Consider the following 144,179-nt stretch of genomic DNA (forward strand, 5'->3'; position numbering starts at 1 on the left):
TCATAGAATTATCCTAATTCTAGCAAACAGACCAGCCTCTTCACAAACGGGACACTCTTTCCTCAGTGACTAGTTCCACCATCAGAATCTATCTGGAGTCCAGTTCCCTCTCAGCACCGTCACCACTACCTCTGTAACCCAAGCCCTCTCCTCTAATCCAAGCAGTCACCTATGACGCTAACCTTCCAATTGGTCTCCCGCATTTGACACTTCCCCTGTACAGTCTCTCCCATGAAACCTGTCTTTTCATCATGTCACCCACCTGCTCATAACTTTGCACTCTGGATCCTCACCTCATTAGGTGCCCAATTAGAAGCCTGAGTGTTACTGTTGCTCATGAGACTCCAGAGAGCTGGCCTGCCCGTCTGCTCTCTGACATCATCACCTACCATGCTCCCTCCTGCTCACTTTGTTCCAGCCACGTTCCAACTTGGCAAGCAAGCTGCAGCCTTGGGGCCTTAATGAATTATACTTTGCTGCATAACAAATTACCCCAACACTTAGCATCTTGAAATAACAAAGCTGTATTATTTCCCAGTTCTTGAGGGTTAGAAAGCCCAGAGTGGCTGAGCTGGGGGATTCTGACTCAAGATCTCTGATAAGGTTACTATCAAGCTTTCGTCTGTGGTTACAGTGTCAACTGAAGGTTCACCTGGGGAAGGATATATTGGTACTTCGAAGCTCACTCACGAGGTTGTTGGCAAGCCTCAGGTCCTCATGGATTTGGGGACTAAGGACTTCCTTTCCTCCTTGGCGGCTGGCCAGACACAGCACTCAAGTGAGCCTCTCTAGAGCAGACAGCAACTCTCCTGGCAGCTCCCCAGGGAGAGTGATCTGAGAGAAATGAGCACCCAGAGTGGAAACTGTAATCTTTTTAAAAGCTAATCTCAGAAGTAACACACCATCAGTTCTGCCATATTCTATTTATTTCAAATTCAGCACACACTCCAGGAGAGGGGAGTCGAGCTCCACCTCTTAAAGAGCGCCAAGCATTGATGACACAGTTTTTATAACCATCACGAACGTTGCACACATTCCATCTGCTCTGGGGTCTCGCTGCAAGGCTGACTCCTCTCATTCAGGTCTCTGCTCATCAGAGAGACTTCTCGTTACCTTCCTGTCTAAAACAGCATTATTCTCTGTTCCCTTCCTCTGGTTTTTTCATAGCCTTTATCTTTTGACATATTAAGTTTTATTTGTTTATAATTTGTCTTTCCACTAGACTATTAGCTTGAGAAAGGTAGGAACTTTGCTTAGCTTGCTGTTGAATCCCAGTACCCTAGAACTTTGACTGGCATATAGTAAGCACTCAATAAATACTTGGAGGGCAAGAGAGGAGAAGGGAATCCCAGAAAAGGGGCCCCTGTCTTTAGTGTCTTCCTGTTGGAGACCTTGTTCGAGTCTGGAGCCAACTATCTGTCCAACCCCTTGGGTCTGGAGGAATCCCAGGTGTTGGATGAAAGGTCAGAAATGTCCAAATCCATGGGACTTCCCTGGTGGTCCAGTGGTTAAGAATCCACCTTGCAACGCAAGGGTTGTGGGTTCGATCCCTTGTTGGGGGACTAAGACCCCACCTGCTGATTAGCAACTAAGCCCCTGTGTCACAACTGGAGAGTCGGTGGGACACAACGAAAGATCCCGCAGGACGCGTGCCACTACCAGGACCCAACACAGCCAAGTTATTTCGTCAATTAACTTAAAAAAATATCTTCTGGGGTGAGTTTTTACAAAATAAGAAAAAGACATGTCCAAGTCCTAACCTCTAGTACCTATGAAAGTGATCTTATTTGAAAATAAAGTCTCTACAGATGCAATTAAGTTAAAGATCTCAAGATGAGATCATTGTGGAGTTAGGGTGGGCCCTAAATTCAACAGCTGGTGTCCTTATAAGAGGAAAAGGAAGATCTGTAATTCAAAGACACAGAGAGAAGAAGGCCAAGTGAAGATGGAGGCAGAGATTGTATTTTTGCTGCGGTTAAACCAAGGAATGCCTGAAGCCACCAGAAGCCAGAAGGAATAAGGCAGGATTTTCCCCTGAGCCTTCCAAGGGAGTGCAGCTCTGCCAACACCTTAATTGCAGACATCAAGCCTCCAGAACTAAAAGAGAATGCATTTCTATTGTTTAAAACTACCCAGTTTGTGGTAATTTGTTAAGGCAGCTCTAGGAAGCTAATACAGAATCTAAGCACTTCTCTGAGACTCTCTCCTTAGGCCTCTGATTATAAGTGATTAAGAAGAATCATCTCCAAGACTTAGATAAAAATTAATGACTCAGATCAGTTTTCATAACTTACATGCCAGATAAAAACCCTTTAGAATCATTTGGAGAAGGAAATGGCAACCCACTTCAGTATTCTTGCCTAGAAAATCCCATGGACAGAGGAGCCTGGTGGGCTACAGTCCATGGGGCCACAAAGAGTCAGACAGGACTTAGCGAATGAGCAAAATCATACTGCTAACTACACATAGAACTTTTTAAACACAACTTGCTTGTCTGTTAAGTTGCTTCAGACATGTCTGACTCTGCAACCCTTTGGACTGTAGCCTGCAAGGCTCCTCTGTCCATGGGATTTCCCAGGCAAGAGTACTGAAGTGGGTTGCTGTGTACTACTCCAGGAGATATTCCCAACCCAGGGACTGAACCCGTGTCTCCAGTGTCTCCTGCATTTTGGCAGGCAGATTCTTTATAACTATCACCTCTGGGAAGCCCCAACTTGCTTACACATGCTCAGAAAGAAAGTGAAAGTGAAAGTTGCTCAATCATGTTCAACTCTTTGCGACCCATGGACTATACAGTCCATGGAATTCTCCAGGCCAGAATACTGAAATGGGTAGCCTTTCCCCTCTCCAGGGGATCTTCCCAACCCAGTGATCGAACCTAGGTCTCCCACATTGCAGGCAGATTCTTTACCAGCTGAACCATCAGGGAAGCCCAAGAATACTGGAGTGGGTAGCTTATCTCTCCTCCAGCGGATCTTCCCGACCCAGGGATCCAACCAGGGTTTTCTGCATTGCAGGCGGATTCTTTAACAACTGAGCTATCAGGGGAGCATGCTCAGAATTCTAAGTTCAGGATATACAAGAAATGGTATCATTTGATGTCTCTGTGGAAGGGGACAAGGATGGAGGAGCAAAGGCAAGAGGCAGACATTTTGAAGTAAATACCCTTTTGTGCTACTTGAGGTTTTATCTTGCACCTTCCTTTTCTTAACCCACAAATGCACAATTAAGAAAAAAACAACAAAGCATTCCTATTACTTCTATAAACTGGGATATAGTTTTCACAGAGTTATGTAAGAGTACATTTTAGCCAACAATTGCTTAATCAAAAGCAAACATCTATCAACAATATTCACTTGTTTATTAAGGAAAAAAAAGAACTGCAATAGAAGCAGAGAATAGAATGGTGGTTACTAGGGACAGGGAGGAGGGGAAATTGGGAGATGTTGGTTGAAGGGTACATAGTTTCAGTTATGCAAGATGAGTCATTTCTAGAGAATCCACTCTGTAGTATAGTGCATATAGTTAATAATACTATTCTGCATATTCCAGAACTTGTTAAGAAGGTAGATCTTGTATCGAATGTTCTTATCACAAAAACAGAGGGAAGGAGGAAGTGTTTAGAGTTGATGGTCATGTTTCCAACAGTGTTGATTGCTGTAATGGTTTCACAGCTATATCCTTACTTTCAAACTCATCAAGGAGTACACAGCAAATATGTACAGCTTTCTTTTGTATGTCAAGCATTCTTCAATTTAAAAATATTTTTAAAAGGGGCTTCCCTGGTGGTCTAGTGGCTAAGGCCCTGTTCTCTCCATGCAGGGGGCCCAAGTTCAATCCCTGATCAGGGAACTAGATCCCACCTGCTGCAATGCAGGCAGACAAATTATCTTTTAAAATTTTTTAAAGGACTGTGATATTACTAACAACAGTTGGGCACACAGTAGTGAGAACGTAGCAAAGGCAGTGCTTTGTTACATTGCTACTTCCTGAAATCTGTTTACAAATCAAATTTGTCTCCCTCCACTTACTTAATTTCTTTGTCATAGTTTAGGATTGTCAGGGTATGCTTGCACCTTCTACAATGTGGTTAGATGAAAGTGAGGGCACCCTGAATGACAATTACCACTAGATTCTCTTTAAATAAAGAAAAGACGGGAACTTGCTGGCAGTCCAGCAGTTGAGACTCTGCACTTCCATCACAGGTACAGCCCCTCCCAAAAAGATGGTGACCACAGAACACAGGCCATTTTTTGGTGTTTGTTTGTTTTCCAAATAGAAAGGTGAGATAGGCTTATGTGTGAATGTTCACGTGAGGATAATGATTTTTGTATCTGTCCATAAGTCAGTGTTTTGGGAGATCCAAGACAAAAATGCACTCATTGATACTCACTTCTTCTTTGTTTAATTCAAATGTAGTGCCTGCATGTGCCTTGGAATGTGTCAGAGGCTAAGGATAAAAGCAGTAAGGCAGGGAATCTGCTCTCAAGATGGGGACAGACTTGTAACTGAGTGTGCATGACTCACATGATGGGCTTAGTGAGCCCGCAAGGAAAGGGTGAGCTGCCATCCAGGGACCTTCGTGGAGCTTCAAGGGGAGGCTTCAGAGAGTAAAAGTCACAGAGATGATTAATTTTGTTAATGGCTCCATGATGGGCAATATTTCTGTACAATAACTGTAATTCCAGACCATCTAAACAGAATTGGTTTTTTCTCTTACTTTAGGAATGTCTGATTCTTGGCAGTATATATTCCGGATGCACTCTTCGTAAATTTCAAAGACTTCACTGGGCTCAATCACATACATCGTGGGAGAATGATGACCACCCAACAAGAGGTATAAATTGGAAGCAGAGAAAGATTCCTCTGTAAGGAAGAAAACTTAGGGGCTAAAGGGGTGTGTGCCACTATCAGGCCTGGTCCATGAAACCCCATGCTCTTTGCCCCTTGCAGCTGGCTGGAATGCAGATGACCCCCAGTTAAAGCCTGGCTGCCCAAATAATACAGAAGGAGGAGCCCTACTGACTCAAGTCATTTACCCGGTCCTATTCTGCGAACAAGAAATCACTCCGTGGTATTCCAGTCATAATAAAATAAGGGTCAGTTTGTTGCAAAAGTTAGCCTTTTCTAAGTCATACACTTGCCTAGTAAAATTCTTCCCTTTTGTTTTTGGGGGGAGGGAGGAGACGCATAAGAAAGGACAAACAGGGAAATTTAATTATACGGCTTATGCTGAGCCTCTGTCATTTGCCCCTTTAAACCCATGCTCCATCTTTCCATACCCTGCTTTCAGTCCCTGAAGACTGACCTGCATCTCCGGGCCTCTGAGAGCCTGGGAGATGAGTGGGAGGGAGGGAAGGGAGGTCTTGCCCTGGTTTGCTCCCTGTGAGGTCCTGACCGAAGTTCTCTGCTGCTCCCAATTTGACTGTTTCCCATGACTATCTCACACTTCCGGATTCAAGCAGCAGCTCCCTGCTCTTGTCCACGTGGGCTTTGCATTAGTCAGCTCAGCTTAGTCAGCTTCGGCTGCCATAAGGAAATACCATGGACTGGGTGGCTTCAAAAACAGACATTTGTTTCTCACAGTCTGGAAACTGGGAAGCCTGAGATCAGGGTGCCAGCATGGTCAACTTCTGGTGGAAGCCTACTTCCTGGCTTGCAGACAGCTGCCTTCTTGCCCTGTCCTCACATGGTGGTGGGGGAGAGAGAGGGAGAGGGAGAGAGTGAGCTCTGGTCCCTTCTCGTAGGAGTAGTAATCCCACCATGAGGACCCTACATGCATAACCTCATCTAAACCTAATTACCTCCCAAAGGCCCCATCTCTTGATGCCATCACATTGGGGGTTACGGGCTGCCTAGGGGAGTGGAGAGTGGGGGGATCACAAGCATTTAGTCCATAACAGGCCTAAGCATGTGTTGTCGGCCAGGCTGCTATGAGACCCGGGTCACGGTAGCATCCCTTGCATACACCTACCCTGCACCCACACCTGTATGTTGCCCATCTGTAAACAAACAGTCCTAGAATCATCCTCCTTTGATTGTGCCATCTGTTTCCTGTTAGCACTCCAACTGAAACAATATTGTTTTGTTTTAACTCTCAAAGATGACAGTAACAAATACTATACACATCACCAGAACCCAGTAAGGCAATGGTACATTTTAGGACAATAACAATCACAAGCAGTAATTCACAGGCAAAGTATTCCATCTCCCTCTTCAGTACAGCAGAACTCTCTCCACAACGCAACCCAAACCTAGTATGTCAGTTCCCTTAGCCTTTCTGCCAGAATTGAAACCCCTAGCCCAGCCTTGAAGGCCCTTCATTATCTGATCTCTTCTCTCCAGTGTTATCAATGCCATTTCCTGCCCCGTTCCCCCTACTCCCTCATGCCCCGAGCCTTCTCTCTGAATCCCCTCCTGTCTTCCTCTTCACTTTGTGCCAGGTAGTCCTTTAAAACTCAGCTCACCTCTCTCCTGCTGAGGGAATCCTGACACCTACACCCCCACCCCTCCGCATCTTCACACACACATCCCTTCCTAGGCTGGAAGACACTCCCGTCCCCCTACCCCACACCGCTTTGTTTTCCTGTCCCCTGACACCTGGATCATGATTCTTTTAAGGACTGGAGTTGACTGTTATTAATGTTTGTAAGCTCATAGTAGGCACTTTAAAATTTTGTTGAATGCATGTCTCCAGTGGCTTTACACTTTTGTTAAAAGCCTGTATGTGAACTGGACTTCCTGTAGGAGACCTGGATAAAGCTGGGACCATGTTCCTCTTCTCTCCCCACTCACCTTCTACAAGAGCTGGAGACTTGGGAGAAGAGTCTATTTCTCTTACAGTATTTTGGCACTTCCCTCCTCCTCGTAGAATGAAGACATAGCTCACCATCCTTACCTCTAATGTGTCTGACTCTTTGCAACCCCATGGACCGTAGCCCACCAGGCTTCTCTGTCCATGGAATTTTCCAGGCAAGAATGCTAGAGCGGGTTGCCATTTCCTCCTCCAGAGGATCTTCCCAATCCAGGGATCAACCCACATCTCCTGTGTCTCCTGCACTGGCAGGCATATTCTTTACCACTGTACCACCTGGGAAGCCCTTTAACTTGTTCAACTCACTACAAATTCCCAATGAATAGGACCTGAGTTACCCAAGGTTTTGCTCTTACACACTTCTAGGTATTTTTTAATTTAGATTTCTGAATAGGTAATGCATTCTTATTGGTCAAAACCAAAACGTATACAAAGTTATATATATAGTGAAATTTCTCCCCTCACCCACCCCATGTTTCCGTGAACTCAGTTCATACCCTCCATATGTAACCACTCTTCTTAATTTCTTACATATACTTAGTTCCAGAGTTGTTTAGTGCACATACAAATTTCAAATATACATTCTTATATTTCTCTCTTCTTTACCAAAGCATGACATACTTTTTTGAACTGTGGGGTTTTTTCTAACTGAATATGTTTAGAAAACTTTCCTTACCTGTTCATAACTAGCTTCCTTGTTCTTTTGTACAGCTGCACAGTATTCCAATGTGTGAATTTACTTAACTAAACCTTTATTATAAACATTTGAATTGTTTCTAATCTTTCGTTGTAAGTAATGCCTATAGTGATGCACATTTTAAATTTTTTTTTTTTTTTTTTTGACTGTGCTGGGACTTTGTTGCTGTGCGGGCTTTCTCTAGTTGCAGAGAGTGGGGACTACTCTCTAGTTGAGGCTCGGGAGTTGTGTTATACGGGCGTAGTTGCCCCGAGGCATGTGGGATCTTCCCGGATCAGGGATCAAACCCGAGTCTCCTGCGCTAACAGGCAGATTCTTCACCACTGAGCCGCCAGGGAAGCCCCTTTCCTTTTTTTAATTTATTTTTTAATTGAGATACAGTTGATTTACAATATTGTGTTAGTTTCAGGTACACAGCAAAGGGATTCAATTATATCTATGTATATATTCATATCCTTTTAAAATTTTTTCCATTATAGTTTATTACAATATATTGAATATAGTTCCCTGTACTCTATAGTCTTTGTTATGTATTTTATATATAGTAGTGTGCATCTCTTAATCCCATACTCCCAACTTATCCCCCCCACTTTCCCTTTGGTAGCCATAAGTTTATTTTCTATAATAATGATGCAGATCCAATCTTGATATGATGCTATATGATTCGATGTATAATTTTTTTTAACATTTTGACTTTATCCTTTATTTCAGAAACTTTTAATCTGTTGACCAATCAATACATGACATTTGCTAAAGGATAAATTAAGGTTAGACCACAAATCAATGATCTGAAAAAGTTATTTAACTTTATGAGTTCATTTCTGGGCATTTATCCATAGAATGTTGGATGATCTAGCAGAGTATGAGTTCATTTCAATGGAGCAGGCGGGTGGATGTGTAAACTTTGCAATTTCTGCCAAGGTCATTTGGACAAAGAAGCATTCTGGATTCCCCTTGGGAAAAAATCTCAATTGTTTTAGTGATTTGATGATCAGTAATATTTTAATATGTGTTGTTCAGTCACTCAGTCGTGTTCGACACTTTGAGACCCGATGGATGCAGCAGCCAGGCTTTCCTGTCCTTCACCTTCTCCTGGAGCTTGCTCAAACTCATGTCCTTTGAGTCAGTGAAGCCATCCAATCATCTTGTCCTCTGTCTTCCCTTTCTCCTCCTGCCGTCAATCTTTCCCAGCATCAAGGTCTTTTCTAATGAGTTGGGTCCTCACATCATGTGGCCAAAGTATTGGAGCTTTAGCACCAGTCCTTCCAATGAATATTCAGGGTTGGTTTCCTTTAGCATGGACTGGTTTGATCTTCTTGCAGTCAAAGGGACTCTCAAGAGTCTTCTCCAGCACCACAGTTCAAAAGCATCAATTCTTTGGTGTTCAGCCTTCTTTATGATCCAACTCTCACAACTATACATGACTACTGGAAAAACTATAGCTTTGACTATATGGACTTTTGTTGGCAAAGTATTGTCTCCGCTTTTTGATACACTGTCCAGTTTTGTCATAGCTTTTCTTTCAAGATGCGAGTGTCTTTTAATTTCATGACTGTAGTCACCATCTGTAGTGATTTTGGAGCCCAAGAAAATAAAGTCTGTCACTCTTTCCATTGTTTCCCCATCTCTTTGCCATGAAGTGATGGGACTTGAAATATTAATGTGCTGTATTCAGCAGAAGTTACAAGTAAGGGAAGGACTGAGCTTGTCCATCCACATCCAGGGCACCATGAGCCCTTGAAGGAAGGCACGCTGCTTCAGGAGTGCACTCTGCCCTCTGCTTCAAGACCATGCTCATTCCAGAGGCTGAGAGGTCAGTTGTGGGTTCCTCGTCTGCTCCCCAGGACAGGATAGATGTGTGTGGGATTCTGTATGTTTATCCTGCTGCTGTACAGACTGGTGTCCTACTTGGCCACAGGAATTCTGTCCAGCTGCCCCCTGGCAGGGTTGATTAGTGAGGCAAGCCTTTGGGCATGGTACGTGCTACATCTGCTAGAGGGCAGTGATGGGCTGGAAGGGGCCAATAGACTATTACTAGAACTTACTAACAGCTTGTAGGAGCTCCTTTCCTCAAAGAGGAGGACTGTGAATCTTATGAAGCTGTTCAGTCTAAACAGTGTCTGGCCTTAGACCTAACCTCAAGATGAGACACGTTTCCCTTCAGGAAGGCTGGGCCTCTAGGCCCTCTGACCAGAACCAACTGAGAATACTCCGTGGGGCCATGCCACCCTCTGCTAAACCTTGCTTTGGGGCCGAGATACCTAAACTCCTCTAAAACAGTGAGATGCTTCATCTCCTGTATCTCTTTTATTAATTAATTTATTTGTTTATTTTTGGCTGCCGTGAGTCTTCATTGCATGGTTTGGGTTCTGGGGCAAACAGGCTCAGTAGTTGCAGCACACAGGCTTAGTTGCCCCATAGCACATGTGATCTTAGTTCCCCGACCAAATATTGAACCTGCATCCCCTGCATTGGAAGACAGATTCTCAACTACTGGGCCACCAGGGAAGTCTCTTCCTGTATCTCTTTACATGCATATTTTATACTTTCCAAAGTGAAAGCCTTTATTTCTGAGAAAATAAGACAAAAGAAAAATTTTACCTTCACCTTTTTCCTTTTGACAAAAGAAAAAGGTGAAGATAAAATTAGAGGTCTAAATCAGAGAGAACTGTTGCTAAAAAACACAGGCTTAAAGACTTTTTATGAATAGTTTTCACAAAGCTTGCTTTTATTTTGACCATTAGCCTTCCTGACCCTTTGAAATCTCTGGTAATGGTATTTTTATCTCTTTCATAGGTTTCTGGAACTCTCTCCAGTTAACCAATTCCACCTCTTCCCATCTTATCAGGTTGGAAACCCTATATTGGATGGACTACTCTATTTCACTTCTGATATTTAGTAGGTAAAATTTTTAAATTATATTATGGTTTTCATGTCTGTTTATTTCCTGCCACAAGTCTTCACTGAGCACTTATGAGTTCCTGTTCCAGTCATCTGGGGATGCATCAGCGAGCAAAACCAGTGAAATCATGGCCTGTACCAATTTCTCCACTGAAGGGTGGGGTGGTAGATAAATGCTTTTTTTATGACCAATAGTTGAACACAGGTCAGTTTAGTAAACTGATTTCCAATTCTCAAGTTCAAATATGATCCTGAGAAAAAAAGTGAGCCCTTCTGTTAACTATTTTCCTTTTTTTCTTTCTCCTCCTTCAATTTTCCCAGACATCTCTTTGATTTTCCCCCAATACACACACACATACACACCTATTTTTTAAAATCTCTTGCCTGAAAACTCATGCAATTAAGTGATTAATTAAGGTTTTATATTGTGACAATATTTATACATTTCAGTTATCTATTGCTGTCTAATAAACAGCCCCATGATATAGTGACTTAAAATAACAGCCATTTTATTTGCTCAGGATTCTGTGGATCAGGAATTAGGGCTGGGCTCAGCTGGTGGTCCTGCTTCATATAATATTGTCTGGCTCACTCATGAGGTTATGTTCAGCTGGCAGTTTGGTCGGGGCTGGAGTGGTCAAGGTGTCTTCAGGCTTCTCTCCACTGGTCTCTCTCCAGCAGAACAGAGGGTTTCTTACATGGCAGCTGGCTTCCAAGATGGAAGACCAGCGTTGATAATTACATATCACTTCTGTCACATTTTATTGGCCAAAAGACATCTCAGAGGCAGCACAGATTCAAAGAGAGGAAACATATGCCGCTCACTTCTTGTTGGGGAAATAGCAAATTCACGACGCAAAAGAGCATGTGGGAGGGAAGATGTCATTACAGCCATCTTTGGAACATGAAGTACTGTACGGACCTATTTTATGTTAGCTGCTAATCCACCAGAAACAACAGTTATAGTCAGTAGTAATGAATCAAGTATTACTTTTCTCTCTGTGTGTCTGTCTGCTTTTTACTAACAGTATCTGAGCTATAAAGAATGACTTGAACAATAATCCTGAGTTTCATGAATATCCATCAGTATTTTTATTAATAGCTCCGTTAGTTCCAAGGAAGCAATTCTGGCTAGCTTTGTTAGTCACTAAGTCGTGTCCAACTCTTTTGCAACCCCACGGACTATGGCCCACAAGGCTTCTCTGTCCATGGAATTCTCCAGCCAACAATATTGGAGAGGGTTGCCATTTACTTCTCCAGGGGATCTTCCCAACCCAGGGATCGAACCTACGCCTCCTGCATTGGCAGGCGGATTCTTTACTGCTGAGCCACCAGATGGGAGTTTTCATTGGTTTACCAGTTAGTTTACAGACAATAGGAAGGTTGGAGAACTAGACACAGAACGTGGTTAGAACCGAAGGACGGCTAGGTGGAAGACCCCACCCTGGCGCTCCAGGTGAGACACTACTGCTGGCGCTGCGCACACACACAGTGAACACGGCTGCCTCGGGGTCTCCCTGCAACCACGCCTGTGCCAGAGGCTTTCTTATGGCCCCAAGTCCTGAGTAAGAAAAATCAATTGTGCAGTCTACCTGCTCCCTCATTGACCAGGAGGTGAGGAGAGGGTCCTTTCCCCTTCAAAGGTTGGGGTTTAAAGTCAATAAAGCATCCTGATCTGGCCTCTGCTACCTCTCTGACCTCAATTCCTATTCACTCTGCTGCAGCCTCAATGCAGAACACCAAGTATGCTCCTGCCTCAGGACCTTTGTACATGCCGTTTTCACATCTGAAGTGCTCTTACCTAAGTATCTGCATGACTCTCTCTCACCTTATTCAAATCTTTACACAAACATCACCTTTTCACAAGGCCTTCCAATAGCCATTCTATCTAGAATTGTGAGACTTTTCCCCATACTTCCTATCCTCTATCACTACTTTTTTTTAACCTCTTAAAATTATCTAACAAAGCATATGTATATATTCTCTTCCCCCTCGGATGTAAGCTTCACAGAGGCAAGAATTTTAGTCTGTTTTATTCAATATTATGTCCTCGGCATCTAGAATAGAGCCTGGAAAACATTAAGTGTTCAATAAACATGTCTTGCTTAAAAGGAATGTAGAGCCAGTATCTACATAATCCCTTTGAAATTCCTTTAAAACACATTTGTTGTAAGGTTGACAATGATGATTCTTAGAGTTTAATCCTTCTACCAGTATATCTGCCTAGAATATGTTTTTCTCATTTTAATTTGTTAAAATGAAAATTTTTCTTAGGTTAAAAAATTGTTTATTGTTTCTTTACCTTCAGCCAGGCTTATCCCTCTGCCTAAAAGGAAATTAGATGAGTGGGACAAGGATCATTTATTATAAAACCATACCTTATGCTTTGTTCACTTCTCAGCGCTTCCAAAGTGATATTTGGCTGATTTATTGCACCACTTTTCAGGATATTGCCTCAGGCCTAATACTTTTCAAAGTCGTCTCCTTCATCCCTCATTCAGAAAGACATGAAGTTGGCCTTTTTCCCATTTTCAGAAATGTATTAGTCCTCAGGAGCTGCCTCAAGCAAAGCAGCCCCACTGTGACCTTAACTAATTCATGATGCATCCCAAGAGACAAAAGACCCCGCCCAGAGACTAGAATCCATTGATAGCATCCAAGTAGTCATCAGTGAGTCAAAAATACGTACTGATTGCAAAGCAGTGCTAGCTCTTCCCTTTTCTGTGGTTTAATGTCCAGCCTTCTCATCAGTGGAGAAGTTCATCAAGCTCTGCCTCGTGCAAACTTGTGCACTTGTGCAAACTGGAAGCAGAAGGGAGAGGATTCAGCTGGCTTTAACAAATGTTTTGTGACATCTCACATTTGTGTCCCTGGCACAGGGCCCAATTTCAATAGCCCTGTATCAGATGATAGCGTATTTCCCTCTTTGTATAATAATTGATGAAGATGAACTCTCATTCATTCATTCACAGAACATGTTCAAATAAATGAAATATTTCAATAAGTAGAATGGTCTCTATATCCACAAGGAAAAATCAGTTTAAACAGATGAGTTTTGGGTGTTAGAAATGTTAATTTTTAAAACTACAGAAAATGACAACCATTACAACAAAACCCATATTCATTCCTATCAGCCAGAATTAGTGACCATTACCATTTTGTCTTTCTTTTTTTTTTTTTTTTTTTGTTTCCAGCCTTTAAAAAAAAGGTCATGCAGTGCACGATAGTTAGAATAATATGACAGGGCTTAAAGTAAGTCAGTCCACTACCCCTAGACCCCTGATCTTCTGTTTCAAAGCAACCTCTACTGCAAATTTTTTGTATTTCCTTACAAAGATATTCTATGCACCTAGAAGCTTATATGTAAATGTATTCTCCTTTTTTCTTTTTTTCACAAATGGAAGCTCATGATATACAATATTCTGCCTCTTAATTTTTTCAAGCAATACATCTTGGAGACCTTTGAAACAAGAGACTTGTAAGTCTAACATGAGAAAGTACTTTTTAACTTCCATGATAATAAAATTTTGAAATAAGTCACTAAAACTGATAATATTAGTTTCAACTCTCTCAAACCACTTCCGCTACCTCTCTGGTTGAGGTTCCTGAGAAGGTGACTCTGAAACAGATTAACGTGCAGGAATTTCATTGGGAAGTGCTCTTGGAATCAATACCTATGTAAGAGAACAGAAGAGAGAACAAAGCAGAAATGAGCAGAGAGGAAGTTTGGGTTGCAATGCAGTTTCAGCTACGGCCTCGTGACCACTTGGGGAGCTGAAGCTGGAATGATCCTTCCAAGTTGTCCTCAGTCAGGAAGGAGTCCAGGCCTTTAAACCTCTACATCAATCAGTCATGGGATGCAGATGGCGCCTGAAAGGTTGTGACCTTGGACTACATGGTCCTCCCAGCCAAGACAACTTCCAGGGAAGGCCAACAGCTAAGGGCTACCTGCCAGAGGCACTCCCAAAATAGGGGGGGGAATAGGTTCTTCATCCCTGAAGGGGAATCCAGGGAAAGCATCATAGTATCTACTCTGCTTTTTAAAAATTCTCTTTTTAAATATTCATTTATTTATTTTTGACTGTGCTGGGTCTTCACTGCAGCACACAGGCTTTCTCTACTTGTGTAAACGGGGACTATTGTAGTTGTGGTGTGCCCACTTCTCATTACTGTGGCTTCTCTTGTGAAGAGCACGTGTTCTAGGGCACACGTGCTCAGTAGGCTGTGCACAGCCTGCTGTGGGATCTTCCCAGACTAGGGATTGAACCTGCGTCCCTTGCACTGGCAGGTGGATTCTTAACCACTGGACCACCAAGGAAGTCCAAACCTTCCTATTTTAAGATTACATGTCACAGTATTTAGGAGTGAAATTTCACAATAAATATAATTAACTTTCAAACGGCTCCAGAAAATACACTTGTGGGAATTGGAGAAAGAGATAAAGCAAATTTACAAACTGCTAACAATTAGTGAATCTAAGCAGAAGATATGTGGGTATTCATAGTATTAATTATTGCAATTTTCCTGTGGCATTGGTGACACAGTATAACAGGTTGTATCTGGAATGCAAATGCTAGAACCAGGTGACATAAGTTGTTAAAGGTGGATAACTAAGGTCATTATGCTAGACTTTCATGGTGACCCTCTCAGGTCTTCTCCCAACTTTCAGGCCTCATTTTGAACAGGAAGGATTTTCCACCAACACAAACATGCCTTTAGTAAGGATAGTGGGGAGATTTGAGAACACACGCTCTCTGCACATCACTGTAAAGAAAAGTACCCCAAATTTAACAAATAAAACAGGAAGTACTGTGTGCCTTTTCAATATTCTCCTAGAGCATTATCTCGAACAAGACTGCCTAACAAGCCTGATGGTCTAGGAAATGTAATTTTGTTTGTTTGCCATTTACTGTTGATTCAAGCCTAGACTCTGTGAAGTTAAATATTACCATAGAAAATTGGTAATGATTTTTGCCCAGTCAGTATGATAATCTCAAAGATTATGGTTTTACTCTTAGGACATCTACCAGTTTTGTATCTAATTTTGCCATCTTATTCTAGCATTCTTTTTTTCACCAATCCTATATATCAGCTTCCTAGATCCTCTTTGGATCAATTTCACCATCCTCCTGTTTCTTCACTAATAATTAAATAAATCTTTGACATATTGTATATTTTAATAAAAGTCATGTTTTGAAAATTATATTGTGACCTCCTCCAGACTGCTATCTCCTAGTTTCCTTTGGGAAAAAAATGTATTTCTTTTGCTTATCACCATAAATTCTCTTAATAGAATTTATAGATCAGAAGGCTCTTTTACACCAAGCCTTCAACTCTGTCCTGCATGGGATGACTCCAGTGGAGTTTTCTTACCCATCATTTTTCTTGAGACATGTAACTTATTTCTCTCCCTTGAGTATTTTAAAGGATTAAAACTCCATTAGTCCTGCAAAAAAAAAAAAAAAAAAAACAAACTACAAAGCCAATAAAATCAACTGCACAATTATATTACATGAAAATAAAATACCTAAAAATATAATACAAACAGTGACATTAGAAGAGTGAATTATATGAGCAACAAAGATTTGCCGTGGAGCTGTAGGAACAGGCTAGACTTTGCTGTTCTTTACATCCATCATCCACTCTGCCTGGGCTGAGCTTTGTTCTCATTGCCCAGTGCCACTGCCATGCCAGTTGCTAGTATTAGTCACTCAATTGTGTTCAACTCTTTGCAGCTCCATGGACCGTAGCCCATCAGGATCCTCTGTCCCTGGAATGCCAGTTGTTAACTATTTGACTATCACTCTCGAATTAATACAACTGGAATAAGGTTATTTTTATTTTTGTCATCATTTAAAATCATGGTTTGTTAGAGTTTAGAGGTCAGTCAGTCAGTTTAGTCGCTCAGTCGTGTCTGACTCTTTGCGATCCCATGAATCGTAGCACACCAGGCCTCCCTGTCCATCACCAACTACCGGAGTCTACTCAAACTCATGCCCATCGAGTCGGTGATGCCATCCAGCCATCTCATCCTCTGTAATCCCCTTCTCCTCCTGCTCCCAATCCCTCCCAGCATCAGGATCTTTTCCAATGAGTCAATTCTTGGCATGAGGTGGCAAAGTACTTGAGTTTCAGCTTTAGCATCAGTCCTTCCAGTGAATACCCAAGACTAATCTCCTTTAGGATGGACTGGTTGGATCTCCTTGCAGTCCAAGAGACTCTCAAGTCTTCTCCAACACCACAGTTCAAAAACATCAATTTTTTGGCGCTCAGCTTTCTTCACAGTCCAACTCTCACATCCATACATGACTACTGAAAAAACCATAGCCTTGACCAGATGGACCTTTGGCAAAATAATGTCTCTCCTTTTTAAATATGCTATCTAGGTTGGTCATAACTTTCCTTCCAAGGAGTAAGCGTCTTTTAATTTCATGGCCGCAGTCACCGTCTGCAGTGATTTTGGAGCCCCCAAAAATAAAGTCTGTCATTGTTTCCACTGTCTCCCCATGTATTTTCCATGAGATGATGGGACCAGAAGCCATGATCTTAGTTTTCTGAATGTTAAGCTTTAAGCCAACTTTTTCATCTCCTCTTTCACTTTCATCAAGAGGCTTTTTAGTTCCTCTTCACTCTCTGCCATAAGGGTGGTGTCATCTGCATATCTGAGGTTATTGATATTTCTCCCGGCCTGTGCTTCTTCCAGCTTGTGCTTCTTCCAGTCCAGAGTTTCTCATGATGTACTCTGCATATAAGTTAAATAAGCAGGGTGACAATACACAGCCTTGACGTACTCCTTTTCCTATTTGGAACCAGTCTGGTTTTCCATGTCCAATTCTAACTGTTGCTTCCTGACCTGCATACAGGTTTCTCAAGAGGCAGGTCAGGTGGTCTGGTATCCCCATCTCTTTCAGAATTTTCCACAGTTTATTATGATCCACACAGTTGAAGGCTTTGGCGTAACCAATAAAGCAGAAATAGATGTTTTTCTGAAACTCTCTTGCTTTTTCGATGATCTAGTGGATGTTGGCAATTTGATCTCTGGTTCCTCTGCCTTTTCTAAAACCAGCTTGAACATCTGAAGCCTGGCTTGGAGAATTTTGAGCATTACTTTACTAGCGTGTGAGATGAGTGCAATTGTGTGGTAGTTTGAGCATTCTTTGGGATTGCCTTTCTTAGGGATTGGAATGAAAACTGACCTTTTCCAGTCCTGTGGCCACTGCTGAGTTTTCCAAATTTGCTGGCATATTGAGTGCAGCACTTTCACAGCATCATCTTTCAGGATTTGAAATAGCTCAACTGTAATGCCATCACATCCACTAGCTTTGTTCGTAGTGATGCTTTCTAAGGGCCACTTGACTTCACATTCCAGGATGTCTGGCTCTAGGTGAGTGATCACACCATTGTGATTATTTGGCTCATGAAGATCTTTTTTGTACAGTTCTTCTGTGTATTCTTGCCACTTCTTCTTAATATCTTCTGCTTCTGTTAGGTCCATACCATTTCTGTCCTTATCGAACCCATCTTTGCCTGAAATGTTCCCTTGGTATCTCTGATTTTCTTGAAGAGATCTCTAGTCTTTGCCAATCTGTTGTTTTCCTCTATTCCTTTGCATTGATCGCTGCGGAAGGCTTTCTTATCTCTCCTTGCTATTCTTTGGAACTCTGCATTCAAATGGGAATATCTTTCCTTTTCTCCTTTGCTTTTCACTTCTCTTCTTTTCACAGCTATTTGTAAGGCCTCCTCAGACAACCATTTTGCTTTTTTGCATTTCTTTTCCATGGGGATTGTCTTTAGAGGTGTTAGTCCCTTTAAGAAATAAAAATGAACTTACATGAGTGACTATAATAGTCAAATTCATAAAGGTAGAAAGTAAAACAGCTAGGGGATGTTGAGGGGATGGCAAATTAGTGCTTCATAGATACAGAGCTTCAGTTTAAGAAGATGAAAAAGCTCTGGAAACAGATGGTGGTGCTGGTTGCAGAACAATGTGTATGTAGTTAATGCTACTAAACTGTACACTGAAAAATGGCTAAAATGGTATATTTTATCTTATGCTATTTTACTACCAAAAAGTCACTACTAAAAATAGTTAATTTAAAAAAAAGAATCAGGGACTTACCTGGTGGTTCAGTGACTAAGACTCTGCATTTCCAACGCAGGGGGCCCAGATTTGATCCCAGGTCAGGGAACTAGATCCCATGGGTTGCAGCTAAGACCCAGTACAGCTAAATAAATAGATACTTTAAAAACAAACAAACAGAAAGTCTTAATTATTTGTATCATTTTTTTAAAAATTTAAAGAAAATAATGAGACTACACGTAGCAAATAAGTTCATATAGATGTGAAAAGAATAAAAAAAATGATAGGTGTTCAGAAAAAACAATAAAAACAAATAGTTAAGGGTATTAATTTCATTGAAGAATCTAAAGAAATATATTGCCTACTGAAAAATTGTTGGTACACTTATACCATATATAAAAATTGTATCTTCTCCCAGAGAGGAAATAACCTGCAAAAGAACAAGATGAAATTTAGAAATTTGGGTTGATTACTGGAAACACTCCCTGTCTAGGAGATAAATATTGAATTATGAAATGGTATCCTCAGGGAAATTGTGAAAGTCATCATCCAAAATATTAAAAATTAAATCAGATAAAACATCAGACAGGCCTAATGTAGGAAATGATCCTGTCCTGGTTTTGGGGAGACAGACTGGAAGACTTGTTGGGGCTTTTCTATTATTTATCTGAAAGATTCTGCCAAGCAGCAAAATCCATATGTTTTACTTAGGCATAAGCTCTGAAACTGCTATTCAGAGTTCCTGAAAAAAAAAAAACAGTAGGTTAATAGAGACTTGAGACAGGGTTGTTGTTCATTGGCAAAATCATGTCCGACTCTTTGCAACCCCACAGACTACAGCACACCAGACCTCCCTGTCCTCCACTATCTTCTGGAGTTTGCTCAGATTCACGTCCACTGAGTCGGTGATGCTATCTAACCATCTCATCTTCTGCTGCCCGCTTCTCCTTTTGCCCTTCAATCTTTCCCAGAATCAGGGTCTTTTCCAATGAGTTGGCTCTTTGCATCAGATGGCCAAAATATTGGAGCTTCAGCTTCAGCATCAATTGGAGTCCTATTTTGAATGTATTAAACTAGAGACCCAGGCATGCCCAGATCCTGCACTATCCTTCATGCTCAGATGGTTCAACCACAGGAAAACAAACAGCCAAATTCAAAGCGAAGTTACCTTTCATTAACATCTGAGCCAGCACTTCACACTCCCACAGAGGGAGGGAGTCTCTGGCTGGACTGGAGAATGTGGCTTCTGCTTAAGGTTTCATTTCTTTCTTCCAAATAGGAGGAGCCTGCACCTCTGGAGGGTGTATAGAATGGAAGAGAGGAGGCACTGGGTCTGCCCCAGGTGGAGAAAGGCTACCACACAAAAGATGCTGGAGATAGGTTCTGACTTGAACAAACACTAAACCTGCTTGTAAACAAACCTCCCCAACTAATAATATGGGCTCTAATCTACATATTAACAACTCTTCCCTTGTGGGCAAAGACCTAGGAGTTGTGGGGAGAAGGGAGATGTGTCCTTTCCCCATTTTCTCACACTCAAAAATAAATTATGTATGAGGGCCAATTCTCAGGAATGCAAAATTATTTAATATTGGAAGGACTGATGCTGAAGCTGAGGCTCCAATACTTTGGCCATCTGATGCAAAGAGCCAACTCATTAGAAAAGACCCTGATGCTGGGAAAGATTGAAGGCAAAAGGAGAAGGGGACGACAGAGGATTAGATGATTGGATGGCATCATTGACTCAATGGCCATGAGTTTGAGCAAACTCCGAGAGATAGTGAAGGACTGGCAAGCCTGGCATGCTGTAGTCCCTGGGGTTGTAAAGAGCCAGACACGACTTAGTGCCTGAACAACAACAAATTCACATGTTCACCTCCTGTAGAATTGTGAATGCGAATAGTGTGTTAGTTGCTCAGTCGTGTCTGACTCTGCAATCCCACGGACTATAGTCTGCCAGGCTCCTCTGTCCATGCGATGCTCCAGGCAAGTATACTGGAGTGGAATGCTAATAGAAGCCTTCAGTTAAAAGCCTTTATACTCTGATTCATGTTGAGGTTTGACAGAAAACAACAACATTCTGTAAAGAAATGATCCTTCAATAAAAAATTTTTTTTAAAAAGAGGTTTTATAGGCTTTGAGGATGGATGTCCAGAAATACTGTGACTTGAAATTTAAAGTCCTATCACAGAAGGAGTTGTTTCTATAGTTAGGAGGACAAATATTTTGGTTGGAAAGGAGATAAGATAAATTTGGATCAAATTAAGGGAGAGTCCTAGTATTATGTGGAGAATGTTATTGTCCTAAACATAACATGAAAACATTGAAATTTATTAAAGGAAAGAGAAGGAGACTAGAGGGAATGTAAAAGAAAAATATGTTGAAATGTAATGACAGAAAACCTGAGAATTTCTCAGCTAGACCTTCAGCAAGTTATGGATGAAAACATACTATCCATTGGCTGTCATTCATTCAACAAATATTTATTGAGTATCTATTTTTGTGCCGGCTACTGGGAGGTGTTGAGGATAAAACAGGGTGGGATAGACACTGTTCCTTCAAGGTAGGGTTGGCATATACTAACCAAAGAATCATACAAATATCTAATTGTAAACTGTGAGCAGTGCTGTGATATGAAAGATGAGGGCTTAAAAACAGCCTGTAGCAGAGTAAACCAGTTTAGTCTGGGAGTGAGGGAAAGCTTCCCTTACGTGGTGTATTTGCACTGGGTATCTTAGTCTGCATTTTCCCAAACGCAGACCTTAAGACAAGAGTTTGGGCACAAGTGACTTATTTAAGAGTGAATGAAAATTTCATGGACAGGACCCTGGCAGGCTACAGTCATGGGGGTCACAAAGAGTCGGACATGACTTAGCGACCGAGCACGCACACACAACTTACTTAAGAGTGAATGAGTAGGTTAAGGAAGGAAAACTTTTCCATTATAAAGGAAGGAAGGGCCAGGAAAATATGGTGTGACAGGAGGCAAGGGAAATGTGGCAAGGAGAGAGTGATTGCCAATGTTAAGAACTGCCAATAAATCAAGATGAGGGTAAAAAATGCCTTTTGAGTTTAGTGACATGGAGGCAATTCTGACAACATGAGCCACTTCAGTGAAGTAAGGAGGCAGAAACAAGAATGAGGTGGGTTCCGTAGTAAGAGAGTAACAAGGAAAGGAAGACAAAATGTTCTCTGACTGGAGACCGTGAGCAGAGGTCAGCCATTTAAGCCATTGTAAGGAGTTCAATTTTATTCTGAGCACAATGGAAAGCTGTTGATGTTTCTAAAAGAAAAGTAAATCTTGTGATTTACATATTTAGAGGATCACTCTAGGTACTCTGTAGGAAATAGACTGGAGAGGGGAAGAGTGGAGAGACCACTTAGGAGGCTCTTGAATAAATAACCCAACTGATAAGCTGGTGGCAGCCCCAGGATGGTGATGGTGAGTTGTAGAGAAGTGGATGAATTCAGGATCTATTTTACAAATGGACTTAGCATGTACTTAAGTCACTGGAGGGGTGGTGGTGAAGGAATGGGAAACCCAGCTTTTAGGTTCAGCAAATGGATGAATGATGGCATCATTTACTGAGATGGGAAACAATGGAGCGGGAATAGATACTGAAGGAAAGTCAGTGTCACATTGCACACATTAGTGTGAAATATTTTTTATGTATTAATCTACAAGTCTGGAGCTCCAAGGACAGATCAAGGAATCATCAGCATAGAGACAACATTTTAAGTCTCAAAGTAGAAGAAGGTAGGCCAGAGAGAGAATGCATATAGAAAAGAAAAGAGGTCCTAGGTTGAATTTAGGGCTTGGCTAGAGGCTAAGGAGCCAGCAAGGGAGAGTGAAAAAAGAAGACAAAGATAGAACAAAAATAAGGAGATGGTGATTTCCAGAGTCCAAGAGGAGCAAGAAATTAGAAAGAGAGCAGGCAGCATGTAATGCTGCTTGAAGTTTGAGTGAGAAGAAGATGGAAAAGGCATTGCATGTTTTGCAACAGAGAAGTCATGAATGTCAGTGGAGAGGTGAACACAGAGACTAATTTGAGGGTGAATTCAAAAGTAATTTAGACTCGAGGAAATAGATATGTTGCACATAAGTATCTTATATAAGTGGTTTTGTGTTCAAGGGGACCATAGCAATATGGGTAGTGGAGGGATATATGTCATCAAGAAAGACCTTCTTCTTTCTTTAAATGGGAAATGGTAGAGGCATCCCAGGTGGCACAAGTGGTAAAGGACCCACCTGCCAGTGCAGGAGACGCATGAGACAGGGGTTCAATCCCTGGGTGGGGAAGATCCCCTGGAGTAGGAAATGGCAGCCCACTCCAGTATTCTTGCCCGGAGAATCCTATGGACAGAGGAGCCTGGCGGGCTACAGTCCATAAGGTCTGTAAGGTCGAAAAGAGTCCGACAAGACTGAGCAACCAAGCACAAAGCACAGCAAAGTCTGTCTATATGGTGACGGCAGTGATTTGCAGCAAGCGGAGAATTAGATGAAGCAGGAAAAATTGCTGATGCGGAAATAGTGTGGATATCTCCAAGAGAACAGTACTAAAAAAATAATGGGATCCCAAAGTAAAGAGTTTATATTTTCATAGATGCATTTTTTTTCTCCATTTGCTCACTAATTTCATAATGAAATTTAAGTTGAATTTAATTCAACGGGGAGAAAAGATTTGCAGTGACACCTCCCAGGCAGCAGGTGGTGATGTTCAGCTGTGGTCAATTCTCTGTCACCTGAGCACCTGTTTAGGAGCAAGTGGATAAAAACACTTTTGTCCTTCCAAGTTGAACTGAGTTGGCCTCAGGGCAACTGGAATTGTTGGTGACTTTCTGGTTTGGCTCTTTTAGTGGAATTGCAACTCCTAACTTGGGAAGAATAGAGGGTTTATGCATTTGAAGAGGGCATTGTGATACAAAGCACAAAGGGGAGGGATCCTTTCTCCGAACGGGGGTTGGGAGTCAGTAATTTACCTGCCACTAAAAACAGGGAGGAACTGGCTAGAGAGTAAATAATACTGAAAATCAGGGAGGAGCCTAGTGTGTTCATTAACAGGGAAACACTTATCAAGTGGGAGTTTTTGCTGTGTTGCAGGAATTGACGGCAGAAGGCAGCTGTGGGGGTTGACCTCTTGACCTGTAGCCTTCCAGTGACTTACACGTGACGGCTATACTGTCCCCAGGCCAGCTGACCCCCTGCAGCATCTCTGGGGCAGGAAAGTTGGCATCTGTGCTGCTACCACAGGTTTTCTATTACAGGCCTCTGAATTTCTGTCCTTGTCATACTGAAATAATCTCTTAATCACATCCTTCCTTTCTTACATCCTGGCCCCAATCTGACCTCCTGGGAGGGTGTCCATCTGAGCAGCACAATAACTCAGCCAGCCCCACCCTCTTCTTGACTAATATAGATAGTATTTATTTAAATAAGTTTTTACACCAAAATTTGTGTATCCTGCCGTGCGTTTCCACTCTTATAAGATGGTTAGAACCTTCCAGTAACACAGTTCTATCCCTGCAAGCTTGTGAGTCTATATTCTGTCTTGGCAAAGGCTGCTCCTATTCCCCCTGAAGCTTTGATATAATCCCAGATAATCCCAGAGGTAATTTGGTTTCAGTGTTAAGCAACCATGTCTTCCATGGTGTTTATGCATGCTCAGGTCCCCTTTTGAAAAAGCATTTCTGCTCCTGTGGCTCCTCCAATGTACCATCCTATTTCTTGCTTTCCTTTTATTGATAAATTTCCCTTTCTTTAGCTGTTTGAACCCTGTCTTCAGTGGGTTGGCTGTAAAGTGATCTCTCCAAGGTGAGCAATGATTCTCACCAGCCTCATCTTCTTTTGGCATTCTATTCTCCTGGACTTCTCGGCATCATTTGATAGTGCTGACCAACTTTCCTTCTTGGAATGGCTTCTTTCTTTCTTTGTTTTGGTTGCCATGACAGTGGACTAACTTGATTCTTTTCCCTACTCCGATCCTTTCTTCTCTGTTGCTTTAGATATCTCTTCTTCTTGCTTCCACCCTTGGAGAGCAGTTCCCCAAGGGTCAGTCTCATTTGGGAAGTTGGGACACCCATGAAGGCTTGCCTCAGTGTAAATGATTTTTCTCTGTGTGATCTTATTCTCTCACAAGATTACTAGGCTTGTTTACCTAATTGTCCTCCAAGTGTTTCCACTGGGATGTACAGCTTTCACCTCAAGTTCAACATTTCTTTAAAAAAAAAAAAGCTTCACATTTCCCCTGGTCCCTGAAATCAGCAACTCCCAATTTTTCTTTTCCAGTTCAGTAACTCCACTGTTTTTTCTGGTCACCCAATGGTAAAAACTTTGAAGCATTTATGATCTTCTTTTTTCAAACCTGTTTTAAACCCACTTCTTCCAAGTACCAACCATGTGATTTAGAACAAATTAGACAACCAGATAATCAGTTTGGCTATCAGTTAACTCACATTAAATAAGGATAATAATAAAAACTCAAGGTTATCATGAGGTACACGTAAAGTGTCCTGCACAGCACTTAGAACATCAAAAATGCACAAAAACTTTAACGCATTGAATTCCCTCCATCTCTCACCCGCTATTACTTACCTTACCAGCCAAAGACTTTCTCTTGCATCTAAGTAATAAGCAAGCAAACTTCTGGACTTTTGTTGAAAGAACTCTTGTTCTTCCATCATGCATATTTTTCTTGGATTAATCTCATTTGAACATTGCCTTCATGATGTTACTATTGTGAGCCAGTTTTTTAATGGCTCCCCATTCTCTTTCTCAGACTCTAAACTCACTTATCAGCCTCACTGCATGCTCACTCTTCCCCAGTGTGGCATTTCTTTCTTCTCTCTGGCTGGTGATCATGCCAGACTCACTTCTGCCTCATGATTTCACGTACCACACCTCCGGGGAGGCCTGGCGTGCTGCGATTCACGGGGTCGCAAAGAGTCGGACACGACTGAAGGACTGAACTACTACTGCTACTACTACCTCTGGATAGGCCTAACTCCATCTACTATTTCAGATCTGCTTAGATTTATCTTCAGAACACGTTCCATGACTCTCTTGATGACTTTCTTTCACAGGCTAGGTTATCACAATCTTCAAAGTGGGTCTGCACTTCACAATTTAGTCATTACAGTAATAGAAATTTTATCGCTTCTGATTTTTTAATGTCATTTTAAAACAATTTTTATTTTATCTTTGACTGTGCTGGGCCTTCGTTGCTGCGCGGACTTTTCTCTAGTTACGGCAAGCACGTGTTACTCTCTAGCTGTGGTGCAGGGGCTTATTGTGCAGGCTCTCAGGGACGCAGGCTTCAGTAGTGGTGGCTCATGGGCTCAGTAGGTGCAGTTCCTGGGCTCTAGAGCACAAGCTCAAAAGTTGCAGCTTCCTTAGTTGCTCTAAGGCATGAGGGATCTTCCCTGATCAGGGATTGAACCTTTGTCTCCTGCATTGGTGGGCGGATTCTTTACCACTGAGCCACCAGAGAAGCCCCTCCCCTTTAATTTTTTAATGAATCACTAAGAAATACTTCTATGAATATTAATAATAGTCAAAAGGTGGAAATAACCCAAATGTCTTTCATTTATCACTTGAAAGACATTTGGTTGTTTCTATCTTTTGGCTATTATTAATGTAGCTGGACCTTAAAGAAGGCAGAGCACCGAAGAATTGATGCCTTCAAACTATGGCGCTGGAGAAGACTCCTGAGAGTCCCTTGGACAGCAAGGAGATCAAACCAATCTTAAGGGAAATCAACCCTGGATACTCATTGAAAGGACTGATACTGAAGCTGAAACTCCAGTATTAAGTTCATCTGATGCGAACAGCTGACTCACTGGAAAAGTCCCTGATGCTGGGAAAGATTGAGGGCAGAAGGAGAAGAGGTCATCAGAGGATGAGATGGCTGGATGGCATCACCGATGCAATGGACATGAGCTTGGGCAAACTTCTCAGGAAATGGTGGCGAACAGAGAGAAGTGGCATGCTGCACAGTCCATGGGGTCACAAAGGGTCGGACACGACTGGGCGACTGAACAAAAACAACAACAATCTTTGTATACAAGTATTTGTGTGGACATATGTTTCCAATTCTCCCGGGAGAATATCTAGGAGCAGAATTGCTAGGTTATGTGGGAATTCTATATTTAACATTCTAAGGAACTGCCAAATCATTTTTCAAAACAGCTGAGCATTTTGCACTCACACCAGCAATGCGTGAGGGTTGTAATTTCTCCACATCTTAGCCAATACTTGTTACTGTCATCTTTTTTACTATATCATTTTAGTGGATGGAAAGTGTTATCACATTGCAGTTTTGATTAGCATTTCCCTGATGCCTAATAACGTTGAGCATGTCATTACATGCTTTTCGCCTATTTGTACATCTTCTTTGAAGAACTGTCTACTCAGATCATTTGCCCATTCTAAACTTAATTACTCGGCTGTGCCAGGTCTTAGTTGTCACCCTCAGGATCTTTGTGGTGTCATGTGGGATCTCTCGTTGCATCGTTGCATCTTTTGCTGTGGCACACAGGCTCTAGCTGTGGCTCGTGGGCTCAGTAGTAGGAGCATATGGGCTAAATTGCTCTGCGGCACATGAGACCTTAGTTTCCCGGGCAAGGATGAACTCAGGCACCCCCTGAAGTGGAAGCACAGAGTCCTAACCACTGGACCACCAGAGAATTCTCTCTTTTCACATTTTTTTTTTCTTTTCACATTTTTTAAGAGATTAAAAAAAAAAAAAAAACTTTTTATTTTATATTGGAGTATACCTGATTAGTTTCAGGTGGGCAGAAAAGGGACTCAGTCATAGATATACATATATCCATCCTCCCCGAAACTCCCCTCCCATCTAGACTGCCACAAAACATTGAGCAAAGTTCCCTGTGTTATACAGTAGGTCCTTGCTGGTTTTCTATTTTAAATAAAGCAGTGTGTGCATGTTGATGACAGACTCCCTACCTAACCCTTCCCCGCCTCTTTTCACATTTTTGTTACTGTCCTTTGAAATACTGGCATTTTTGATTTTGATAAAACCCAACTTAGTTTTTCTTTCATTGTTTTTGTTTTGATGTCCTGTTTAAGAAGGCATTATTTAATCTATGGTGACAAAGGTTTACTCCTACGTTTTCTTCTAAGAATTTTACAGTTTAAATATTATATTTAGGTCTATGATCCGTTTTGAGTTAATTTTTGTAAATGGCATTAAGGTCTAATTTAACTCTTTATGCATATGGATAGCCTTTCTGGTGTTTTAAATATTCCAATATTAGAAACATGTTCCTTAAGAGCTTGTGACGTGTGTTATACATCTCCATCATGTATAACATGACATATCTCCGTCACGGAGATATGTCTCCGTGCCCTGCACTGTGCTAAGCACACAGTTAGCCACCTTGTTTGTATGAGTGTGTGTGTGAACAGTTCATATTTCTGTCAGAGGCAGAACATTTCACAAGATGACATGATGTTCAAAAAACTGTCTTCTAAGGATCCACTAGCATGATTTTCTACCAAACAGCTTTCTGTAATCTAGAGCAGTAAATACAAGAGTGTATTTCTTTCCCCTTGAAGTAGAGATTTCAATGTTATCTCAGAGGCTTTCTTTAGGTCTGTGTCAAAACAGCCCCACCCTAAAGCAAGTCTTCCTTGTTGCTCATTTTGCCAGACTTTTCCTTACTCTCCACCTTGAATACCACTTCCATCAAAAAAGTGGCCCCTGCAACCTTCCTTCCCATTCTTAGTTCACACTCCATGCCCCTTGATTTCTACCTCCTTAGTAGCTTTCACAAGGAGCTCCATTTTTGGTAATCCCTGAGACAAACAGAGAATTCTGCTCACCTGGTATTTGACAGGAACAATTCATCACATTTCATCTTGCTGGCCTCAAATGGCATTTTTAAGCGCATTTTAAAATACTTCTACACATTCATACTCACACAAACCTTCCCTTATGTTCTCCTATCCCCCAACCTCTCTGTATTTCAAACTCAGTGGTTATATTTGCTACGAACCTTTAAAGACTGTAAAGCACAGTTTAAGTGCGCTCAGAGAAAAAGCTGAAGTCAACCTGAGGACTACCAAGCCGGAGGGCTGCATCTGACGGCAGATCTGTGAGGTATCATTTGGTCTAAACCTAAGCCCAGTGCTCGGTACCTTATTTGGATATTGCTGCTTTCAATGCTTGAGCTGTTCTTCCAAACACTGGAGTTCTCGGCTACTTTTCAGTATGATGTAAGTACCACAAGTATTGCTTTGTCTTAGAGGTTCTAGTAGGGGATTTCAGATAAGATTCCACATCCGAACACACTGGGAAATATTAGGTGGAAGTAAACATTTAAGAAATGTTATTTGAAGGTCTCATTCAATAATCGAGAAAAAAAATCCCCAGTTTCAGAGATTCAAGTCTGACTCCTCTTTAATCTTCAAAGCAAGCAACAGCTTGAAACACTCACAAAGAGGGCCTACAGGGACCAGCTGCACCCAACTCAGCCTAACTATTCCTCTAATAGTTCTTGTAGGGGGTCACTCCCTACCCTCTGCTTCCAGTTGGCTCGAACACCAACTGCTGATTATCTGAAGCTAGTAAAGTTGCTTGTAAAGCTATAATTAAGCTGTTTCAAATGCTAAGAAACGGGACTGATAGTTGCAATATCAACACCCCGCTCCCAGCTCCCCATCCTAATGTAGGAAACATTCACAGAAGTCAGAAGCAGTCAGAGTAGTAGGCATTGTAGTGGGAGGTTGTTCAGAAAGTAACTCACTGGAGAGTTAGAAAAAGAGAACTAGAATGTGAGCATTGACAGAGTTTCTGAGACACAACAGTTGGCTCAGACAAATTTGTCTGAAGGAAAGGGAATATTCAGAAAGGATGTGGATATTTTTCGTTCTACAAAGGCATGTTTAAGAAGTCATAGTCATTCAGAGCCTGCTGGAGCACTTGCAAAAGTTGTTGAGGTACAATTCTCAGCCTCATTCCTGGCTCTATTTTAAGTCTCTAATCCTCCACTTCCCACACTTTTTCCTTGTTGTTTTGTGCCCTTTATAATGTATGCTATCTCATAGTTTGCACATCATTATATAATGCCGTAAATCTTTGGAGGATAAGGTGTAGAAATAAGAACATACATTTCAAAGCCAGGATTTCCCCCAAACATGAAATATCTCCATGGGGCAAGACATAGTGTTTCCTAGCCTTTTGAGTTGATTTGATCCTAGCATGTCTTTCATTTTCTTTGTGCCAAGGTATTTGTAAATTTGTGGGCAAGACAAAGAACTTAAAGTCCCTGCTCTCAAAGAACTCATGTCTTATTTGGGGATATTTGAAAACACAAAAGGAAACCCCTGAAGGTCCTGTCCAGGTGTCCAGCAGCTGCTCTATCAGCTGTGTCTATCACTGTGAAGGTAATGGCATGCCCAGAGAAATTGAGATGCTGGATGTAATTAAAGGTGGTGACAGACAAAGTCCTGAATGCAAAGCTTTGGAATTTTTAGAAAATAAAAAATAGAGAGGCAAAAAAACCTCCCTTGATTTTAACACCCAGATAGCTTGTTAACAATTTGGTGTATTTCCTTTCACTCTTTTTTCTCTTAATAATTAGAACTAGACACGCTTGATTTTTTTACAGCGTACAGTTCTGTACAGTTTTTTTTTACCCTAACAAGTTACTATTTTATTAAAAACATTTTCCTATTATATTTGCAACACCATAATTTACATAAACATCACCTCCTCTCTGGACGTTCATACTGCTTCCAAGTGAACTATTTAGAACCTCCATGAGAAGAAATGATTGGAGACTGGAGCGCCTACAGACTCCGAGGCATCAATTTCTCCATGATGACTAGCTGAAAATACTGTAGTGGTTTTCCCTATTTTTGGTGCCAAACCTCTGGCATCTGACTAAACTTCGCTGCTTTTCTTTTACTTTTCTATGGGTCCCACCCCTTTCTTGAGGCCTCTAACCTCGTTTCCCAATAGTGTTGCTGAACACAGGATTATTTGCCTAGGGTGGGGGTGCGGGTGTCCTCTTTGAAGAGTCTGACAAGAGTTCAAGAAGACTTGGAGGCTTTTAAAACTGAGGGTCTTTTATGGGATCTGGGATATCTTATCTGCGTCTTCCTGACCTAAATTCGTCGAGCCCTGTATTTGCCAGCGAGGCAGTTTTCCAATAGCCGTTTTTGACTGGAGCCCTCTCGGTTGAGTGCGATAGTAAAAGGGGGAAGTGGAAGTGAAGTGGGAAGCTGGAGGACCGTTCTCCATCACTGGTCAGTCTCAACAGGTAACATTCTTTAGTTCTTCCCGTACCTGCTGGCACCGGTTCAGAGCTTTTAAAATTCCTTCAAGGTGTGGCTGAGGGTGGGGTAGAGGATGTCCAGCCATCTAAATAACTTAGTAGACTGGGATTGTTAAAATGCAAATAAAAATACACATACAGAGTCGAAAAGGCTGGAGAAAAGAGTTTCCGAATAAACCTCACTGCCTTGCTTCCTCCCCCCTCTAACTACAGCATCGTGGACCTAAATGACTCACTTCTGGTTGGAGTTTCCGAATGGGTTAAGAGCGCAAGTAAACTCTTGAGAGTCCGGTAGGAGTTGCTGATTGTGCCGGACATTGCTTGCAAAGCAATTTTGCGGTTCCCCTCGCTCCGCTTTTTCTCATTCTTTTGTTGGATGTTCGCGAAGTTGGCTTGGGCATTTACTTTTTTAAAAGTTTTTACGTCCCCAGCCCCCGGAGTGCGGCACTTCTCACCGCCCCGAGACTTTTGGGCTCGCTCCAGCCGTGGGGAGGGGGCGAGGGCACTTTGTTCACCGAAAACGACCTTGCCCTGGGAATTTCCTGCGGCCATTTCTCACGGACGAGCCCCCTCCTCCGGCTGGAAGCACCGACGCCCACCGCTGCATGCCCTCCCGGAGCCAGAGACGCGAGCGTGGAAGGGAGCGCCCGGCGCCCTCCCGCACCCGGGTGGGAGGTAGCCGCGCTCCCCGGGCTCCCCCTCCTCAGGTCCCGCGGCCGAGAGCCCGGATGTTGGATTCACTCCCTACGCCGGGTCCTTCATTTCCATAAAAGGGCAGCGACTCGGCGGGGCCGAGATTGCTGCCGCCGCGGGCGCCCCCGCCTCCCCCGCAGAGCTCGCCTCCCCGCCGCGCGCCACCCCTCCCCAGCCCGGGAGTTCGCGCGGCCCCGGCCCCGAGAGCGGCGGCGGGGGACGGCGCGGGAGGGGCGAGGCGGCCGGACCCGCGGAGGGCGGCTCGGCGGGGCGGGGAGGAGGGAGCTGGTCTGGGACTGAGGGGGCGGGGAGAGAGGGGTGGAGCGCGGACGGAGAGGCGAGGGGCAGCGACGGCCGGACTCCATTAGTCGCTCGGGCCGGGACGCCGCGTTTCGCCGGCAGAGGAGAGGACCCGACACCACCACCGCTGCCGGGCGAGCCCCCGCTCCGCGCCTGTTGCCGCTCCAGCCCGGGCCCGGAGCGCAAGAAGCGCGCGGTGAGGGGCCGGGCCCGGCAGGGATTGAGGGGAAGCGCGGGCGGGGAGGAGGACCGTGGAGCCCGCGGACGGCCTCTCCCGGGCCTGGGTGCGGCCGGCCGGCGGGCAGGTGAAGCCCGCCGCGGTCCGCTAGGCGAGGGCCGCTAGGCTGGGGCCGCGCGGGGCGGGCGGTGCCGTGTCCTCCGAGGGCCGCCGCGGGGCGGGTGCCGGGGTGGCCGCGGGAAGGGGCGGGGGCGCCGAGTCCTGCCGGCAGCTGGCCTCGCCGCCGGCTCTCCCGAGTTCGTGCGGAAACCCTCGCCTTCTCCACCTTCTCTCACCCGCGGCTGACTCTGCGAGTTCGGTGGGATTTGCTTTCCTTTGGGGGAGTGACGCTGACGAGAGCCATTTCCTCCGTGCTCGCAGGAAGGAGCCATGGCTCTGGACGGGATAAGGATGCCAGATGGCTGCTATGCGGATGGGACGTGGGAACTGAGCGTTCATGTGACGGACCTGAACCGCGATGTCACCCTAAGAGTGACTGGGGAGGTGCACATTGGAGGGGTGATGCTCAAATTGGTGGAAAAACTCGGTGAGTAGCATCCCGGCCGCGTCAAAGTAAAGACTTCCCAGACTGGGCGCGCGAGTAGGGAGCGGGGGACTTAAGGCGGGAGGAGGGGTGAATTTTGGAAGTCTTGCTTGGCATCCTGTAAATGCCTTTTTTTTTTTTTTTTCTTAATGTAAGATCCCTTAATATTTAAACAAATAGGCTTTTCCCCCTTTGCCTCTTTTTTGTATTGTTACTCTTTGAAATTTTAATAATTTGGTTATTCCAGTCTCCTAACTAATACTCTTAATTGCGTAGGAAATAGAGAAAACGCCTTAATTCTTAAAGGAAGTGAGAAGAGTGCGCAAGTGAAGGTTGAGAGGGTTATATTACAGGGATTGTGGTTATCAGTTCCTTACCTTCAGTGTACCTGAATATTGGTGACGTTTGATATTGAAGATGATGCAAAATCTATTTAAAATTAAATTCTGTTGGAAAATGTTCGACTTCTGGCGTTAATATGAAAGTTTTGTAGCTGTGCTACTTCGTGATGGAGTATATTAAAATGTTCCAGTCATCCACTCTTAGAAGGGGTGGGGCAGTGTTTGACTGTCTATAATAGTCCGTGCTTTTAAGTTATTTCGAGCGTTGGATTTTATGTGAATAACAAGCTAGTGAAAGAATTTTGTTTTAAAAAGCAGATATTATGGACTGGAGATTGGCAATATTTGGTTAGATACAAATAATATTGATTTAATACTGTTAAGTTGATTGATTTTAAAACTGACTCAGTCTTACTAGCATATCCAACAATGTGAAGTGTAAGAAAATTTTTCAGTACACATTTGTGATGGATGAAACCATTTTCAGCTGGGAGAATCAACTAAAACGATTTAATAGGTGCTTTTGTTACAAGAGAAATGCTTGGAGGACTGTTCCTGAGTTTTAATGTGTCATTTGTTTGTAATACAAGTTCTGATAAGTGTGTAGCATTATCTTTTTAGGCTTTGTGTGCGTGTCTTTTTAAAACACAGCATTCCTTCTTCAGGCCACTCTGGAAAAGTAGAAAAATGGTTATTTATCAGGAAATGTATTTTTTACCAAGGATTAGTGTATACCTACCGTATAAACTTACTGAAATTGTGCCCCAATGTAATTGCAGTATAAGACAGCATTCATTTAGGTGGGCCTTTTTTGGTTCAGTGCAGGGAGTTTAATTATTGAAAGACCATAAAGAAGCTCCTTAGAGGGTAGCCTCCTTAGGAATGTGCATTGTTTGGCTCTCCGAGACTTAGCCAGGGAGGGAGCCCCCCTGCTTTTTAGCCCTTTCAAAATGAGATTCTGCTGTGTGTTTACCTACATAACTGTTAGTTATCATTGTTCTTATCTGATTTGACTCAGTCAGTCACTGTGCAAAATATTTCTGAGTCTGTTTTGCCCAATAAGGGATTGTTTAAGGAAGAAAATATCAAATTGTGTTTCCTTTGTCTTCAAAGGGAGTAAGCATTTTCTTCAGAGATTGCTTTATATATGACAAATGGGCCTTATTAATACACTGGTTTCAATAAGAGATTATTGTGAAAAAGGAGCTGTTGAAGGTGACTGAGACAACTTGTAGTTCTTGAAAGCCAGGCTTTATCTAATGAATAAATAATGACTGTGTTGCATTGATTGGAGCTGTTTATTATAGAATCACAGGCATAAATAGAAATACAGAGAATAAACTATTTGCAGACAGAACTGATGTTAATTTGCAGTGACTATAATGTTAATCTTTTAATGTTGATATATTTTAAATTTTTTTATGCAGTGAAAAGAAACCCAGTAAGGTAGGAAATGTGTACATGAAAGCCTTACATCTTTCTTGAACTGAACAATATTGATCCTCTTAGCTTTTGATTTTCAAATAGAAATTGTTCTTTAGCGTAATTCTGACTTTCCCCTTTGGTAAAAGTAGGGCTTAATGCATTTTTGCTCCTGGTTTTAGGATTAGATACTTTGAATGGCAAGCTAATTTGTTACATATTGGGAAGTAAATAGAGGAGAAATTCTGGAGGGCATTTGGACTTACAAATCAGGCTCCTCAAATTAGAAAAGAACTTTTTAGTTCTTCAGAGTTGCCTAAAACTGGAATGGCCTACCTTCTGAAGCCCTAAGTTGTGTTACTAAAGGTATTGGGCAGACTGGATGGTTACTTGTCAACAGCTGAAGTGGATCAAAGAAGCTTGCAGAGAGTCTAGATGAAAAGAGGTGGAGGTCATGGCACAGATCAGATGGTACAGGGTCTCATGTCTGAGGGGGTTGTAGAGCAGGGATGGAGAATTAGCAGAACCAGGCTGCTCTGCACTCAACAGTTGTGGTACCGCAGAGTAGCCTTCACCTATGTCTTCAAACTCCACATGCCTGTTTGATACCCTTCTTATTTCAATCATAGTGTGTATGAATGAATACCAGAGCATTAGGTTTTAAGGCTGTCTTCCATATAATTAGGGATAGCAGTTATTTCTCTGGGATTGGTAGATTTTATGATGACTCCTTCCTTCAACATTGTTAAAATTTTGTGTGTATGTACACGTATGAAATTTTCTGCGAAGAGTCTTCTTAGCTTTCATTAGGTTTTTGAAGAGATCTATGATCAAAGATTTGGCCCTTGAAGGTCAGCCTTATTTTGAAGCTATAGTGTTCATCCCAGACTCAGGCACTTTACTGAAGCAAGCTGAAAAAGTAAATAATGCTTCCAGCAACATCTTTATATTTAGAATTTTATAAAGAACGTGTGTGCTTCAGGTAAGATCATTCAACCATGATTCTTAGATTTATGACTTTAATTCAAAGATATACACGATCCCTTTTAAATTTTAGTACACAAGATATTTGTTATTCTGTGCAGATCTTTTAAAAGAAAATAGAGTATACACTATGAAAAAGTGGGCTTTAGGGAATTATATCCTGATGTCATAGAAGCTTCTTGCATCTGTGACTTTAGGTTGATACTAAACAAGTAATCTCCGTATCAATCTTCCCAATGTTTATACCCCATTCTGAAAATGAAAAGTTATTACACTTGATTTTTTTAATAGATTGAAAGCTTTAAAAAGAATTTTTAAAACTTACTGTAATTTTTGTTGAAAACAATTTTCAAAGCTAATATTTTTTTTTTTAAGAAAAGAGTTATAAAATATCAAGGTTAAGGATTATAAAAATAAGACACCAGATAATAAAATTATAAAAATATTTGTATTTAAAAATACATGTTTCAGGTAAGGAGGAGGCTCGGTTTTATGGGATTACCTGATGTTGCTTTGGCGATCACCAAGAAGTATTAAAACTGTTCTACTCTATAGGATTCAGAGCTTAGTAAGTATTGAGGATTCAAAAATGCCGAAAGATGCTTTGTTTCATTGCATAGCAAAAGGCTTCTGTTTCTGGATGTAGCCTTTGGAAACAAGTCATCCTCACTTTATCATGTATCGTGTTCTTGCTATAATAATGAAATAGAATATGTTGGAGTTGTGTGTTAGGATTAAGTTAAACTGTGAATGTAGCACACACAATGCCCCACCCCCCAAAGATTTTGGTTCAGATTACCTTAAAAATCCCTTAAAGTGATAGGTAAGTGATCATGAAGTATGGTTTCCATTCATTCATTCATTCCATCTCATAGAAGTATAAAATAGCTAGTTTTTCCTTCAGAAATTCCAAAAATAAATTTTAGCTAGAGCACAGATGAAGAAATTGGCTTGCATCCGGGGCTTTGTTACACAAAAATACTTTAAATACTAGGATCAGAGCTTGGCAAGATGCACACAGGGAGAAATGCTTGTTACTGGACAGCTCCCTTATATTGCTTAGTGCTTCTTGGGTAGGGCGTGCTTATTTAGTGAAATGGTGTCTATGTTGTTGAAATCCTCAGTTTTTTTCCTCCGAGGGCTTATGATTGGATTCATGGAAGTGAAATGTCTTCATGATGCAGCGTCACTGCATTCATGGTGGACTATATCAAGATAAAAATTTCTGAAAATCTTTTGAAGTGGGGTGGGAGAAGCACTTAATGGTGAAATCATATATATTAGAATGAGTTGAATTTTAGTTAAATATGTACTATCTTAGAGCAAGTTTACTCAGTATTTAGAGTACTCTTAATAATCCATAGGAACTGGACATTGGATTTTATCTGTTTCTCAGCACATCTGAAGCTCTTTAAAAATAAAGGACAGTATGTGAATTTTACTAAAATTCTCATAGCACGTAATAAAGTTCAAGCTATTCCTTGGATACATTATGGGTTGTTTTCTGCTGTGTTTTATACCCAGTTTTTAGAAAGTCAACAAATACTGTTTGATTCCAAGTAGGGTTAACTTATATTTATGGGCTTCCCTGGTGGCTTAGAAGTTAAAGCGTCTGCCTTCAATGCGGGAGACCTGGGTTCGATCCCTGGGTCGGGAAGATACCCTGGAGAAGGAAATGGCAGCCCACTCCAGTATTCTTGCCTGGAGAATCCCATGGACGGAGGAGCCTGGTAGGCTACAATCCATGGGGTTGCAAAGAGTCGGACACGACTGAGCGACTTCACTTCTTATAGAGGCACTAAAAAGAATATATCTTTTTTATTCAATTTGTTAGAAAAGATAGTGTTGGAAATGTCTATTAGCTATTAAAAACAGAAAATTTGAAGTTTTGTCTTTTATCTTCAACTCTCCTTTTTGTAATTTCAAACTTACAAGTTCAAGAATGGTAACTGAATACTATAATCTTCATTTAGATCATCTGTTAGCATTTTTCATTTGATTTCTCTGTGCAGATACACACACACTTTTGGGAACCATTTGAGGAAGTTACACACATCATAACCCTTCATCTCTAAGTACTTAAAACATGTATCACCTAAGAACAAGGACTTTCTCTTTCATATTACATTACAGTTATCAAGTTCAGGAAATTAAACATTGATTCAATACTGTTGTCTAACATGCATCCAGATTCATATTTGGCAGTTGTTCCAGTATTGGCCTTTGTTTTTTCCACCCAAGATCTCATTCTACATTTAGCTGTCAGTAAATTGCCTTCTTTACTTAGTCTCCTTTATTGTACACAATGGCTACCAAGGTTAGAACCATAAGAGATTATGTAATATGTGGCTTATTAATATTACATTGAGATATATGTAAAGTAATAATACCTGTTTCCAGACTTCACAGCCACCCTATTGAATAGTTCCTTAGCATTTGTCTTTTCAAGACATTGTTTGACCTTTTTTTCAACAATAAAGCTCTTTATCAGTGTGAATTTCACTTCAGAATGAATTGTAGGGTCTTCATACACCTTTATCTTTAAAGTTCAGTTTTCTTCTTAGCTTACTAATGGATAAGGTATAGACAATATTTTTATACATCATTGGGTATAGGTTTCCATAGTGTTAGTTGTCTTTAGACTATAGTAGATGCTAATAGATACACAGAATAATAAGTAATATTCTGGCTCTGCCACGTATTGGCTGTGTGATCTTTGATAACTAATCTTCTGAGTGAGTTTTGACATCTGTAAAATTCCAATTTAAAAAAACTTTCTCGTAGGTCTCGGTGAGAAAAGAGATAATACATGTGAAAATGCATTATATGGACTATTTGTGCTGTACAGATAAGAGTGGCTGTTTTCTCAGTGGCTTTGAGAGTCCCTGAATATCCTGAAGTGGAGGCAGGGGTCAGGGAGGAACTCCTTTTAAAAGGAGTTCAGATGTAATCTAGACTGTTGAAAAGGTTCCAGCTTTAATCGTGGAGAATTACACCCCTCAGAAGGAGCCTAGTTTGGGACTGCTTTGTGCTCCCAACAGCAAGGAAAATAGCTATCATTCCACCCTTTTGCTCACTTCCAAGCATACGTGCCTCTGTAATGTAGCAAAGAGCTGTTTAACTACTGTTTTCATGAGATTTCTGCAATGGAGTGGACCAGTAAGTGGACAATGGTATTCCAGAGATTAGAAAAATTTATAACCATGAAGGCCTCAGTAGTATGTTTTTTATTCAGTTGTAACAAAGGAATGATATACCATTGTGTCTTGGCATGTGAAAACATTGAGCCCATTTAGAAACTCATGGAAATGGTTTAAGAAAAAAGCTAATAAGTGCAATATTTTTATTTAGATAATTATCTTACTGAAATAATTTAAAAATTATGCTGATGCCATAGTACATTACAAAATGATATATATGCCCAGTGTGAGGTAAACAGATACTCTAAAAGAATATTGTAAGATAACTTTTTAATTGAGATATAATATTCTGCACTCATGTTTGTGGTTATGAAGTCATATTTACTATAATTCTTTTGTAACAGATTTTTGCATAATTACTGCATTTTTTGCTTGTTAATTTTTCTTAAAATCAGGCTTACTGAGGTATAATTTACATGCAGTAAAATTCATACTTTTTAGTATACTGTGCTGAGTTTTAGCAAATGCATGCAGTCATAAAACAACCACAATCAAGACATAGAACTTTTCCAACACTCCAAAAACTTATCTTTGTGTTTTTTTTATAATGAGCCCACCCCTTCAACTCCAGCTCCTGAAAAACCAGTGGATGTCTTTTCCAGAATGTCATATAAATGGAACCATGTAGCTATGAGGGTGGTTTCTTTCACTCGGGTGGCTCGGCTATAAAGAATCCCCCTGCAATGCAGGAGACATGGGTTTGATCCCTGGGTTGGGAAGATCTCCTGGAGAAGAAAATGGCAATTCACTCCAGTATTCTTGCCTGGTAAATCATGGATTGAGGAGGCTGGCTGGTTACATACAGTCCATGAGGTCGCAAAAGAATTGGACACAACTTAGCGAGTAGTACACTTTATTTAAAAATAGTTATTAGCGTAATACATTTTAGATTCTTGTGTATCAGTAGTTGTTTTGATTGTTCCGTTGTAGTTCATTGCATGATTGTGTACCACAGTTTATCTGTCTACCAGTTGTTTCCAGAGTTTTCAGACTACCGCTGTTGTTTCTCGTTTGCAGAGATTTTATGAGAGTTAACAATTGTTCTGAGTCCTCCAGTAGCATTTGGTATTGTCAGGTGTTTTTGGTTTTATTTTTGTTTAATTTTATTCAGTCTAATAAAGTATGTAGTGATATCTTACTATGATTTAAAGTCACACTTCCCTAATGGCTATGATGGGAAGCTTTTTACAGGCTTATATGCCATCTGTATATCTTAGTAAACTGTCTTCATATCGTTTGCTTATTTAATTGTTTTATTTGTTTTCTTGAGTTTTAAGATTTCTTAATATATTCCAGATACAAGTACTTTATCAGATAGGTGTTTTGTAGTATTTTCTCCCAGTCTGTGGCTTGTCTTTTTATTTTCTTAATAGTATCTTTCAAAAGAGCAAAATTTTTAAATTTTGAGGAAGTGCAATTTTATCAAGGTTTTTCTTTTCTGGATTGAACTTTTAAAAAATTGTCCTCCACAAGGGAATTGGCTTAGTCGAAGTTTGAAAGATTTTGCCATATAAGTTTTTTAGCTTCTGTTTATTTTTATATGTTGAAAGGAGGAATATATGAAGTATAGTAGCGATAATGTATCAGAAAGGAAATAATTGCATCATATCAGTTTGAAATAATGTAATTACAACTTTTATTTGGTAAAATCTGAGCTATAAAATAATAAGCCAGTGAAAACTGATTTATCATCAGTCCATTAGAAAACCTAGATATTTTAGAACTTTAGTCATAAAAATAGATCTGCAATACAGGCATCATTGAATAATTAAAATTTTAGGGTTTAATGTTATAAAAAGAATTAAGTCTGAATTATAATCCTGACCATGCTACTTAATAGCTTTGTGATTTTTTTTTTTTTAATTTTTAAGTCAGTTTTCATGTTAAGGGTCTGTTTCCTTATCTGTACCATATAGATAAAGACAGAATAAGCCTTCATTTATGTTTGTTCCCTTACCTTTGTAGTGTTACTGGAAGTCTTTGAAAATTGTTTTTCAAATATAATATCCTCTAAACAGTATCGTTGTATATAAAGGGTCATTATTTGAATCCTTCATTCTTGGTATTTGTCTACCTTCCTTCATTGAGAATATTACACTGTTTATTCATAGTGACTCAGAGTTACGTGTAAAATGTTGAAATTTTTATTTTCTGATATTTTTTCTCAGTTTCAATAATTCTGCTTCTAAGTGAATTAGTGTTCTTAAGAGAAGAAAAGCAATAAATGGTTGAAATGTGAAGTTTACATTTAGATTTCCCTTCCTTTTATGATTCAGTCTGCAGACTCGATTATTTATTATTTAGTAATAAGGACCATCCAGTTTCAGTGGGTAGCCCTTAATCAGAATTCAAGGTAACAGAGCCGGTAACCTTCAGCCCAAAGGAGGTGACGTTTGCTTTGGAATCTGTAGTGAATCTTTTCTCAGATATTTCCCTATCTTATTTTTATATTATCCTGCAAATAAAAGCTACATGAGGTATCTTAAAGATCAGTTTTAAAGCATCAGTGTAATGATGGTTTTGATATCTTTTCTTAATGGAGCCTTCAAGGTTATGAATAAAACACCAGTGACGTGCTAGCATTATTGATTGCAGGTGAAGATGTCTGTTGGATAAGTGCCTCCCAGTTTATTGTTCCTTAATGTAGTTCCTGAATTTCATAACCTTTGAAATTAAAAATAACTTGAAAAATGCGGACAGTTGCTGTATCAGTTTAAGCTTTTATGCAAGGTGTTGATGCAGTCTGTTGCTGGGATAGAATGCCCTTGTTGTGGAGCATAGACTGTGGGAGGACCTCCTGTCATACTCCTGATTTTGCAGCCCTGTGCTGTGTGACCTAACCTGTCTGTGCCTCTGGTTGCTCATCTGTGAAATGGGAATAGTAACAATGTCTTTATCCTAGGATTATTATAAGGACTCAGTTAGTTAATATATGTGAAGTGTTTTAGAATAGCATCTGTAAATGGAGTTATGTTGATGATGAAGTGTAGCTACGTAAAATGTTCCCTTTTACTGAGCTCGAGAAATAATATTTTATAAAAGATTGGGAATGTGTCATTTATAAAGGTAAGCCAAAAAGTACTGATTTATTCTCTACCATATTAGCAATGTATTTTAACTTTATTGTGCTTACCTTTATCACTATGGGGTTTCCCTGGTGGCTAAGACGGTAAAGGATCTGCCTGTAATGTGGGAGATCTGTGTTCCATCCCTGGGTCAGGAGGATCCCCTGGAGAAGGGTGTACTGACTGCCCACTTCAGTATTCTTGCCTGGGTATGACAAAGATGGTTTAGAAGCAGTAGATTTTATACTCCAATATATACAAAATTATGGATAAACCATGCTTAAATGGAGGATATTCCAATAAATTTAATATTCTGGTTTAAGCAAATGCCTTTTTTAAAAGGTGAACTTTGTCAGTGTTTAAGGGCTTAAGTCCAAGACATGGCCACTTAGAGTTATTTATGACCTTGGCATATTGTTTTAACCTCTCCTGATTATTAATCTCACTTAACCTTTGTTTACTTCCCTGCTTCTTAGAGCTAATGTAAGAACTAACTATGATGTAAAAAGTATTGGGATGACCAAAAAGTTTGTTCAGGTCTTTTTCATGAGATGGTATGGAAAAACCTGAATGAACCTTTTGGCCGCCCCAATATTAACAGAATCTCTGGTAATGAGTAGAATGCCTATATTAAGAGCTCAAAAAACATGTTATCCTCAGTTATCCTTCAAATATTATGTAAACCTAAAACAACTATTTGAATTGTGGATTGAAGTAGCCTGGTTTATTTTCATTGTATTTGTGTAGTACTTAGCCAGAACCCCTCCTTAATTTCTTGCTCTTGTAAGTTTTGTTTAATGGTTCTGAACTTTGGAATACGTACGTTCCCTGAGCCAAACTGCCTGGGTGGGAATACTGGCTTCACTCCCTATAAGCTTGGTGACCCTGGGTCAAGTTATTTAGCTTTGCGATGGCTTAGTCTCCTATAAAACGAGGGTAATAGTATACTTACCTCATAGAGTTGTTGTGAGGATTAAATGAGTACATATGTGTAAAGTACACAGCGGTATGTAGTGAGTACTGTTCGAGGGGTGGTGGTTGTTCAGTTGCTCAGTCTTGTCCAACTCTTTGTGACCCCATGGACTGCAGCATGCCAGGCTTCTCTGTCCTTTAGAGTGACTGTGGTTATTTTATTGCGGATCCTGATGGACAGCTACGATATCTCACTACTAAATATTTTCCCTGATGAGTTTGGGGAATAAATGCCTTCAAAGAACTTAAACTAGGAAAGAGGGACTTTAGAGCAAGAGGAGACAGTCACATGTAAGTATTCCTACCCAAAGATAAGTCTGTACATTCATTTTTTGTTTCAGTAGGTTAGAGAGGCTTATAACATGTGGCATTTGTGAGGATCAAAGAGGTGGTGAACTTGACCCATCAGTTGTAGCAGCAAGCAAACATTTATGGAGGGCCAAGCATTATATTAGGTAATGGGACGTAGTCCCCACATAAAATCTGAACGACTTTCTATTAACAGTGAAAACGGAAGATTGCTTTGAATTGGCAGCCTCGATGTGAGGCACCAAATACGTGGTTCAGGAACATGGTGGAGATTTAGAAGCATGAGCAAATACTTACTGTCTTTATTTGAAGAGAGCCTGGGTGAAAAAGTTCGGAAGAAAGGTATTCTGGACTGAAAGTTGTGAGGTTTATGATGTATTAGAGACTAAGAGAAGTAGAAAATATGATTATAGAGAGGAAAGATATCATTAAGTGGGGAAATGATAATCTCTTTTCTTCTGTTATTCCCTCATTCACCTACTTGCTTTAAATGAGAACCTACTAGAGTGCCAGATACCATACTACAAATAGCAGAGACAAGAAGTGTACAAAATTAGTTTAATCCTTGGAGTCATTCAACCTGCAATCTTAGGGGCAAGACAATCTTTAAATAAGTACTTGCTATTATGTGATGAGTGTTATGATAATTGAAATAGTTATCAGAGAGTGTATATACTGGGGAACCCAACCTAGTATATGGGGAAAGGTTTCTGGAGGAAATTACATTTAAATCGAGGGCTGATGGTAGAGTAGGAAAGAGTCAGATGAGTGAGTGGCATAGGATCTTAGAAGTGGGTGTAGGATAAAAGAACAGCAGGTTGGGAGAACATGAGAAGTCCAGCATGAGAGCATGGGAATGAGGGAGGGCTGCCCATTTGAGGAACTGGGAGTCTGTGTTGATGGAAGAATGGTCCTGGGGAATCAGTGACTTGACAGGCTTAAGAAATAAGCTTAAAGTTCATTGTAAACCAAATTTAAAAGATTTAGTGTTGTGTTAAGAGCTGTGAGATACCAATAACAGATTTTAAACTGGAAAGAGACATCAGATCTTTATGAATTTGAAGTACATCTTGTTCATATATGTCAGTAACATATGATATATGCAGTAGTAAGCCTCCTGGATTCCAAGAAATATTTTTTTCCATAGCTTGTGCTCCAGTCCTGTATTAGAATTTGTTTCCATACTTCATTTTTGAAGTATAGAATAGCTAGTGCCTTTGACTAACTTCAAAAAACAAATCCAGTTTTAATACTCCATGAGTCAAACACTAACTGATAAATTCAGCCTTGATGTTACTCTTAGAATTTGTCAGATGTTGACATTGCATGGACTCTGAGTCCAGTCTTCTAGGAACTAAGCCAATTGAACCAAATTTGCAGTAAGCCTTCAGGATTGGATAGAAAGTTACCCACCCTCTGGAAATGAATAATTGACATGCCTTCTATTTGTGTTCACTCCGTAATTGCATGCATGATTTATGTCATCTGGTAAAACTTCTTTTTTTTTTTTTTTTTTAATTTTAATTTTTACAATGTCATTTATTTATCTTTTTTTTTTTTTGCATTAACCAAAAAGAAATATATTCAGGGAAATGTGTTGTTTGTTTTTTTTTTAATTTTAATTTTTACAATGTCATTTATTTATCTTTTTTTTTTTTTGCATTAACCAAAAAGAAATATATTCAGGGAAATTTTTTTTTTTTTTTGGTAAAACTTCTTAACTACCTGAATTAGTGTATTTTGTAATAGCAAATACTATTGCTGTTTGAAATAGTATTCAGTTGATGCTGAAATTGATAAACATTATTTTGTGTTTGTGAGTAACTTCAGAAAGCGATTTGTAAACTTAGTTGATTGTGTTTTGCTTTGATGGGTGAATTCCTGAATTTTCAATCAAGTTAGCTATGTCAGAGAAATGTCATTTAGTCACTTTGTATCAGAAGTTTAGTTTCTAAATGTTTTTAATCACTGGTTGATGCATCTGTTTTAGTCACTCATTGAAATCTTAATGTAAAACAATAATTTTCTTATGCTAAAATTGAATGGAGTACTTTAATTGAAATATTTTGGCAGTTTGAATGATATGTAAACTTTGAAATGGTTTGCTGCTTCTGCTAACAGATAACAAACATTTTATTAAGAATAGGACATATCAGAATTTTATGACATATCAGAATTTTAGGACATCAGAAACCATCAGTATTTTGCACAGTTTCAACATACACGTTTTAGTTATGGTTTAGTTAACACCAGTTATCTAACAACATGGTTCATGTTTTAGTTACCACCATACTTTTGTTTAATTGCATAAAATACCAACTTTGCTTCTGACTCTTCAGTCTGCAATTCACTATGTCAATAACAGATGAATACATTTAAGAGTTTTCATGTTACTTGCATATTACAAATATTTATTGGTTTAATTCCATGTACAAGGCCCTGGGCTTTGCCTTTGAGGTATAAGACAAATAAGACCAAAGACCCTTAATTGAGTGGAGGAAGAGAGTTACATCAAATCAGTTACAGTTGATTGGGATACATTATTCAGAATGCTAAGATGTACCTAACTGCTTTGGCAAGAGGGTTAGTGAAGACATAGAGATGGTAATATTTGGTTTTTATGTAGGCTTTTGTCAGCCTGATGAGAAGGAAAGAGAAAGGTATACAACCAAGGAGGCAGAAAACATCAGCTTGTTTCACAAACTAGGCCAGAACGTGAGTTGTAGAACCTGGGGACAACTAAGCATCAAGGTGCACAGAAGGTTAGGATTTATATAACCTACTGAGAGGTTATAAAACACTTCAGCAACAGAGGGACTTGGAAAGTTAAGTAGACAAGTAAAATGATCAAATTTGCATTTTAAAAAGTAACTCAGATAATTTTGTAAAAAAAGATATTATAGTTCAGACAAGAGATGTTGAGGACTTGAACTAAAGCAATGTAATAAAAGAAAAGAAAGGGACACCTTTAACAGCCATTTGAGAGGTAAATTCCATAGTATTTGGATAGAAAGAAAAACAGGGAGAAGTTGTAAGTTCAGCCTTAGAGAAATATATTCAACTTTTTTTGTGTGAGGGGAGGCTCCAAAATCACTGCAGATGGTGATTGCAGCCATGAAATTAAAATCACTGCAGCTTCTTGGAAGAGAAGTTATGACCAACCTAGACAGCATATTAAAAAGCAGAGACATTACTTTGCCAACAGAGGTCTGTATAGTCAATGCTATGGTTTTTCCAGTAGTCATGTATGGATGTGAGAGTTGAACTATAAAGAAAGCTGAGCACCAAAAAATTGATGCTTTTGAACTGTGGTGTTGGAGAAGATTCTTGAGAGTCCCTCGAACTGCAAGGAGATCACACCAGTCCATTCTAAAGGAAGTCAGTCCTGAATATTCATTGGAAAGACTGATGCTGAAGCTGAAACTCCAATATTTTGGCCACCTGATGCAAAGAACTGGCTCCTTAGAAAAGACCCTGATGCTGGGAAATATTGAAGGCAGGAGGATAAGGGGACGACAGAGGATGAGATGGTTGGATGGTACCACCGACTCAACAGACATGAGTTTGAGTCAACTCCAGGAGTTGGTGATGGACAGGGAAGCCTGGCGTGCTACAGTCCATGGGGTCACAGAATCGGACATGACTAAGCAACTGAACTGAACTTAAAGATTTTATTTTTTATTTTTATTTTTTTTTGAACTTAAAGATTTTAAAGGTTAGGTTAATATGATTACTATTTGTATCATCTTGGAGGGGCTTCCCAGGTGGCACTAGTAGGAAAGAACCCACTTGCCAGTGTAGGAGACATAAGAGACACGGGTTTGATCCCTGGGTCAGGACGATCCCCTGGAGAAGGAAATGGCAACCACTCCAGTATTGTCTGGAGAAGCCCATGGACAGAGGAGCCTGTCGGGCTACAGTCCACGGGGTTGCAAAGAGTTCAACATGACTGAGTGGCTTAGCAAACACACATGATCTTGGTATGAAGGGAAAGTGTTAGTTGCTTAGTTGTGTCCAACTCTTTGCGAACCCATGGACTGTAGCCAGCCAGGCTCCTCTGTCTGTGGAATTTCCCAGGTAAGAACACTGGAGCAGGTTGCCACTTCCTCTTCCGTGATCTTGGTAGTCTTCGCTTAATTTGTTGAATGGATGGGGTGAGTGGCCACCAGTTACTAAGTTTTGGAATATTTACATGCATCATTGCCAGTGTTTGCTGTTTTCATTTTATTGATTACTAAAAGTGTATGTCAGCTGAGTTAGCTCTGGGACATTTTTAAAAAGCAGTTTTTTTCTGCTTTTCATAGCTGTGGAAAATCAGGAATATACTTATTTCTAGTGTACTAATAATCCTATTATAGTTGCTTGAATTAAGTTATAGATAGTGTTCTAGTGGTGTAGTATAGAATGCACTGCTGAGAATCTCTTGGATTATTCTTCTAGAGGAAAGGATAATTCTGGAAGGAGGGTTGCTCTTCTAGAATAAGATTTAAAATAATTGAGGAACTTACTTTTGGTCTCTCTAGAACAGTCTTAAGGAAGAGAAGAAGGATTTAGAAGTTGTTTCAGTTATTCTTATGTGATACAGAATATTCATTTTATAATATCAGTTCAGTTCAGTTCAATTGCTCAGTCGTGTCCAACTCTTTGCGACCCCATGAACCACAGCACGCCAGGTGTCCCTGTCCATCAGCAACTCCCGGAGTCTACCCAAACCCATCCATTGTGTCGATTATGCCATCCAACCATCTCATCCTCTGTCATCCCTTTCTCCTCCTGCCCTCAATCTTCCCCAGCATCAGGGTCTTTTCAAATGAGTCAGCTCTCTGCATCAGGTGGCCAAAGTATTGGAGTTTCAGCTTCAACATCAGTCCCTTCAATGAACACCCAGGATTGATCTCCTTTAGGATGGACTGGTTGGATCTCCTTGCAGTCCAAGGGACTCTCAAGAGTCTTCTCCGACACCACAGTTCAAAAGCATCAATTCTTCAGTGCTTAGCTTTCTTTATAGTCCAACTCTCAGATCCATACATGACCACTGGAAAAACCATAGCCTTGACTAGATGGACGTTTGTTGGCAAAGTAATGTATCTGCTTTTTAGTATGCTGTCTGGGTTAGTCATAACTTGCCCTCCAACGAGCAAGCGTCTTTTAATTTCATGGCTGCAATCACCATCCGCAGTGATTTGGAGCCCAGAAAAATAAAGTCAGCCACTGTTTCCACTGTTTCCCCATCTGTTTGTCATGAAGTGATGGGACTGGATGCCATGATCTTAGTTTTCTGAATGTTGAGCTTTAAGCCAACTTTCTCACTCTCTTCTTTCACTTTCATCAAGAGGCTCTTTAGTTCTTCTTCACTTTCTGCCATAATAATTTTATTTAATCTCTAATATAAAATAAGAAGTGGTTAGTTACATTATTTTTCTGGATTGCCTCTTTGCTGTTGATAATCTGTGTTCTTCACTTGTTTTAAACTCAGTTTAATTTTGTTTAGTAGTATATGTATTCTTCAAATAATTAAATAGCTGCCAGCCATAACCTTTTTGAATTTTATTGTCTATAGCTGTCATTATTAAATCAGTTGAACATGTGCTTAATATAGATATTCCTTCACATTTGGTGTTTGAAAGTGAACTGATGAGTGACTTTGCAGTGTTGGCTGGTTCTAGGTACGACCTCCTGAAACCAGTCTTACTTGAATCACAATTTCCGTGGTCCAGTTCTTATTATCTGGTGAAATGCCATATATATATATACATATATATATACACACACACACACACACATCTTAGGATATATCTTGAATTGATTAGCTCCTTGGTGCCTGTGAGGACTGGAGTCCATTATATACAAATTGACATTTCCAGTGTATGGATAGTATTGGAACAGAGAAATGGAGTAGTTTGAGTGACTATTTCCCCATAGTTCTTTGAGACTCTAATGAAAGAGCCGTCTCTGATGACAAGGTTTCTCTGCCTGGAGTTTGTTTCCCTTGGGCAGAGCTGAGTGAACATAAATTTAGTCTGTGAACCCATTTCTTCATGCCGACTCCTCAGTTGAGATTTCAGTTAGGTGCCTATTAGAACTGGAATCTGATCTCTTTGCCCCTGAGGATCTGTAGAGCCTCAAGCAAGAACCTAACCCCACTGAACCTGGTTTCCTTATCTATAGGAAGAATTTAGATTGGGTTGATTCCTAAGGACCTCTTCAGTTCCCAGTTTATGTGGGTCTTTGTAAGCCCCCCTGTGATCCTGGCAGGGAAAGACACAAACTAATAAGCAAGTTGTGGAAAGATCCATGATGTCAGACTTAGGAAAGTTTGTTGAAACTCCCACCAGAGTTTTACTCAGCTCTTTGCCTTCAAGATGGCTTGAAGTCTACCCCACAATAGTCCTGCTACCAGTGCAGGCCACTTAGCTCTGAGTTAGAAATGGCAAGTACCATGTTAAGGAAGGGCAGGAACGAAATACAGCCTCCATATTTCACTTCTCAGCACTCTCCAGTCCCTCTGGCAAGACCTGGGGTATTTCCACTTCATCTAATAATCCCTTTACCTCCCTATAAGTGTGAGTGTGTGTGAAGTTGCTCAGTCGTGTCCAACTCTTTGCGACCCCATGGACTGTAGCCCACCAGGCTCCTCTGTCCCTGGGATTCTCCAGGCAAGAATACTGGAGTGGGGTTGCCATTTCCTGCTCCAGGGGATCTTCCCAACCCAGGGATTGAACCCAGGTCTCCCGCATTGCAGGCGGACGCTTATCCTCTGAGCCACCAGGGAAGCTCAGTCCCTAACCTCCTGATACTCCCTCTCAGTTATCGTGCTTTCCTGGTGGCTCATTCAGGAAAGAATCTGCCCGCAATGCGGGAGACCTGGGTTCAATCCTTGGGTCAGGAAGATCCTCTGGAGAAGGGATCAAATTTACGATTCCTCTGTCCTTTGATTGTCTCATCTCTTGAAACAGGAATTGTGATAGCATTTACCACTTAGCATTTTTGTGAGGATTAAATGAGAGTATGTTAAGTGCTACTGGTACATGCTAAGTAAATGTTCAGAAACAAATCTTGGTGCTGTTGGTATCATCCATTTGATTTTCAAGCCAGGAACTTTCTAGCGTTCCTCTTCACCTTCCAGCTGTCCTCTCTCATCTATAATCAGTATCAGTGAGACCTGTGAATGTAATTTAGACATATCTCTCACATTTGGCTCCTTTTTGGCTTCTGCCTTAGATAAGGTCCTACTCCCAGAATATTGCAGTAAATTTCTTGTGCCAGGTTCTTTCTTTTTCTGATTCACTCTCTGTAATCCCATCATAATTACCTTCATAAAACCATCTGATTTAGAGCCACTATTGTCTATAGAACAGTTACTCTTGGTACATGTTAGAACTCCCACATTAAGACCCAGGTAAAACATCCCCTTTTCTTCAGAGCCTAATCAGTCTTCCACATTTAAAGTTGTTTGCTCCTGTTGCATTTTTCTCTTTTATCTTTTTAGCTTATTGTATTTGTCCGTGTCCCTCACTTGAACAGCAAGAACCTCTAGGATGGGAATTCTGAGATAAGTGTAACTTAAGTGTATATTCCCATGGCCTAGCTTAGTGTCTGGCATATAGTAGGTCCTTAGAAAATGTTTATCGATTCATTTATTGGTTGTGTTTCCAAAGAGCAACAGTTTGTCTAGTTTGCCTATTTCCTGTTTTGGAAATCTGAGTGATTAAAAAGACAAGAACTTGAGAATAGTTTTATGTTTCAGGAATTGGTAAGGAAAGCAGAAGGTAAAGCTCTTCTGTTGTGAGGAACTTTTTTTTAGAAGAGGAAAGAAACCTTGGCCTAAGGCAACAAACCGTAGCTGGGAAAGAGGAAGGAGGCCAGTTAATTCCTACAGTATATTAAGGATGAGGAGGGAGTAGCCAAGTGTCCTACTTTTAGGAGGAAAAGCTTCTCTCCCTCACCACTTAACACCTCCATTGTTTTTAAGCTTCTCTTCCCTCCAGCCCACACTGCAGGTGCCCCTTAGGAGTTTTCTTTACATCTCTAGTTGAACATCAACCATATATTCTGCAAAAAACCTTATGATATCAGTTTAGTGGAATATTTCTCGTAGTATACTTTGGACTATTTTAGATTTGGGTAATAGTCTGATTTGGAATCTATTTATAATGTTTCTTTGTGGCAAATCTAAATTCTAAGACTCAAAAGAATTTTTTGAACATAATCATTTCATACTGTAAGGATTGTCTTGAGCAAAAGATGATGTAAGAAAGAAGAGGACGTCGATAGGGTTTGATTCCCCATGTCTAGGGGAATCTGTGCCACACTTAGTGTAGATATGTTTTAATTCTGAATTTGAAGAAGAAAAAATGAATTTTTAAACATAAAACTAAATAAATCTTACATATTATTTTTCATGTTGGTTTAAGAGGAACTTCCTTGTTATTTTCTTTTTTTGTTTCCCAAACTTTAAACTTTTTATTTTGTATTAGAGTATAGTCAGTCAGTGAACAATGTTGTGGTAGTTTCAGTGAACAGCAAAGGGACTCAGGCATAGATATACATGTATCCATTCTCTCCCAAACCTGCCTCGCATCTAGGCTGGCACATAACATTGAGCATGTGCTGTACAATAGGTTCTTGTTGATTATACCTTTTAAATATAGTGGTGTGTACGTGACGATCCCCCACAAGTCCCTAATTATACCTTCCCCCTGCAACCATAAGTTCATTTTCTAAGTCTGTGAGTCTCTTTCTGTTTTGTAAGTAAGTTCATTTGATCATTTCTTTTTAGTTTCCACATGTAAAGGATGTCATATGATATTTCCCCTTCTCTTTCTGACTGACTTCACTTTCTAGGTCTCTCCATGTTGTGGCAAATGGCATTATTTCATTCTTTTTAATGGCTGAGTAATATTCCATTGTATGTATGTACCACATCTTCTTTATCCATTCCTCTGTCGATGGACATTTAGGTTGCTTCCGTGTCTTGGCTATTGTAAACAGTGCTGCAGTGAACATTGGGGTTTTTCTCTGGATATATGCCCAGGAGTGGGATTGCAGGGTCATGTGTAGCTCTATTTTTCGTTTTTGTTTTTTTTTTTTAAGGAACTTCCATACTGTTCTCCATAGTGATTGTACCAATTTATATTCCCACCAACAGTGTAGAAGGATTCCCTTCTCTACAGATCCTCTCGAGCATTTGTTGTTTGTGGGTTTTTTGATGATAGCTATTCTGACCTGTGTGAGGTGATATCTCAATGTAGTTTTGATTTGCATTTCTCTAATAATGAGTGATGTTGAACATCTTTTCATGTGCCTATTGGCCATCTGTGTGTCCTCTTTGGAGGAATGTCATTCAGGTCTTCTGCCCATTTTTTGAATGGGTTGTTTGTTTTGATGCTATTAAGTGTCATGAGCTGTTTCTCAATTTTGGAGACTAATCCCCTATTGGTCACATCGTCTGCAAATATTTTCTCCCAATATGTAGGTTGTCTTTTCATTTTGTTTATTGTTTCCTTTGCTGTACAAAAGCTTTTGAGTTTAGGTCTCATTTGTTTATTTTTGCTTTTATTTTCATTATTTTGGGAGATGAATCGAAAAAGATGTTGCTGTGATTTATGTTAGAGAGTTTTCTGCCTCTGTTTTTCTCTGAGAGTTTTACAGTATCCAGTCTCACATTTAGGTCTTTAATCCATTTTGAGCTTATTTTTGTGTCTGGAGTTAAGGAATGGTCTAATGTCATTTTTTTTTTTTGCATGTGGCTGTCCAGTTTTCCCAGCACCATTTGATGAAGAGCCTGTCTTTCCAACATTGTGTAGTTTTGCCTTTGTCATAGATTAATTGACCATAGGTGAATGGGCTTATTTCTGGGTCCTCTGTACTGTTCCATTGATCTGTATTTCTGTTGTTGGCCAGTACCATACTGTTTTGATGACTGTAGCTTTATGGTATAGTCTGAGGTCAGGGAGCCAGATTCCTCCAGCTCTGTTTTTCTTTTTCAAGATTGCTTTGGCTATTTGGGGTCTTTTGTGTCTCCATACAAATTTTGAGATTTTTTTTTTCTAGTTCTGTGAAAAATGCCATTGGTACTTTGATAGGGATTGCATTGACTCTGTAGATTGCCTTGGTAGTATAGTCATTTTGACTATTGATTCTTCCAGTCCACGAACATGGTGTATCTTTCCATCTGTTTGTGTCTTCTTCAGTTTCTTTCATCAGCATCTTATAGTTTTCAGAGTACAGGTCTTGTGTCTTCTTAGGTAGGTTTATTCTGGGATTAATGTTTTCTTTTTTTTTTTTTTTCCAGAGCATTACCCTATATTTGATGTTCAGGGTGCATGTACAGGGTTCATGTCTAGGTATTCCTTAACCTAGACAGACAGATACAAGTCACCATTCTCCTTTAATTTTTGAAATAACTTTAAACTGCGTAATCCAAAAATATGGAACTCTTCACGAATTTGCATGTCATCCTTGTGCAGGGGCCATGCTAATCTTCTCTGTATCGTTCCAATTTTAGTATGTGTGCTGCTGAAGCGAGCACGATTAATGTTTTCTTGATGTAATGAAGGATCTTTAAAATTTTCAATATGAGGGTTCATTTATCAAACGTGTGCCAGTCACCTGTGCAATGTGCTAGAAATATAATGGTGATCAAAATAGGCATTGTCCTTGTCTTCTCAGTGTTTAGTAGGAAATTAAGATACCTCCCCATCCCAGGAACAACAAACGAAATGAATGCACATTTTGATAAGTGATATTACAGTGTACTGAATTAGAGAATAAAGGAGGGACATAGGACACTGGAAGTCTTAGAGTGGTTAAGAAAAACTTCTCTGAGACTATGGAATTTCAAATTTAGAAGACAAGAGAAAACTAGACATTCAGAGAGTGTAGCGACACTTGCAAAGCCACCAAGGCAAGAAAAGCTTACTTACTAGACAGTTCTTGGAATAAAAAGAAGGTAGATGTGACTTAGCAGCAGCAGGTGTGGCCTAGGCAGAGGAAGAGTAGCACAAGATAAATATGTGGGCAGTTTTATGGGCTGTACTGTGTGGAAGTTTGTAGACTAAAAGTCATTTGGATTTCATTCTCAGTGCAGTTGCAAGCTGTTAAAAGATTTTCAGCAGGGGTATTGACGTGAAAGTGTTAAATAGATCACTTTGGCTGTCGTGTAGAAAGTGCTGGATGAAATCAAGGAGACTAGACAGGAGGCTCTTGGCAGTAGTTGGTATAAGAGATAATAATGATGACCTGAAATAGGATGGTGCCAGTGGAGACCAAAGTGGAGATTTTAGGAAGTGGAACTGAGGGGCTTGATGAATGTGCAGACTAGGGAAAGAGAATTCACTACTTTTAGCTTTCTAGCATGAGCAGCTTGGGTTGATTCTTAGGGCTACTTAATGACAGTAGAACTAGGAGAAAATTGGATTAAGTTTTGCATATATTTGACCTTCCTGAGTAGTTTAGATGATAAAGAATCTGCCTACATTGCGGGAGACCTAGGTTCGATCCCTGGGTCGGGACGTGGCAACCCACTCCAATATCCTTGCCTGGAGAATTCCATGGACAAAGGAGCCTGGTGGGCTACAGTCCATGGAGTCGCAAAGAGCTGGACATGACTGAGTAGCCAACACATTTTGCATATATTAAGTTTGACATTCTTCTGAGACATCCTGGTGGAGATGTGGGGTAGTCAGTAGGATGTATAAACTGATGCTCTAAGTAGAAGGGTAGTTTGTTAGTTAGTGAAGTCGCTCAGTCGTGTCCAACTCTTTGCGACCCCATGGACTGTAGCCTACCAGGCTTCTCAGTCCATGGAATTTTCCAGGCAAGAGTACTGGAGTGGGTTGTCATTTCCTTCTCCAATAGCAGAAGGGTAGGCTGGAGATAAAAACTAGGAAGGTAAGTGCATAAAGGCCATGTAAACTCACAAGAATGGATGAGATACCTAGGAGCCAGAGTGAGAAGTGCATGGTTTCTAGAAGGTGGGCATGGCAACAAAGCATAGGTAGCTGGATTGGTTTCAGATGATTAGGAGGAGAGACATTTTCATCATAACTCAAAGGCAGTAGACCCATACCGGTACAGATGCAAGGAGCTTTGTACATTTGGTTGGCTCTTAGGTGAAATAGTTTCAATCTGATGGCTTCTCTATTTGCTGAAGTAGAATCCATGGTTGTCTACTGAGAAGGAGGGTACACAGGCATTTGAGCAGGGTTGGCAGGTTTGAGATACAGAAGAAACATGGTAGGATTTCCCAGCACTATCTTAGATCCTGTTGGCCTTGAATTTGTAATGTTTCAGTCTGCCTGGGTTGAAATGAATGAGCTATTACATTAAGATACACAGCTTTACACACACACACAATTTGTATAGTTAAGTATTTTTGAGGTGCAGTTAGCTCTACGTTTGCCTTGGTGAATGATTCTCAATTGGTTTATCATCATCTTTCTCAGGATTTTCATCAGAGTGTAAAGCTGTTTTTGCTACTTCTGAATAGATTAAATATATTCTTGTGATATCTGTAGTGGAGCCAGTTGTGGGACATGATGTGTAGATATTAGCTTCAAAATAAGATACACAGTGTAACAGAGCCAAAACTAAAGAAAGATTTTCTAGTAAGTAGGAAAATGTTGCCTTGCATATTTAAGAGAGCTCAGTCAAGCCTCTAACAAGTTTTGAAATGACACTATGACACAAAGACTCTCTCTCGAGGGGCAAATTAAAGAATAATTGGAAATGTGTTTAAGTTTTACAGGATTATCACTATTTAAGTAATGTTGAAATACCTTTTGTTCTCAAAAAAAGACTGAAAGTACTTCTTGGACTTGCCATCCCCTTTCTGTTCACCTACCATCCATGATTCTACTCCCCAGTATAACAAAATGATCAGGAAAAGTTGTCTGTATTCCTTATTTCTACTTCCTCATTGCCCAGCCATTGTAATTCAGACTTTCATCCTGTCCACTCCCATGCTGACTTCTTGCATGGCCTCTGAATTTCACTCATGCACACCCCTGCCCCTGCATTCTTCAAAATTATTTGATGACTTTGAAATAAAAAATCACTCCCCTGCTTAAAATCAAGTTTTAGACCCACACCCAAAGTGGTCTGGGCTGAGTCCAGGCATTGCTCTATTTGAAAAGTTGCTCAGATCATTCTAATGCCAAACAGGCTGAAAAACTCTGCTCTAGTGGCTTCTATCATACTCAGAAAGAGTAAAAGCTGAACAGCCTTATGGTATACAGGGCTTCTGCCAAGCTCTCTGGTGTTTCACCTCTTCATTTCGAGTCATACTGGCTTTCTTCAAAGATGTGGGAACTTTGTTCTTCTCATCACTGTATTTCGAGCACTAGAGTAGTGCTTTCTGGTAAATGTTCAGTAGATATTTGTGTAATTAATGAATATTTTACAGATGCTGTTTGTTTCTTCTGTAGTAGTGATTATCTTGTGATTAGTGCTGATTAGGTTGCTGGCATTTTGAGTCTTCAAGAATGCTACCAAAATTATACTATTGGAACAAACATCACAGGCTAATCATTCCATCTTATTTATCAGTGGCTGCTTTGGGTCTGGGCTGCGGCATGCAGGGTCTTCATTGCATCACACAGATTTCTCTCTAGTTGCAGCCTGCGTTCCTTGCACTGGTACCAGATTCTTAACCACTGGACTATAGTCCCTTCAACTATTCCATCTTCTAACACTGACTCCTTTTTTTTACTGTCAGAATGCCCGCTTTTCTCTTTTTGTTTGCTGGTGTGTGCAGTATTGACACTTCAGATCTTTCCTGGTGTTCTGTTTCTGTTTTTATTTGGGGTAATTTTTTTTTCCTATATTGATACTTACCCACTGTTTTCTGTGGGTAAAAAAGACTGATCTTACCAGTGTTTCCAGTCAGCAAGAGAATCTTTCTCTTTCTGTGGGTAAACAGACTGTTCATGGTGTTTCTAGTACATAATCTTTAGATTACATGTCCTTCTCCCCTATGTTTATTCTTAATAGATGCAGGGGGGCTGTTCCTTTGGTGTAAAAAACCAAGGTGGAATCGATGGGGAGGGTTAGATTCTAAAGAGGAAGATCATAGGAAGTACTTGTTTCTGAGGTCAGCGTTTGAAGCCTAATTGATGCAAGGTTGAGATTTTACTGAATCTGGGCCTATAAAGTCTTTCTGTAAAAATCCATGTAGTAAATATTTAGGGTTTGGTGAGTTAAGTGCTTGAGTGCAGGGTGGTCAGCCCCATGCATGGCAGCTGGGGAAATGCTGGGAATTTAATGGCCCTAAGAGCAACCCTCAGCCAACTGGATAGATCCCCCAGCTTTCTCTTTCCTTAGGAGGAGGATTCTAAGTCATGTTTTATGTGATTCCTCAGAGGGGCTCTTGGAGGACTGAACTCCAGTTATCCACAGAAGTTAATGAGTTCTTAATAGACTTTTCTCCCGTGTCTCATTTTTCCTAATCCCCTCAGGTATGCTTCCTGGGATCTCCGCCTCCCCCCATCCCACCTCAATAAGCTACTTGCCCCAGAGTTCTTATTTCAGGGTTGTCTTTTGAGTTAAGACAAAGGAAATCCAAACGACTTAAGTCAGTGTTAACAAAACTATTATTATTAGCAGCATACAGCTTTTTCCTCTCTCTCCCTGCACTGGAAATATATGTTGTGACTGCCTTAATGATTGACATTGGTAGCAGAAGTGAATGGGTTGAAGAAGAAAGTATTAGATACCAATCTACCATTCCTTCAATTCAGCTCAGCCTTACTCTGCAGTGGTTACTGTCATTCTTTACAAATGATCTTTTTCTGCCTTCTGCTCTTTGTTCCTAAAGAAAACAGTAAACCATCTGCAACATGTGAGACATTTACCTCATAGTATACAAAAAGGTCCCAGCCTTGGTTATCTGCTTGTGAGCCAGATTGGATTTACTGTTTTCTAAAAGTTGATAAATTCAGTGCTGGAAAGTAATTTAAGAGGCCGGGTACTATATATTGAATACACTGTGTCACAAGTAAGTAGTTGTAAAATATGTATTTCTGTAACCAAACTTCAAATAACTTAATTGACAGGGCTTTCCCAAAACAAATACTGAAATTTCAAAATGCAGTAAAATCACAAGTAACAGTTTTCCCATTAAAGTACTTACTCTTTAAAATATTTTTTTTTTACTGTCTGGGGGAATTGAAGGTCTTTTTCCCTCTTGTGACCTGTTTCTTCCGTAATGAGGAGAATTATATCAGTTACCTTTCACGGTTATAGAAGGTGTTTCTGGCCCATAGTGTGGTAATTTGATGTTTTACTATCTGAGGCTTCAGGGGGGGGCAAGTTGTGCTAAAAAAAGCTTCAGGTTTAGTATATACTTTTAAACTTATCTTCTTAAAATAGACCAGTTCTTTTTAAAACTGTATTAAAATGAGCTTTATATCAGAAGCATGATGATAGTTTTCATTTTTATTTTTTTCCTCTGGAAAGCTTCGTTTTTCTATGTTGTTGTTGGTTTAATATCCTGTTCCCTCTTTTTGGTTCTTAGTTCATCATATAATTGATCCCCACATTCTTTACTTGTATTGCTACTTTAATAACCAGCTGAAATTGGATTTTATTTGTAAATTTGTTGCTGTGATCTGCTGTAATCTGGGGGTAGCCAAATCTTGTGTAAGTTACACTTTTCTTTATTTCAGTTCAGTTCAGTCGCTCAGTCATGTCCAACTGTTTGCGACCCCATGGATTGCAGCACGCCAGGCCTCCCTGTCCATCACCAAGTCCCGGAGTTTACTCAAACTCATGTCCATTGAGTCAGTGACACCATCCAACCATCTCATCCTCTGTTGTCCCCTTCTCCTGCCTTCAGTTTTTCCCAGCATCAGTCTTTTCAGATGAGTCAGCTCTTCGCCTCAGGTGACCAAAGTATTGGAGTTTCAGCTTCAACATCAGTCCTTCCAATGAATATTCAGGACTGATCTCCTTTAGGATGGACTTATTGGATCTCCTTGCTGTCCAAGGGACTCTCAAGAGTCTTCTCCAACACCACAGTTCAAAAGCATCAATTCTTCAGCACTTAGCTCTCTTTATAGTCCAACTCTTTCTTTATTTAGTTTCTTTTAATTTAATTGTATATGACTGTTAAATAGTTTAACAGGTATTAATGTTTTTTCTTGTGCCAAAATATATTGGGGGGGGGGGGAAATGTTACTTTTCTTGGAATATATTTGGGTGTGTGGTTGGGATGTAGTTTTTTTTTTGTTTTCTCTCAAGTTAAGTGTTACTCGTGGATGTTTTCTTTTCCAGGCTCTTCTTTACCTAGGATAGTGGTTTTGTTCATTTTCGTCCCATCTTACTTTTCACCACCTCTCAGCCTCCACATGCTTCTGCAGCCTCATACACCTCAGCTTTCTCACCAGCTTTATCATCAGAATATTGTCCATTTCTCAAAGCTGGGCTAAGAATCCACCAACTCCATCTCATTATTTATTCATCCTTTTGACTCCAATCCCCAGCGTCCTCGTTGTTCTCTGAATGCTTACAGAGAGTACTTACTCTGTCGTGTGTGTGTCTGCTTTAACCGTTATTAGTTACCGTGAGTATTATGCCTCTGCTGTCTTCTATATTAGCTTTCAAGGGCAGAGTGTTTTCTCAGCTGTTTGCTATTTCTTTTAGTATTTCTTCAGTATTACTTATCACATAACGGGCACTTAGTATTTAACTAATTGTTCATATTAAATACCTAGTTACTTAGTTTTCTGCTTGTAATTTCTCTCAAGGCAGTCCTGCAGATTTTTAAGTGTTTTGTTTGTTTTTTTTTAATAGATGTAAAAAAAGATTGGTCTGACCATGCTCTGTGGTGGGAAAAGAAGAGAACTTGGCTTCTCAAGACGCATTGGACCTTGGATAAGTATGGCATTCAGGCAGATGCTAAGCTTCAGTTCACCCCCCAGCACAAGCTGCTCCGCCTGCAACTTCCCAACATGAAGTATGTGAAGGTGAAAGTGAATTTCTCTGATAGAGTCTTCAAAGCTGTTTCTGACATCTGTAAGACATTTAGTAAGTACTGTATCAATTCTTCATGAAATTATGAGTTGTGTGATATGTATATGACTGACATTGAGTTTATCTCAAGGAGTAGGGATTGGGGTGAGCAATCTGTGCTTGTGTGTATGTGAAATTATTACTTTATTCTTTAACGTTTTTATATTTAAGATAAAGAAATACTGAGTTAAACTAGAACAGGAGTCTGGTAGAGCTCTTTCCTTTCTAGAAGTATATCATATACTTATTATTATTGAATATCTCCTTCTGATGACCTTATTTTTATGGAAAGGAGAAGGGAATAGGCTTTATTTTCAGAGGAAGGTAGCTTCTGTAGTGTTCCCTTCAGTGCAAATCAGTATTTGCACTGATTCAGGCAGATTGTGTCACTTCTTTCACTGAAGGGCTGACACAGTTCCTAAGGAAATGACCACGCGTGTTGGCATCCTTAACCAGTCTACAGTTTGACCACTCTTGTAGCAGTTCTGTTTATGTTTTCTGAAATGAGATGTGGATTACGTTTGGTTGACCCAGTTCTATCATATGCTAGGAAGTATTTAACCATCAGAGAAAATCTGAATCATTCTCATCATTAATACATAATTCTGTCATACCATAGATTTGGGGGAAATACAGGATATTACTGTTTTGGTCTAATAACTCAGATTACAAGGTTTTTTTATGTTTAATGGAATTTCTAAGAAGAAAAATAAAAATACAGAAAAATACTAAGACTTATGTAGCATTTACCTAAATGTCATCTAGAATTAATAGTTGATGTTTTGTCATTTTGCTGAACTCTTAAAGTCAAATAATATAGGTAAGTTTTGATTCGTATTCTTGTCTAATTTCCCTTTATAAAGCAGCTACTGTCATAAGGTTAGTGTGTATCTTTCCAGTACTTTTGAAAATACATAAATACACATACATGCACATACACATATTCATATCTGTGAGTGTATATACTCAAAAAATATGTTACTGTAGTTGTTGTACAGTATCTTACTTTATTTTGTACGTGTGTGGTGGAATCTCTCTTTTGTGTTTGTGTAGAAGTAGAAGGTAGACTTGTTTTAAGTGTATACATAATTCATTTTGGGTACTGTCAAATTGCTCTCCCAAGTGGTTATACCAGTTTACATTCCAGCTCGCAGTGTGTGAAAACCCATTGCCTGAAGCCATCACTAACAGTTGAATGTTGTCAGTTTTTAGTGTTTGTTTCTCTGAGTGAAAAAAATACAGTATTGCATTTTAGTTTATAAAGATAACTATATTTTTATGTCTTAGCTGGCCATTTCAGTTTCTTTTTTGAATTGCCTGTTTATATCACTTATCAATTATTTTTAATTAATAAACTTTTTTAGAATAGTTTCAGGTTCACAGCAAGATGGAGCAGAAGGTGTAGCGTTCCTATTTACTCTCATTTCCGCACATACAACCTCCCCACTGTCAACACTCCACACCAGCGTGGGACATTTGTTATAGTGATAAACCTTCATTAGCACATCATTATGACCCAGACTCCATGGTTTACATTAGGGTTTACTCTTGATATTGTATAGTCCACAGTTTGGACAAATGTATAACCGTTATTATAGTACCATACAGAATAGTTTTACTGTCCTGAAATCAGTGCTCTGCCTTTTCATCCCTCCACTACCAACCCATGGCAACTGTTCGTTTCCTTACTGTCTCTGTAATTCTGCTTTTTACAGAATGTCATACAGTTGGAATCATACAATATGTAGCCTTTTCTGGTTATCTTTTGCTTAGTATACAGATTTAAGTTTCCTTCATGTCCTTTGATGGCTTGATAACTCATTTTTTTAAAGTGCTGAATAACATCCCATTGTCTGGATGTGCCAGTTTATTTTCCACACCTACTGACAGATATCTTAGTTATTTCCAAGTTTTGCGATTATAATAAAGGTGCTATAAACATTTATGTGCAGGTTTTTTTGTGAACATGTGTCTTTTACTCCCTTGGGTAGATTCTGAGGAGAATGATTGTTGGATCATATGGTAGGAAGATGCTTAGTTTTGTGGAAAACTGCTAAACTGTCTTCCAAAGTAGCCATGTCATGTTGTGTTCACATTCAGTAGTGAGTGAGAGTTTTCATTGCTCTAAATCCTCACCAGCATTTGGTGGTGTCAGTGTTCTCGATTGTGGACATTCTGATAGATGTGTAGTGGCTTAGCAGTCTTACAATTTTGCATTTTAATGATAACATAAAATGTCGGACATATTTTTATATGTTTTGGTGAAGTGTCTGTTTAAAAGTCTGTGACCTATTTTTTAGTCAAGGTTTTTGTTTTTTTTACTGTTATATTTTAATAGTTCTTTGTATGCTTTGGGTAACAATCCTTTGTCAGATATGACTTGCAAATATTTTATCCTGGTCAGTGGCTTATCTTTTCTTTTTTTTGGCAGTTTCTTTCACAGAGCAGAAATTTTTGATTTTTATAAAGTGTAGCTTATCAGTTATTTCTTTTCATGGTATGGTGTGTAATTATTTTTTATAAATACATTTTTGAATTTGATTTGCTAATAGTTTATTAAATATTTTTGCATTTATGTTCACTTAGAGATATTGTTCTATAGTTTTCTTGCAGTGTCTTTGTTTGATTTTAGTATTAAAAGTAATGCTAGCCTCATAGAATGAATTAGGAAATATTTCCTCTGCTTCTGTCTTCTGAAAGAGATTATAGAGCATTATTATAATTTCTTCCTCAAAGATCAAGGAGGAAAGCTCCTTGACATGGGTTTTGGCAATGATTTTTTTGGATATAGCATCTAAAGCACAGGCAAAAATAAACAGATGGGATTACATCAAACAACAAAATTTCTATGCAGCAAAAGAAATGATCGGCAAAATGAAATATAATCTATGGAATGGGAAAAATATCTGCAATCCATGTATCTTATAAGGAGTTAATATCCAAAATATATAAAGAGCTCAATCAAAATCCCCCAAATAACCCAATTTAAAAAATGGGCAAAAGACCTGAATAGACATTTTCCAAAGGAGTTTTACAAATAGGCAACGAGGTAAGTGACATGAAAATGTGCACATCACCACTGATCATTAGGGAAATACAGATTAAAACCACAGTGAGATATAGCTTACATTTGTTATAATTCGGTTCAGTTTAGTCACTCAGTCATGTCCGACTCTGCGACCCCATGGACTACAGCACACCAGGCTTCCCTGTCCATCACCAGCTCCTGGAGCTTGCTCAAACTCATGTCCATCAAGTCAGTGATGTTAGTCTTGGTAGAATGCCTATCATCAAAAAGACAAGTGATAAAATGCTGGCAAGGATGTAGAGAAAAGAGAACCCTTGTGCACTCTTGGTGGGACTGTAAATTGGTGTAGCCACTATGGAAAACAGTGTGGAGGTTCCTCAAAAGACTAAAAGTAGACTACCATATGACCCAACAATTCCACTTCGGGGAATATATCCAAAGGAAATTAAAACACCATGTCAAAGAGGTAACTGCACCCCCATCTTCATAGCAGCATTATTTATAATAGCCAAGACATGTAAACAACTTAAGGGGAGGAATTGGATTAAGGTGGTCAAAAGGTGTAAGATAAGTACTTGGGGATGTGGTATATGCATGTTGACTAGAGTTAACACTACTGTATGGTTTCTTTGGAAGTTGTTAAGAGAGTAGATCGTAAGAGTTCTTAACACAAGGAAAATACTGTGGTGACGAGTATATGTAAGTTCACAGTATGTGTAAGTCAAGTCATTATGCCGTACACCTTAAACTTCCACCGTGTTGTCTGACATACCTGAGGTATGTCAGGCACACCTCAGTATAACTAGAAAAAATGTTTGGTGGAATTTAAGTGAACCTGTCTGGCCCTAGTGCTTTCTGCTTTGGAAGGTTATTATTGATTCAATTTCTTTAATAGGTATAGGCTTACTCAGATTGTCTGTTTCTTTTCTTGTGTGACTTTTGGCAGACTACTTTCTTAGTTTTTTATTTGGTAAAAATTATCTTGGCTTTCTTTTGTTATATTAGAAAATGCTCCTGTGTAGTGATTAAATGAGGTTCTTTGTTATATTTTCCTTTCCTTTTTGAAAGAAACACTTCTGGCAAAAGCATGCCAAGTTCTTTTATATAAGGTGAGTTCTGACATGCAGGCTTTACAAGTGAAGAAGAGCCTTATTAAGAGTAAGAAGAGCCTTATTAAGAGTTCATTTTTGTCATTTTTTTAGATTCCACATATAAGTGATATATGAATATTTCTCCTTGTCTGACTTCACTTCATATTCCGATGTGTCCTGGCATAGTTTTAAGTTTATTCTGTTTTTATTGTAATTCTTAGATTTATGGATTTATAGTTATCAAATTTGTGTAAGTTTCAACCATTAGTTCTTCAACTAATTTTTGGTGTCCCTTCCCACACTTGCTGTCATTTGCTGGACTTGTTTCATATATGCTAGAGCAATTGTTATTCTTCCGTAAGTTGCTGATATTCTCTTCCCTTTTTTGGTCTTTATTCTCTGTTTCATCTTGGATAGTGTTCACTGCTATCTTCAAATTCCTTGATCTTTTGTTAATCCCATCCATTGTTCATTTCAGATGTATTTTTCATCACTAGAAGTTTGGTTTTGGCCTTTTAAAAATACATAAATTTTAATTTTTTTCTTCATTATTTTTATGCCTTTCCTTTCTTAAACATGTGGAGTGTACTTATAACAGCCGTTTTCATATCTTTGATTACTGATTCTATAATTGTAGTTATTTCTGCATCTGTTACACTGCCCACCCCCCCGCTTACTCCTGATAATGGGTTGTATTTTCCTGCCTCTTTTTTGTCTGGTAATTTCTTTTTGAATGTTAAGAGTCTGTTAATTTTACACTGTTGGCTGGATTTCTTTGTGTATTCCTTTAAGTAATGTTGGGGTTTTGTTTTTTTTCTGCCAGATTTTTCAGTCACATTACTTGGAATCAGTTGGATTCTTTTGATACTTGCTTTTAAACGTTATTCAGGGCAAGTCCATTAGTCTGGAGCTAATTTTCTTCTGGGGATTCTTCTCAATGTCCAGTATATTAGGAAGACTTTCCCTCACAGGTGTACAGATCTGTATTCACCCAGATCCCAGAGAATAACTGCAGATCTCCAGAACTCTGTTCTCTCTGGTACTCTGGCCCACAAATTCTAGTCATCTTGGCCTCCCTAGGTTCCATCTCAGATGTCTCAACTCAGCAAGACCTGACTCTTTTTGCCCCCTCCCCACCCTGAACTACTTTTAGACAGTAAGCTGATATACTCAAAGAGCTCATTGGTTTTTTCTCTCCTCTCCTGTGCTCCTTGTTGTCTAATATCTGAAAAACTTTCTTTCCTCTTCCTTTATTGTTTAAATAAAGCAGGAGGGTAAATCACATTCTTGTTACTCTGTCTTGTTGTCAGTTGCTAAGTTGTGTCTGACTCTTTGCAACCCCATGGACTGCAGCACACCAGGCTTCCCTGTCCTCCAGTGTCCCCTGGAGTTTGCTCAGATTCATGTCCATTGAGTTGATGATGCCATCCAACCATCTCATCCTCTCAGTTGCCCCCTTCTCCTCCTACCTTCAGTCTTACCCAGCATCAGGGTCTTTTCTAATGAGTCAGCTGTTTGCATCAGATGGCTAAAGTAGTGGAGCTTCACCTTCAGCATCAGTCCTTCCAGTGAATATTCAGGGTTGATTTCCTTTAGGATTGACTGGTTTGATCTCCTTGTTAGCTTCTAGAGGCCTCCTGAATTCCTTGACTTGTGACCGTCCTCCTTTTTCAAAGTCAGCAACAGCAAGTCCAGCTCTTCTTACTTCTCAAGTCTGTATGACCTCTCCTGTCTTCTCTCTCCTCTGCTTCCTTCTGCCTTTCTTTTCTGTTAGGCAGGCTTCTTGTGATTGCTTTGGACCCACTGAAAGAATTCAGGATAATCTCCCTAAAATCTGTTGATCAGTAACCTTAATTCCATTTACAAAGTCTTTTCATAGCAGTTGCTAGATTAGTGTATGATTGTATAACCAGGAGCAAGAATTTTAAGGAGCTATCTCTAGAATTCTGCCTGCCACAGATTCCTTTCTGTCTGTCAGTCACTGATTGTCCATGCATACAGATATCTGATAGGAAGCTCTAGTTGAATGGGGTTTAGCTTGTTTAGTTTGTCCCTCTAAGGGGTATTTAGACATTGAGCAAGCCTTTTCAAATGTCAGTATCTAAAGGATCTTTTCTCTAGGGCTTTTCAGATTTTCCTCTAAGGAATCCTAAAGGGTGTGTATCTAAGGGGTAGGTGTAATTCAGTATGGGACAGGATTCATTTTTCTTGTCTCTTTTTTACATGATCATGCTTGATGTTTAGCATAGTGAGTCCATGTGTTTCCCATTGGTGTCTCCTGCAGACACCTTGATTTTCTGTTTGTCCACTTTACTAAGTATTTGCTTCTCTCCCATCTGGCTTTTGTCTCAGCATTTTTCTGATGTTGCTTATCTGATGTTTTTCTCCTGTTTTGTCCTTTTAGGTTCATGTTTAATTTCTTTACATTTTGCTGTGATATTTTGAAAAGACTGAGAGTAAATGCAAAAACTCAACCTACATGTTTAATTGAAAACTCTTAAGAAAATTCTGTTTTTAAACAAAATCTGTTTTATTATTTTACCTGAGTACCCTTTTCCACTCCTTCATTTCCCGTTTCCTCAGCCCCATAATTTTTGAGATACATATGCTCTATGTATATTACATAATTATATAGGTAATTTATGTTACCTCTCTTCCACTAGACTTGTACTCTACTTGATAACATTGATTTTGAACATTGGATTTTATTGCTGTATAGTTTATCATTTTGTTGTAAATAGATCCTGGATCACTGCTTTGTGTAGTGACTCATAAATGCTACTATCTCTTTATATAATTTAGCATAAAGGAAAGACAGCTTTGTATTTTGGTATGCCCATTTTAAAGTTTTTACATCTCATCGTCCTGTAAGTGTATTTTATTTTAAATAAACGTTATTTAATTATTTATGTTCTTCACCAAGCCCACTCTTTACCCATGTGATTTAGATTCCTAAATTCACTAGTTTAATTTCTTCCTGATGTAAGACACAGAGTAAATACATAAGTCCTAAGTTCCTGTATCAGCAAAATAGTATCGCATATGGATTTACTTTTTTTGGTTATTGCTGTAATGAAATGAAAACCACTTACTCACAGACTTCATGTGTAGCCAACAGCTACCTTGCTGCATATAGAACTGCCTATCATTAGAGAAATAAGATGATGTTCTCCTCTTCCTACCCTTTCCCTTAGCTGCAAGTTCTCAAGAAAAAGTTGGAATCAAAATTACCTATAGAGATTTAAAATTGAGATATAATTGACACATAAATGTAAACATCAGGTGTACAACATAATGATTCCGTATTTATATGTATTGTGACATGATCACCACAGTAAGTTTAGTTAACATCCATCACTAGAACTTTTATAAAACAAGCTGTTGGAGCCCCTGAGTCACTAAGAGTATTATCTGGGGGTGTGACCTAAACATATGTTTTTAATATAGTACTTTTACATCACAAGCAGTTCTCACGGGCACATATAGTTAGGAGCTGCTTCATCTGCCTATGAGCAAAAAGCTAGTTAACAGTTAACAGTACTCATTTTTCTAAAAATGTTCATAGCTGGTTTGTGAGCTGACAGGAAATGGCCCATGAACAAAAATCTCAAAGGATGAATCATGTAGTGCAGTGATTCTCAAGAAGAAAGGACGTACCAGAAATTTAGGAGGCGTTTTCCAATTACACATGCTTGCTTTCCTCACTCCCACCAAACTTAGTAATGGTAAACTGTGGTAGAAGCAGGTCATATCTCTCAGGCGTGATTAGTTTTATGTCCTATGTACTTTTTAGATTTTTCACCCTGCACCAGTTTATGATTTGCTTTGGAGAAATGAATGGGTGGAGAGAGAGATTACCACCACCACCCTGCCCCCACTTAATGCTGACGTAGAGGAGACAAGTGATTATTCAGAAGCTTGGAATTTCTAATGTCTTTATTTACTCCCAGCATGGCAGTGGTGGCATTTAGAGCTGAGGGTACACTGAGAATTGAAAGTACAATCTATAAATCATTAGATCTCTTAGCATGCTAAATCTTGTTTCTTTTAAAAGTAGTCTAGGAAATGATGATTCAGTTCTGTTAATTAGATAAATATGGCTCAAAAGACATACTTGAAATATCTTCTGAATTTCTGAATCTACATAAACACAACTTAGCACTACTGATTCAGATCCCCAGAATTACTTTCAAGGATAAATGGGTTACCTTTGTTATGGAATTGTGTCCTTGGGCTCTTTAATCAATAGAAATTGAAAAGAGGTGAGGAATTCAGGCACGGCTTTATTGGGACTCATGCTGTCCCAGGGCAAAAACAAGTAACAGGTCCCCTTGCTCATTCTCTGAGGGAGGGTGGACTGGTTCCTTAAGTCGGGATCTGGTGGGAGCAGATCTGTGGGTTGGGCTGGAGGGGTGGTTAGATGATCTGCCCACCCCTTGGTGCAGTGCGCAGGGATCATGCTCAGTACCCTACTTCAGCACCTGCAAAATGAAAGTTGGTTTGAGGCCTTTTTGTATCTTATTGTTCATAATTGCCCTGATTGCACATGCATGCAGTTGTTTTTAGTTCCTTATAATTTATTTGTTGCTTGAGGAGACATTTGTCCAGGTGCAAGCACTCTGGTAAAGGGTCCCAGGTCCCAGCCTTATCTCAACTTGTATGTACAAGACTGAAGAAAATCTTTTATTTTTAATTTTGTGACTTTAGCTAAAGAAGTCACTGTACTACTTTTAACTTTAAAAAGACCTGCCTGGAAGCTTAAGTGACAGAATTTAAGGAACAAACATTTATTTTTAATATCATCTCTGCTGCTTACTACCTAAGATGTTCACCTACTCTTTGGTAAAGTATTTGTTCAGGACAGTTTTACTGCTAATTCCATGTTCATGTTTCAGAAAAGTATTCACCCCGAAATAGCATGTAAGTACAAAACAAAAACCTAATGTATACCAGTGTTCCTAATAGTAAACTTCAAATAACCAACAGAGAAACAAACAAACAAAATTCCATTTAGTTATTGAAAGGTTTGGATTTCTTTTTTAAACATGGTTCAAGGTATAAATAAGTGAAAAAGAAAGTTCAGTGTGGTTTGCAGTGGTATCTACCATGTTAACTTTTATATGCAAATTAACTGATCTGAAGAAAGTGAAAGTCACTCAGCTGTGTCCGACTTTTTGCAACCCCATGGACTCTACAGTCCGTGGAATTCTCCAGGCCAGAATGCTGGAGTGGGTGGCTGTTCCCTTCTCCAGGGAATCTTCCCAACCCAGGGATAGGACCCAGGTCTACCTCATTGCAGGCGGATTCTTTACCAGCTGAGCTACCAGGGAAGCACTGATTTGAAGAAATCTAGTAGAAAAATGAGCAAAGGAAGGAATAATATAAATAGCCAAAAACCCATGAGGAAGTGTAGTTCATCACTAATAATCAAAGAAATGTAAATTAAAACAAGGAGATAAACATACTGTTTTAAAAATAAAGCTTTAAAAAAATAATATATGTATCCATTACAAAGCACAAAGCCATACAAATGTATGCTACATTTTGGCCTTAAAATTTGTTTAACCTTTGATCCAGTAATTCTATTCCAGTGAATTTCTAAAGAAATAAAACATGGAAAAGTAGGTATATATAGATGTTTGTAGAACCGTTATTTATAATGGGCACAGTAATGGAAGAATGGGCAGTTTTATACATCTGTTAAAATGATCACTGATTCATATAGTCATATTCCGTTTGTCACAAACAGGTTTTAAATGTTTTAATACTGTCTTGTAATTTCCAAATGTATACCATGATTGTATATATTTTTTTTAATTAGAAAAAAACATTAATACCTAATACTTAAGAAGTATTTATTGTGTGTCAGGCCCTGTGCAGTCATTGAATTTTCATAAACACCTCCTGTGGTGGTAGTTTCATTTCACATATGAGGAAACTTGGATGCTAGTAGGCTAATTAGTAGCTTTCCCAAGTCATGCAGCTAATAGTGTAGCTGAGATGTGAATCCAGGTAGTTTGGCTGTGTGCTTCTGCCTCAAATTGTGCGTCATCACCTCTGCAGCAGTGTGGCCCATCCTAGTTCTAATTTCCTCCAGATAAAAAGCTTCCTAATACTGGGTTGAGTCTAGTGGAGACTGTGGGTTTCTCAAAGTACAGATTACCCGCTGTCAAACTCTGACCCATTGACTTAGCAGTCTCCAGCATTACAAGTTAGGCAGGGACTTGGATTTCATTGTCTCTTCTCCTCATACTGACAGATGGTATAGATGCCACCAAACTGCAAGAACACAACTGCACTTCTCCTTTCTGCTGCTTTTTTTCCTTGGCTTTCCCTCTCTTTACATTCTATTTTTTTAATTAACTTTATTTTTATATAATTGATGTATAATAAACTGTACTCATTTAAAGTGTACAGTTGAATGAGTTTGACAAATGTTTCCATCTCTGAAACTATTAATACCACAATCAGGATATAGAACATTTCCATTAACTATCAAACTCTAGCTTAACAGTCACTGATCTGCTCTGTCACTGTAGATTTGCTGTCATTTTCTGGAATGTTGTGAATGAAATCATGCAGTATATACCCTTTACTAATTGGCTTCTTCTATTTAGATAATAATTTTGAGATGCATTCATGTTATTGAATATATCAATAGTTTTGTGGGTTGTTTTTTTTTCTTACTGATGACTTGTATTGCATTCTAAGAGTAGTGTTCCACTGATAGACGAAAATATAACATGTTCTTCCATCTGTGTTATTTCTAGTTTTGAGTTCTGTGAGTAAAGCTGTTGTAAATATGCTTTTCCTTTTCTTAAATAATAGTGGAGTGTCTATAAAGAACATGTTTAACTTTATAAAAAACTGCCAAGCTGTTTTCAAAATTTTTTTATTTTGCATTCCCAGCAACAGAGTATGAGAGTTTCGCTTTCTCTCCATCCTTTTAGCAACACTGGGTATTATCAGTCTTATTCATGTTGAGCCCTCTGATGGGTGTATTTGTGTCTTGTGGTTTTAATTTGCACTTCGTGACCATTAATGTTGAGCATCTTTGCGTATGCCTCTTGGCTATTCTTATGTATTCTGTGGCGAAATGCTTATCCAAATCTTTAGCCCACTGATCTGCTTATTATTAAATTGTATGGGTTCCTTATATATTTTGGATACAAGTCTTTTGTCATATATACATACTATATTATGTGAATATTTTGTCCCAGTATACAGCTTGACTTTTTGTTATTGCAATAGTTTTTTTTTTCTTGTAGTAAAGGGCAGTTTTGTGTGTGTGTGTGTTTTTTAATTAGGAGTGTGGATATCCTATCTAAGAAATATTTGTCTACTTAAATTTTCTTTAGGTCTATGATGTGCTCAGTTGCTCAGTCGTGTCCAACTCTCTGCAACCCCATGGACTGTAGCCCACCAGGCTCCTCTGTCCGTGGGATTTTTTAGGCAAGAATGCTGGAGTGGGTTGCCATTTACTCCTCCAGGGGATCTTCTGAATCCAGGAATCAGACCCTTGTCTCCTACACTGGCAGGCAGATTGTTTATCACTGTGCCACCTGGGAAGCCCAGGCCTATGATACATGAAATTAATTTTTGCATATTGCATTAGATGAGGGCTAATGTTCTTTTGCAGGAGGAGAAGGGGACGACAGAGGATGAGATGGCTGGATGGCATCATCGACTCGATGGGCATGAGTTTGAGTAAACTCCGGGAGTTGGTGATGGACAGGGAGGCCTGGCGTGCTGCAATTCATGGGGTCACAAAGAGTCGGACACGACTGAGTGACTGAACTGAACTGAACTGAATGTTCTTTTTGAAAAATACATGAATCTCTCATTTAGCACTGTTTATTGAAGAGATTAAGAAAAAGCAAGAGAGTTCCAGAAAAACATCTACTTCTGATTTATTGACTACATACACCAAAGCTTTTGACTGTGGATCACAACAACTGTGGAAAATTCTTAAATCTATGGGATTGCCAGACCACCTTATCTGTCTTCTGAGAAATCTTTATACAGGTCAAGAAGCAGCAGTTAGAACTGGGCATGGAACAACAGACTGGTTACAATAGGGAAAGGAGTATGTCAAGGCTGTGTACTGTCACCCTGCTTATTTAACTTCTGTGCAGAGTGTATCATGAGAAATGCCAGGCTGGATGAAGCACAAGCTGGAATCAAGATTGCCGGGAGAAATATCAATAGCCTCAGAACGCAGGTGATACCACCCTTATGGCAGAAAGCGAAGAACTGAAGAAACTGATGAAAATGAAAGAGAAGAGTGAAAACATTGGCTTAAAACCCAACATTCAGAAAACTAGGATCGTGGCATCTGGTCCCATCACTTCATGGCAAATAGATGGGGAAACAGTGACAGACTTTATTTCAGGGGGCTCCAAAATCACTGCAGATGGTGACTGCAGCCATGAAATTAAAAGATGCTTGCACCTTGGAAGAAAAGCTATGACCAACCTAGACAGCATATTAAAAAGCAGAGAGATTACTTTGCCAACAGAAGTCCATCTAGTCAAAGCTATGGTTTTTCCAGTAGTCATGTATGGATGTGAGTTGGACTATAAAAAAAAAGCTGAGCACCCGAAGAATTGATATTTTTGAACTGTGGTGTTGGAGAAGAGTCTTTTTGAGAGTCCCTTGGACTGCAAGGAGATCAAACCAGTCCATCCTAAAGGAAATCAGTGCTGAATAATCATTGGAAGGACTGATGCAGAAGACACTTAAGTCATGTCCAACTCTTTTGCAACCCCACGAACTGTAGTCTGAGAGGCTCTACAGTGGCCACCTGATGCAAAGAACAGACTCACTGGAAAAGATCCTGACGTTGGGAAAGATTGAAGGCAGGAGGAGAACGGGGACGACAGAGGATGAGATGGTTGGATGGCATCACCAACTCTGTGGACATGAGTTTGAGCAAGCTCTGGGAGTTGGTGATGGACAGAGAAGCCTGGCATGCTGCAGTCCACGGGTCGCAAAGAGTTGGACATGATTGAGCGACTGAACTGAACTAAATTAAGAGATTTCCCTTTTCCTTTGAATTGCCATAGCACCTTTGTCCAAAATAATTGGCTGTGTCTGGATTTGTTTCTGGGTCCTCTCTTCTAATCCATTTGTTTATATGTCTTATCATTTATCCAGTAATTGCATAGTTATAATTGCTGTGGATTTATGATGTCTTAACATCAGGTAGTTTAAGTCTTCCAACTTTATTCTTTTTCAAAATTGCTTTCACTATTATAAAATTTATAAGGAAACGAGAACAATTCTACAATCAAATTGTTCAGAAGAGTAACCTTGAATTTGGATTAGAATTTCATCGAATCTTTAGCTCAATATGGGAGGAACTGACTTCTTAACTTGGACTTCCCTGGTGGCTCAGTGGTAAAGAATCTGCCTGCCAATGCAGGAGAGGCAGGTTTGATCCCTGGGTCTGGAAGATCCTTTGGGGAAGAAAATGGCAACCTACTCCAGTATTCTTGCCTGGGAAATCCCATGGACAGAGGAGCCTCAGTCCATGGGGTCGAGAAAGAGTTGGACATGACTTAGTGTCTAAATAACATCACCAACTTCTTAGTCATTCCTGCTGTTTATGGACATGGTGTATAATATGTAATGTAATATATAAACTTATTTGGGTCATTTTTAATTCTTTTTGTGTAGCCATATTGCTTCTTATATATTTTTTGGTTTTTTTAAAACACACTTGGTGATTTTCTCTTTTTTTTTTGATGGCCGACAACTTTATACTCACAGCTATCGTTAACTGTACAATAGAGACATGGAATTGTAGAACAGCAGACATAAGAAAATATTCATTATTTTGCCCATTTTTCATTATGTGTACACATCAGGTTCTTTGCATGAAAATGAATAGAACAAACTCAGAAATCTGTAGACATTTGGTATCAAGGTAGAAAAGTTTGAGTTGATTAAAATTTTGAGATTTGTTAATGGTGTGAAAATATTTTCTTTACATTTATTTTATATATCTAGTATAACTTATATACAGAATGAAGCAACCATATAATATAAACCTTAATTCCATAGAGTTTTGGTTTAAAATATATATAAATAAGAGCTATTATTATTTTCTTTCTGTACCATAGTATTATCTTTCTACTTTTAAGTAACTACATTTATTGGATAGTTATGAATTAAGTGTGCTTTGGTATATTGTTTTTAAAAGTGTCATATTCTAGTGTTTTGCATGGCATTAGTATCTGACAAAATACAAACATGCACAGAAGGAAATTCAACTTCTTTTTTTGAAGTGGATTCATAGATTTACCAAGTGTAATGTGTTTAAACTTTCCATTATCCCAGTAAAATAATGTTTTTTTCTTAATTGTAACAGACATCAGACACCCTGAAGAGCTTTCTCTGTTGAAAAAACCCAGAGATCCAACAAAGAAAAAAAAGAAAAAGCTAGATGACCAATCTGAAGATGAGGCACTTGAACTAGAGGGGCCTCTTATCACTCCTGGGTCAGGTGAGTCTTTGACTAAGCATGGGTTCAGTGTGAGAACCATGAGAGCCGTATGCCTCTGTGTGTGTGTATGTATGTGAAATATAGTTGATTTACAATATTGTGTTAGTTTCAGGTATTGCAGCACAATGATTCATTTATACACACATGTGTAGAAAAAAAAATATATATGTTCTTTTTCAGGTTCTTTTCCCCTATAGGTTATTAAAAAAATATTGAGTACAATTCCCTGTGCTGTACAGTAGGTCTTCCTGTCTGTTTTTTATATCAATATAAATGGACTAAATAGTCTGGAGAGTGGTCAGGTTAAAGAACACTCTCCTTCTACATGTTTTTCCTCAATCATCACCAGAGTCTGTCACGTGTGATCATCATGTCAGGTGTTAGTAGTTGAATCAATAATAAGAAAAGCTGGTTCTGTGCTCAGGAAAAGTCAAAAGGAGACAGTACCTTAACTTATCTCAGTTCTTGGCATTGCGGAGATTGGAGGGTTTTTTTAGCATTTAGTTCCATTTTGGGACTATTTTGTGGAAACCACCTCTGTTTAGTTAAGACATTATTACTTTTATCAGGTTACTTAAAACGTCTATGCTTTGCATACGCTAGTCTCTTAGTGCCTCTCTTTGCTCTTGAAGAAGCTTTCTCATATTTCCTTCCATTACTTCCCCAACCTGAACCTCACTGAACCCCTACTTCCCCAACCTTATGGCTTCCCCTGCTGTCATAAGTCACCAGGCTTTCTGTGTTTGGTATTATATTATGTGTTCTCCCCTAATAACTGTAAGGTCCTGCATGAAGAGACTGTTTCTTACCTTTTTGTTACTAGGACCTAACTCAGCATATAGCATACAGTAGGGACATGGGCACTGTCTGTTGAGAAGTTAGATGACTAATCAGTTAGATTACATGATTCTTTGGTTCCTGAAAATTAGTTTCCCATGTTTCCATTGGCTGCACATTTATAAATCCATTTCTTAGGATAGATCTCAGAAGCAAATAAATACACTAATTTTACTAATTCAGTTCATTCCTGTTTTTTAAAATTCTGGGGTGATAATGATGGTAATGAAAGTAAACAGGGAATAAATACAGACTTATGTATGCCCAGAACTGTTTCACACACTTTACCCATGGAAACTCATTTAATTCTCACTACAACCCATCAAAGTGGATTATGTTATTATTCACATATAAAGATGAAAATATGGCACAGTAAGTTCAGTTGCTCAATCATGTCCGACTCTTTGCTAACAGTAAGGTTAAGAGCCATAAAAAAGGCTAAGCACCAAAGAATTGATGCTTTCCAATTGTGGTGCTGGGGAAAACTCTTGAGAGTCCCTTGGACTGCAAAGAGAGCAAACCAGTTGATCCTAAAGGAAATCAACCCTGAATGTTCATTAGAAGGACTAATGCTGAACCTCCAATACTCTGGCCTCGTTATGTGAAGAACTGACTCACTGGAAAAGACCCTGATTCTGGGAAAGACTGAGGGCAGGAGAAGAGGGAGGCCGAGGATAAGATGGATAGATAGCATCATCAACTCAGTGGACATGAATTTGAGCAAACTCTGGGAGATAGTGAAGGACAGGGAAACCTGGTGTGCTATAGTCTATGGGGTCGCAAAGAGTCAGACAGAGCAACTGAACAACAAAATTAGGAACATCTAAGGTCACGTACCTTGTAACCTTTATGTCTCTACTCATGTACTGATTACATCTGGGAGCTACCAAGAAATAAGATAGTCTTTACTCTTAAGTAATTTAGAGGCCAGTGGGAAACTAGTTACTGTATTTAAGGAGGTAATACATAAACGTTAAATGAATATTATAGAAATAATGTTATAAGAATTTAGAAGACAAAACAATTCCAAGTAGGGTGTATTCAGTTTTCAGGTTGGGGAATTAAGTTTGTGAATTGGCTAGGATTCCAGTGGCTAGGATTTTGATTGGAAGAATAGGTGATCCACGTAGAAAGAATGATATTAACAAAGAACATCCTGGCAAAAGAAAAGTACAAGATGTGTAAATAAACCATTTGAGCCAGTTCATAGGGGAGAGACCTCTAAGGAACTTCTGGATCACACTAGAGGGTATTTAATGTCAGGCTGAGGAATACAGGCTAGTGCATTATAGAGTCACTGGTTTCTGAATATGGTACAAAATGAACAAATCATTACTTAGAATATCAAATTTAATTCCAGTAAAAGGTGGAGGAGGGAATGAGGGGAAAGAGTAGTGGTAGAGCCTACAGATTAAGGAGGTCAAAGAGAGTAAAAGAGTGTGTCTGTCATTAGAATATGATTAAAATCTGATTTAGACTTGGTGGTTTATATAGATGAAGCCATGTGACAGTAGACAGAATCTCTGCTTTCAGTTTTTTGTTTTTTGTTTCTTTTTTTTTAGTTTAAATGAAAACTCACTTAATTCTTAAGATGAAGAACTACACAGAAAGGTATATTTATGGGATGATTTTAGAGTGGTTGAAATCAGGCAGGATTGGTCTTAGAGCTGCAAGGAAGAGCTTTTATATAGTGCTTTAAGAGAAGATAATTAGAAGACAAAAGATAATGAATTAAGACAAGGGAAAGCTACAAATATTTTAGAGTAAGTAACTGTGGGTTTCTTTTCTTTCTTGTTTTAAATTGAGGTGTTACATATAGTAAAATGAACAGATTTTAAATTATGGATGAATATTTGCCAATGCATACAACTTGTCACCACCCAGAACTAGGTATAGCATGTAACATGATGCCAAGACCCCAGAAGGCCTCTTGCATGCCTTTTCCTGTGCCTCTCTCACCACAGAATAGTGTTGGGCTGGTTCTTGAACCTCGTGTGAATGGAGTCAGACACTGTGTGTGCTCTCTTGTGTCTGTGAAGTGACTGTTTTCAGTTGAAGGAGCTTTTTTTAAAATAGGCTTTAGTTGTCTACATCCAAGCAGTTTAAAAACATTTGAGGAGTTGATGTGAGATGCTAAGAAAGTACATAAAGATAGTGATATGTAGAGGACTGATTATCTATCGAGAAGAAGTCCCATACACACATGAGAAGTAATAAGAGATCAATTTTTAAAAGAAATACTAAATATCAAGTTTGCCTGCTTTTATCATTTGTCAGTCATATTAGTCAATGTTTGGACCAAATGCTGGCAGATTTGATCAGTTGCATTTTATGTTCTTGTAAATAGCAACAGGTCTATACATCTCAGCTTGTGACGTCTTCTGGGGGTCAGACACTGCTCAGTGCTACACAGAGGTTCCTGTACCGCAGGGGGTGGTCAGGAATATGTGTAATTTTCATTCTACTGAGGCAGAAACAGGCTGTTTCCTTTAGTGCCTGTGTGCTTCCTGAATTATGAGCATCTGTGTGAGCATGGTTAACAATTATGTATTTATGTGTTTGTGTATCTTCATTTCATCCTTATAGAACATCTGTGAATTTGGTGGCATTATCTGCACTTTACTTACAAGGAAAGACCATTACAAGGGTTAAGTAATTTGCCCAAGGTCACAAAGCTAATCAGGGACACAGCTAGGATTCAAATCCAGATTGGTCTGGGTCTAGCACTCATGTGTCGAACCATTATGTAACATCATCTCTCCAGTTTTTAATATTTAAAGGTGAATACTTTGTGAATTCTAATAGGAATATTTGATAAAATATTGGTGTGTAAATTTTACTTCAACAAAGCTTTTTTTATTTAATATTTCAAAAGGTAAAGGATCATGAGTGAATCAGTGATTCTCAGACTTTAGTCAGATTCTTACCCAGAAATATGATAAAATTCTGAGTGTTTACATACCTTGTTTGCAGGCTGTGCTCAGGTGACACTCTCTAGTGCTTTGCCACTTGCTGGCTGTAACTAGGTAAATATCTAATCTCCAAGTACCTGTGAGGAGGGACCACTGGAAGTAGCCTGATCCCATGTCTGGGGGAAACTATTTTTCCATGTAAGAATTAACTTTACTGTTTAGTGCTGATTTACAGATTACTAAATCAAGATTTACTATGGAAGTAGAAAATTACTTCATTAGGAACTTTTCTAGGAAATCTTAAAGGCAGCTCAACAAAGGAAAAGTCTGGGTCCTAAGGCATTCGAGGAAGTCAGGAAAATCACCATGCAGGATGCCATTGTTCCTAACTAGAATTTGCCATTTTAAACATCAAAGCATTTTTAAAAAACTATTCTTTAATTATAAAAGTAATGAGTTTTTAATATTTATAGTAGGTGGCCCATACTGTAGTGCTTGTTAAAGTCTTTGTTTCTCATCCTTATAGTTTTTAAGTTATCATTCTGTGGTGTTCAGCAAACTCATCTATTTTGTTGCTGAGTACATATGCTACCTCATCTTACCCTTTATTAGTTTTCTGCTTCAACTATGGCTTAAATTGGGCAATCAGGAATACAGGCTGGTTGAGATTGTCCCTGAACTGGGACTTAAAAGGAATTTAAAATGCACATACCCTCTGACCTAGCAGTGCTGCTAGAATTGGGAAATAAGTACAAAAATGTTTATTGGAATGCACTGTCTGCAGTAGCAATGGCGACATCAGTAATAAAACTGTAAAATGAATAAATGCACACCGATTGGGAATGGCATAAATAAGTTATGGTACCTGGGAGGCAGTGTGTTTAGCTGCAGTCGAGTCGGACTGCTGATTTATAGCTTGGCTCTGCAACTTAATAGTTCTTGACATTGGACACATGTATGAACTTCTCTGTGCCTCAGCTTGCTCCTCTCAGATGACGACAATAAGGCTGTTGAGAACACCTACATGAGCTATTTATTACTGCAGGCTGCCTAACAACAAATGGAAAAATGAAGTGAAAGTATGGAATGTAGATTATACAAAGTATAGGTAAATAAGAAGGAAGAGAATCAATTGAATGGCTGATTCTATTAGGTGTTGTGTAACGTAGGGGAATATATTTTGTTTTAGAAACTTCATAAAGAAGTTTCATTTCAAAAAAAGTTTCATTTCCACACCTTATTTACATGTATGGTCTCTATAGCAGAATTATCCTTTGCCCAATTGAGCTGGAGTATTGTCCTCAGCCCTTTTATAAATAACTCTTTCACAAAATGCCCTTGTATTTTAAGGTTCTTTGCTTTACAACTAAATATTCCAGTATTCTTCCTCAAAGGCTAAAAGGGAACATTGCAGCCTCCTTTGTTTCTTCACATTCTACAAATTGTTTTAGTATTCATTGGTAGAACACATTTAGAGGTATCAAATCAGATAACCCTGCAGTTAGTAAAAGTTTTTGTTTTTTTTTTTTTACTTTATGTTCTCTTCCTAGACTCTGTCTTGACAACTTTAAACATCTCTAGCCTTACCATCACTTTTTCATGGGTAGTTGTTTCTATCATTCTGTGTTTGTGGGTGGTGTATAGTTAGAGATGACAGGAAAGAAATTCCTAAGCATATTCCTAAATTAGGTAAGGAAAACAGCTATTTCATTAACAGCATCCATTTAACAATGTGACACCCATTTACACATTTTCTTTTTAAAAATTATTACTACAGGATAAAATATATTAACAGAGTTGGAACTTTGAAGGGGATGTACTTTTGCTCAATGTCATTCTGAATTTTTTTTAAAAGTCTTAATAAAATCTCAATTTTTGCAGTTTAGATGACAGAATAGATCATCAGTGGGCTAATACAACAAATTTTTTTTTTTTAATGTAGTCTTTTTTTTTTTTTTTTAAAGTATTTAAAAAAATGTATGCCTAGCCCTTTAACACTGAGGAAGCTGAAGATTAAAAAGATAATATCTCTGTAACTTCAGGGAATTAAATATAAAATGCCCCTTTGTTAGCCTCTTTCTAGGGCAAAATTTATATATCCTTTTGCTTTAATATTTTATTTGTAACTGTTGGAGCCAGTTCAACTATTAATTGAGAAAACAACAACATAAAATTATTATCTTAATTTATGTGAATTTATTCAGTTACATTGAGTTGTCTTAAAACAGGGTATGGTGATTTCAGAGGGTGATAAATATACATGTTTGTCACTGAACACATGCCAAGAGCACAACCTCATTGTTTTGAGTTGAACAAAAGCTCATTTTAGGTTATAGCTTCTAAGGTTCTTTACTTACTCACTTAAAATATTTATTTCAGTTTATGATTCGCAGTTAGGAAAATCTGTTTTCCTTTTCCCATTTTCTTTTCATTTTCATTCTTTGTTTCTGTCTTCTATTGTTGCCTTTCCTTTACCTTCTGAACTCCTTTCTTTCCTTTTCTATAGGCACCGATGTTCTTTACATTGGCCCTCTGAAAGGTGAGCCTTGGCACAGTCGAAACACAAAAGTGTTGGTCTGTCTGCTTCAGCAATATCCTTAACTTACTCTAACTCTCTTGAACTGTTTTCCCTAGAATTTCTACCAGCTTAATTATATTTTTGACCTTATTGTTACATGTTCTTAATGCTATTCAAGTGAAGTTAATTTCACATGTTTCTAAGACAGGTAAAATAATGTACTAAAGCCTTCCCTTCCAGAACGAAGTTTGTGTCTCACAGTGTGTTTTACATCATTATAGCATGTGCTACTGAAAAGTGAGATAACTGTACTTCATACTTACTACCTGTTTTTCACATTGTTTATTAGGAAGTATATATTCAAGCCCAGGACTTTATAGTAAAACAATGACCCCTACTTACGATGCTCATGATGGAAGCCCCTTGTCGCCAACTTCTGCTTGGTTTGGTGACAGTGCTTTGTCAGAAGGCAACCCTGGTATACTTGCTGTCAGTCAGCCGATAACGTCCCCAGAAATCTTGGCAAAAATGTTCAAACCTCAAGCCCTTCTTGACAAAGCAAAAATCAACCAAGGGTAAGTTTTTGTTTTATTTTTGTTGTTGTTTTTTTGCTATTACAAATTATAAGGTTTTTTTAATTGAAGCATAGTTGATTTACAATATCGCGTTTCAGTTGTACAGTGCAGCAGTTCAGTTTCATATATATGCATGTGTGTGTGTCTGTCTGTATGTGTTACTGAATACAGTTATACAATAGGTCCTTGTCAGTTGTCTTATTTTACAAATAGTAGTGTATATGTTAATCCTAGCCTCCTAATTTATCCCTCCCAAACAAGGGTAAGTTTTAAAATATAGATACAATTTAAGAATTTCTTTGTCTACATAGAGGTAGAATTAATTCTGTCTTGCTCTGTGTTTGTTAATTTGTCCAGGTGGCTTGATTCCTCAAGATCTCTCATGGAACAAGATGTGAAGGAAAATGAGGCCTTGCTGCTCCGATTCAAGTATTACAGCTTTTTTGATTTGAATCCAAAGGTATCGAGGGTTTAGAGGGATCTCTTTTTGTTTCTCTTTGTTTCTTGGAAGTTGGTGGGGTAAGGAATTGCTTGGATATGGATAGCAAGTCTTGAATATAATATTAGAAACTCAAAACTTTGGACACAATTGCCGGTATTTTAAAGAAGTCTATTGTTTTAGTAGGTTGGAAACATAACTAAACCCTTTTCTTTTTGTTAAGATGATTGAATTTTTGGTTGATTTGTATTTTTTAACTTTCTTTTATATTGAAATATAGTTGGTTAACAATGTTGTGGTAGTTTCAAGTATATAAGGAAGTAATTCAGTTATACATGTATCTATTCTTTTTCAAATTCTTTTCCCATTTAGGTTGTTAGGTAATATTGAGCAGAGTTCTTTGTGCTGTACAGTAGGTCCTTCTTGGTTATAACTTTTAAATACAGCAGTGTGTACATGTCAACCCTGAACTCCCTAACCATTCTTTCTGCCACTCTTCCCCGCTGGTAACCGTAAGTATGTTCTGTAAGGCTGTCTGTTTCTGTTTTGTAAGGTCTTTGTATCATTTCTTTTTAGAATCTGCTTATAAGGGATATCATACCATACTTTTCTTTCTCTGTCTGACTTACTTCACTCAGTAAGACAGTCTCGGTTTCCTCCTTGTTGCTGCAGATAGCATTATTTCGTTCTTTTTTTAAAAAAGATTTATGTATTTTATCTTAGCTTTGGCTGCGCTGGGTCTGTGTTGCTGTGTGTGGGCTCTCTCTAGTTGTGGCACGCAGAGGCTAGTCTCTAGCTGTGGCGCACAGGCTTCTCTCGTTGCAGAGCACAGGCTCTAGAGCGCGTGAACGCAGTAGTTGTGGCGCACAGGCTTCGTTGCTCTGCAGTATGTGGGATCTTCTGGACCAGGGATTGAACTGGTGTCCCCAGCATTACAAGGCATATTCTTAACCACTGGATCACTGGGGAAACCCTGTTTTGTTCTTTTTAATGACTTCGTAATATTCCCTTGTATTTATGTGCCACATCCTCTTTATCTGTTCCTCCGTTGATGGATATTAGGTTGCTTCCATGTCTTGGCTATTGTAAGCAGTGCTGCAATGAATATAGGGTTGTGTGTATCCTTTTGGACCATGTTTTTCTCTGGATATATAGTGGGATTGCAGCATCATATGGTAGCTCTATCTTTAGTTTTTAAGGAAACTCCATACTGTGTTCCATGGTTTCTATTTACTACAGAGTTGGTAAAGTTAGTTTATGTTTTTTAATATCTCTCTTCAACTCTACTTAGGTAGAAGAAAAGTTTTCTGAAAGATTACCTATTCAATTACTTTCAAATTTCTAATTACATATCCCAGATGCTGCTTCAAAAAAATTCTTTTTAAGTCTACATTTCTCTGTTTCATAGCCAAACATTGTAATGTGTTTTTGCTGTCAAGTGGTTGTCATCATCTCTGCTACTGAAATACTGTGCTTTTCTGATAAGATGTAAATTTGCTATGAAATCTGGAGTGTTTCCCCCAGAAAACACATGACACAGAGATTTGGATCTTTTGCTTTCGTATCATCCTTGTGGGTGGGAGGACTTCTCTTGTCTGCCTCTGATACTTTTCATGTCTAGATTGTAGCCTAGATTTTAATGTATGTATTTATCATCTTAAATTATGTGCTTAAATAATACTTTGTACAACACTAAAATGTATATAGAATTACAGAAAATCATTTTAATTCTTTTTTAGGCTATATCATACCTAATTTTGGTAAAGCCAAAGGTTTCTGGGAACACAGTTACATTTGCATGGGGTAGGAAGCGGCTATGCATTTTGTTACTATTCTAAGCTATATAACTACTGGTTTTTATTAATATAACTGGGTAATTCAGTAACACTTAAGTAACACATTTCCACAAATGTGTGTGTGCCCTTTATTTTGAATTTTTAAAATAATTACTGTTTCCAAGGACCTGCTACTTTGTCTGGGTATGCATTTCCACAGTAAGCAAGATGTTCCCTGAAATAATTAATTTACTCTGTGATTATGACATGTTAGTGTAAGTTGCAAAACAATACTAAAAAGCAGTCAGTTCTGCCTTACTTTAATGTCTTCAAGTTAAATTCCTTTTGTTAAGGGTTAGTATACCTAATGGTTATTACCCTGGAAAATAACATACAGAATCTACTTTTAATAGTAAATATGTAAAAATCTTTTGGCATATTTTAATGCCATTTTTAATGAAAAAATTAAAGATGGTATATATAGATATGTATAACCCTAAGGGTAGCTTTTTTCCTTATTGCTAATGTTAAAGGTAACATATTACAAAAGAATTGTGTCTCTTTTTGTTGCAGTATGATGCAATCAGAATCAATCAGCTTTATGAGCAGGCCAAATGGGCTATTCTTTTGGAAGAAATTGAATGCACCGAAGAAGAAATGATGATGTTTGCAGCTTTGCAGGTAGTGAAGAGTATTGGTAAATTGGACTTTAAAGGGGAATGGATAGGGGATTATTTACATGGTAAAGTGGCATAGTAATTCCAGTAGTATTTTGATATAATGTTTTTTTTGTTTGTTTTGGGGTTTTTTTTTTGTTTTTTTTTTATTTTTTTATTTTTTGATATAATGTTTTATTTTTTGCTATGTAGAAAGTGAATGGACACTTAGAAGGCAAAATATGTGAATTTAATTTTTTTGTCTTATGTATGAGTTTAGTGGTATACTTAAGTAGTTACTTTTCTGTATCCACTGACCCCCAGATCTATATTAGCTTAAAACTATCCAGTTTTCCCCTGGAAATAAAATCCATATTAAAAATCAGATTTCTGAAATGAAGCCTTGCATAACTTCATAAATAACTGGGAATGGTAATATTTGTAAAATGGGCTACAGCAGAAATTAATACCTTTTAAGATGATAAAATTTTAATAGACTAGTAAAACTAAACATAAATAAGTCCTAGAATGACATTTCCTTAATAAGCAAGTAACTAACATTAAGCTAGTATTTTTCCAAATGTGGATCTTGCATATTTCAGAATTATAGTAGGGCTTACTAAGAAATTAATGTCCACTGATCTCCCCTCTGGTAAAGTAATATTAGGATGGCACCCACAGTTTCATTCTTAGAGACACTGAGGTCTGACTGACCACTAGATTAATCTTTCTAGATGAATCATTTCAGATATCTAAGTGTTCTCAGATTATGGTCGAATTCCATTTTCACGTAAAGTTCTGATTAAGTTGATGTTCTTTGAGTACAATAAGCAAAAAGAACATTTAGTTTTGAATGTCTTTTACTTTAACAGTGATTTAATTCTTCATTAGAACACAAATAAAAATGTTCTCCATCTTCCAAGTGCTTTTATGTACCCAGAAAAGTGTCTCAGTTAAGACTCACAACATTGTTTTTTTGAGAGGAAGAACAGCTCATTTCTTCTTCGTTTACATTCTAAAAGAGGGAAATCAAAATGAACTCCAGATGGTAAATGAATGAAATAGTTTAATTATTTATTTTCTAGAGACTTGCTTAATCAGATAAGACTCTTTTTTATGTTTCTGGATCATTCAGGCTACCTGAAGAATTTCTTGAATTAAACTCTGGAACAGTTTTTGGAAAATATCTCACTTGGTTACAGCATTCTCTCTACATTTTTCCCACTTAGAGTAAGGGCTTTTAATTCTCTAGTGAAAATTTTGCTGATGACAAAGTAAATAAGAAAACTTGTAAAATGTATATGGAGAAAACCACAGCTTTTCTTACATGGTATTTCTTATCTTTGTTATTATAAAAATAATGCATTTTTTAAAAAAGGCAACAGTTATATGCAATGCCCAGCACATAGTAGGTGTTCAAAAAATAGTTATTGAATGAGTGTACACATAGTTGTATTGTCACAGAAATGGGACTATTCTGCGTCTTTCCCCAACTCCCACCCCATCCAGTAAACATTAGATATTCCATTTCAATTTAGTAGAAAAACACCTCAGAATGCTGGATTTTAATTCATGGAGACTGAATGCCCCAAAGCATAGCTTTCCCTGGACCATTTTAGAATCTAGATTCAGTGAGAGAAATTTGGACTACAAATCCCCTGAGTTGTTAGAAGCCTTCCCAGAAACTGACCCAAAGCCTCTTGGAAGCCATCCAGCCCAAGAAGGGGGAAACTCAGAAAATATGGCAAGGAGAAGCCTAGTATTTTTTATTTTAGACATAGGCTGCACCCTGAACTATTCTTTTATTAGAACTTCTGGTTCCTTGTGTAAAATAAATCTACAGTAGTAAAAAGAAACAAAGTACTTCAAAGTAAGAAGCTGTGGATTTTGAAAAGTTAGAAAAGTTAGTAACACTGTTTTTTAAGCATTTAGGTCCAATCCTGTATTGTAACATTTAACAGATGCCCCACCCATGCACATTTGAAAGCAAAGCTGGATTTTATGACCAGTCCCATTCACAGCCAGGATTTCTCCAGTATAACTCATAAGGACCTTCTGCATCAGATTCATCTAAGGCACTTAGCAGCCTGGGGCCCAGGCTAGACTCCAGATTTGCTAAGTCAAAATCTCTGAGGGTGAACCTAAGCATCTCTATGTTTAACCAGCTCTCCATATGATTCTTCTTATACTCTGATATTTGAGACCACTGCCCGAGAGCCTCAACCTACCTCCTTCTCCATGGTTTGTGAATATGAAAGTTTTCTACCATTATAAGGATCTCATTTCAACACAACTGAAGATACAGCCAGAGAGTAGTAGTTGTTAGTCACTAAGTTTGTGACGCCATGGACTGTAGCCTAACTGTAATCCATAGACTATAGCCCAGCTGTAGTCCTCTGTCCATGGGATTTCTCAGGCAAGAATACAGGAGTGGGTTGCCATTTCCTTCTCCAGGGGATGTTCCCGACTCAGGGGTTGAACCTGTCTCCTGCATTGGCAGGCAGGTTCTTTACTACTGAGCCACGAGGGAAGCCATAGCTAGAGACTAGTCATTATTAATTCACTAAATCTTAAAAGAGAGGAAGCTATTGGCCTCTATTAGTTAATTAGATAATTGGCCTCAGCATTAGTTTACTAATTGTTCCCATGAACAGATTGTATTTGGTGAATGAATCCTTAAGAAATAAGGATTGCTACTTATTTAGTGCTCTGAAAGATAACTGATTAAGTGATTTAAAAGTTTTGCTTAACTTTGTATAAAACCTCTTAAGTTTAGCATCAGAATCTCATCATTAAAATTTGTTCTAAACCATTTATCTAAGTGTGTTTAAATCATGACTAGTTCTACACCCAAAGGTTTTTTTATATATATATAGGAGGACTTATCACTACTCATTATGTATATACATATATGTATATGTGAGTATTCATGTGTGTCAGGGGTGGTGTATGTATTCACATATAAACATGTTTATTCTTAGGTGTAAATGACAATGTAAATTAGGTTTTTAGCATTGAATTGAAGATGGGGGTGGGGCAGTGAAACTTTAGTTTTCAACATAATAGCAATAACTAACTTCCCACTGCAGGGTAATAGTACCCAGCAGTAGTAAGTAGTAATAGTAGTAAGTAGTAATAGTAGTAAGTAAGATAAGGTAACCAGTGTTAATGCATTTATTCAGAAGACCTTATGCATTTTCTGTTCATTCATCCAGTACCTGTCGCTTCTAGCTTGCGTGCTAAACGTGGAATACTGCAGGGGAGGTGGGACACTTAAAAGTCACTGCTTGTGTAGAGTTCAGTGGAAGAGGTGTTAACTCTTAAATCCTAGGGATTCCTAAACTGAATTAATTTGTGTTTGTCAAAAAAATCCTCCTTTTTTGAGTAAAGATTTATTAGCAGGTTTAGGACACTGATTTCAGGTGCCATGCCCATCATTTTTCTATCCTTCTAATTCTTGGGAGACTTTTAGCCTTTCGGATTAGGTGACAAAAGGCATTCAATATAGATACAGATAATAATCTCACTTTAAAATTCATAGTTAGAAAAATCATTTAAATAAAATGTCACTTCTGGTTTTAGTATCATATCAATAAGCTGTCGATCATGACATCAGAGAATCATTTGAACAACAGCGACAAAGAAGTTGATGAAGTTGATGCTGCCCTTTCAGACCTGGAGATTACTTTGGAAGGGGGAAAAACATCAACAATTTTGGTAGGGTGAATCTTTTACCTATTAATTTAGTCTGATGCTTATACCATTTTATGGAATTAGGTTTTCATGAAGTGTTTTGAGACATATAGAGAAATATTAAATGCTTTAGAGAATACAGACATAGATTTTCCAGAAATTTTCAGGGAAGTTTTTTACATTAATACTGTTTAGTCTCTAGTGCTTCCAACACAGTAGAGAGAGATCTTCTGCCAGTACAGTCTGCATATTCTCTTACAAGTAGTGGGAGAACATTTCTGCAGAGGAAAAGTTAACTTCAAGCCACGGTAAAATCCGTTCATTGATCTCCAAATTTGAAGTATTACAAAAAGAAGAGGAAATAGATCTCAGTAAAATTTTAAAATGCTTAGATATTAGCTATTACAGAAGAAACACTATTCTCAGGACTGTTATGATTCAGAAAATTTCTGTATGCAGCTATAAACAGTTTTAGCCATATTAGAATCAACACTGCATTCTTGTGGGTTGTGTAAATTACTGTATTGATCAAATTTTTAATAGCTTTTTATGCCATTTGAAAATGCCTTTGTACTATATGACCATGTATATAGTACCTTTAAAATCTTTATAATCTGTAATTTATGTAATTTTCCTTGTTTATTGAACAAGCTGGTTCTTAATATCAGATGCTAAACAGAGTTTCAAAATTTTTTAAAGTGAGAAAAAAATGTTTTCATTCTTCTCCTAGGGTGACATCACTTCCATCCCTGAACTTGCTGACTATATTAAAGTTTTCAAGTAAGTACAAAAGAGGAGGAATTCCAAATATTAATAAATAAATGTCAGTTTTATAGTCACGTTCACATTCTTGAAATTTATGTGACTGGCAAATGCATCTCTAAAAGCATTTGCCAGTTATATGAACACTAAATTATAATGTGGAAAAATTTCACCTTTACAAAATTAAAATTCCTATACTTATTAAGTTGTTTTATCTGATAAACATTTTACTTAAGGCGGGGAGGAGATTGTGTTACTTAGATGGATTGTATCATGCAAATTCTAAAACATACGGTTCATATAAAGCATCCTGTCTAAGTGAAAGCAGTACATAGTGAACTGCTATTTTCAGTGGTTATTTCCTTGTTCAGAGCCCCAGAATTTATTGGATTCTACTCATTTCTTCATGGGATATTTTACAACACGATTCCAGAGTATCTTATCTAGATTTTTAAATGGTTGGTCTAGTCATACTCCACAGAATCAAGAGAACTAGGCATTAAGGCAGAAAGAGGAAAGGAGGTGATGTGGAATATAAGCTCTGAAATAAACCATTTATTGTAGCTGAACATAAAACAGCTCCACATAGTAACGTTTCTAAGGTACTGACCTGATTTCAGATGCTGCTCCCTACCTCCACTTTGTTTTCCTTTTACCCACCTTTTTCATCTACCTACACTTTTCCTTATCCTCTCCTCCCCATGCTTCATGTTTGGCATTGGAGTGGCAAGTGAAAGTCACCACTGCAGTACATCCCTAGAGATAATTGCTTCGCGCACTTTAGACTTGCCAGGCAAACTTGCCTGTTTAGGGAGGCTCTGGAGGCAGCCCTGCAGACACCACGACCCTGCAGGTACTTCCAGGACCCAGGAACCTTCCAGTTACTGACATTTCCTTCACTTTTACTTTCCTCTCCTTTCCATGTGACCTGCTAGTGATGGGGACAGCTACAACTGACAGAAAACTGGAATGTTCTCTTAGGGTCTTTCTCTGCCCACTCACTGTAATATCTCCTGAGCAGATTGAGAAGAAGGGGAAATTCCAGTAACAATAACACTGAATAGAACACACTAGACGAAAGGGAACTGAACTCGGCATATATAAAACTTGGCCTCAGACTTTTAATATTGTGAGATTTTGCTGCTAAAACATAGCATTGATAAAGTTGTTTCAAAAGTGTTTTTTTTCCCCCTTCTAATTCTGTTCGACACATAGGCCAAAAAAGCTGACTCTAAAAGGTTATAAGCAGTATTGGTGTACCTTTAAAGATACATCTATTTCTTGTTATAAGAGCAAGGAAGAATCCAGTGGCACACCAGCTCATCAGATGAACCTAAGAGGTAAGGAAAGCCTTGGAATGACTGTATTGATGGTAGAATATCTGTTAGCTAATATTCACTAAACTTCATTTTGCTGGGGGATAAAGCTTTTAGCAGTTCCTTTTGCTCCTTTAGGTACTTTTTTTAAGTTCAGTATTCAGTTTCCCATGAAGATTTTGTTCTAATCTCTGTGCAGCCCTCGCTTGAAGGGTATGCTTCCACTTTTATCCCAAATACATCTGTGGCGTCCCTTTTCTGTTCTTCAGCATGAGGACATGGGGGTTTTCTCATTCTGCGGGAGCTGCCCGCATATCTGCTTCAGATTCTGCCTCATTCTCATCTCTGCTGTAGTCCTCTCCCAGTTTTCGGGGCTGTCTCTATCAGCATCCTACTCCTTTTCCTCACCTTAACAGGTAACCAGCTGGTTCAGCTCAAGTCCCCAGTCTCTTGGCTTTCTGACTCACCAGTGGGTTAGCCACCGCAGGGTTTTACTGAGTTCTTCCCCTTTCCCAACACCTCTCGCCTGCACAATTTTGTTGTCTTTGACGCTGCTCTCATCCTGGGTCCCGGGGCAGCCCCAGGAGCCCTCTGAGGCTCCCTCCTAGCTGAGGTTCCCTCTGCTGTCTCAGAACAGGGGCTGGTATTTGAGCACATGTTGCTGCGCCTGTTCCCACGGTCCTGTGGCCTAGACTGAGTCCGGCTGAGGGCTCAGAGCTGCTGGCTTTGGTCTTTTTTCCCCCATTCAGGTCTGTGGAGTTACAGCTTCATTGGGTTCTAGTGACTTCCGTTTGTTCTTCACACTGCTTCTTCACCTCTTTGAAAAACCTGTTGGATGCATTGGTTCAGGGGGGAGGAGCATTTCCTCTCCTGGCTGGCCTGGTTCTTCTGCAGCTAGAGGACGTCCTGCTGCCCCTTGCTCTGATTTCTCTCTACACAGCCTTCAGCTGCGCTTGCAGATTGCCCATGAGCCTCTCACTTGCAGTGATGTTACTTAAAGCTGCCAGCTTGCTTCTAGTTGAGACACCACTCCCTCTGGGCAGCCGTGCCCCTGAGAACTGCTCTCCGGCACGCTCTCAGAGCACTCACCACGCCCTTGGTCCCTAGCATGTGTGCTGGAGGATGCAGGGCACACTGGCTTCTCACTCTTCACACTCCTTCTACTGGCCTTCCCTTATAGCAGAGGCTGGAAGACTAAAGGACATTTTCCAGATTCATTTCCAGTGAGACTGAGATTCCAATCAGATGCATTCTTGCATTCCAGTCAGATGAATTCCCAACTGAGTTAAGGGGTTGGAGAGGCAATTAGGAAAGGATTTAAGTGTTTCCGGGCTCTGGAGTTACATCTGTAGATCTGTAATCTTTATTTTTTTTGCTACATTGTGTATTAGAATACTTTTAGTATATTTCAGCAAAATGTCCAAATCTCTACCCTGTCTCTCTTCTGCCTAGTAGTCATCTGTGAACTATTGCTTTATAATTACATGTGTGTGTGCTAAGTTGTGTCCAATTCTTTGCAACCTTATGGAGTGTAGCCCGCCAGGCTCCTCTGTTCATGGGCTTCTCCAGGCACAAATACTGGAGTGGGTTGCCCTGCCCTCCTCCAGGGGATCTTCCCTACCCAGGGATCAAACCCACGTCTCTTAGATCTCCTATATTGGCAGGCAGGTTCTTTACCACTAGCGCCACCTGTGAAGCCCATTTATAGTTATATACATTTTATTAAGGGGCTTCCCTCATAGCTCAGTTGGTAAATCATCCACCTGCAATGCAGGAGACCCGGGTTCGGTTCCTGGGTGGGGAAGATCCCCTGGAGAAGGAAATGGCAACCCGCTCCAGTATTCTTGCCTGGGGAATCCCATGGACAGAGGAGCCTGCCAGGCTACAGTCCACGGGATCTCAAGAGTCAGACACAACTTAGCAACTAAACCACCACCACAACCACTGCATTTTAATAAATAGAAAAACCTCTGCTCTGGGGTAGAAGATTGCTATGTCCACGTATTGAAATTCTGTAATTTTCCTAAAACTTCTAGTTAGACTCACTGCCTTTCTTCCTAGGTCATGAGTTTTTAACTTTTGGATCTTTACCATTATTTGTTACTCTCAGAATACATTGCAGCTGTCCTCTTGCTTCCCTTCCAAGCAGCCCAGGATCCACTCCGATTATCCACTCTCGATTTAGAGGTTTAATCTGTCTTCTGGACCCCATCTTCTCTGTCCTTGTTACGTCCTTAGTCTTCTCTCTGTGTGACTGAGAAGTTAAGTCCTGGATGGAGAACAGTTTACAGGGTGTCCTAATCCCACTTCTCCCACGTCTTTCCAAAGGAGTACTTTTCTAGCACATCACACTGGTGAGGGTAACACTAGCCTAAAAATCAAATGGCCTAGGTTCTGCTCTGCCACAAAACAAGCCCTGTGATTTTGGAAAAATAACTATCACGACCTTAGTATCTTCCTCTGAGTAATGAGAGTGCTGGACTGGATGCTCTCTAAGGCCCCTAAGATATCTCAAACGCACAGTGCCAAAAAATGCAGGTCAGCAGATGCTGACTGGTCACCCATGCCGCACACTGTGCCAGGTACCAGAGTGATGAGCGAGAACAGATTACAGTCACATCCCTAAGATGTCAGAGAATACCAGGAAATAAACAGCTACAATTTGGGCAATAGTAGGACTTTAAAAAGTAAGCAGTAGGTCAAAGGAACAAAGAGGTAAGGATGCTGTATCAGTCTTCAGTGATTTTGGAGAGAATTAGGGGAAGCTTAATAGGGGAAATAACATTGGAGTTAAGATCCCAAAAAGAAAATTGCAATCCATGAAAGGAAAGAGGAGAGTTGGTAAAAGAGACTGACGTGCAAAATTGCTTGGGGAAAAGCATCAGCAGTCACTCGGTGGGTGGATGAGGGGGCATGCTTCTGGAGTGTGGAGTTGAAGCTGAGAGGGTGCATCCTTCCCTGATAGCTGCTGAATCCATTCCTTTTAACAAGAAAGGTGACAGCAGGAGTTAAACTTGTTAAGGAGATTGTTTTCTAAACTGGCAGCAATGAAGTGACACTGAAGGATTATGAATATGATAAGATTCATCATCCTTACATTGGCTGCAATGTAGAAGAGTAATTATAGAATAGTGATACTGATCCAGGTTACACTTATCAGCATGGGTGAGAAAAGGACACAACTTTGTTAGATTCTCAGGACGTTCAGTCAACAGACTGGATGATTGACCTGGGAGAGGCTGGGGGAGTGACTTGATCCTGGCTTGTACAGTTGGGTGGATAGGGTAATTCTGAGATTGAGAATATATAAGAGCAGAGTTTGGGGAGGAAGATGAGCTAAATTTAATTGGGTTATTTTAAATTTGAGGTGCCGGTGGTGTATCTGTTTGGAGCATGGGTAAGATCCATGCTGCAGATACTGATGGGGTAGCAGTGAGTATTAATAGTAGATGCAGCCTTTGTAGTAGTTGTCTATAATATGAAAAGGCTGAGAGCAGAACCCTGCAGGACACCCTTGTTTAAGGGACAGGGCAGATTAGAGGGGGTGAAACTTGCAAGGGAAATAAACAACAAAAAAAATATCTAGGAAGACCATGGAAATGAGGTATGATAGAAGTTAAAGGACAGAGTAGTCAATAGTATCAAATGCTACAGAAAAGTTATATTAAGCTTCCATAAGATTTAGCCACATGGAGGTGGTTCATGGCCTCTGTTAAGAACAGATTCATCAGATTTCAGTGGGCTTTTATGCATGGGAACCAAAGTACAGTCACTGAGATGGGAAACAAAGATAGCTTTTTGATGAACCTCATCTGTGACAGGCAAGGAGGAAAAAGGGCAGTAATAGAAGAGAGAGGCCTAAAATGGAGAGGTGTTTTATGGTTTAAGATGGGAGACTCAAGGAAGTTAAATGCTGATGGAACTGTCATGTAGAAAGGAAGGGAGGTGGGAGGACAGGATCTCTGTGATGGAACAAGGTACCTGACAGATGGTAGAAAACTGCCTGCTCGGATAGGAGAGATACCTTTTCCTCTCTGTGGACGTGAGGGTGGTCAGGTTTATCTGCTTTGGCGGCAGGAAGTTGGGGGACCTCATTTCTGATGGCTTTCATGTTCTTGGAAAAATAACAGGTGAGGTTGTTCTCTAAGAGTAGCATAGGAGGCCTGAGAAGATGTGAAATAAGCATTGTTGAGGATGTTAACGCAGAATGGTTGCAAGTGTTAAGGGGCAGGTTGACGTTGGGAATCTACATGTTTCTAGTGCAACTTACCTGCTCAGTTTTGTGATCCCCCCACCCCTGCCCATCTTGAGAGTGCTCAGCAGCCAGAGCATAGGCAAGTAAGAGGTAGGTGGTTGGGTTGAGCCAGGATTAAGGTTTTGCTAAGTGTGTATAATGGAAAGACAGTGCGTCTGGTGAGTTGGAGGTGACAACTAGTGAAGCAGGGTCCAGGCTGGACTGCAGAGAAAAGGTGGAAACATGGAGCCAATGGGGAGAGAGTTGTGGGGTCACAGGATTGGGTCTACCAAAGATTTTGAGGGGATTTAGGATTGAAGATTGTGCTCAGAATGGGCTGTTTGCAGTTAACATTTCAGAGGATTAGTAATTGGGTTGCAGTAAGGTCCAGCATGTTACCGTGGAAGTAAGTAGCCAAGGAGGTGTGGAGTGAATATTGTCTGAAATGTGGCTTCTGAGTGCCTCTGCCTGCACTAGTGCCTGAGTTACCACTCTCTTTGTCTCTCTCCATGTAGTTTTCTTGATATTTTACTTTAAAAAAAGGTCTAATTATTATGGAGTTGCATACTTGAAATATATTTGAATGATTAATGAAATTTGTGGAAAAGATTGTATATCTTCAGACTTCTCTTTGTTTTAACTTTGCAGGTTAAACACATTGCCGCACAACTTGCTGAGTGTTTGTAATGATTGTATAGGAGTTGCACGTGGTAGCTATGTGAAGTAAATACTCTAAAAAGAAAGCAAAGAGGGAGGGAAAGTTCATCAAATTCGAGATTGAAGTTAATTATGGAGAGGAGAGGATCTCTCCTTTATCTACAATGTTTTGTTTCTTTTATTTGCTACTTAAAACATTTATTTGATGAGGTAAAAAATGATAGTTTAAACATTTGTTCAGATACATAGAAGCTTACTCTCTTGTTGCTTGTACTTTATTTGTCAGGAGAAGTTGCTCCAGTTCAGGGACAAAGGCAACAGCAGGCTCTGCTAACAGTTTACATTCTTCCCCACAGAGTCTGCACTGTGGTCTTAACACGCATTGAGGGCAACATGAACTAAGTACTAACAATTGGAATACTCTTTGGGGAGCTTTGATATAATCTTTATCTTACTGATCCTTACAGCATCACTGTGAGATAGAGCTTAAGGTCAGGGAATTTGGGCATAAGTAAATATGATATACTTACTAAGTGGTCAAGAAAGGTCTGGAACCCAAATCTGTCTGCTTACAGAGCTCTTCTTCACTATTTTATACTGGTTACTAGTTTAGGCTGACCATTGCCCGATTATCTATCTGGGTATACATTCAGTAAATCTGTTTTCTCTCCTATAAAGCCATAAACTAATGGTTAACAGAGTTGATTACAGGGATTTTTTTACAGTCTGTAAATGTGCGTATTCCTGAAAACTTGCCAGTAAAGTGAAATTCTGCATGCCCTTATTTTCATGCTGACTTCCCATGTATGTAAGTTTATGTTACCTTCTGTGTCAGATGGACTCCCAGAATTTTGTGCAAGTCAGGAGAGCCTGTGCCTTAGTCTTCCTCGCACGCAGCCATAGGAGGGCAGAGCAGCGAGTGAGGAGCAGTGGGGCCCTGAGGGGCCCTCATATCGGACCCCAGCTCACACTGGCTGGTTCCCCACGCATGTGCCTTTCTTAAAACGCATCATAAAGTCATTTATTCTGACCAGAACACACTTTAGAATTTTATTATGGGAAGATATTTTAAAATCCCTGTACATTTAGAAACTTAGCAAAAAAAAAAACCCTAATAAGATTCAAAGAACTGAATGATATTAAAATAATATTGTGTGAAACTTGTGGGAATGGAGTGCAAGTTTTCTATGTATAATATCCTTTTAATAGAACTCTTTCCTTCTCTTCTCAATCAAGTTTTGTGAATTGTGAGGGCCGCAAACTGTGCAGTCACATCTCTTGTATATTAGGTCTGAGTTGAGTCTTTGCTCCACCCCCAACAAAATTACTGAACATAAAGAATTGCCTGATTTGTAGATTCCATTACAGGAAAATCAGCATGTTAGGATGCCATAAAATGGGAACTGCCTGTATTGGCTTGGGATTTCTTAAGTGTAAATTTAACCATTTTAATAATTTTTTTTTTTAACTACAGGGTGTGAAGTTACCCCAGATGTGAATATTTCAGGCCAAAAATTTAACATTAAACTCCTCATTCCGGTTGCAGAGGGCATGAATGAAATCTGGCTTCGTTGTGACAATGTAAGTTTTCTGATTAAAAATAAACCTCAATTTGGGGGATGTCCCTGGTGGTTCCAGTGGTTAAGACTCTGCACTCCCAGTGCAGGGGTCATGGGTTCAATCACTGGTCAGGGAACTAAGATTTCACATGCACAGTGCAGCCAAAAAAAAAACGTAAACCTCGGTTTTCTTTGCTTCCTTAGTGAGTTGACCATTCATTCTTATATTTTATACTCAAAGGACCTATCATGTGGTAGATTCCAAACCTCAGTATTTCTTTTCACAGGAAAAACAGTATGCACACTGGATGGCAGCCTGCAGATTGGCCTCCAAAGGCAAGACCATGGCAGATAGTTCTTACAACTTAGAAGTTCAAAATATTCTTTCCTTTCTGAAGATGCAGCATTTAAATCCAGATCCTCAGTTAATACCAGAACAGATCACAACTGATATAAACCCTGAATGTCTGGTGTCCCCTCGCTATCTAAAAAAGTACAAGAACAAGCAGGTAAACGGTTTTTTACATATACTTTAGTTTCCCCTCTTAAACACAACTTTTTTAGTCTTAATTGGTAGTCTTAATTTTTTATCAGGTGGTTAAGTTATAAGGAAAAAATAGCTTGCAGTCAGTTTAAATTGGTCATTTAAGAAAAGTCTTATTATTTTAATAGGATGGATAATGAGGTAGAATAGTTGGGAGCATATTTATTCTAAACCACCTGAGGAAATTACTCTGCTAACTGGATATTCTTTTCAGGGAATTGAATATGGTCTTACTTACTGCTTTGTGTTCCACAGTTCATGCCATTTTATTTCTTAAATAAAGTAAATGTGATCCAGAGCACAGCCAGCATTTCCCAGCCAAATCTCTGATGACTCTTCTTGCTGTCGAAATGGACCTTTCCAGCTTTGGAAATAAACTTTACGTGGTTTATAGTCCACGTTTAACATTGTATTTTCTTAACATTAACAGTCAAAACCTAAGCTAGATTTGTATAATATGACAACGTTTGGTAAATTTTCGTTGAAATTCACTGCTTTTGTTCCCTCTGTTTAGAATTCCTTTTCTGGAAATGACTACCGTAAAAGGATTGCTATTTAGAAAAATGGTTCTTCGGTCCAACACAAAAGGTTCTTTGCCAGGGGAGTTTCACTTGGGATAGCCCCCAGTATTCTCGATACCCAGCATCATGCCATAAAAGGGAAAAGGCTCCAATTTAGGAAGGGGGTGAAGAAGAACTTTGAAATAAATACTTCATTTTTAATCTAGTTTCATTTTTATCTTTGTTTAAGGAGTAATTTTAAAATGTTATGGGAAAGGCCCAATGAACATACCCAGAACACTTGTTAATTCTTAACTTTAAATACAGCGTTTATCGTATGGGTCTGAAATCCCTTAGGTGGAAATGTTCAAAAGTTTTAATCACCAAGTATTTGTCTTTTAAGTTGCAGAAGTTGTGTAAGCTACATAGAAATTGTTTATCCCATAGTCATATGATGTGGGAGTAGTGAGGAATGGAGGAAATGCCCTCGGAGCTGTGTGGAATGTAGATTGTAAGTTAACAAGGGAAAGTGAATCGAGTACTGATTTCACTTTTTAATTCTTAGGTTAATTCATTTTAAAGTTACTTATAAAGAGACTTGTTTATAAAAGTGATGCCTTCAAAGTCAGTGACTAGTTTCAAATCTTAACAGTTTTACCATTTCACTATCAGGTAAAAGATCTTAAACTATAATTGTGAAGATTGCCAAATGTTACTTTAGCTGTCAGACAGGTACTGAATTGTTTTCCCAGAAGCCTTTAAAATGATAGATTTTAAATAAATAAATAAAACGATAGATTTAGCTGTAAAAAGGTAAATTTTCTGTTGGTGAGTTCTTGACTACAAGTCAACTGAAGATTGTCTTGAGGACAAAGAACGTGTGGCTGTCTTTAACTGGCAGGATGGTAGTATGTATGTGGTCTGAGATTAAGGAGCTTTCTAGCCTTGTCTTCCACACTGTCATCTTATCAAATGCACATTCATTTTGAATTTTCCTTTCCCTAACCAGGAGGTTGAGTCAAATATTGCCCTGACACCTAGTAAGTGTGGATAAGCAGGAGTTCAGTTGCTCTTGCACGGCATATGCTGTGCTGGTTGTTGGACTTGGTGGCTCAGTAATTCGGTTTGTTGAACTGTATAATCCAGTGGCACTCAGGAGGCAGATAGGTCTGAGCTGTGCAGGCCATGGGGGTCAGTCAGCCCTGCCAGGACATAAAGTCTTCAGGCGCATACAGCCTTTGTTGCAATCTATTTTAATTCCCCAAGATTATCTATTAGACTTGCTATGGATATTTTTCACATAACTATGACTCCAAAACTAGATTTTTACATTTTAGAGGAAAGAATTGTTCTTTGTTTTATCCATATTAATCCAAATTGAAATGAACTTGATGTATTTGTAGCCACCACTCCTAGTGTAGTGTATGGCATATTTTTATTTTCCCTTCCAGGAAAAAGGATGCAAAAAAAAGATGGTAATTGAGGGGTTTGCTTTTCTTCTGTAAATAAAGAAACAGTATGGTCACTGCACTTATTTAATGCCTTCAACTTTTTTCTGAAAAGCTGTGCATGGATCATATTATTTGACTCAATATAAGACAAGATTAAAGGCTTTTGAATATTAATTTTTTATCTTGCTACTAAAATAATTAGCTTTACCCTAATCAGTAAGAACTGGTACATGAAGGGGAAAAGGTTATTTGCATTTTAAATTTTCTCCCTACAAATTTCTACCCTTAATTTTAGTAACACTTAACAATCTAAAATAATGTGGAGTGTTTCTCAGTATTCTAAATGGAAAGTAATCACTGCTTTCTCATTTTCATTTTCATGCTTGCATTTACTTTGCTTGGTTTCCACCTAGAGTAATTTTTTTGCATGGTTTTTGGCTGGAATTTTGGTTTGCAGGTTACCGCAACTTTTTCTTTGCTTCATTGCCATTTTTTCTGATTGCCTTTTTTTCTTTCTGCTTCTTTTTTCTTTTCCTCGCATTGCCATCTACAGCCAGGCTATATAAGAGATTTGGTAAGTTCTCCATATTTAAAAAAAAGAAAGAATTAAAAATATTTATAGCCCTAGCTACAATCTCCCCTCATGAGTTAATTTCCCTCTACTCTTTGAGCAAATAGGCATCCCAAAGTGAGTAAATTTTAAACCTAACCTTTCTAATTACTCCTTTAGAAAAATTTTAAAATCATTGCAGTGATTTCTAGTGCTAGAAACCTTTATGGCAGGCACTCATTCTGCTCAGGTATCTTGATACTGAACTTAAAACCCATCTTGTATATGAGGATTAGAACTTGTACTATCATGTGTGTGTGTACTTGAATAAGTCTCAACAATTATATATACCTACTAGCACTTATTGTTTCTTGACATATGGAACTAAAATTAAGAAAAGCTATATATTGAAGTTTAGTTTTGAAAGTCATTATTTTACTAAAATTCCCAAATGTAGCTTCAGTTATTTTCTAATTTCATCTCTCGCAATACATAATTTGGGGGCATGGGGCACATAATTCAAAGTTTTAATCCTTTTTTGTCTTGATTCTACCATGAAAGAATAATATCTAATAGTAAATATGATGTTTACTCATGTTTAGATAACAGCAAGAATCTTGGAGGCCCATCAGAATGTAGCTCAGATGAGTTTAATTGAAGCCAAGATGAGGTTTATTCAAGCTTGGCAATCATTACCAGAATTCGGCATCACACACTTTATTGCAAGGTCAGTGGTTCTACTAAGCACCAATGTGTAAACCTCAGTCTGTGCCTTCTTACTTAATCGACTTCATGTAATTAGAAGTTAAACATTTAAAGCTACCTACTGAGACCCATTAACCTATTACACAGTAAAATTTAAAGAATGTTGGAATGTATTTTCTGTGCTTATAATTTTTTCATCAGAAATTTAAAGTGATTTCATTTCTCTTTTTACTCAGGCAAGAATAGCACTTTAAGAGTTAAAAAGTACATATCTTCAAGAAAAACAGACCGACATGTCCCCCTACCACCCCTGTTTTAAAACATGTATTTATGTTTTTAATTCTGTAGGTTCCAAGGGGGCAAAAAAGAAGAACTTATTGGAATTGCATACAACAGACTGATTAGGATGGACGCCAGCACAGGAGATGCAATTAAAACCTGGCGTTTCAGTAACATGAAACAGTGGAATGTAAACTGGGAAATAAAAATGGTAAGCTGTAACCATGCTGCTTGAACACACACACATAGTCGATATGCTAAAAATGAATTAATTAAGAAGAAAAGGCCCTATAAATGTTTAAGATTCTTTGTGCCATTTCCTCTTAAAGTATAAAACATGCTTGGTTGTTCATTTCCTACTTAAACTTGCCTGTTTTATAAGTGCCCAGATACTTCTAAGAGCATAATATGTTACAATATTGCCTAATCTTTAAGGTTGTCTTTCTCTAATGAATAAATCCTTTCCACTCACAAATAGCAGCTACTCTTTAGTGAATGCCTACTTTATGCCAAGCATGATACTAGATGTTTACATTTGTACCCTATTTCTAAACGTTACCCCAGCCCTGCAAGGTAAATGTATTATTCCCACTATACAAATGAAGGCCATTGTTGTCCATGACCACACACTGAGAATTAGGATTCAGACTGGGATACTTGGGGCTTTAAAGCTTGGCACACCATGCTACCCCTAGCCTTGGAGTACATGACTCTCACTTAAACAGAATATTTCCCTAATAAGTCCTTTGTTTTAGGGTCATTGGATTTATTTTACTGATTTCAATTACTTCATAGAATCTTGTATTTCTGAAATATTCAAACATGAAACCTAAAGGTTAAATAGCTAAACACAGGAAATAGGTTTTCTCCCAGGACTTGAAGGAGACACTCATTAATTGAATCACCAGAGCTCTTTTGGGAACTTAATGACCTAAGCCCCTTGCATTCAGCCTTCCTTTTCAGAACAAGAAAACTAAAAAGGAGGAGGGGAGGGGCCAATAAACTTCTGCTTATGCTTTTGGACTTGAAGGCATTATTAGTTTAGGATTGAAAAAAAACAATTTGAGGACCGGCGAGTGTTTTGTGCTCAGGGCAGACCTTAAGTGTAGTGGCCTCACTTGGACCCAGCCATCTGGACTTCTGCAGGGACTGACGGTTCTCTGTCTCTGTTCCAGGTCACTGTAGAGTTTGCAGATGAAGTACGGTTGTCCTTCATTTGCACTGAAGTAGATTGCAAAGTGGTTCATGAATTCATTGGTGGCTACATATTTCTCTCAACACGTGCAAAAGACCAAAATGAGAGTTTAGATGAAGAGATGTTCTACAAACTTACCAGTGGTTGGGTGTGAACAGAAATGCTGTGTAATGAAACTCCATGGCCATAACAGTTATTTAACTTTAAAAGCTGTTGTTTGTTATATGCTGCTTAATAAAGTAAGCTTGAAATTCATTATTTTATCATGAAAACTTTTTTGCCTTACCAGACCAGTTAATATGTGCACTAACAAGCACGACTATTAATCTGCTCTCATGATACAATGTATGGACTTGAATATGGCACATGTTCCTTAGAGCCAGGAATTGAAACTGAAGTAGTGGGTAGGTTAGGAACAAAACATCACTGATTCAAGTTAGCCAAACTGTAAGAAACTCAAGCCATCTACTTTAAAGCTATCCAGGGCTTAAACTATATGAAGTCTATTTATCATGTTAAATGCATGTGTTTTAATGTATGTTTAATTTGACCTCATAATTTTTCAAATATCCTACTTTGGGTAGCCATCTGTCATCCGTCCCCCCCACCCCACCCCCAAAATAAATCAGGCCTACAAAAGGTGCCTGGTATTTAATAATGTTATTGTTTGATCTTGAAGGAAAATGCTATTAGTCATTATGCCTGGTTTGTTTTTGTCCTTGAATAAGCATGTATGTATATTGTCTTGTGTTTTTATTTTTACACCATATTGTATTACAACACTTTTAGTATTCACCAGCATATTCACTGTCTGCCTAAAATATGCAACTTTTGCATTACAATATGAAGTAAAGGTCTATGAAGTATGCATTTTGTGTAACTAATGTACAAACACAAATTTTATAAAATTGTACAGTTTTTTAAAAATCTACTCACAACTAGCAAATGGCTTAGATGTAGCATCTTTGCATTAATTAAATGCTCTTTAAAATATAATTAATGTGCAGTTTTAATATCTGCTAAATTAAGGATGACTTCATTATAGTCATGATTTGCCACAATGTCCTTAACTCTAATGCCTGGACTGGCCGTGTTCTAGTCTGTTGCGCTGTTACAACCTGCATTGGTGCTAGTCAGAAAATTCCTAGCTCACATAGCCCAAAAGGGTGCCAGGGAGGGGTAGATTACCAGTATTGTTCAATAATCCATGGTTTAAAGACTGTATAAATGCATTTTATTTTAAATAAAAGCAAAATCTTTTATTTAATGTTTCTTTTGTACTTCTTGTTTTTACTGTTCACGTGACATGGACTTTGTGGACATAAACTTTCGCTTTTGTAAATGCTGCACCTGCAGCTTGTGAGAGCAGCGTGCTCAGTATTCTGCAGTGTCAGCAGACAGGCGTCCTTAATCTCTAAGAGGGAGTCTTCCACTTCAGTGGAAACCCCTCATTTTTCCTACTACTTAAGGATGAACTATAAAATATTTATGTTAGAAATGTAGCTATAAATAGAAATATGACAGATGAACTGACACTGCTGGCTTGAGCAGAACTGATTTTAAACAGAAAAATGACTCCGTTTAAGAAAACACATTTTTTTAATGAATTTACTCTGTATTGTTACTGCTATCACATCATCACTCAGACTCAGAACTTCAGTTCTGGACTTTCTCCTTTACCCCTTGCAATTAATATTTCGCTCATAATATTTCGCTCGTGCAGCCCAGTGTCTTTCTTCTTGTCACTGCTCTCACCGTCCCCTGAATTCAGATCTTTGGCCTATGTCACATTCCCATGGCTTTTCTTTGTACTCTAAGGCCAGGTCTTAACAAGGCCTTGCTCAAAAATTTAAGAGCTCCTTCCCATTTAAAAAAAGAAAATGTAATAATATGTTCCCCTTCCTCATCTTAAGTACAGGTCGTCAACTTATACAGTCACTTGCTAAAAGCCCCAAAATATATTTAGTCTGTGGCACACACCGGTGTCCTTGCTGGTCCCACAGCCTCCCCACAAGGGAGAATAGCCTCTGTGCTGATTGTTCGGCCTCTGGTGGCCCTTCTGCCCTCCCAGGGATTTTGAGATCAGTTTAGCCCCAACACAGCACCGGGCTGTATTTCAGCTCCAGTAACTCCTGGTTGCTCACAGCATAAAAGCTAATGGTCCCCAGTCAAACGCTCAGAGGTCTCTTGTGGCCTGTTCCCCAGCTCAAACTGGGCCACTCCAGACACACGGCACTCCCATCTCCATTCATTCCCCAAACCTAGTTGCCACCTGTTCACATCTGAGCTTTCCAGCGTTTTAGAAATTTTAGAAAGAGGTCGAATGTTCTTTCATCCACGAATACTTCCAAGTTTCCTTGTAGCCAAACATTTTCTCTTACTCCTCTGAACTGCCACTGAATTTGGTCCTTTTTGGAACTTAAGAGCAGTCATCCTTATTAGGATTGAGTATATCCTATTGCCCCTAATAAATTACTTAAATTATTACTTCTTTGAGGACTGGATCTGAGTGTCATGGTTTCTACCTAGGATCCATTAACATATATTTGTTTATTGATTATAGTGATGATTATTTTGGAAGTCAAGAGGTTGTTACAACTTGGAACTTTTCAGCATCAGCATAGTTTAATATGGAGGAAACACTTTTTGGATACTGTCTGCACTAAGAGGCATGCTAAGTGCTTCCACATACATTTTCTCTTCTATAAGTGTCAGTTACTGGGTCGTGTCCGACTCATTGCAACCCCATGGACTGTAGCCTTCCAGGCTCATCTGTCCATGGAATTCTCCAAGCAAGAATACTGGAGTGGGTTGCGATGACTCCACCAGTGGATCTTCCTGACCCAGGGATAGAACCTAGGTCTCTTAGATTGCAAGCGGATTCTTCACCACCTGAGCCATCAGGAATGCCCTGTCTTTTTTAAAGATTCATGCAACTCTACCTCCTCATTTTATAGATCAAGCTCAGTGAGGTCGAGTAACCTGTTTGAAGTCACATGGCTATAACTGACAAATGCCAAGGCAGAGCTAGAAGTGGAACCCTGATTTCCATCTCCCTATCCAGTGGTACTTAATCCTGGGGAGCCCTATTGATGGTGGTCTCTACAGAGATGACACCAGTCAACGAAAAGAACACTGGCAGAGCCTCCAGAAACAGCTTCTGGTTTCTGCTCAATAACTCATTTTCAGGTAGACACAAAGGCACAGGGGACAAGAGACTAAGCTCTCTTGCAACTCGTTCTCTTTTTTTTTTTTTTTTTTTAAATTTTTTTATTAGTTGGAGGCTAATTACTTCACAACATTTCAGTGGGTTTTGTCATACATTGATATGAATCAGCCATAGATTTACACTTATTCCCCATCCCAATCCCCCCTCCCACCTCCCTCTCCACCCGATTCCTCTGGGTCTTCCCAGTGTACCAGGCCCGAGCACTTGTCTCATGCATCCCACCTGGGCTGGTGATCTGTTTCACCATAGATAGTATACATGCTGTTCTTTTGAAACATCCCACCCTCACCTTCTCCCACAGAGTTCAAAAGTCTGTTCTGTATTTCTGTGTCTCTTTTTCTGTTTTGCATATAGGGTTATCGTTACCATCTTTCTAAATTCCATATATATGTGTTAGTATGCTGTAATGTTCTTTATCTTTCTGGCTTACTTCACTCTGTATAAGGGGCTCCAGTTTCATCCATCTCATTAGGACTGGTTCAAATGAATTCTTTTTGACGGCTGAGTAATATTCCATGGTGTATATGTACCACAGCTTCCTTATCCATTCATCTGCTGATGGGCATCTAGGTTGCTTCCATGTCCTGGCTATTATAAACAGTGCTGCGATGAACATTGGGGTGCAGGTGTCTCTTTCAGATCTGGTTTCCTCAGTGTGTATGCCCAGAAGTGGTATTGCTGGGTCATATGGCAGTTCTATTTCCAGTTTTTTAAGGAATCTCCACACTGTTTTCCATAGCGGCTGTACTAGTTTGCATTCCCACCAACAGTGTAAGAGGGTTCCCTTTTCTCCACACCCTCTCCAGCATTTATTGCTTGTAGACTTTTGGATAGCAGCCATCCTGACTGGCATGTAATGGTACCTCATTGTGGTTTTGATTTGCATTTCTCTAATAATGAGTGATGTTGAGCACCTTTTCATGTGTTTGTTAGCCATCTGTATGTCTTCTTTGGAGAAATGTCTGTTTAGTTCTCTGGCCCATTTTTTGATTGGGTCATTTATTTTTCTGGAATTGAGCTGCAGGAGTTGCTTGTATATTTTTGAGATTAATCCTTTGTCTGTTTCTTCATTTGCTATTATTTTCTCCCAATCTGACGGCTGTCTTTTCACCTTACTTATAGTTTCCTTTGTAGTGCAAAAGCTTTTAAGTTTCATTAGATCCCATTTGTTTAGTTTTGCTTTTATTTCCAATATTCTGGGAGGTGGGTCATAGAGGATTTTGCTGTGATTTATGTCGGAGAGTGTTTTGCCTATGTTCTCCTCTAGGGCAACTCGTTCTCTTACGACAGCAGTTTAAAGACCAGCTGGAAGCCCCTGATGCAGTTGGTCACTAATCTTCACTTGGTACAAATTATTTTTTATGCAACCTCGAACTTCAAAAGTCAAGGAGTCTCTAAGGAGACATGGACTTATTTTTCCCCAGGCATTACTGAGGGATAATTGACAAAGCTGTAAGATATTTACAGTGTACACTGTGGTGATTTGATCTACATCTAGAAGGATGTAGATCACACACTCTACACACCACCACCTGGCTAATTAACACACTCACCCCCTCAGAGACATGAACTTTGTGGAAGGAAAGCCACTTGGCAGTTCTTGGCCAGCATAGAGATAGTGCTCATTTCATTTTGTATTCCATAGTTCTGTTCTTTTTTATGATAAAAGTCATATTGAGGTGCTTTTAATCATTTATCAGTTAGTGATGTAGTGGGATCAGACCAATCTGGGTTCCTGGCCTTTAATTTATCTGGGAGATAACTGCACAGAGTTAAAGAAAATGTTTCAAGTACACAACAGTTTACCTATATTAAATGTAGTAGTTTCCCAGTAAAATACTAGGTTTTTTTTTTTTTTTTAACTCAAAACTTCTTTGATACTCTGGAACGCATCCTTATCTTAGACTTTTCTTAATTGTTTCTGCCCCTATAATTGTTTGACAAGGGCTGCTGCTGTGTTTGACCATCAGTCAAAACATAGTAACATCCTCACTGCTCTGATAATTCAGAAAATAAGAACAGGACTTTCTGAGATCCATCCCTTTGTGACATAGTATCATCACTGATAGTTCTTGAATGCCCTCTCCTCCACCCATGACCTTGCACAGCTGCCGCCTATCATCTATGCTCCACTTTATTCTAAAAATGCAGATGCTGGTTCCAAATAATCCCGCCACCCCCTCTCCCAAAATGTTTTTGTGGCTACTGTAGCTGTTCCCTCTTTTAGTGGCTATAAAGTTGCAAAGGAAAGGCAGGGATGAACTGACTCGCTATGTGGGGTATGTAGGCCTAATAGACATATACAATAATAAGTGGATTCAATTCTTACTCTGCTGATAAAGTTCCTGTCATCTCCACACAGAACTGCCCAGGAAGAAGTTGTTTACTGAAAGCTCTGTGTTCTTCAGCAAATTAACTGTGTCATTATCTGTTTGAACTGCTTTGGCCTGGCAGGTCAAGAATGGGGGAGGGAGGTGGCAGAGAGAGTGACAGGAAATGGGAAATTGTCTATCTGGGTAAGAGGAATGAATCTCTCCCAGTGGATGGCAGAGCCAACCAGAACAGGAAACAGAGTAGCAAAAAAGCCTTATCTGGTGACCTGATTTCCCATTGTGCTGATTCCTCTCTTGCTGTCTCTGCTTTATTTAATAAACAGTACTAAGTTTCCCAGGCTGAATGTATACATTAAATTTCTCTATTTATTCTCTTAATAAACAGTTATCAGTGCGCGCACACACACACACAACACACACTCACCTAGTTGAGTTTCTCTTTTGATGTCTGTGCCTGGGCCTGCATATTACTAAAAATTACAAGCACTTAAAATAATTTGAGACCATTATTTCATGAGATCTAATTATAATCTCATGTGGCTTCACTGGTCAAGCATTCTCTCTTACTATTCAGGGAAATGGTCCAAGTTCAATGTTAATTAAATTTGTGATAAAAACACGACAACCAACCAGACAGGTTTAACATACCTGTATTAGTATGGTTTTCAGATATTGGACAATTTTTTTTAAAAAAACACTTTTTTGAACATAAATTCTCATCTCAAATCCAAATTTCATGAACTTAATTTTTATGATCAAGTAAAATTCAAGTAAACACATTAACTATCAGGTTTACTGATTGGAACGTCTAAACCTTGTTTCTATTTTCCTTGCCTAATTGTAAATTCAATTAGCACTTAGAAGGAATATTTAGAAAACAGCATATTTTCTATTCCAGGAGCACAAAGGGCCAAGAATAGCCAAGACACTCCTAGAGAACAACAGGTATGGCCTTTCAGACAGCAAGAAGTCCTATAATTATAGTCCTAGGTAACACTAGACAGAAAGTGTCACCTTGGCACAGAGATCCCAAATAGACCCCAGAAGCAAATGTGCCCACATAGGGAAGCAATTTCCAAGAGCCAGTCTTGCAGATCAGCGTGAAACAGAAGGACTTCCCACCAACCGCTGCTGGTGTTTATCTTTAGGGAAGGAATTTGGACCACTGACCTCATCTGTGAATGTTGTAGTCCAGGTCAATTCCAAATGCATTAAATATTTAAATAGGGAATGGGAAAGCATATAACTGTTAAAAGATAACATAAGGGGTCATTCAGTGAGGAAAGATTTTGTGTATTAAGACACAAAAAGTACAAACCAGTTACATTAAGATGAAAACTAAGATATTATGAAGTGTGAAAAGGCACACTGGACCAGATATTTTCAACACATAGTTGACAGGATTACCATCTGGAATATAAATACACATGCTCACTGATGAAGCCAAAAGAAAAATGGACAGGTGATGGCCATCCATTCTCTGGTGACTCAGTGGTAGAGAATCTACCTGCCAATGCAAGAGACATGGATTCCATCCCAGATCCAGGAAGATCCCACATGCCACGGAGCAGCTAAGCCCATGCACCACAACTATTGAGCCTGTGCTCCAGAGCCTGGGAGCCGCAACTACTGAAGCTCATGAGCCCTAAAGCCCATGCTCCCCAACACGAGAAGCCATTGCAATGAGAAGCCCAAGCTCCACAGCTAGATAGTAGCCCCCGCTCACTGCAACTAGAGAAAAGCCCGTGCAGCAACAAATACCCAACATAGCCAAAAATAAATAAATAAAATTATTTTTAATAACTGGACAGAACACTGGAATGGGTACTTCACAAAAGAAGAAAGCTGAACAGCCAGTCAATCTATGGAAAAAAAAAAAAAAAATCTGTTCAACTCTACTAGTATTCTACAAAATGGAGGAAAAAGCAAAGTTAAATTAGTTGTATTTAAATACAATTAAAATACAGCTTCACACGTACCACACTGGCAAAATTTTCAAAGTCTGACAATATCAAGCATTGGCCAGGATGTGAAATAATCAGAATATTTGTTGGTGGGAGTATAAACTGGAACAGAGCCCTGCACAAACACTTTGAGGTCACCTGGTAAAATGGAAGATGTATCCTCTAAGCCAACAATTCTACTCCTAAGTATGTACAGAACCTGGAGAAATTCGCATGTGCAAACCAGGAGACACAGATGCAAGTACACATGGCAGAACTACTTACAATAGCAAAACAAGAGAAGTCAGATGTCCATCACAGGAGAATGGGTAAGATATAATACAGTCATAAAATGCAATCAAAATAGTGAACAAATTCCAATACACAAAACAACAGAGGTTAATCTCAACCTAATGAATCAAAAATCTAGCTTGTAGAACACATAGTATGATTCAAATTTTAAAATGTGCAAGATGTTTTAACATGAAAAATGGAAGCAAGTGAGTCTTGCTCTTGACAGCTGACACTCTGTCCTTCTGATAGACTTTCCCGGGTCGAACTAGATCAGCATATGGTGACCCCTCCTGCCAAGTGAACCACTAATTGGTTGACTCCTGGGCCGCCCTGGTTTATGAATGGAGCTAATGAGCCCAAGGTCAGGGGTTCAGTCCCCATGTGGCCCGGTTGGCTTTGCTCTGTTTCATGCTCACAGGAGGCACCATTATTCCGTAAAATGCAGGCTGAGTCACATGAGTGAGACCAATGAACAGACCAAGAACAGTTCAAGCAGTTCAAGCAGAAAATCAACATTAAGCTCAAGGCTCTGGTCAATATATAAATACCAGCATTGTTACTCATTAACATTTTTGAAGATGTCAACCCAAAACCCTATTAAACTAGCCAGGTCCTAGGAGAGGAATCAGGTAACTTACTTGACACTTGCCCTTGATGCCTACTTTAGTATTAAGTTGTGTCCTTGAGATCCAGCTTTCTACAGGTGCTGACTTTGTAAGACAGCAATTCTGAAGGAAATGTTGATTCTCAAGAAATTAGGCTCTTATGATTGGAAAGTGCTTTATAAATATATGATCAGGAAGACAACAAGATAGGAATGAAGATAAAAGCCACTGCTTACATAAACAGGGCTTGAAAATACCTGGGATCTATTTTGATTTGTTGTTTTTAAAATGTTCCTATTCATACAGAAAGTACCAGATTAAGGAATGATGATAGGTAAATAAAACTGATGGAGGCTTTTTAAAAATAATGGCTCAAAAAAAATTTTTTTTTAATAAAAAAATAAAAATAATTGCTCAGTAAGACTAGTTCAGTGCTGCTTCAGTGAGGATAGAAGAAGACACGTAGAATCGTGGACTAAACAAGATACATATCAAGTGTTCTTTCAAGGGTATATTTGGAAAAGCCATCATTTGTACCAGGGCGTGATGATACCAGTTGATCTGTACCAAAGACGGGAAAAAGGAAGCTTCAAAAGTAGCTTTGACGGGGAAGAAACTTAACAAGAACAAAGAACAGACAGCAAATACTGAAGACTGTTAGGAGGTCATCTTTGTCACTCAGGTTCGACTTTTATTTCTAAATGTTATACTCAAGAAATCATACAAAGTTTGTATAATCAGCCTATATGTCCTTACAGAAGGTTTGGAAACGCCTCAGTTTCAAAAGCGGCCTGAATGTCTTGCCCTAAATAGGTTATGCTACTTTCTGATTGGGTTTCAGTCTCATTTCAGTGCTCCAAGTACTTGCCATCTGGCAGTAGTTTAGAAACTTCCTTTTGCTTTCTCATAAATTTTGTTGAAAGCAACCACATAATGAAGAGTAAATGCCTTCTACTTATCCTTAGCAGGAAGCCGAGACTGAGTTCTTTGCACGCCCTATCCAGGCCTGGCTGTGCTGTGTAGACGGAGGCCTACACTGTAAGCCTGACTGCTTTCACATGCCCAGAATTCCTCCTATGAGGATCTTTAAAGAGGGGACTGGACAGATGTTTTCTTTCATCTTCACTGTTTAAGACAAGTCTGTGGAATGCAGAAATTTCAAAAGGTTCTTTGTTTGTTTGTATGTATGTTTAGGCAAACAAAATGAATTTTAACTGTTTCTTCTAGTCCCAAGAACTGCTTGAGATCAAATTACGTTGATTTTTAAGCAAAAATGACTTCTAGCCTACGAGATGTGATTATAAACCTTGCCCTTGATTTATATTCTGAGAAACTGCACTAAGAAGTTGTATTCCATAAAAGCCTGGGTCACAGTATTTTGCAACCTGTTAGGCAACTATTTTAAAGGGGGTATGTGTGTGTAATAACTGATTGGTACATGATTAATTGAATTCTGTCTCTAAGTAAGAGGTCACAAAATACTTCAGGCCAGTCAGCTCATTTTGTTCCAGGAATCTATAAATACAGATGAGTTCCTCAGTGAGGCAGGTAAAGCCACATGGTTGACTAGTCTTTTGAAAAAGGCAGTGCTCGCTTCAGCAGCACATATACTAAAATTGGAATGAAAAAGGCAGAAATTTTCTTGGTCATCTGAAAACCAAAGTAGACTCCTAAAACTTAAGCTGGAGAAGTAGAAGGCAAAGAGCTGTTAACTTAAAAAAAAAAAAAAATCAGGAAGAAAGTACTATATTAAGTGACATAGGGTCCGAAGATGAAGAGACTGTAATAATCGTGGAAGATAGCACAGGAGTTTTGGTACATGTCACATGACTGTTTACAACTAACTGCCAAGCCAGCAATGGGGGGGATAAGCACTCATGAGGCAGAGAAGGCCACGGGCCAGAGCAGCCCAGTAGCAATGCCCGACCACGGGGACAGTGGTGGGGCCTTGAAGGATCTGGAGACAGCCTCGGGGGTGCAGGGGTGGGGGAGGAGGGGCAGCCCTGGAAGCAGGAGGGTTGGAAGCAAAGTTCCAGGTTACTGAGAAAATCCCAATTCTGACATGAGGAAATGGTAGGTGCTTCATAAATATGTGTGAAAACCTAAAAGAGGGATTTTTTTTTTAAAAAAATGATTAAATTACTCAGAGAAATCAGTGGAGTAATGTGGTGTTTGAGTTATTCAAATGAAGCTAAATTTAGCCCCCTGTTTCAGAAGTACCAGATGGGGAAACCAGAATGTGAGGGAGACAAGCCCTTCAAAATCATCCTGAAGAAACACAGAAAATAATACACACATGTAAAGCATCAACTATAACCTTACTTAGTATAAATATCCGTATTTTCAAAAAGCAGTGGAGGGACAAAGATGAGAAGGCAACAAGAACAGCAAAAGAGGTCTTATTAAAACACAGCATAAAGGAGGATAGCACGCTGAAGCCTCCAAAACAAGATGGCCTGGAGAAGACCCCTGGGAAGGCCAACATCCATCGGAAAAGATGGTCCTCGCATTTCAGGCTGAGAAGGGGGACGGCGGAAACAGACCAGAGCATGTGAGTGTCCTCAGGGATCCGGGGTAGGAGGGAATCACAGGCCGGCGCCTACAGTGGGGCGTGGGAACCTCCCTGCTTCACGCACGTGAGGGTGTGGGAACTCTGACCCTGAGCAGATGGGCCAAAATCTGTTTTTCTACAACAAAATAAGTTGTGGTGCTAAGAGAAACTTCTGTGAAGTGATCTGAAAAGACTGTCACCACAAATAAATCTTCAAAGAGAGTTCTTTCTGGAAAATTCCATCTAGGTCTTTTAAAGAAAAATGACACCAAACCACAACAGTATGTAAAACAAGAAAAAGAGACCAAGGGAGCCCTGCTCTTCCGAGGGGGTGGGCGCCCATGAGTCTCAGACACACTTTCCCTGACAATCCTCTGTGTCCCCCCAAGACCCTCCTTATTCGCTGAGTGAGTCCCAGCCTTAGAAATGAGAGGTGCCTGGTTGTGCCTCTCCAGTGTCTGATGGACCAGGAAAAACAAGGTGCTTGAAACATTTTCCCTGAATGAATGAGGCTAGGAATTCCAAACAAAAGGGAAAGATTTCCTTTAACAACGTGAAGGCTGGGAGGTAGCAGTTGCTAACGAAAGATACTCAGAAGGAAGTGTACTCCAGGCCTGAGGGTGAATATGGTTATATACTTTTTTTTTATTAGCCAGCTGGGAATGATTTATTTTACTATTTTTAGGTTCAAAAACCTTAGCCTTCTCTTCCCTACCACTAGCTGTTTTAAAGTTACAAAATAGAGCCAATTGGAATACTGGCCCAGCAAAATATCCCAGAGACAGGTACTCTCAAAAGAAAAAAAAAATTAAAATTAAAAAAGTAAACATTTCACATTGTATGCATACATCAAAATATCAAGCTTAAATTATACACAATTTTTATCTGTCAGTTATGCCTAAATAAGGATAGACAAAAAAGAAATAAAGTAAAAATAAATAGTCTTATTAAAAAAAAAAAGCAAACAAGAAAAAAAGATTTGGGGGTTGTTTACATTATCATTTCATGCTAGGAATTTGAAGTCAATCTGATGGAGATAATGTTAAGGTATTAACTTCCAAGTTCACTACAAGGGCAGGAGCCCTTCTCTAATTTCTTTTCAGCCAAACCTTCCCCAGAGGGATCTCATCACGTCAATTCCCCAAATATCAGAGATAGTCACACAAGAATTAAACAGAAAAGTGTTTTTTCAAAGACAAATACAAATACATTTTTAATGTGATCTCTGCCCCATTTTCTCTCCACTAATCATAACTAACATTTGTTGAGCAAGAACTTGGCCAAGCAGTTTGCACATACTTCATCTCATTTAAACCTCACAAAACCCTATGATGGATCGAAACTATGGGGAAATTAAGGAGTTTTTTCAAAGCCACAGAGCTAATAAGTGGTTCCAAAGCTTGGAATCTTCAACCACCATTCTCCCCCATTAATATGGATAATTGGACGTTGCCTAGAAAAGTGCAGCAACCAGAGCAGCCCATGATCCATCCATCAATTCACTTTTTAAATTTTCTGCTCAATCCTGTCTGACCCTTTGTGACCCTATGGACTGCAGCCCACCAGGCTCCTCTGTCCATGGGATTATCCCTGCAAGAATACTGGAGTGAGTTGCCATTTTCTTCTCCAGGGGACCTTTCTGACCCAGAGATGGAATTTGCATCTCCTGCATTTGCAGGTGGATTTGTTACCACTGAGCCACCTGGGAAGCCCTTTAAGTTTTATACACTTTTAAAACTTTTTACTATGGAAAAACACAAACATATATAAAGAAAACAGTATAATGAATCCCCATGTATCCATCACATGAATTTAACAATTACCAATATCCTACCATTCTTGCATCTCCTTTACTGCTTCCTACTCCTCACTCGATTATTATGTTCTTGCAGGTTGTTGAGGTAAAAAGCATACATACACTGACATGCATGAATCTCAGCTATACAGCCTGATGGATGCACACCTGTAATCCACATTCCTCACACAATTCAGAACATTTTGTCTCCCTGGAAAGGGCCTCCGTGTCTTCCCAGTCCTCAGAGGCAACCACTGTTTTGTTTTTGTTTTTCTAAACTTAGTTTTTCCTCTTCTAGAATTTCTATAAAAGGAATCACACAGCATGTCCTCTTGTGTCTGGCTTTTTGAGATTTATCCAAAGTTGTTGGATACATCACAAGTTCATTGTTTGTATGAACACACCACAATTTGTCTATTCCATTCTCCTATTGAGGCACATGTGGGATGTTTCCATTCTCAAGCTATTGTGAATAAAACTACTGTGAACATTCTTATACAAGCCTTTTTGCAAACATGTGTTTCATTTCTCTCCAGGAGTGGAATTTCCAAGTTAAAGGGTAGGTGTATGTTTGATTTTTATCTGAAACTACTAGGCTTTTTTCCAAAGTGGACATACTCCGTTATATTTCCTCTAGCAATTGATGGGTGCTGCTTACAGACTCTTCAACATTTGATGTTGTCAGTCTTTTAAATTTTAGCCATTCTAATGGGTGTGTAGTCTCAATTCATTGTGGTTTTAATTTGCATTTCTCTGATGACTACTGATGTTGGGCATCCTTCCATGTGTTTGCTGACCATTCATCTATCTTCCTTTGTGAAGTGTGGGTTTAGGATTTCTGTCCATCTTTTAAATAGTGGGTTGTCTCGGGGGCTTTCGAAAAGTGGCTCAGTGGTAAAGAACCCACCTGTCAATGCAGGAGACATAGGTTCAATCCCTGGTCTGGGAAGATACCACATGCCATAGAGCAACTAAGCCCATGTGCCACAACTATTGAGCCTGTGCTCTGGAGCCTGGGGGCCACAGCTGCTGAGCCCATGTGCTGCAATTACCGAAGCCCACGTCCTCAAGAGTCCATGCTCAGCAGCAAGAAAAGTCATCACAATGAGAAACCCCAGGAGCCCCTGCTCGCTGCAACTAGAGAAAAAGTCCATGCAGCAACAAAGACCCAGCACAACCAAAAATAAGTGAATAAATAAATAAATAAAAAGTGGGTTGTCTTTTGCTTCACGATAGGAAGGACTGAAACGTCTCATAGATGCCACCCTGATGGGCACATGCCTGCTGGGCAGGGCGGAGATGGACACCCCTGCTCTTTGTCTGTGTGTGTGTGTGTGTGTCCCAGGAGGCTGACCACGCACTGGTCCTGCTGCTTCCTGCCTCTGCCTTCCCCCCCAACTCTCTGCATTCCTCTGTGTCTCCCTTCTACCTTTTGGTGTTTGGGTGGTCCTGCTCCAGGCTTCCTTTTCAAGGGGAAGCTGAGAGAAGGATCAGAAGGAGTGAGTCTGAGATATCAGCAGTGTCTGCAATAATTCACAATTCAATAAATGCTGATGAGGTTAAAAGAAAAACTGGATCATCTTTATTACTGAATTGTGGAGTTCCTTACATCTTTGGGATACAAATCCTTTACTAGATACACATTTGCCACTGCCTACTTCTAGGCCATAGATGCTTATTTATTTTCTTTATTCTATTTCTAATAAACAGAGATATTTCATTTTGAAGAAATCTAATTCATAATTTTTTTCTTTTATGGTTATTGTTTTCTGAGTCATATCAGAATAGTTGCCTCCCCCCACCTCATGAATGTTTACTGTTCTCTTTCTAAAGCTATTTAGTTTTAGCTTTTATATTTATGTTGAGGATCCATCTTAAATTAAGCCTATATATGCTGTGAGGTACTGGTTGAGATTCACTTTTCTTTACACGAGGTTATCCAGTTATTCTGCACCCTTGGTTGAAAACACTATTATTCCCCCATTGAATTATCTTAACTCTTTGAAAAAAGTCAACTGACCACATCAGTGAGGATCTATTGCTGGACTTTCTGTCTGTCCTTACTCTGTATTTTCCTTTTTATTTCCTTGCTTTATTCTTCTTTAACATTATTCTGGCAAGTCTAGGTCCTTTGCATTTCTGTGTAGATTTTATAATTATCTTGTCAATTTTGACATTAAAAAGCCTGCTGAGATTATACTGAATCTCTACAATTATTTTGGAGAGAACTGACATTTTAACAACATTGAGTCTTCCAATCAATAATTTTGTATCTCTTCCCGTTTATTGGAATTTTTTTTTTTTTTTTGGCAAGACTGAGTCGCTATTTACCTAACAGAAACAAAGCTATTTTCTTTAAAGCAGCTTGAATCTCCAATCCTTTGGCCACCTGAAGAGAAGAGCTGACTCTCTCTAAAAGACCCTGATGCTGGGAAAAATTGAGGGGAAGAGGAGAAGGGGGTGATAGAGGATGAGATGGTTGAATGGCACCACTGGCTCAATGAACATCAGTTTGAGCAAACTCTGGGAGACAGTGAAGGACCGGGAAGCCTGGCGTGCTGCAGTCCATGGGGTTGCCAAGAGTTGGATACCTAGCGCCCGAACAACAACAATTGAGACGTAACTGATATATTAAAAAAACCCTGCAAATATTTAATGTTGCAACTTGATGAGTCTGGACATATGTATACACCCATGATACCACACTGGAATCTTTAAAAGGAAAAAAAATGTTATCAGAAAAATCTTATTCCAATGTTAAAAGTGCTTTATATTCTATTCTACCCTACACAAAAGCTTTCTAATTATTGTATTACTTTAGTCAGAGATTACCTTAAATAATAGTAATAATTTCAAATAGGGAAAAAATGAGTTCCACACAATGTAAATAAAGGAAATATATAAGAGCTAATCAAAAAAAAAAAAGAGCTAATCAAACAAAATGTGTATTACTGAAACAAGTATATCTTTGTTTGGTGTGTGTGTGTGTGTTTGCAGTTGATAAGGGGATGGGCACATAGTCTACCTGAAAGTAGGGGAAATTAATCACACAATTTGAGGACCTGAAGTGTTAGACAAGGCTTCCCTGGTGGCTCAGTCGGTAAAGAATCTGCCTGCAATGCAGGAAACCCGGATTTGATCCCTGGGTCGGGAAGATCCCCTGGAGAAGGGGATGACAATGCACTCCAGTATTCTTGCCTGGAGAATTTCATGGACAGAGGACCCTGACGGGCTACAGTCTTTGGAGTCACAAAGATTCGGACACAACAAAGCGATTAACACACACACACAAAGTGCTGGACAACATAAGTGGGGGAAAAAAGATGCTGACAAAAAGATAATGGAAAGTGGAAGCCCTAGCTGATGGCACAAGATAGCCTCTTTTGTCAACTTCTTAACAGTCAAGTGTGATTTGTTAAAGAGAAAGCCTCGATGGGGCTGGAGTGCTTTGTGATACCCTGCACTCCAGTGGTGCAAGTCAGCTCTCTTGTAACAGTACGAAGACTGAGAAGTGAGAGAGAAGCAGTTCTTCAGCCCAGTTCAGCTCAGTCGCTCAGTCACGTCCGACTCTGTGACTCCACGAACTGCAGCACGCCAGGCTTCCCTGTCCATCGCCAACTCCCAGAGCTTGCTCAAACTCATGTCCATCAAGTCGGTGATGCCATTCAACCATCTCATTCTCTGTCATCCCCTTCTCTTCCTGCCTTCAATCTTTCCCAGCATCAGAGTCTTTTCCAATGAGTCAGTTCTTCGCATCAGGTGGCCAAACTATTGAAGTTTCAGCTTCAGCATCAGTCCTTCCAATGAATATTCAGGACTGATTTCCTATAGGATTGACTAGCTCGATCTCCTTGCAGTCCAAGGGACTCTCTAAGTAGTTCTTAACTCCCTGCTAAGGGTGTGACATCGGCAGCACTTTCTATGGGACTAAGACCCAGCAAAGGTCAAGTTTTATATGGCCAAATTAATTAGACTAATTAGGCATTAATGCAATTTTGAACGTGATCTAGATACATCTTTCCCTTTGTGAATAAAAGGTGCTTTTAAGATAACCAAGCCAAACTGTAAAACTACTTTTCTCTACTGTATAGTAAGGACGATGTTGGCTAGAAACAGGAGTTTGCAGAATAAAATGTCAATATTTAATAATTAAAAAACCATTCTAATTCTCAAAGCGTATGAATGAAACTATTAAAATACCCAGTCCTCACCAGAGGTACGCCAGCATCAACAATGTAGTCTACATTTTAAATATCTATTATGTAAATATGTGCAATCATTTCAAATTACAATTATTACAAAATCAGGACAAATCCCCAAGAAAGCTGTGTACTTGTGTGTATGAATTGGAGGTGGAGGTGAGGGTCACAGAAACATCAACTGTCCCAGAGCCCCCATTTCTCTATTAGATGTTCTTCAACACTGCACTCTTTTCATTTGTCCCTTAAAAGAAGGATTAGATAGACAACACCAAAAGAAATGTCTCCAGGTCTGCAGGAAAATGTGCTACTGCTTTAAAATAACCACAAATGGGCCGGGCCTTGGCTCTGCACATCCCAGGGTTACTCACGCTTACTTCCACAGCCCCTCCCTGGCACAGCTGTGGAGTAGGCAAAATTTATCTTTAGATTCTGCTACTTCCCTGTCTGGGCCACGGCCCTCTCTTTGGGTCCATCCACGATGCTTGATACCTCATGCTGCCCAGGGTGACACCACACCCAGGCCCGCCTGCCTTGAAATGCAGCTTTGTCCTTAAAATAGTATTTCTCCCTCTCCTTCTACTTTGCCCCAACCCTCAAATCAAGTTAAAAAAATTCTCATCTTCTCAGTAATCAACTGGGAAGAAAGCAATGTTGTAAATGAATTCACACTAGCATGTGAGTAACGAATATTTTTTATACCTCCCATGTGCACTGGCATTGTAAAAGTTTGTTAAGCTAAAGGAATGTGTTCCTTAGAAGGAAAGCTCAGTCTGTAGAATATCCAACAGAGAAAATTTGGAGCAATCTGGTTTTCCCCAAGCCGTCCAAGTACCATTAGACTGGCAGAGTTTTGTCAGACTTAATAGAAGTAGTTACTACCTCCATTGACTCTCAGGCAAAGGGCTAGTGAAAAATTGGCAGATGGATAGATTTTTAAAACTTATGAAAAAGTGAAATGCAAATTTAAAAGAACTGACTGACAGGAAGAACTGACTCACTGGAAAAGACCCTGATGCTGGGAAAGATTGAAGGCAGGAGGAGAAGGGGATGACAAAGGATGAGATGGTTGGATGTTATCGCTGACTCAATGGACATGACTTTGAGCAAGCTCCAGGAGCTGGTGATGGACAGGGAATCCTGGCGTGCTGCAGTTCATGGGGTCGCAAAGAGTTGGACACAACTGAGTGACTGAACTAAACTGACTGAAATCTAAAAGATGAGATGCATTCTAACAGTTTCCCCTTCTCAGTGTAAAATAAAACTGAATAATCCACAAGGGTGCCAAGACCATTCAATGGGAAAAGGACAGTCTTTAACAAATGGTGCTTGGAAACGAATAATCACATGCAACAGAATGAAACTGGACCCCTACCTTACACTGTACATAAAAATTAACTCAAGATAGGTCCTAAATGTGAGAGCTAAACACTATAAAACTCTTGGAAGAGAGCATAGGAGAGAAAAGCCTCATGACACTGGATTTGGGCAATGAATTCTTAGGTATGACATCAAAGCACAGACCACAAATTGTTGGGGGAGTGTGTAATTTCCTTGGTTCTGTCTCGCCACAACAAAAATTTGAAGTGACAAAGTGGTGTTATAGCTCAGTTTTATTAGGAAAAGCAAAGGATAGTACACGCTTCATAGTACACCCTCAAGGAGTGAGGGCGGGCAGACCCAAAAGACGAGAGAAGAGAGGCCTCAATCCTTCTAGGCTTCCTCCTTTTATACATTTGTCTCCTCTTCGCTGAGCCTGCCCTATGTAAATTGGGCTAGCCAGGAGGGCTGTTTTCCCTAGGTCCTCACTCTGGTCCTCGGACCTTCCGTTGTTCTATTTTGGTCCTCAGTCTGGTCCTCAGACCTTCCTTTGTTCTATTTTTGCGGGCTTTTCCCTTCTTTGTCTTTCAGCCACTGCCATTTTGGACTCCTTTTTCCTATTCTAACTACCTAACAAAATGAAAAGTAAATTGGACCTTGTCAAAATCCAAGACTTTTCTGTATAATAGGACACAATTAACACAGTGAAAAGGCAATCTACAGAATGGGAAAAATGTTTACAAATCACATATTTGATAAGAGATTAGTATCCAGAATATATATATATAAAGAAATCCTACAACTCAACAACAAAAAGACAAATAACTCAATTTTAAAATGAGCAAAGGATCTGAAGACATTTCTCCAAAGAAGATACACGAATGGCCACTGTCACATAAAAAGATGTTTAACATCATTAATTAGAAGGGAAATCAAAATGCAAATCAAAACCACAATGAGATACCACTTCATACCCATTAGGAATGCTATATACAAGAAAACAGAAGACAAGTGTTGGCGAGGATATGGAGAATTTAGAATTCTTGTATTGCTGGTGGGAATATAAAAATGGCATAGCCACTATGGAGAACAGTATGACAGTTTCTCAAAAGTGAAAATTAAAAGCACAGGTCACTGGCCCTAGATAGCCAAGGTACATATCAAAGGAATGATCTCAGTGAGCATAAACTCTTGCATCTTCCCATACATAGAAATGTGCTAAACTCATTAACTTGAGATATTTGGTTTTGTTACAGAGTCCAAGCTCACTCTGTTCATCACACGATAGGCCAATGAATCCGAGAGACGAGGTATTGAGGCAAGGAGCAGGCAGACCGAGAAGATGGCAGGCTAGCACCTCAAAATAGCCATCTTAATGGGTTCTGGATGCCAGCTTCTTGTATAGATCAGAGAGAAAGAAGCAATGAGAAACTAAAGTCAAAAGGCAGACTAGAGAGGGAGATGCAGTGGGGAAGTAAAGTGAAAGGGTCTTCAGTCTTGTAAAACATCTCCAAAGGAATGCCCAGCCTTCAAAGTTCAGTTCAGTTCAGTCACTGAGTCGTGTCCAACTCTTTTCAACTCCATGAACCGCAGCATGCCAGGCCTCCCTGTCCATTACCAACTGCCGGAGTCTACCTAAACCCATGTCCATCGAGTTGGTGATGCCATCCAACCATCTCATCCTCTGTCGTCCCCTTCTCCTCCTGCCCTCAATCTTTCCTATCATTGGGGTCTTTTCAAATGAGTCAACTCTTCGCATCAGGTGACCAAAGTATTGGAGTTTCAGCTTCAACATCAGTCCTTCCAATGAACACCCAGGACTGATCTCCTTTAGGATGGACTGGGTGTGTTAATCTCTTCTATTCAGAGGTGGGCAGGGACAAACTATCTCTCCAGAGCTGAACAAAGGCACTTTTGTTTACAGTCAAGCAGAGGGGCAGGGTCCTCCAGGCAAGCCATTGAATATGATTATAATAATAAAAGCAAGTCAAAGAAACAGTTTCCAACATGGAGTCAGAATTGGCTTCCTCCCTGCACCAGTTCTCTTTATTTGACAGTAATCTTTTGAAGTCTGACTATCTGGTCTTTGTTGCAAAAACTCCTCCATGTCCTCTATATCTATATCCTATATCTTACCTCTTCAGGGCAGTCCCTCAGAGCTATCTGAGAGGCTGTGTCCCTGGCTTAAGTCCTCAGTTTTGATCACCAATTAAAACATCACTCTCAACTGTAAAAAATAAAAAATAAAAAGTAGAATTACCAAATGATCTAGTATATACAGAAGACTTGAAAGCAGGGACTCAAACAGATAATTGTATACCCATGTTCATAGCAGTATTACTCACAATAGCCAAAAGGCAGAAGTAACCCAAGTGTCTGTGACAGAAAAATCAATAAACAAAATGTGATATATACATGCAATGGAATATTATTCAGTCTTAAAAAGGAAGGGAATTCTGATACATACTACAACTTAGATGAAAAGAGACAACATAAAAAAAATTTTAAAAAAATAGAAAACAGACAATATGTTAAGTGAAGTAAGAAAAAAGCTAGTCACAAAAGGACAAATACTGCTTGATTCCACTTACATGAGATAGAAGCACTCACAGAGGACAGAGACACATAGACCCAGAAAGTAGAATGATGTTTGCCAAGGACTAAGGGGAGGCAGAGGATGGGAAATTAGTGTTTAATGGATACAGAGTTTCAGTTTGTGATAATGGAAAACTTTGGGAAATGGATAGTGATGAATATGAATATATGTTAATGCTACTGAATTTTGCACTCAAAAAGAGTTGAAATAATAAATTTATTCAGTGTATTCTATGTATATTTTACCTCAGTTTAAAAAAATGGAATAAGCTTTACTTGACAAGCTCTTTTATAATCTAAAATTGTGTTTCCAATATTTTAAATATATAAACTAATAAAGGTGATCTGATATTATTTCACCAGGATCGAGCAGGCCATCAATTAAGTCCAATGTAAAAATATTATGTCCAATGTAAAAAACATGACCTGAATTAGAAAGAAGGAAGAAAAGGAGGGAATGAAGGAAGCAAAGGCAGGGAAGAAGGAAAGGACAGCTTCGGTAATCGTTAGTGTTCGCCAAGACTCTAATCTTTTCCCTACTTCCTGATCCCCTAGAAGTCAGGCACATGTCTGGCTTGTAAGATGTGACAGATGATGATCACTTCTGGATCACTTCTGGTGGCCAGCCTTAAGAGTTGAGGTGTGATTCCCCAGGAGGTTTTCCTCAGCTGCGGCCGGCAGCTCTGTTCCAGACGGCAAGTGTGCATCCCTGTCTGAGAACTCCAGCTCGTGCCAAGCCACCAAGGACATTTTGTGTGAGTGAGAAATAAATCTTTACAGTTTTAAATGATAAAAAAGCAGGGGTTGTGTGTTACTAAAACATAATATAGGCTGTGGGCTTCCCCACTGGCTCAGACAGTAAAGAATCTGCCTGCAATGCAGGAGACACAGGTTCCATCCCTGGGTGTTAAAAATCCCCAGGAGAAGGGAATGGCAACCCACTTCAGTATTCTTGCCTGGAGAATTCCATGGACAGAGGAACCTGGCGGGCTGCAGTCCAGGGGGTCACAAAGAATTGGACGTGACTGAGCAACTAACACAACATAGCCTGATCTGAATGACAGAAAAAAAGAGGGTGGCTTCTGCAGCGGGATGATAGCTGCTTTATCTTCTTTCTTCTCTTTTTTGTATTTTCTAATTTTTCAATTAATTTTTAAAATCAATTTTGTTCTCTCCTATGAATGGGTATATTTTTTTGTAATAAGGAAATAATCTAAAAAAAAATTTTTTTTTTAAGTTCATCTGATTCTTCCATTTTGACTCTGGAACATAGAACCAAAAATTCCTAAGTCTCCTTGGATCCAGTTTAACAACAAATTGCTTGGCTGGACTGGGTGAAGATGGTACATAGTGGGCAGAGTCCTGGAAGCTGTCAGGCCCCTGAGAACCATCGGCCCACCCTCTGATCCTGCTGGCCCAGAAGGGAAGTCCCGGGCTTTGCAGAGCAATCCAGTGTCTATTACCTGCCAAGCACAAGTCTGAGAAGGGCCTTTTCCCTCTCAGAGTAATGGTACCAGAGCCCCTGTGCCCCTCACTGTGGTGGAAAAAACAATTTACCACACAAGACAAAGCTGCTCTCCACCAGCCTCGACCTCAACCCTCATCCGTGCTGGGATCAAGCTCCTCATTCCCCAACTTTGACGTTTGTGTCCTTGACCTGCCTTCAGCAAGAGTCCTGTCAAGTTGGTTTGGTAAGTCTCCCCACCTTTGAAGTCTCTCTCCTCTCAGTAATTTTCCATCTAGCTCCCTCTGCTCTTTGGCTGTAATCCCCAGTTGTCTATTGTAGTTGGAGTTGAACTTCGGCTCTCTTCCCAACTGCGACGTTCCAACTTACAACAGCCCTGGAAAAGCTTTCCTTACTGTTTAGACAAGTGTTAGAGTCATTCTTTCTTTAACACAACAGCAGGAATTTTGGAACTTAAAAATATTTTAGCATTTTAAAGGCAATAATCCCATGGTGAGTGGGGGGAGGGTTCAAAGCTACTGGCAAAACAGCCAATCATTTACCCAATCATCTAACTGTGTTCTGGTAATGAAAACCCAACAGTGGCTGAGCCCGTAGCTTCATAACCTTCTAACATCAAGAAAATTTAATGCTCACATCCGAGGTCTCCCGGGAGAATGGAAAAGAAATTATTTGTGGTGATTTAAAAAGCAGTGCCCAGGGCTTAAAATACTGTTGCAGGCACTCAAATCCCTAGACCCATTTACTATGTCCACCAATCCACCTCTACCCACCCCCAGCACCTACCCTTGCTGCTCCTGTTGTGAACTGGAAATCAGTTACCCCCTTCCCCTCCCACTCTGTTGAATCCTCAGGCCCAGCCCTTGGCTCCTCAGGGCCGTGGCACCAGGCAGAGTTGGCAGCCTCGTCTGGGAAACTGGGTGCTGACGCTGGAGGCAACACAAGCCTGCTGCTCAGTAGAGAAAACGCCCAAGACTTTGGCGTGTGTCTGGCTGCGTGACTCACTGGAGGAGCTGTCTCTCTGGGAGGAAGTGGGGAGCTGCCTCTCAGAATTCCATTTAGGTACATTGAGGGGTGGAATACCACTTGAAGAAGCTGGAGGCCAGAACTTATCCCAGGGCACACGACTGCTTGTGACTGAGCCAAATGGGTACAGACCATCCAAGAGGAAACAATTTATTCTCTTTACATGATGAGAAAGGTGTTCTGGGGTAGTGTGGGTGGCTCTCACAAACAGAAAATAACTACCCTTTGCTTGCATCATACCTAACCTTCTGGATAGTACATAAGGCAAAATGTCTTAGAGATGCATCTGGAAACCTCTGATTCATCACAGATGCTTTACCCTTAGTATGGGCAGTTCTTTCTTAGCCCCAAGGCCATTCTGGTTTCCAGAGCAAGGGGTGTTGGCTAAATTCGATAACTGAGTCATTTGTCTTAATGAACTTGATTACTAACTTCCTGACCTTGGTTATAGGGCCCAAAATTAGTTGGTCTCTGAATGAGAATGGTATTCAGTTTTTTTTTAATGGCCATCATTTTATTCATTAAGTTTTATAAGCAAAACAAACAAACAAAAAGTTTTCTTTTTCACTAAATTAATATCTACAGTGGGGGCAGATTTCTGGCTGATTATTAGCTGTTAATCACCTAAACAACCCTCCCCAGTCTGCCTCATCACCCATCAAATTTTAATTTAATGTTTTTCCTGTTTAAAAAAAAATAGTTACTTCCATTGGTCACAAGAATATATTTTAAAATAAATTCTCTATTTAAAAAAAAATCTAAAAATTCAGAAATTTACTCGTGCTTCCATTCTATTTGCCAATGACATTTTTCTAAAGTATGACAAGAACCATCCCTATACTCATCTGCAGCAAGAACCATGCCAAGACAGCGAGTCAGCCAAAGTGAGGAAATTACATGACTTCCATTTTTGGACAAGAAGGTACCATGACAGCGATTTTAACTACATGACATTGCATAAAAATGTATTTCAAAGCCAAGAGCTCTCTCTCAGTTATCTACATTACATCATGTGATTCTTTGTTCCCAATTAACTGTTTAATGTTGTCTGTCTTTATATATCTAATGGGTTTTTCCCCATCAAATAATATTTTCAGATGAATAGTAATTTAATCAAATGTTCCCCTCTGTTTAAAAAAAAAAAAAGAAAGAAGCCGGAGCTTGTTATGGGCTAAATCTAGCTTAATTGTATTAGTTTTTTTTTTTTTTTAAATGAAATATATTAAATAAAGCTGAAGAGAACATATTTTGGAAAAGCCTATTCCCAGTGACTTCAGTGTTTTCTCATTAATTTTTTTTTTAACTCAGGCCCTTAGTTTTCTCTTATGAATTAATTAACTGAAAACCAGATCTGGTTCTAATTCCCAAACCCAGCTCTAATTGAGAATAAGCTTTTAGTCATAGGACTTCAGACACAAAGTCTGTCTTACCCACTGACTATGCCCCGGGCAGAGAAAACCTTGATTAGGAAAGTGTAATAGGGAGAGCAATGGGACATAAAGTGATTCAAGCAGGCATCACTAGGGTGTGTGTTTCATGTTCAGAATTCTGTGTGATCCTAATGATGTTCTAGGAGGAAAACTGCATTTTAAATTCATTTATCTCTGACCCTGAGTTTTGCTAAAACTAGCATTAGCTAAGCAATCAATTTCCATGGAAGTTTTGCCTTAAAATGGGTGGTTCCTATGTCATACATGACAAAGAAATGCTGTGGAAATGTTCCAGATTAGAGAGACATGATAACTTGACCCTACAGTAAAGAAAAAAATGCTTTAAGCTTTTGCACAGCAAAGGAAACCGTAAAGAAAAAGAAAAGACAATCCATAGAATGGGAGAAAATATTTGCAAACAATGGAACTGGCAAGGGATTAGTCTCCAAAATATACAAAGAGCTCATACAACTCAATATCAAAAAAACAAACAACCCAATCAAAAAATGGGCAGAAGACCTAAATAGACATTTCTCCAAAGAAGACATATAGAGAACCAATAAGCACAGGAAAAAATGCTCAACGTTGCTAATTTGGAGAAATGCAAATCAAAACTACAATGAGATATCACCTCACACTGGTCAGAATGGCCATCATCAAGAAGTCTACAAATAATAAACACTGCATGTGTAAAGAAAAGGGAACCCTCCTACACTGTTGGTGAGAATGAAAACTGGTGCAGCCACTATGGAAAAGAATATAGAGTTTCCTTTAAAAAGTAGTTACTATATGATCCAGTCATCCCACTTCTGGGCATATATCTAGACAAAACTTTAATTCAAAAAGATACATGCACCCTAGTGTTCTTTGCAGTACTATTTACTACTGCCAAGACAATGAAGCAACGTAAGTGTCCATCAACAGATGAATGGATAAAGAAGATGTGATATGTATATATACAATGGAGTGTTACTCAGCTATAAAAAATGGATTAAATAATGCCATTCACAGCAACATGGATGGACCTAGAGATTATCATATTAAGTAAAATAAGTCAGACAGATTATATGATAAATTGTGAGTCGAAACATAGTTTTATGCCTAGCATCATTGTAGTTGCCTCAGTGAAATATTTTGAGAAATGCTCTTCATTCATGATATAGATTCATGAAGAAGCTAAATAGCATTAATCCTTTATGCTGACAACTGGGAGTTTAAACCTCCTATGACTCATACGTGACAACTACATACACCAACATGATTTATTAGTATTATATCAATATTTTTAGTTCTATTGTATTTCAACTAAAAATATCAATATATTTTATATCAAAATATCAACATGAAGTCAAGACAGAAAATCAATGCAAACACAAAATAATCCATCCTTTGAGAAAGAAAGTGAATGAAAAATCTATGTGCTTTGCTTGATGCTATTTTATATATTATGTCCTGAAGTAGTTTATTCACCACATCCAACTGAGTGATTAACAAATGTTTCAGAGAAGAAAGGATCATTTCTCTTTAACAATGAGTAGTTCAACTCCTTTCAAAGAAAATACTGGACATTAATAACTATAAAAGACAAAGTTTATTATTAATATTTATATTACTTATTTATTAGCTTGACACACTTACTAGATCTGTTACCACATTTATTTATAATCTCCACATAACTCTCCAGAAATTTGGAAATAACAGTCTATTTGTGAGCAGGATGTGTCATAAGCAGCTTCTATGATAAAACAAAGAAGACTGTCTTCTACAAGGAATAGTAACTGTAATTCTTATGGTAGTAAACATTGAAAGTGTTAGGTTATTTTTCTAAGTGAGAGTTACAGTGATACAACTAATTGCTAATATCACAACTGGCCATGTATTTATGGACTTAATAGGAGAGGCAGTCCTGGCCAAATAAGTAGTAGCCTTCATGAAATTAGTTATTGTCATTCTAGCCATTTTTCTTCAATTTGCAGTGTTATTTGCTGTTTTATTCAAGATTACATATTCTTCCTGTCAATAAGTCTCTGTTTACATAACACAGAATGACCCACTAAACCGACGTGTATCATGTAGCAAATCCCAGTCCCGATGTCTTAGGAGCCTCTTAAGCCATTGTCATCAGTTAGTCTAATTGTGTGAGACCGTGTCAAGAAGCAACAGTTAGAACTGGACATGGAACAACAGACTTGTTCCAAATCGAGAAAGGAGTTCATTAAGGCTGTATATTGTCACCCTGCTTATTTAACTTACATGCAGAGTACATCATGCGAAATGCCAGGCTGGATGAAGCACAAGCTGGAATCAAGATTGCTGGGAGAAATATCAATAACCTTAGATATGCAGATGACACCACCCTTACGGCAGAAAGTAAAGAACTAAAGAGCCTCTTGATGAAAGTGAAAGAGGAGAGTGAAAAAGTTGGCTTAAAACTCAACATTTAGAAAACAAAAATGATGGCATCTTGTCCCATCACTTCATGGCAAATAGATGGGGAAACAATGGAAACAGTGAGAGACTTCATTTTGGGGGGCTCCAAAATCACTGCAGATGGTGACTGCAGCCATAAAATTAAAAGACACTTGGTCCTTGGAAGAAAAGCTATGACCAACCTAGACAGCATATTAAAAAGCAGAGACATTACTTTGCCAACAAAGGTCCATCTAGTCAAGCTATGGTTTTTCCAGTAGTTATGTAAGGATCTGAGAGTTGGACCATAAAAAAGCTGAGCACTGAAAAATTGATGCTTTTGAACTGCAGTATTGGAGAAGACTCTTGAGAGTCCCTTGGACTGCAAGGAGATCCAACCAGTCCATCCTAAAGGAAATTAGTCCTGCATATTCATTGGAAGGACTGATGCTGAAGCAGAAACTCCAATACTTTGGTCACTTGATGCGAAGAACTGACTCATTGGAAAAGACCCTGATGCTGGGAAAGATTGAAAGTAGGAGGAGAAGGGGATGACAGAGGATGAGATGGTTGGATGGCATCACTGACTCGATGGACATGAGTTTGAGTAAACTCCAGGAGCTGGTGATGGACAGCGAGGCCTGGTGTGCTGCAGTCCTTGGGGTCACAAAGAGTCGGACATGACTGAGTGACTGAAATGAACTGTGAGACCATGTAGACTCAATGATTTTATTATGCTTGTGTTTATGATAGAAGATCTGAGAAGATACTTTTGAAGCCTATTTCATACCAGTTGTTCTCATTTTTATTGACTTTTTAAAGGTTTAACCAGCCAGGTGTTGTTTCTGCACTTGTACTAGGCAGTTGCTGAGTACCAACATGCCCTTTCTCCCTAAGTGCAGTAGAAGTAATTACCGCTTCCCAACATCTCTGTCTTCTGTCCTTGGGAGTACGTATTGTTTGAGCTCACCACAGAATGGTAGATGGAAATTATCAGAATATCCTTCAAACCCATTTTATTGCAGTCTCTTCAGAAGGTTACACTCCTGAAAGCCTCAGGATATTACAAAGTGGCTTTTACAATGTCAGATAGAGGACCAAGGTCAACACTCCTGATAGCCACAGGCTTCCATGGTCTGTACATGATCGCCAGCTTTGTTTTCAAAGTCATCAGCTTATTACACCAACTAAAATTTCACTGTATTTCTTATCATCATTTTATCTTTGATGGTTTTTAGATGTATTATGGATTTTCCTATACATCTCCACTTATTGATGAGGGTCTTATTTTAGTAGTAGTTATTAAAATTGACTTCTAGTCAGTTTTGGTTTGCATTTCTCTAATATTTAGAGATGCTGACATCTTTTCATGTGATTTTTAAAAAGGGTGTGAGTGAAACGTGTCTCTTGAAATTGGCTTCTTGAATTTCTTCAGTGTATTGGATTTTCTATCAATGACCATGCCTAGGACATTTCTTGGGGGCAGGTGAAATTTACTTACACGCCCGAAAGCCTAGTGAATATTAAATGCCCATCAGCACACCTTTTCAGGGTTTCCCTGGTGGTTCAGATGGCAAAAAATATGCCTGCAATGTCGGAGACCTGGGCTCGATCCCCAGGTCAGGAAGATCCCCTGGAGAATGGAATGGATGCCCACTCCAGTATTCTTGCCTGAGAAATCCCATGGACACAGGAGCCTGGCAGGCTACAGTCCACGGGGTCGCAGAGAATCAGGCACGACTGAGCCACAAACACACCTTAAAAGTTGCTATTGCAGAAAATGGCCACAAGGCGGCAGCATTTCTTCATGCCCCACTTCTTATATTCTTTATAATCTCGTTTTTATTGTTGTTGTTCAGCCGCTAAATTGTGTCCAGTTCTTTGCAATCCCATGGAATGCAGCACACCAGGATTCCCTGTCCATCACTAAATCCCAGAGTTTGCACAAACTCATGTCCATTGAGTTGGTGATGTTATCCAACCATCTCGCTGCGTTCTCTTCCTGCCCTCAATCATTCCCAGCATCAGGGTCTTTTCCAGTGAGTCAGCTCTTCTCATCTGATGCCAAAATATTGGAGCTCCAGCATCAGTCCTTCCAGTGAATATTCAGGGTTGATTTCCTTTAGGATTGACTGGTTTGATCTCTTTGCCATCCAGTTCAGTTCAGTTCAGTTGCTCAGTCGTGTCCGACTCATTGCGACCCCATGAACTGTAGTATGCCAGGCTTCCCTGTCCATCACCAACTCGCGGAGCTTGTTCAAATTCGTGTCCATGAAGTCGGTGATGCCATCCACCCATCTCATCCTCTGTCGTCCCCTTCTCCTCCTGCCTTCAATCTTTCCCAGCATCGGGGTCTTTTCCAATGAGTCAGTTCTTCGCATCAGGTGGCCAAAGTATTGGAATTTGGGCTCCAGCATCAGTCCTTCCAAAGAATATTGTTTTCAAGTTGTTGTTATTGGAAATGACCACAAGGCGGCAGCATTTCCTCCTGCCCAACTCTGATTGCTTATGCAACCAGAGCCTGAGGGAAAGCCTTGCTCTGGGAGCGTCAGTTTTAGCGAACTGTGTAAGAAGAATTGTGTCTCTTGATTTCTTCCCCCTTAACCTTTATTTCCTGGACACGTGCTAATTCCTGCAACTCCACTCTACAGAGGGTGATGTCATCCATAGGTGGGGTGACCTCAAGGAAGGAGGCTGGTGTTGGGATCCCCACCACCAGGAGTCTTGGAGCCCAGGGGACTTTTCGAAGCTCTTCCATCCCAGAAGTTCCAACATCCTTTGGGGGCAGTAGGCTTGGGTTGGCTGCAGGAGGACACCCCCCTCCACTCCAGGTCCTTCGGTAAAGGGCTCATCGTTTGGAGCATCTTCCTAGCCCCCTCAGATCCAAGACACTCCAACCTTGGGACCCAAGTCTGCTCATGTTCCAGGGATGTGACACCAGCCCAGGTCACCATGTCTGAGGGGCCTAGAGTCAGCATTTCCATTTCTTTTCTTTTTTTGTATCATTTGAATTGGGGGAATATAAGTGATTTACAATGTTGTGGATTTTTTTTTTCCCAATAGACAGCAGCTTTATTCACTTATTAGAGAAAGAAATGGCAGCCCACGCCAGTATTCTTACCTGGAGAATTCCATGGACAGAGGAGCCTGGTAGGCTGCAGTCCATGGGGTTGAAAAGAGTCGAACACTACTGAACAACTTTCACTTATTCACTTATGTACAGACATCTATATGTTCCTTTTGGGTGCTTTTCCCATATAGGTTATTGCAGAGTGCTGAATAGGGTTCCGCATGCTATACAGTGGGTCCTTCTGGATTATTTTATAATTAGGAGTGTGTATATGAACCAGCTAATGTCTCCCTACCCCCTTTCCTTCTTGGTAACCAGAAGTTTCTTTTCTATGTCTGTGAAGCTGTTTCTCTTTGGAAAAGATGTTCATTTGTATCCATTTTTAGATTCCATCTAGGAGTGATATCACATAATCCTGGTCTTTTCCTGTCTTTCTACTTCACTTAGCATGATCACGTTTATTTTCTTCTTTGTGACTGCAAATGGCATTATTTCATCCTTCTTGATGGTTGAGTAATATTGCATTGTGCCTATGTGCCCCATTTCTTTATCCTTTCATCTGTCCTTTCTCACTTAGGTTGCTTCTGTGCCTTAGTTACTATCCCCAGTGCTGCCGTGATTGCAGGGGTGCAGGTGTCCTTTAAAACTTTGGTGTCCTCGGGGGACTTCCTGGTGGTCCAGTGGCTAAGACCCTGCACTCCCAGTGCAGGGGCTGGGGTTTGATCCCTGGTCAGGGTACTAGATCCCGTATGCCACAACTAAAAGTTCCCACATGCCACAACAAAGATCAAAGATTCTGTGTGTCGCCCCCCCACTCCCCCACAAGCAGCCAAATAATAAATACTTAAAAAAAAAAAAAAACCTTTGGTGTCCTCAGGATCCAGGACCAGGCATAGTATTGCTAGGTCCCATGAACCTATACGTTTAGTTCTTTAAAGAACCTTTATACTATTTTCCCTAGTGGATGTTCTGATTTACATTTTCAACAACAGTGTGGGAGAGTTCCCCTCTCTCCACACCCACTATAGGATTTATTGTTGGAGATTTTTTTTGAGATGCCGGTTCTTGATCTCAACGAGGCAGCAGGGAGCAACCACACGGAGTGAGATCTTAACTCCCTTCCCAGCAACTGAACCTGGAAAGCCTGGATGAGAACCAGGAATCCTGGCCACTAAATCAGCAAGGGCTAGAAGCTAGAAGCTCTTTTTCCCTGGATCTTGGCCCTCAGTGAAAAATGCATTTGTCACCGAGGCAGAAACTGTAAATGCAGGTATAAAGTTTATCGTTAGAGATATAGCACATCAAGTGGGAGAGCACAAAGAGAAACTGTTTGCTTAGTTAAGACAGAAGCAAGGCAGAGATGCACACCCAGAGAAAGGGCGTGGGCGTCCTCCCCAATGAGGAGTGCAGTAAAGAGGCGGTCAAGTCACTTACACAGAGCAGTTCTTCCAGGTCTTTGTCTTTCTTCAGGCCAGTTATCTGATTTCTTTTGCTACAGCTGACCTACCCTAAGACCTTCCCCTGGCTGTGCATGCACCCCTCAGCCAAGACAGATTTCAAAGGCTTCCGGGAGGAGCCAAGACTCACTGTGGCCTGGTATTATTCCTCGACTTTTGACCCACAAAGAGCCTTTCTGCTCACGTGTAGTGTCTCCCTTGTCCGAAAAGAGGGGGTAGGGAGAGCCCTTAACCCTTTCTTCACACAGGGTTTTTGCCCCCTCTTTGTCCTTGCCTTGATTACTGCCATGACTATTGCCTTAACATGTTTACAAAAGACAAACACTGGCTATTTACCCTGTTTCTGTTATTTCCACTTTGGAGGGCAAAGAGCAGGCTGACTTTAAAGGCCTTAACTAGAGCCCACCTACCTCTTGTCTCCGGAAATGTTGACACTTGTGAGTGTTCAGCCTGCAGCCCGCTTCTTCATGCCGCGTGTAATGCAGACAAGAGGCCAGCTCTAAACGTCTAACCTGGAGGCCATCTACCTCCTGATTCATTCTGACTGATGTGAGATGATATCATTTTGGACTTGATCTGCCTTTCTCTTATAATTAGTGATGCTGAGCATCTTTTCATGTGTTTTATGGCCCCGTGTCTGCCTTATTCAGAGAAATGTCCATTGAGATCTTTGGTTCAGTGTTTTTAATTGAGTTATATATGTGTGTGTTTTTTATATTGAGCTGCACAAGCTATTTCTACATTTTGGAGTGAAATCTATTTCATTTGCAAATAATTTTTCCTATTTTGAAGGTTGTCTTTTTCTTTCGATTCGGATTTCCTTTGCTGTGCAAATGCTGTTACGGTTAGTTAGGTTCCGTTTGTTTATTTTTATTTTTCATTACTTTAAGTGGTAGATGAAAAACAACTTGCAGAGATTTATGTCAAACCATTTTCTGCATATATTTTCCTCAAGAGTCGTGTACCTGTCCTTTCGTTCACATTTTTAAACTGTTTGGAGTTTATTTTTGTGTATGGTGTTAGGGAGTATTCTAATTTCATTGTCCTTTTCATTGTTTAAGGAAGCTCCACACTGTCCTCCAGACTAGCTATTCTTAATTTAAATTGCCAGCATCAGTGTGGGAGGGTTCCCTTTTCTCCACACACTTTCCAGCACTTACATTTCTTTCTTTTTTTTTTTCTTTATATAAATGGTAGTATTTTATTTTTATGCATTGAGCAAATTTTTTTTTCATTTATTTTTATTAGTTGGAGGCTAATTACTTTACAATATTGTAGTGGGTTTTGTCATACATTGACATGAATCAGCCATGGAGTTGCATGTATTCCCCATCCCGATCCCCCCTCCCACCTCCCTCTCCACCCGATCCCTCTGGGTCTTCCCAGTGCACCAGGCCCGAGCACTTGTCTCATGCATCCAACCTGGGCTGGTGATCTGTTTCACTATAGATAATATACATGTTTCGATGCTGTTCTCTCGAGACATCCCACCCTCGCCTTCTCCCACAGAGTCCAAAAGTCTGTTTTGTACATCTGTGTCTCTTTTTCTGTTTTGCATATAGGGTTATCATTACCATCTTTCTAAATTCCATATATATGTGTTAATATGCTGTAATGTTCTTTATCTTTCTGGCTTACTTCACTCTGTATAATGGGCTCCAGTTTCATCCATCTCATTAGAACTGATTCAAATGAATTCTTTTTAATGGCTGAGTAATATTCCATGGTGTATATGTACCACAGCTTCCTTATCCATTCATCTGCTGATGGGCATCTAGGTTGCTTCCATGTCCTGGCTATTATAAACAGTGCTGCGATGAACATTGGGGTGCAGGTGTCTCTTTCAGATCTGGTTTCCTCAGTGTGTATGCCCAGAAGTGGGATTGCTGGGTCATATGGCAGTTCTATTTCCAGGTTTTTAAGAAATCTCCACACTGTTCTCCATAGCGGCTGTACTAGTTTGCATTCCCACCAACAGTGTAAGAGGGTTCCCTTTTCTCCACACCCTCTCCAGCATTTATTGCTTGTAGACTTTTGGATAGCAGCCATTCTGACTGGCATGTAATGGTACCTCATTGTGGTTTTGATTTGCATTTCTCTGATAATGAGTGATGTTGAGCATCTTTTCATGTGTTTGTTAGCCATCTGTATGTCTTCTTTGGAGAAATGTCTGTTTAGTTCTTTGGCCCATTTTTTGATTAGATCATTTATTTTTCTGGAATTGAGCTGCAGGAGTTGCTTGTATATTTTTGAGATTAATCCTTTGTCTGTTGCTTCGTTTGCTATTATTTTCTCCCAGTCTGAAGGCTGTCTTTTCACCTTGCTTATAGTTTCCTTTGTTGTGCAAAAGCTTCTAAGTTTCATTAGGTCCCATTTGTTTATTTTTGCTTTTATTTCCAATATTCTGGGAGGTGGGTCATAGAGGATCCTGCTGTGATTTATGTCAGAGAGTGTTTTGCCTATGTTCTCCTCTAGGAGTTTTATAGTTTCTGGTCTTACATTTAGATCTTTAATCCATTTTGAGTTTATTTTTGTGTATGGTGTTAGAAAGTGTTCTAGTTTCATTCTTTTACAAGTGGTTGACCAGTTTTCCCAGCACCATTTGTTAAAGAGGTTGTCTTTTTTCCATTGTATATCCTTGCCTCCTTTGTCAAAGATAAGGTGTCCATAGGTTCGTGGATTTATCTCTGGGCTTTCTATTCTGTTCCATTGATCTATATTTCTGTCTTTGCAGCACTTACATTTCTTGAGTTTTGACCAATGGCCATCCTGAAGAGTGTGTGGTGATACGTTGGTGTAGTTTAGATTTGCAATTCTCTATATTTAATGATACTGACATTTTTTCATGTGATTTTTTTGAACGGGTGTGAGTGAAACATGCTTATTGAACATCTCCATGTTTTGAATCCTTTTTTGATGACCATGCCTAGGACATTTCTTGAAGGCAGGTGTTTTTTACTGATAGCCCCACAGGCCTTGTGAATGTTAAATGCCCATCAGCGCAGCTTTTAAGTTGCTCTCTTACAGAAAATGGCCACAAGGCAACAGCTTTATTCACGCCCTACATTTTTTGTTGCGTTTTTTCATTTTTATTATATATTGTGACAGCATGGATTTACAGTGTTGTCTTTGTTTAGGTATCCAGGTATCCTTTGTTATCCATGTATCCTATGTTTAAGGTATCCAGGAACTTGATTCAGATATATGTAGACGTGTATCTATGTATATCTTTTCTTGCTCTGGGTTCTTTTTCCCATATAGGTTATTATTATAGGTGTGTTGAGTAGGATTCCCTGTGCAACTCAATATGTCTTTTCTGATTATCTATTGGATATATGTTAGTGTTTATGTGATAATGCAAGAGTCCTAATTTATCACTCTTCCTAACTTTTTTTTAATAAGCATAAGTTGGTTTGTGAAGTTATTTCTGTTTTGTTCATCTGTATAGATTGATAAATTCCACCTGTAAGTGATATCTTATGATATTTTTTTCTCTCTCTCTCTGATTTAACTTCATTGTTATGATGTCTTGTATGATGATGTATGATGTATGTCTTGTATGATGATGTCTTGGTCCATCTATTCTGCCAATGGCATTATTTCACTTTGGTTTATGACTCAGGAGTATTCCAGTGTCTTGGATCCCACTTTGTTTTCCTTTTTCAGTCTCTGTACATGCTGGTTGATTGTCTTGGCTCTAGTAAATAGTGCTACTCTGAAAATAGGGGTGCACAAGTCATTTCACATTCTTATTTTCTTTGGTTTTGAGCCCAGGAGTGGTTTTGTGGGGTCATATTGTACCTATGTGTTGAAGTTTTAAGGAACCTCTATGCTATTTTCCATAGTGGCTGCACCCATTTACACCCCACCAATAGTGTAGGAAGATTCCCTTTTGTCTCCGACCTCTGCAGCAATTATTCTCTGTGGATATTTCTGATGATGGCCATTCTGACCATGGTGAGGTGATTCCTCAGTGTTGTTTTGTTTTGCATTGACTTGATAATTAGTCTTGTTGAGTATGTTTCCATGTGCTTTTTGATCTTATACAGTGTGAGTACAGTTTATCTGTTGAAACGGGCTTCTTGAACATCGGCCCTGTTTTGAAATCTATTTGTGATGGTTCACCCCTTGAGATTACTTGTGGTCAGGTGTTTTTTCCAGCTGGGCAGGCCTTGTGAAGAGTCCGAGGTCATCAGCACCGGTTTTAAAGTTGTTGTTATGGGAAATGGCCACAAGGTGGCAGCATTTCTTCCTGCCCAACTCTGGTTGCTTAGACAACCAGAGTCTGTGAGAAAGCCCTTCTCCTGGATTGTCACTCAGGGTAGAACGTTCCAGAAGACACACCTAAGGTTTCTTGTGTTTCATGACATCTTCCCCCTTACTTTTTATAACCTGGACATATCCCAATTCTTGCAACATCACTGTGCCGACGATGATGTCATCCGTAGCTGGGGCGACCTGTAGTGAAGGAGGCTGGAGGTGGGAACTTCACCACCAGGGACTTGGCACCCAGAGGACCCCCTCAGACCCAGGACACAGCAGCCTTGGGACCCGAGCCTACTCAGGCTCCAGCAATGTCACATTAGCCCTGGTCACCATGCCTGAGGGGAATAGAGTGAGCATTTCTTCTCCACTTTTTTAAGATACGATTTTTCCTCAATTTGTTTGTTGTTAACTGAAGGATAATTACAATATTGTGTTGTTTTCTGCCATACATCAACATGGATCAGTCATAGGCATATACATTTGCCCTGTCCCTCCTGAGCCTCCCTCCCACCCCCTACCCCATCCCACCCCTCGAGGTTGTCACAGAGCCCTGGTGTGAGTTCTCTGAGTCATAGAGCAAATTCCCACTGGCTATCTGTTTTACACATATTAGTGTATATGGTTCCATGCTACTCTCTCCATTAGTCCCACCCTCCTCTTCCTGTTCCCCACGTCCATACGTCTGTTCTCTCTGTCTGCGTCTCCATTGCTGCCCAGCAAATAGGCTCATCAGTACCATCTTTCTAGATTCCATATACATGCATTAATATAGATATTTATTTTTCTGTTTCTGACCTACACCGCTCTGCATAATAGGCTCTAGTTTCATCCACATCATTAGCACTGACTCAAATGCATTCCTTTTTTGTGGCTGAGTAAAATTCCATCGTATGTATGTACCACAGCTTCTGTATCCATTCATCTGTCCGTGGGCATCTAGGTTCCTTCCTTGTCCTAGTTATTGTAGGTAGTGCTGCAGTGAACATTGGGATACATGTGTCTTTTTTAATTTTGGTTTTCTCAGGGTATGTGCCCAGTAGTGGGATTGTTGGGTCATATGGTAGTTTTATTCCTAGTTTTTTAAGGAATCTCTATGCTGTCTTCCATAGTGACAGTCTCAATTTAAATCCCCACCAATAGTGCAAAAGTGTTCCCTTTTCTCCATACCCTCTCCAGCATTTACTGTTTGTAGATTTTTTGATGATGGCCATTATGACTGTAAGGAGGTGATATCTCACTGTAGTTTTGACTTGCATTTCTCTAATAATGATAGGGTGACTGCAACCATGAAATTAAAAGATGCTTGTTCCTTGAAAGAAAAGCTATGACCAACCTAGACTCTACACATGGATATCACCAGATGGTCAATACCAAAATCAGATTGATTATAGTCTTTGCAGCCAAAATTGGAGAAGCTCTATATGGTCAGCAAAAACAAGACCAGAAGCTGACTGTGGCTCTGATCACGAACTCCTTATTGCCAAATTCAGACTGAAATTGAAGAAAGTAGGGAAAACCACTAGACCATTCAGGTATGACCTAAATCAGATTCCTTATGATTATACAGTGGAAGTGACAAATAGATTTAAGGGACTAGATCTGCTAGACAGAGAGCATGATGAACTGTGGATGGAAGTTCATGGCATTGTACAGGGATTGAGACAGGGAACAAGACCATCCCCCCAAAAAAGAAATGCAAAAAGGCAAAACGGTTGTCTGATGAGGCCTTACAAACAGCTGAGAAAAGAAGAGAAGCAAAAAGCAAAGGAGAAAAGGAAGGACATACCCATCTGAATTCAGAGTTCCAAAGAAAAGCAAGGAGATATAAGAAAGCCTTCCTCAGTGATCACTGCAAAGAAATAGAGGAAAACAACAGAATGCAAAAGACTAGAGATCTCTTCAAGAAAATTAAGAGATATCAAAGGAATGTTTCACGCAAAGATGGGCACAATAAAGGACAGAAATGGTATGGACCTGACAGAAGCAGAAGATATTAAGAAGAGGTGGCAAGAATACACAGAAGAACTGTACAAAAAAGATCTTCATGAGCCAAATAATCACAATGGTGGGATCACTCACCTAGAGCCAAACATCCTGGAATACAAAGTCAAGTGGGCCTTAGGAAGCATCACTATGAACAAAGCTAGTGGAGGTGATGGAATTCTAGTTGAGCTTTTTCAAATCTTAAAAGATGATGCTGTGAAAGTGTTGCATTCAATATGCCAGCAAATTTGGAAAACTCAGCAATGGCCACAGGACTGGAAAAGGTCAGTTTTCATTCCAATCCCAAGGGAAGGCAATGCCAAAGAATGCTCAAATTACCACACAATTGCACTCATCTCACACGCTAGTAAAGTAATGCTCAAAATTCTCCAAGCCAGGCTTCAGATATTCAAGCTGGTTTTAGAAAAGGCAGAGGAACCAGAGATCAAATTGCCAACATCTGCTGGATCATCAAAAAAGTAAGAGAGTTTCCCAAAGAACATGTATTTCTGCTTTATTGACTATGCTAAAGCCTTTGACTGTGTGGATCACAATAAACTGGAAAATTCTGAAAGAGATGGGAATACCAGACCACCTGACCTGCCTCTTGAGAAACCTGTATGCAGGTCAGGAAGCAACAGCTAGAACTGGACATGGAACAACAGACTGGTTCCAAATAGGAAAGGGAGTACGTCAAGGCTGTATATTGTCACCCTGCTTATTTCACTGATATGCAGAGTACATCAGAAGAAACGCTGGGCTGGAGGAAGCACAAGCCGAAATCAAGATTGCCAGGAGAAATATCAATAACCTCAGATATGCAAATAACACCACCCTTATGGTAGAAAGTGAAGAAGAACTAAAGAGCCTCCTGATGAAAGTGAAAGAGGAGAGTGAAAAAGTTGGCTTAAAGCTCAACATTCAGAAAACTAAGATCATGGCATCTGGTCCCATCACTTCATGGCAAATAGATGTGGAAACAGCGACTGACTTTATTTTCTTGGGCTCCAAAAATCAATGCAGATGGTGACTGCAGCCATGAAATTAAAAGATGCTTTCTCCTTGGAAGGAAAGTTATGACCAACCTAGACAGCATATTAAAAAGCAGAGACATTACTTTGTCAACAAAGGTCCATCTACTCAAGGCTATGGCTTTTCCAGTAGTCATGTATGGATGTAAGAGTTGGACTATAAAGAAAGCTGAGCACCAAAGAAATGATGCTTTTGAACTATGGTGTTGGAGAAGACTCTTGAGAGTCCCTTGGACTGCAAGATCCAACCAGTCCATCCTGGAGGAGATCAGTCCTGAGTGTTCATTGGAAAGACTGACACTGAAGCTGAAACTCCAATACTTTGGCCGCCTGATGCAAAGGACTGGCTCACTGGAAAAGACCCTGATGCTGGGAAAGATTGAAGGGAAGAGGAAAAGGGGACGACAGAGGATGAGATGGTTGGATGGCGTCACCGACTCAATGGACATGAGTTTGTGTAAACTCCGGAGCTGGTGATGGACGCCATCACCAGGGAGGCCTGGCATGCTGCGGTCCACGGGGTCGCAAAGAGTCAGACACAACTGAGCAACTGAACTGAACTGAACTGATGCCTTATTTAGAAAAATGTCCACTGAGGTCTTTAGTTCATTTTTTTAATTGAGTTGTTTTTATGATTTTGATACTGAGTTGTTCAAGCTCTTTGTACGTTTTGGAGGTGAAATCTTGGTCTCCAAATGAAGACCTTGTATTGAAGAGGAAAATTTAAAACTTACAGCTAGGAATAACTTCATGCTCATTCTGCTTCTGTAAGATATGCTTGCTGAGCCGAGAAAGGAACAAGCTGGCATAGCAGTCAATTAGAACCATAAATTGTTCTGGTAAGTATGGAATGTTCTGTTTCTGTTTAGAAATTCCCTGCACTAACCCATACAACTCCCACACTCTGTGACTGCCCATAGTAACCAGGTAACTGATCAAACCATGTCGACTGTAATTGTGTGTACTGACCCTGTAAAAGTGAAGCTCACCGTGAGGTTGGGGCCCCAGAACTTCAGAGCGTTAACTCATCTGAGACCACCTGGTTAATAAGCCTGAGTTCTCCAACCCTCTGAGTGTGGTGGTTGGTTTCTCGATGGTCTGACTTCTGGAGCAGTATCTTCGTTTGCAAATAATTTTTCCCATTCTGGGGGTTGTCTTTTTTCTTTTCTTTAGGGCTTCCTTTGCTGTGCAAATGCTGTTAAGGTTAATTAGGCCTAATTTCTTTTTTCTTTTTTTTTTTCATTAGTGTAAATGGTGGATGAAAAACAACTTGCTGCACTTTATGTCAAAGCATGTTCTGCCTCAGGAATTTTATAGTACCTGTCCTTTCAATCACATGTTTAAACTGGAGTTTATTTTTGTGTATGGTGTTAGGGATTATTCTAATTTCATTGTCATTTTCACTATTTAAGGAAGCTTCACCCTGTTCTTGTTAGAGAAATTAAATAAATAGTCCTGTGTAAGCTTCAGAGACAAAGCAGAGCAGCCCTCTGCCCTTGCTTCTAGCTGCCTGGACACTGCCCTGAGCGTGTGTGCCTGACTGCCTGCCGTGAGTGCTCAGCACCACAGATCAGTTCAGTTTTCTTCAGTTGCTCAGTCAAGTTCGACTCTTTGCGACCCCATGCACTGCAGCCCACCAAGCTTCCCTGTCCATCACCAACTCCCGGAGCTTGCTCCAACTCATGTCCATGGAGTTAGTGATGCCATCCAACCATCTCATTCTCTGTCGTCCCCTTCTCCTCCCACCTTCAATCTTTCCCATCATCAGGGTCTTTTCCAATGAGTCAGTTCTTTGCATCAGGTGGCCAAAGTATTGGACTTTCAACTTCAGCCACCAGTCCTTCCAATGAACATTTAGGACTGATTTCCTTTAGGATTGCCTGGTTTGATCTTGCAGGCCAAGGGACTCTCAAGGGTCTTCTCCAACACCACAGTTCAAAAGCATCAATTCTTCGGTGCTCAGCTTTCTTTATAGTCCAACTCTTACATCCATACATGACTACTGGAAAAACCATAGCTTTGACTAGACGGACCTTTGTTGGAAAAGTAATGTCTCTGCTTTTTAATATGCTGTCTAGGTTGGTCATAGATTTCCTTCCAAGGAGCAAGCATCTTTTAAAATATATGTCTTTTAAAATAAATAGAATAGGGGACAAATCTTGAGATTGTTGAGCCCCTGGAGGGGGGCTGACTGATTAAGCCCCATGCTTAACAACATTCCAAGTTTTACAAGACAAAACAAACAGCATTAACGTGAAACCAGAGCTGCAATTTGCTCACAGATTGACGAAGATATCAGTTTGCACCCTGGAATTAATAGCAGAAACTCTGAACTGCAATCTTTGAACTCTCATCCAGAGAGCGGACTTATTACCTGGGACCTTTTCCCAACTGGGACTCCAGATGTGCTGTGACTTGGGACTTCCAAGCACTGTTTCAAGTCTGGATGTTGGTCAAAACCCTATTTGGTGATGTATCCTTTGCTGTTTTTATTTCTCTTTTCTTTTATTGTTAGTATATTGAAAGTCAGCTAGATAATTCTCTAATAAATCTTGGTATTATTTATTTGTATAGAACAAGTGGCTTATTTTGTTAACAAATTCTTTGAACCTACAATGAAAGTGAAAACTTTCAGCAGAACAATAGCCCTTCCCTTCCCACCTCCCCGTGGACAGGTTGTTTGTATTTTTGATGAAGCTGCATGAGCTGCTTGTGTGTGTTGCAGACCAATTCACTGTGGGTATCTTTGTCTGCCAATATTTTTCCTATTCTGAGGGTCTTTGTCTTTCCTTCAGGGTTTCATTTACTGTGCAAATGCTGTTGAGATTAATTAGGTCCTGTTTTCTTATTTCTGGTTTATTTTCCATTATTCTAAGAAGTACCTGTAAAAAGTACTTGATGTAGTTGATGGAAAAGTGTATCCTTCTGAAATATTCCTCTGGAATTTCCTAGGATCTGTGCTTCCACTTGGAGCCTGATATTACTTGGAGTTTCTTTTGGTGTATGGTGTTAGCAAGTCTTCCCATTCATCCTGTTTTTCACGGTTTGAGGAACCTCCACGCTGTCCTCCATCACGGCTCTTCTCAAGTTTCACTGTCAGCCTCAATGGAGGTGAATTTCCTTTTGTCCACACCTCTCCACAACTTACTGTTTGTGGCGGTTTTGACGAAGGCCATCTTAACCGGTGTGAGGCGATACCTCATGGTACTTTGGATTTCCATTTCTCGAACACTTAGCGATGTTGACAGCTTTTCATGGGACTTGTTTAGAATGGAGTGATTGAAACTTACCTGTTGAAATTGGCTTCTTGAAGGTCTGCCCAAGTTGAACTTCCTTTTCGCTGACCAGCCAAAGGACACTTTGTGAGGGGAGGTGTTTCTTATTGGCTGCCCTGCAGGCCTTGTGAATATGGAATGCCCATCCGCACACCTTTGCAAGGGGTTTTATGGCAGAAAACCAGAAAGCGACCACATGTCTTCAGGCCTCATGCTGATATTTTTTTTTTCCTGCTGTAATCTCATTGTTATTGTGTATTGGAGTAGAGTTAAT

At 39.5% G+C, this 144,179-nt stretch overlaps 1 protein-coding gene and 1 non-coding gene across 9 annotated transcripts; one reads left to right on the forward strand and one right to left on the reverse strand.

Moving 5' to 3' along the window:
• The first annotated feature begins 30,516 nt into the window (after window positions 1–30,516).
• On the forward strand, window positions 30,517–102,896 carry FERMT2 (FERM domain containing kindlin 2). Of its 8 annotated transcripts, none has more exons than XM_043919051.1 (18): window positions 30,517–30,774; window positions 32,381–32,546; window positions 59,628–59,861; window positions 74,338–74,472; window positions 80,728–80,760; window positions 81,089–81,314; window positions 81,672–81,774; window positions 84,102–84,209; window positions 87,767–87,901; window positions 88,608–88,657; window positions 89,855–89,979; window positions 96,321–96,427; window positions 96,693–96,914; window positions 98,901–98,924; window positions 99,454–99,474; window positions 100,053–100,177; window positions 100,504–100,645; window positions 101,610–102,896. In XM_043919051.1, exons 2-18 carry the CDS (start codon window positions 32,390–32,392, stop codon window positions 101,781–101,783), a joined length of 2,121 nt encoding a protein of 706 aa, XP_043774986.1. In that variant the 5' UTR covers window positions 30,517–30,774; window positions 32,381–32,389; the 3' UTR covers window positions 101,784–102,896. The 8 variants fall into 8 exon arrangements, with proteins under 8 accessions (XP_043774986.1, XP_043774987.1, XP_043774993.1 ...); XM_043919052.1 differs by having other exon boundaries at window positions 30,517–30,760; XM_043919050.1 differs by lacking the exon at window positions 30,517–30,774 and adding an exon at window positions 31,818–31,978.
• On the reverse strand, window positions 53,261–53,367 carry LOC122705933. Its single transcript, XR_006344204.1, has one exon. It is a non-coding gene; the product is annotated as a U6 spliceosomal RNA (small nuclear RNA).
• Window positions 102,897–144,179: the final 41,283 nt, after the last annotated feature.

The sequence above is a fragment of the Cervus elaphus genome, chromosome 12 (assembly GCF_910594005.1).
Source record: "Cervus elaphus chromosome 12, mCerEla1.1, whole genome shotgun sequence".
NCBI classification, from domain to species: domain Eukaryota; kingdom Metazoa; phylum Chordata; class Mammalia; order Artiodactyla; family Cervidae; genus Cervus; species Cervus elaphus.

Excerpts from the sequence above, each read along its gene's own strand:
- FERMT2 (XM_043919051.1), top strand. The coding sequence starts at position 32,390 with ATGGCTCTGGACGGGATAAGGATGCCAGATGGCTGCTATGCGGATGGG. Across the intron at positions 80,761-81,088 it reads TTACATTGGCCCTCTGAAAG|GAAGTATATATTCAAGCCCA; the intron begins GTGAGCCTTGGC and ends ATTGTTTATTAG. Across the intron at positions 89,980-96,320 it reads TCATCAGATGAACCTAAGAG|GGTGTGAAGTTACCCCAGAT; the intron begins GTAAGGAAAGCC and ends TTTTAACTACAG.